A 144,179-nucleotide genomic window follows, 5' to 3' on the forward strand; every position below is an offset into this window, starting at 1 on the left:
TTTCGCTTAGTGGAACATTTGAAATTTCATCCACTCTTGCAAGCAAAAAAAAACCCGCTCGGTTACAATAGCGCCTGATGCTTCCAAAAACGCTGCGCATTGTTCCAAAAAAAGCCGCACTTTTGGAGAAGAGATCTGCATGAGAGTCTAATCCAAACAAATAAATCATTATCCCCGGGGAGGACTAAATCAATCACACGCAGGAATGTATATTTAGCAAAGCTGACTTCTGGTTTTCATCTCTCTGCCGTCAGCACACGGCTCTGAATTATTTTATTTGGTTAGGCTGAGATCGGTGGCATTTGGTGGCAAAAACCTAAAAACGAAATCCCTCCCCAGATCTCCATTAATCTTCCACCTAAAGGAGGCTGCAGCTCAATAGTGAATGAATTAGGACAATAACGAATGAGGTATTTAAAAATGGAGGCGCTCTTAGCCAGCAAATACATTGATTTCCGATAAATATTTATTGATCGTTCTATTCTGTAATCGGAAAATTAACAAAACTCATTAATTGTCGGGAAAGCGATAAATCCAACATTAACGGTCTGCTAGGTAAATGTTATCCTCGGCGCTGAATGATTTTATGAATTCTAATTAAAATTCCAAATCCATTTTTCCTCTTTTTCTTCCAGAAATATAAATGATGAATGTTAAATATTAGAACCTTGCATGCAAAATTCATGCCCAATATATGAGGATCTAACGTTTTAATCTTTTAAAACGCTATTATTTATAACGCAGAGGAACAGGAATGTTAGTGATTTCTAACCAAACGGGACATGATGAAACTATATATATATATATATATACTGTATATACGCTAGAGTTTGGGGTCACTTAGAAATGTTCTTGTTTTTAAAAGATAAGCACATTCTGTCCATTAAAAAAACATGAAATGGATGATAAACGCAGCGCTGACGGGGTTAATGTTGTAAATGGCTATTGTAGCTGGAAAGGCTGATTTTTTATGGAATCTCTTCATAGGCACACAGGCCCTTTATCACTCCCATCACTCCTGTGTTCCAATGGCCCTTTATCACTCCCATCACTCCTGTGTTCCAGTGGCCCTTTATCACTCCCATCACTCCTGTGCTCCAATGTACCTTAAAAGGCTAGTTGATGGTTACAAAACCCTTTTTGTAATTATGTTACAGATAGTGACCCCAGACTTATATATACGGTATATATATATATATAGTAGCAGATATATCTTATCCTTGACAGCATTCGTGGATATATGTGGATTTACAAGTAAAAAAAAACAGGCTGGGGGCCATAGCAGTCAAATAAGATGAACCCAGGGGCCCCTGGGCCATAATTCAGTGCTCTCTGTAGTATAGGAAGAAGCAAAGAAGCTGAGACTGGATATCCCTTGCTTAATTGAGTATATAAGTTACAATCTGACACACAGAAACCGTTAAAGAACCAAACACTCTTAGTTATTTAGTTATGTGTTTTATCACCAAAAATACAATTGCCCCAGAAATCTAAAATCTACCTCCAGATCGGCCCCATCCGGCCCGTTTCTCCTGCTGTAAAGAGTCCAACCTTTGTATTGGCCTCTACCACTTCTACTGGGCGGCCGTTCCACTTATGCACCACCCTCTCAGTACAGTAAAAACAAATTAGTAACATAAAACACAAAGTAGGACATATTCTGTAAGGTTATGGTTTGAATTATTTCTCTTCGTAACACAAGGAGCTTTCTGGGGCTGGTCTGATGTTTTTGCCCAGGAGAGAGATAGACGCCTCGCGGAACATTTAACACCGATTAGCTGGAAATTAGCCGTTCAGACCCCCGTTACCGTGACGCTGCAAGGGCTGACAATAGGATGTGAAGGTACCTACAGGGAAAGGCAGCCTCTGGGGAGAGGTAAAAAATCTTCTAAAACATATAAAAAAAATAAATTCAGCGTCCTTACGATATCCATGAAATACATCCGGCTGTAAAGTGCCGTTTCTTTCTGTTTTCATAGAAACATAGAATCTGGCGGCAGATCGGCCCCATTCGACCCCCGTCTAGTCTGTTCCTTTTCCCCCTCATACATGCTGAAATTCCCTTGACGGAATCAGCATGTACCACTTCTGCTTGGAGCCTGTTCCATGAATCTACCACCTTCTTAGTATTAAAGTATAAGAGTAAAGGGTGTGTATGGAGGTGGGTGCAAGAATATGCCATTCCTCCCCTGATACCCCTCTCTCTCCTCCCCTGAGCCTTTCTTTCCTCCCATGATGCCCCTCTCTCCTCCCCTGAGCCTTTCTTTCCTCCCCTGAGCCTTTCTTTCCTCCCCTGATGCCCCTCACCCTGAGTCTCTCATTCCTCCCTTGATGCACCTCTATCCTCCCTGGGCCTCTCTTTCCTCCCCTGATGCCTCTCCTCCCCTGAGTCTCTCATTCTCTCACCTCCCTTGATTCACCTCTCTCCTCCCCTGAGTCTCTCATTCTCTCACCTCCCTTGATGCATCTCTCTCCTCCCCTGAGTCTCTCATTCTCTCACCTACCTTGATACACCTCTCTCCTCTCCTGGGTCTCTCATTCTCTCACCTCCCCTGAGCTCCTTTTCCACCCTTGTTGCCACTCTCTCCTCCACTGATGCCCCTCTCTCCACCCCTAGGCCCCTTTTCCCTCCCCTGATACCCCTCTCTCCTATGCGCTCAGGATATTTGCTGAATATGAGTGTATCACAGGCCCAAGTACAGTCTGAATAATTTGTAAACAAAGAAAAATGTGTTTGTAAATAAAGCTGCGCAAATCAAAACCACCATTCTTCTAAATTAATCACCCAGATACACAAACAGCCAGGGATTGGGCACAAAGTAACATAAAAAGTCTGGGTAAAGCCCCACCCCTTGTACCACCTCTAACCACACCCCCAAAGCAAAAAATGTCCAATTTCAAATTTGGTCCGGGAAGCACCGGCTGCGCAGAATGAAAAAAATTAACTCGAATATTCCTTTACGGGCTATAATAATTTGTTTTTAATTATTACTAATTGAAACAAAAAGGCACACTTTGAGAGCTTGTGTTTATACATAGCATTTCCCCTTTAACATCACAGTCAGAAAATGTATATTTGGGAAAAAAACGATATAAAATCATGCCAAAAATATAAACACTTTTCATTTAAAAAATGTTTTTATAGTTATTTTGTATTTTATATTATTTTATTTGTATTTTGTTTTAAGAAATAGACTAAACTATGCAAAGTTACTGCAAATTAATACTACTTAAAAAAACGCCCCCTCCAACCCTTTATTACTGGAACATGCCTCGCTAGGTAATTAAGACTACAACTCCCAGCATCCTCATGAAATCTGATCCACCAATGCGCCTCCAGCCGATATAGTTTCATGTGCACTCGCAGTGAGGTAGTTTGTGTCATTAAACAGGCCGGGGTTATTCCCAGCTGCCCCTCACAGCGTGTTATTTGCCCTCTTGTTGGGGGGGGGGCGAGCGCACTGTCACCCTGACCCCCCCTGTGCAGAGCTTGGTGGGAGGATCCAGGAGGTGCGCGCAGGGCGGTGCATTACGGTAATGAGCGGGGAGATGCGCGGTATGGGAGTCATTACGGTGGTGGTGTGCGCTATGTGACAGCGCACGGAGCCGGGGCCGGTGAGTGTGAGCGTGGCCGGTGAGTGGGCGCCGTGGGGTCCCGCTGCCTTCACTCCTGTGAGTAGCGTGGGTGGCCAGGGGGCCAGAGGGTTTGTTTTTTGTTTAACCTTTTTGAGTCTTAGTGTTTAACGCCATGCTTTCCATGCCTCTGGCGCTCCGGGGGTTAACCTGGGTATTGTGAGGTGCTACCTTTGCTCTGTGGGGGTTTGGGGGTTCTGGGGGGCTGCTGTCTCCATTCGTGACATGCATGCAGGTTTTGGGGGGTTGTTTCCTGCACCCTTTGATTTGGGGGGGGGGGCTGCTGTTGCACTCAATGCATGCAGGTTTTGGGGGTAGCTTCCTAGACCCTCTTGCTCCAGGTTTTGGGGGTCCTGAGTCTTATACCATTTGCTTGCAGGTCTGGGTGCTGCTGTTGCCCCCCAGACATAAAGATTTTAGGGTCTATAGCTTTGGAGTGCTGTTGCTGCCTTTTTTGCCTGTGTGTTTCTTGGGGGGTATTCACCCCAAAGTGGTGAAGCTTAGTGGGCAGCTTGCACCCCCCATTGCCCTGCTGCCCCTCGGTGTGTTTTGAGGGCTCTCCTGTAGTTTCATGCAGCTGTATAATGAGGGGTACAGACTGACCCCCAAATACTGAATCATTTCCTGTGTAGATTTGGGGTACATACCCCCATTGTTTAGCTTGTAGAACTCCTCATATGGTAAATCTGGGGGTTCTCTGCCTCCAGTCCATACGTTTGATTTGTTAATTCTGTATATGGGTTAGTGATACCCCCATCTTTAAAGTTTTGGGGGGCTCTGACTCTATTCTCTGAAGATATGGGGTGGTGGTGCTCGATATCCTCATACATCGGAGGCTCCCTGAGCTCCTCCTGTCTCTTTACCTGAATAAAGAGACCTCCATGGGCTGATCCGTAACATTTTCTTATTCTGCTTGACTGTTGGTGCAAATAACGGCTTCCCCCCTTCTAGCCGCTTGCCACGGGGTGCGCCCCACGGATCGTACCCACGGCTGGACGGTCTGCCCCCCCCCTGCAGAGTTACATGAAGCCGAGTCTTTCTCTTATCTCCTTAGCTGCTGTCTGTTGGTACCAGATAGCTGCCTCCTTATCCCGAGTCTCACCCCCAAGAGACGCCTCTTTAAAATGTCTCATATTCTGTACTTTTCTCGTTGGCTCCAAGTTCTAAAATGATCTCTTTTTCTCTAAAAGTATAGATTTTTGGTGCTTTGTTAGTGTTGGCCCTGGGGGGGTTACTATGTTGGTTGGGTTATCCTGTTTGAGGCGGAAAAAAGACATCACAGCGAGACTTGTTTGTAAATCTCGTTACAATGTTACGCGGCCTGTAAATAGTGCGGGGTCTGGGGCTGAAATGGTTAAACCTATAATTCTAGGAGCAAATAAAAGAGCTTTTTTTTTTTTTTTTTTGCATGGGTGGCAGTGAAGATGTTGACCCCATTGGTTACAACTACACAAGCAAAATTTTGGGGTCACTTAAAACGTGAAGCGGATCAGAACTCCAGAGCAGACGGTGTTAATGTTGTAAATGACTATTGTAAGTGGAAACAGCTGATTTCTAATGGAATCTCTGCATAGGTGTACAGAGGCCCTTTATCACTCCCATCACTCCTGTGTTCCAATGGCCCTTTATCACTCCCATCACTCCTGTGTTCCAATGGCCCTTTATCACTGCCATCACTCCTGTGTTCCAATGGCCCTTTATCACTCCCATCACTCCTGTGTTCCAATGGCCCTTTATCACTCCCATCACTCCTGTGTTCAAATGGCCCTTTATCACTCCCATCACTCCTGGGTTCCAATGGCCCTTTATCACTCCCATCACTCCTGTGTTCCAATGGCCCTTTATCACTCCCATCACTCCTGTGTCCGAAAGGCCCTTTATCACTCCCATCACTCCTGTGTTCCAATGGCCCTTTATCACTCCCATCACTCCTGTGTTCCAATGGCCCTTTATCACTCCCATCACTCCTGTGTTCCAATGGCCCTTTATCACTCCCATCACTCCTGTGTTCCAATGGCCCTTTATCACTCCCATCACTCCTGTGTTCCAATGGCCCTTTATCACTCCCATCACTCCTGGGTTCCAATGGCCCTTTATCACTCCCATCACTCCTGGGTTCCAATGGCCCTTTATCACTCCCATCACTCCTGTGTTCCAATGGCCCTTTATCACTCCCATCACTCCTGTGTTCCAATGGCACGTTCTGTTCGCTGATCAAAGCTTAAAAGGCGAATTGACGGTTAAAAAACCCTTTTTGCAATTATGTTACAGCCAGAAATGTCCTTGTTTTCCATGAAAACAGCTCAGTGACCCCAAACCTTTGAATGGTACGGTATATGCCCAAAAGGCTCATTTGGACTCCATTGCTCGCCTTGGGCGGACCCCCTATAGCATTCGCATTGGATCGACCCCTGTAATTATATGAAACATTTAGAAGAATGCGATCAGCCTTGGTGGTGCCCATTGTCTTGTTGTTGTTATTATTTATTGTTTTATATAGCACCATCATATTCCGCAGCGCTGTACAATGGATTGCTTCTTATTTTTAAATATGTTTTTTTGTGTTTTTGATTTCTGATCCTATTACTGTTCTGCCTGCGGTGTCGCCAGCGTCTTGCCCGGGCAGGCACGAAATATCTGTGCGTGCGATCGCACCCCTTCTTCATAAACAAATAAAATTTGTCCCCTTATATAATGTCCTTGTGTGTTTTGGAAACGGCCATCTGCTCCACGCCAGCATTTGCCTGCCTGAAAACTTTTAACCCCTTCAGTGCCTGATGATGTAAGTTATCCCCCCTATTACTTTACACTGGCTCCGTGGCTCTGACGAGTGATAAAGAATGTTTCCTGCGTGCGGTTTCTTCTCCGAACGACTGCGATTCGTTGTAAACCTACCCCCGGTGCGTGATGTGAAAGGGTTAACGGAAATCCACACGCGGAAATAATAATCGTTTAAAAAGAAATCCACCAGCGGTGGTTTATTATGTTTGTTCTACGTGGGCCGCTGTTGCACGTTATGTAACAAAGTGTCACAATTTTAGAATTTATACTTTTTCAAATTCTGCACAACCCCCTCCCCCACCCTAGCACCTGTGAGATACACACCCCCTGCAGGCAGCCAATCCCCTTTTGCAATGTGAACACTCCCCCTCTGGGGTAATAAATTAAAAAAAAAAATAAAGGGTGCAGGGCAGCTCATTGGATTTTAGGTAAGTTCAATATATACAGAATTCTGCTCTAAGAAAGGGTTAATATTAGGGAGGGGTGTCTGGCCTTCCCTTTTCTAAAATGTTTTTGTTTATTTTTTTTACTTTTTTTTTCTTCTTCAACGCCGTATAGCTGCAAAAACCTTTTTTTTATTTTTTTTATATTAATTTCTTGGTGCATTTAATTAAAAAAAAAAAAAAAAAAACACTTTAAATAAATCCCCTGCTGTATAGCTGCAAAAAACCTTTTTTTATAATTTTGTTTTTTTAGATTTGATTATTTTTTGATGCATTTGCTTAATTCATTGTTTTTTTTCTTCTTGCGTCTGTCGGTGGGAATTCTGAGACGTGGAGCATAGATTTATTTTAAGCGGGTTTTGCGATTCTTCTGCATTAAAACACAGCTGAGAGTTGCCAGGCAGTCATTATTATGGATCAGCTTCTGCGTACAGTTATGACACACACACAAAAAAAAATAATAAAAAACCCGCTCCGAGCGAGTAAAAAGCAGGATTCTGCAGACTGACGTTGGCGAAGTATGTAAGCGGCAAGCGTCGGCTGTGATTTGTGCGTAACCGGTATGTACATCGCTCATCGAATGCGCCCGCCGAGGTCTGTATGCGGAACGAATGATCTGATAGTGTAACTAATAACTTAGATAATCGGCTCCTTTTATAGGATGATTTTCTTCCTCTTTTTCTTGGGTTGTCTCGAGCCGGGGGTCTCTTTTTTAGCTCGAATTTTAATATTTTCAGCTTTTGTGGCAATAAAGCTTTAATGTTTCGAAGGACGTGGATATGACTTGATAATTTATAAGGGGTTTGTGTATAAAGAGCGATTTGTGTTGGAATGTACATGTTTTTTTGCTATTTTGCACCAGAATTGGCCCTCTCCTGCCAGATGTAACCAGCAGACTGGTATATATTTTTTTTATTACTGGAGGTAAATTTATCTCCGGTAGTAGTCTTGATACCGATACTAGGGATACTGTCCATCCCTGCCAATGCCGGGAGGTTTCTTTCGCTTTGCATGATGGGTCATACCTGAGAACTTTCTGAATGAACTGACCCAGACTCTTTAAATATTAACCCTTTAACAGCCGTTGTGAAGATTCCGTGTAGGGACTCGCCAAATGGCTCTAATGCCAAGGAAACCTTGACTTGTCATTATTTAAAGATACACTTAAGTGACTCACCTGCATTCAAGCAGGGATATCAATCCTAACATATTAGGGGCAAAAGCACTATTTGGGAGTCTTGTGTATATAATCACGGGGGGTGGGTAGGAAGGGGGCAACTCCAGACTGTGTGACCCTGATATTCTGCCCCTTTACCCCGAGATTGGGGCAAAAACCCTGAGACTCAGGACAAACCATGACAGTTCCCAGGTATGGCCGTCCTGTTCCTTCAGTGTCTTTCTATATGATGAGAAATGGCAGATGTTGCAGCATTTCCATAGTGACGACTTTGGACTTTGATGTTTTCGGAAGAAAACCAGAATGACGACTTTTTACCTTCCGCAGATTAACGTCTTTAAAGGGACAGCGACGCTTAAATCAAAGGCTGCATCGTCTTTTAAAAGGGACCTCTCTGTTTATAATGCAACTTTCTACTCTCGCTCTCTGATGATGTCATAGTTGTGATGCGCAAACGCAATCAGCGCTCCAGGGGCCGGCGTTTGCCCTCCGTGCACTTGTGGGAGTGATAGGGGTTGTAATGTGGCTGCAGAATCTTCAGAAATATTTGGAATCATCCAGTTCCCAGAGTAAATAATTTGCATGCAAGTACCCTGTACAACCAGAGGGTGGGCAGACGCTGGCGTTCCATCTATTGGCTAAGCATGCTGGGTGTTGTAGTCTGTGGCCGCTGGAGTGCCAGAGGATCCCTGTGATTGCTCAGGTCTTTGTGAGGAGGCAATGAGTTATTTCTTCATACAAAAATATAATATACCCGCTGCCACGGTCTCGTGTCTACATCGGCAAAACCAAATGAATCGGGTGTCAAATGGCTGAGCGCCTTCTGTTCTTCTGACTCCTTTTGTGCTTGCAGCCGGAGAGCCGCACATCTGCATTTAGATGAACGCTCCTCAAAACCGATCTTCAGAGGATCCGGAAGATGCCGGACTGTCCGCTCTCGGCGACAGATGAGTCACTTATAATTCCCGAGCCCGAGATTGCTCTGTGTCTTAAACAGAGGTACCTCGGCTTTATCCGTTGACCTTTTGGGATTCGGCAATAATCTTGTTTTTATGCCTTCGATATCCTTCCCGGATTCCCCCCCCCATATGACGTTTTATCTGATGTTACCTGGAAACCTACAGAATAAACCTGTCTTGAAAAACATTAACTCTTTCAGGTCAGTAGCTGACCAAAGCTTGTAGGAATTAGAATCTTAGAATTTTCTAAAGAATCGCAGCAGGTGATAAAATATTCAAATAAGTAGAACCTCACGGTTACTTGATGAGACCTAAGAGTCCTTCAACTTCAACCTTTCCAAGATACCCCTAGTTGCGCTGATCCTGATGAAGGCAAAAGCCCCCATTTTAACACACGGCGGGGTTAAAAATCCCTCATGAGCAATAATGCTTTGGGTCAACAACCTTTAAATTACTCCTTATACCATTTATCGCCTAAAGCAATTGTTTATTATTGTTATTTAATTTATTATTATTTTTACTTATGTAGCTCCAACAACTTCCACAGCGATTCTCAGAGGGTCTGACAAAACCAAGACTAAGACGAACTGATACATTAGCCGGGCTTGCAAGTTTACAATCCACGCTACTCTTAAATACATCCTTTGTAAGAAGCCGTCACTTTATAGGGGGTAACGTTTTACCGATACGTTATGCTAGGCGATTGGCCAGGCAGCCATAGTGGGAATCCCTAGGAACCAGCACTGGGCACGATCAGCTAAGTCTAACTTTTTATATATAAGTTTTCGATGTATATCTCCAATGGACCTTGCCATCCACTTATGGTCTTCTAGACCAATCACACACCTTGCTTCAACCCTCTGGAATCTCGCGGACCTCCTACAGACCAAGATATATTGGCTGACCCATCACAGGATCCCGAGTGTGCTGTTAATTTGTGGCACGTTGCCAACAGTCGTCGTAAATGAATGCGCCTCCTTTGTAGAATTGAATGGAGCGGTGAAAGGGGTACTTTTGTCTATTAGATACTTGTGATGACAGCCGTCCATGACACAAAAGGGTAAAATGAAGCCCACCGACTCCAAGCGGCTCGTAGTGTTAAAAGCAGACGTGATGATTTAAAGGATGTTGTTAATTGTCGCGGTGAGGAACGCGGTGAGGATTGTTCACACTCTCTTCCTGGAAGTGTGGTTTGTTTTTGTCGCATCGCTCGGTGTGTCTGTGTGCGGATATGCTATAGGAAGGATGGGCAGGGTGGCTTGCAGCTGGGTGATGACCGCAGGTAACCTCCGGGGAGATAAGAAGAGAAGAACCTGGGGAGAAAAAAAACATAGAAAATGTTAACTTTTTGACAAAAGATATAAAGGCCTCAATTCTAAGTGTTAACCGCATGTTTTCATTGCTTTTGTAAAAAGAACTCTGTGAAAAGAACATCGTGTAATCGTTCCTTAGTAAGAATCTAAACATATCCTTCTGTGACATGGGGCGCAGAGATACAATGTATCTGGAGATGGCTGAGAACGTTTGAGCCCCAGCTGAAGCATGGAGAATAGGTTTTTGGAGCTGAAGGGTGGGATATAAAGAGCGAGGAGGACATCTTCACTTTCACAAGGAGATGTTAACAAATATGAAAGAAAGATAAAGAAAGAAGGTCACCTGTGGCAGGCTCGGTGGTGGGGCGTATGACTCCCGTGATATGTCAAAGTCCGGTATTTGGTGAGCCAGACATGGGCTTCTTGCTACAGAAGAACCACCCTGGGGGCATCTTCTGTGAAATGGAATAATCTGCTGTTTTTGTGTGAGGCTCATGAAAGGGAGAGTCCCATGGAAAAGAATCCTTTTTCTCCTTGAATAAAACCCCCAGCGCTGTATACAGTGATGTAACCTCGCCCTGGCCCTGTCTACAGTGCTATACCCTCGCCCTGGCCCTGTCTACAGTGCTATACCCTCGCCCCGGCGCTGTCTACAGTGCTATACCCTCGCCCCGGCGCTGTCTACAGTGCTATACCCTCGCCCCGGCGCTGTCTACAGTGCAATACCCTCGCCCCGGCGCTGTCTACAGTGCTATACCCTCGCCCCGGCGCTGTATACGAACATATACCCTCGCCCCAGTGCTGTATACAGTAATGTTGGTCAGAATTGACAAAAACCTGGTTTTATCCTATTTTGTTCCAATAAACTCCCTTTATCTTCAGACCTGGAGGCGCCGTGGCTGTCAGTCATGTGATATTAGAAGGGCTAAAATTGATTAAGTTAGGTTTTTTTTTTTTTTTCAACCTAAATTGCTGTTGCTATGGAGATCCCCTCTTAAAGATACTGTTCCGTCTGCTACTTTTATCACTTTTGTACCTAAATGTAGAATGCGAAAAGTTAATTCCTAGTAATGCTGAATGCCCAAACCCTTCGGAATTTCTCCGGGGCGCATCTAATTGTCACGTGCTTGATTTTCAGTCGCTGATAGGCTGCTGCCATAAAAACTGTAAAGTCTTGTAAAGTTTACGATAATAAATATACGAGGATAGAGTGAAACGACGGATCTGACAGCGTACTCGAGTCTGTGATTACGTTTCCGTCTAAGCGCCCTGCGGTTACGGTGTTGCGTTCTCCGGGGTGGGGTGGTAGAAGGGAATGTTTTCGGGGAGGGTGTGCGTCCTTTCTGTGGTTCTGCATCAGCAGAGGGAGGAGCGGGAGGTCTGTTCTGTGTCCCAAAACAAGACGCTCTCTCTTAGCAGAGGAAATCCTGCCACATCGGGCCGGCCCGGGCGGACAGACGCTTCCCTTCTGAGGGTCCCGGGGCTTGTTTATTCGGTGTCTGATGTCTGGCCCCCCGGAGACAGTTTAATATGCCTTGCGTGAGTATTTTACGCGTTTGTATACGTTTATTTTTTATGTCGGGCTCGAGAAATCTTACAGATCGCGCAGAAAGGAGTCGGAGTTTTGGAATTTGTCTCCTCGCCCCGTGCCTGGAAATGCTGAATTGGGAATTTTGTTTGTTTCGGGATTCTGCTTCCTTCCTTCGGCCTCGCCCCATACCCTCGCCCCACAGAAGATCTGACTTTACGCACAAAACCTGCAAACCCCCAAAATATAAAGCCTGGGGATAGGGGGGCTATGTTGCGGTGACAGACGGGGGGATATTGCTGCCCACTACCATGAACTGCTTGATTGAGGAACGGCTTGGCTCCTTCATCGAGGTTCTAGGTATGGAATATTCAGTCTGGGCGTTCATCTCAAACGGGTCACTGGTGGTCTGCTGCCAACACGCGTGAGCCGGACCCTCAACTCGACTGACGACGCCACTTTTTAGTGAATAGACCTGAAAGATCCTGTTTCAGTGACTCGCTGGCGGTGGAAACCCTAATATTTTTACTAGCAATCCATACTCGACATTCTGAATGAAGTCACCTGTATTCAAGCAGGGATTTCAGCTGTGATATAGCACAGAGAAAAGCACCAGTTGTCATACTGTGTGATATTGAGTATCTTCCAATCCCACCATGAGATTGGGGTAAAAAACCTTAAGATTTGGGGCTTCCTTGTTATATACACAAATCGCATATAAAGCCCCCGTGGAACCCTTTGCTGTGGCTTTTCATCCCTGTTTGGTGACGTAACGTGTTATCAGACAAGAAACGACTGTAATTTATTTAACGCAGACACCAAAATTATTGGAGATTTAAGTCAATTAGGGAAGACAGGAACGTGACGTTTCCGCTTGATAGCGCGGCGTGGGATTAGTCAGATCTGCATCGTTTCTGAATATTATCTCTGTATCCGAGAACCCTGCGATCTAAAAAAAACAACAGACTTAGAATCACCGCTTTCTCTAAAAAATGATGGTTTTGTTTGATCGTTGGTCCCATGCATGTTTAATACCCCACTGTATTACCCTCTACCACTTCTGCTGGGCGACTGTTCCACTAATCTACCACCCTCTCGGTAAAGTAAAACTTCCGTACATTATATCTATATTCGTGGTGCGTGCGCGTCGTTTTGTATTCGGCACCGCTTGTTCTTATAATGGAATTCCGCTTTAATAACACGCAGGCTCTGGCGGAGCTGTGAAAATCACTATTATCTTTATGTCAATCATCGTAGAAACGCCAATCAATGCGTTAATTAATTTTTCTTCGAGGTGTCAGAGCCGGCAGGCATGCTGTCCCCTAATGCTGTTCATTAAACCAGGCTTGTCACGTTTTATTTTAAGATGAGTATTTTAATTAACGATTTCCTGCTAAAAGTAGAGGATCAGAAGTTTAGATGTAGGGAAGTTCGACTTCACTGAGAGGGTGGTACATAAGAGGAACAGTCTCCCAGGAGAAGTGGTAGAGGGTAATACAGTGAGGGTATTTAACAATGCATGGGATAGACATACGGCTCCTGAATCTAAGACGAGACCAACGACTGATTACGGTTCTTTACAGCAGAAGAAATGGGCAGACTAGATGGGGGCCGAATGGGGCCGGCAGGTTCTGATGTCCGGTTGGGTTGGGAATGTGAAAGACGATGTGACAGAATTTATTAGGGTTCTACAATGTAAAGGATTTGGTACCGGAAACCAGACAGACGCTGTTCGTTCTTGTATCGTTAATACTCTCCACCAGCTGCACAAATTAAATGGAACAATGGCGCTACCGATCGGCGGAGCCGGGATTATGCGAATGAATGATTTTTGCGTGATGGAGAATGGTGCGGATGCTGATTACACGGTGTGAACGAGGAAGCCGGCTACGGACATGCGTCCACAAAGGTGCCGCTTATTGCAGTCCGCCTCGCTTTCCTCAATTTATCTCTATCCGTCTTCTTTTAATATTTACTCTCCGCTCGTCCGCCTATAAGATCCAATCCGTCCTCTTTAACCCTTTATTTCCCTTGTGTCTGTTAGTCATATTTTCCCAGACACTTTTGTGCCCAGCAGGCCTGGGTATAGCGGGGAGGCTCCTCCTATAGAGAATCTATTTAATGTGGGTCCTGAAAGAGTTAAAATTCCTTAGTGGGCCGAAGATAGCCCCCATCTGATACCTTAACTTTCCCCACCCGTTAACCATTGAATGTCTGAGGGGGGGGTTGGCTTTGTAGCCCTCCCTCTATTTAGTCTATTTCCAGCTTTTTTATTTATTTTTATACGTTTTTTATCCTTTTTCTCTTCCGCCTGCCGGCTTCCTCGTTCCTTTTCCTTGACGCTGGACCCCCCACCTGTTCGCTGTCATCCAGATGGTGACTTGGCAGAGACCTCGGCGTCTCGGGCTCTGTGAATGTTTGTGTGAAAGTTTGTGCCCTTCGTGGAGCTGCTTGTCGAGGTCATTCGGCTGCGTCGCGGTTACGCTGTTTCTTGTTAACGTTCTATTGTGCTCCGGGATTCTGATCATTTTCTTATAATTTGCCCGTTTCTCTTTTTTACATTTATTTTTTATTTTTTTTATTTTTTTTTAGCCAGATGGTTTTATCTTTCGGATAAAAGAACATCGCGTGCCCAATTTCTGTAAAATATCATCTTTTTTTGGAAATTTGAAAGTGACAGTTTGTGAAAATCCAGAACGTTTTTGTACGGAACTTTTTAAAGATCTCGCGTTCCCGCCACGCAGGATCCGTGATCTTTTCGCCTTTATTGGCACATCTAGATAGGTGTTGATATTTTCACCTCTTTCCCTTGGATGCAGAGGGTTAAAACTAATTAAACCCTGCTTATATTTGATGCAAAAATGCCTAAAGTGGGTTCAGTTTGGAAACCACTGGTAAGAGGGACCTTCATGGAATTTATACGACTCCTTGTCCTGCAGGGGTCATTTACTCTGGGGGGGCCTCCCCCCCCATGGAGTCTTTAACTTTCACCCCACTTGTGGACCTTTAACATCCATCTCTTTTCTAGATCTCAAAAACAGACCGCTGAGGCTCTTTGGAGATTTTTATATATTTATTTTATTTATTTATTTGTTAAAGCTCTCCAGGAGTGGGGGAGGGGTTGGCAAAAATAAAAAAGCAATTAACGTCTTAATTAAGTGGTGGCTATTTTTAGCTCCTGTAAAATTGGTCTCGTGGAGGCTTTTGGCATGTGACAAATTTTTGTTAGGCTGACCGACTTAACCGCTTGTGGAATCGACGACAAATCCAAAAATCAGGGGTAGGGGGTTGTTTATTTTCCTTTGGTGCCCCAAGACCAGCCCTGTCTGGGGAGATATGGGTTCTAGTGACGCTGAGCTCCGGAACCCGAGGGGCTCGTTCTAGACTGCATATGGCTCGTCTATGGCATTGGACGCTCAAAGGTTACTTTTTCTCAGGTGTTCACGGCTCCCGCGTGTTTGCTGAACTCTTATGGTGCCCAAATCCATCCATGTTCCCGCACTTTGTCCTTTGGTTGCTGTTCTACGCAGATAAAGCCGCGCAATACATTGTATCGAGTCTCCAAGACAAGTCTGACTCTCATCTTCTGAGCCAAAAGCCGTCTCCGTACCGTGCGGCGGAACGAAGATATCGATCGGTCGCCGCCGGGAACAGACCCGAGGTATCCGTGTAGATCAGAGCCGTCCGTTCCATTCCGTATTCTTCAGGAATAAAAGAACCCGACTCCTCCTTGAGTAAGAATTTTCTAACCGTCCTGAGGTCACCGCCGGTTCCTGCAACTCCTAAAAACAGCAGGTTATATGATTAAAACACGGGAATGTTCGCTATGTGTGTGTTATTTGCCCAAAATAATAAGATTACGCAAGCTGTGCGGCCCTCTGGGAATATCTGATAATATCCAACGAAAAAGACTTTTTTATAATTAAATTACCCCACTCCCCTGTTCATAGGGCAATGTTACTGAATTTCTTTGCATCCCCATAGTGCGTACAAGAGCCCTTTCTGATAGATGGTTGGAACAGCCTCCCAGCAGAAGTGGTAGAGGGTAATACAGTGAGGGGATTAAACCTGCATGGGATAGGCATACGGCTCCTGAATCTAAGGCGAGACCAACGACTGATTAAGGTTTGAGTCTTTACATCAGGAGAAACGGGCGACTAGACGGGGGCCGGATGGGGCCGATCTGCCGGCAGGTTCTATGGTTCTTTTAAACTGATGATTGGGGACGGGATCTGTTTAATCTCTGGGTGTTGGATGCACCCTTGAAAGGAAAGCGCTCTCCGTGGCCGCATGCGATGGAATCGCCAGATGATAGGAAGACGTTATTTATCACAGTTTTTGACGGGTTTATTAAACAGGCAGCTCCGAAAATCGCTTTGTGCTTCCGAGAGGCTCGGGCTGCCAGCGCGGCTGGGCACAGACACCGTGCCATCTGCTGGCATCTTAAAAGGGGGGGGGCTGCCTAATTATTGTATTTACTGTGAATTTAATCTTTCCGAGCCTGCAATGGGCGAAAGCCGCGGGAGCCTCGTTAGTCACCCATTGTCCGTCCCGGGCACAAGCAGCACACGTGTTCTGGGGCATTGTTTCTTTTAATACACGAGCGCTTATTAAAGCTCGCGAATCGATACATTTCTGTATATGAGTTCCCTTGATATAGAGAACATATACACCAGTATATGAGCATGCGCGATAGAGAATGTTTTTGTGCTGTTACTATGTATCCATATATAATATATTTTTTATATATATATATATATCTTCTCTGCTCTATGATGTGTAATGCCTGCATAAGAACACATTGCGCTGCCCGTAGCGAGGGGTAAGATAATGCCATAGACCCTGTTAAGAGTCCTTTAATTCTTCGGTGAGTAAGGGCTGCTCCCGAGTTCATTCCAGAAAGAAAGCCTTTGCGATGCGACTCCCTTCGGACCGCGTGCCGGAGGCTTTCCCTTTTCGCCATGTATATTTTATCGCGGTGCCGTTTCAGATTAGGACTTGCGAGAGACCCTCCGTAAAAACCTTCCGCGGCGTCTCGCAAAACAGACACTGAAAGCCTGATCCACCGTCCTCCATTTCTTGTTGAAGAATGTGTGATCTGTGATCCATCAACGACTTCTGTACAGAGGAATGGAAATATATAATCCTATCGGAGTGTGTGAGAGTGCGTGTGTGTGTCAGCGTGAGCATGTGTGTGTGTCAGCGTGAGCGTTTGTGTGTTACATTCAATTTATTTATAAAGCACTGGCAGAATCCGCAGCGCTGAATGAGGCTGTTCATTCATCCGCATTTAAAGGGACCTTATGGGAAGAGTAATGCAGACCGATGATTTGGACCCGATATTATATTAAACAGGCTTATAACAATTGAATTCACTAGAATATGCCTTAAATGGGACATGGGACAGGTGGCTATATGCATGCGTACCCCAAAGAAAATAGAAAACCACCGGCATTTAAAAATAATCCAGAAACTGTATCCTGATTTACATAAAAAAAAAATAAATAAAAAAAAATTAACAATAATATTAAAATTAAGAGCAAAGCGGTCTCTCTAAATGGGAAAAACACCAAGATATCCGTTTTTTTTAATCTTTTTATGAGTCTTCGTCGGGACGGACCGTACAGAAAACGCGATTAATAAAAGTGGATCATCTATTAAGCTTTTGTCTTAAAGATAAACACAGAAAATGTAGGGAAAAAATGCATTCGGTGTTTTGAATATTTCGCTTGTTTTGTAACAAAAATGTAATATTATTGAACTGTAAATATTTTGTCTCCCCGGTGAGTTGTTTATAAACATATAAGTGTAATCGCCGTTCTTCGTGGAAGGGAAAGTTACTTCCCATAAAGGGAATACGAGGAGGAATCTCACATTAATAATAAAAAAAAAATCCATTGATGGACTTTCTCGGGGGGGGGGGGGGCGGACTCGAGTCAGGCATAAGGGAGGCTTTTGTGGGATATACGGTTAATTCATGTGAAAGCCTCCTAACATCTGTGCTGGCAGCTAAACTGTTTACAATAGACAAAGCGGCAGCCTAGATATGTAAAAATATTGGGGGGGTGGGGCGGAAAAACAGGACGGAATAAGGGATTTTATTCTGTAGCGTCTGCGGGGCCACTGAGAGGCGAACGGGTCGCTTCCCGTATATTCTGGAAGCGAAATTCAGATATTTGGGTACCAGGCAGCGACTTCTCCTAAATATACTTTTATTGCTGAGGCTTTTGGGGATGAATCTCCCCCTTTGTTCTTCCAGGGAGGGTCCGCGTTTATAAAGAGACAGCCTCGCCAGAAATAATGCATAGAAAAGTACTTTATGAAAAGTAATAATTTTATTATTACTTTTAGGGAGAAGCTGCAGCCTTCTTCTTAAGTGGTCCAACGATTCTCAACACTGATTGGCTGCCAGTCAGTGTTGGTAAAGCGCCTCCAATGAAATCGATGGGATCTTCGCTTTGTGCGCATGCGCGTTGGGAGTCTCGTGCTCCGAGCCAGCGCTGAAGAAGACTCGTAGGAAGTGAATCTCCTGCGTGGCAAATAGCTGGGAAGAGGGTAAAATGCATATAGGGCAGGGGCGTCCAACGTGCGGCCCTCCAGCTGCTGCAGGACTACATCTCCCATACTCCTCAGCCAGCCCTTAGCTGAAAGAGCATTATGGGAGATGTAGTCCTGCAGCAGCTGGAGGGCCGCACGTTGGATGAATGTCTGCAGAACCCCCCCCCCCCCCCTCCATGCATTTACAAGGGGATATTATATGCATTAAGGTGTAGTATAGGATGGCTGGAGCGTCCCTTTGACATAATCGGCAGTATCTCTGTATCCTTAACTGAATTCTATGTAAAAGCTCTACCGAAATCCATAAAGTGGGACCGAAGTGTTTTATATCAGGGCCGTCGCCTGCGGACGCCGTTATATCGCTTCTCATCCCGGCGCCCCTCTAATGTTTCCTGGGTTTCTCGTTGCAGGTTGAAGGGACACTCGGAGCCACCGTCATGGCCACCAAATCGCCTCCCCCGCTGATGAAAAAGCACAGCCAGACGGACCTGGTGAGCCGCCTGAAGACGCGCAAGATCCTGGGTGTCGGTGGGGAGGATGATGATGGAGAAGTTCACAGATCGAAGGTGAATACGTCGGCTTTCATATATTTTTTCCTGGGCTGACCTAACTAGGAGGCGCCGGTGATCAGATCCGTACCAATCCGGGCTGCCGGGTAACATTCCATGTTCTGGGGCCGTTTAAATATTAGCCTGCTGTCTGCGCTCGTGGGGCATCCGCGTTTATGTTCTTTATTCACGTCAGCAGTAACGGCGTTCGCGCCATACGCAGCGGCGGTGTACAAACTGCCAGCTTTCTAGCTAAACCTCTCCGTCCCTGTGGATGTATGAAAGGAGCTGCTGTGTGATTTCAGATCTTACACAAGGACATCTCTTATCCCTAGAATAGAATCGGCCCCCATTCGGCCCCTGTCTAGTCTGCCCATTTCCCCTGCTGTAAAGACTCAAACCTTAACCAGTCGTTGGTCTCGTCTTAGATTCAGGAGCCATATGTCTATCCCATGCATGTTTAATCCCCTCACTGTATTACCCTCTACCACTTCTGCTGGGCGACTGTTCCTGTTATCCAACATGTAGCGAGTTATGGAGTCATTTTAAAATCTATTCTTGCTACTCGGCCGGCAGCCTCTCCTCTCCCTCTTCCATTTTTTTAAGTACGATAATTAGCGGTTGCTCAGTATATCCCCGGCTCATTCTCCGTCTTTATCATTCGCTTTTTATTTCGTTTCCTTTCATTCTCTCGCATTTTGCCCCGCCGCTCCCCTCCCGGTCTGTTCCTTCAGCGCTCTCCACGGGAGGATTTTCTGCTCTAATGCGGATCTCCAGTTAAGTTTCTCTATAATCTTCTTCTCTGCCGCCTTCTTCTTCTTCTTGTCTCGGAGGCCGTCTGCTGTAATCAAATCACTGGCATTTTATTTAACCCCTTAATGAGTGAAGATTGCGACTCCAAGCCCGCGTTACATGAGAATAGCAATGAGGTTCATTAAAAGCTACAGACTGGAATTACTGTCCATAGACATCAGATATACGTTTCTTTCATTCAACCCCCACCCCCCAGGGGCCGTAGCATTTTAACCCTTTCTTTTTTACTGAGACATTCCTTGTCAGTAACACTGTATCCATTTCTCATTTCGGAATTCCACTGAATGTAATTATTTTTCCAATAATACGTTGCATAAGAAAAACAGCACATTGTGTAACAGACGCGCGAGGAAACATGCTTTTTATCAGTGTTCTCTGGCCATTAAGACATACATAAAGGGAATTAACAACGTACAGGAGGGAAGAAGAAGGAGAAATGTTGTAACAAGAGGCTATAATCTAACACTAGAGAGTCAGAGGCTGAGATAGAATGGAAGGAAGTTTTACTTTACTGGAAGTGGGGTAGAGAAGTGGAACCGCCTCCCAGCAGAACTGGTAGAGGATAATACAGTGAGGGTATTAAACATGCATGGGGTAGACATACGGCTCCTGAATCTAAGACGAGACCAACGACTGATTAAGGTTTGAGTCGTTACAGCAGGAGAAACGGGCGACTAGACGGGGGCCGAATGGGGCCGATCCGCTGGCAGATACTATGTTTCAACTTGAGCCAAGCTCCCAATCGGATCAGTCTGAGGTCTGTCCTTTAATTTTGTTTTCTGGTATTTTTGTGAAGAATTCTAATCCTCTTCCGCAATTTATGGATGCTTTTCAGATCAGTCAAGTTCTAGGAAACGAAATAAAGTTTGCGGTGCGGGAGCCTCTCGGTCTCAGGTACGTCCTGACGCGGAACCCCCCCCCCTCCCCTGATGCCCCTCTTTCTTTTCTAGGCGCTCAGAATGTTTGCTGGGTATGAGGGGATCGCAGGGTTCGACAGCCCTAAAAGCCCCGATAATGAGTATAGAAACAGCAGGAAAAGGGCTTTATAAACTAAACAGTGTTGCACCTCTAACCACTCCATAAACGAGTTGCCCCTTCTGTGCCGTTTGGAATGTCGGAGGATTATCTTCCAAGCCCCGATGGGTTATTTAGAGAGCGAGAAGTAATTCTGTGAACAGCCCCATACATAATGCATGGTGCAGCCTCGGCGTGTCCGCGCCCCGGGGCGATGTGACGGAGCACGGCAGCCAGTGAAGTGCTGCTTAATCCGTTACTTTAATGATGTCGGCAGAGTTGCCGTGAAGTCCGACGGCCGCTGCTCGCTCCGCTCCAGTTGTAATAATTTATTTCGGCTACGTTATCAGATCGTTGGGTGATCGCGCTTTTTTTTACAAATCCGACCCGTTATCTCACAGCGATCACCCCCCCTCCGAGTATCTGACCCGCGTTACGATGACCACGATCAGGGGCGCTTAGCTACAAGCTCAATACTGCCACCACCTGGCCGTGGATCAGAATACATGACTAGACAGTTCAGGCTTTATTGGGGTATCTTTGGGGTATTAACATCCCCGCTGGTAACATTTTCATACATAAAGAAATTCCATGCAAAGGGATGAAATGTCCGGAACATTCCATTGGTCTCCGTGGGGGATTCCTTTACGTTGGAACACAATGATTCTGTGTTGTTCAAAGCCGTAGAGTGCAGCACGGTTTAAGTTGACTTTACTGTAGCGTTAAACCTACTGAGGATGATGGGAATTGGTGTCCTGGTTTATAGAGAGATATATATCTATGTTCCTAGTCAGTTCTCTTTGAGTGATCACCTCTCCTGTTCTGCAGGGTATGGCAGTTCCTCTCGGCCCTCATGTTCACGGGAATCGCAGTCATGGTAAGTAGGCGCCATCGTCCAAACAAACGCACCTTTTAATATTTATACAAAGTAGCCGAGAGCCTGCGGATTTATTCAGAATTTCTTTCAGCTGCTGTCCCACTGGTTTGCTTTGTATTCTTGTTTCCTTATTATTCCTTCCCATAGGTACGTCTCTTCCCCTCCGGTGTCTGCAACCCTTTTTGTACATTTCAGAGAGGGTTTTGGGGACCGGGGCCATCTGTGGCTCATTCATTCACCGTAAAAGCCATGATTTAAACCTTGCAGCGATATTTGCAATGTGCGCTGAATGTAATATAGTTTTTTTTTTTTGTTTTTTTTTCTTTTTATCCCTTCCGCTCTCTAAGTGGAAAATCGGATGAGTGTCTCTGCAGACAATGCGACGTACTTGCGCGATTTCTCTCCTAGAGGGTTGTATTGTGTGTCGCCCCGTAGATCGCATTACTAGGGAAATGGCTTTTCTTTTGCGTACTGATTCTTCACGGGGATCTCGGATCAGAAAGCATTAAGCGGGCGCTGCAAGCCTTTGTACGGATCCATTCATGGGTTAACCCCAGGGGCTGTAAATCTTCGGGGGCCCCTAAGCAAAATGATTAGGAGGGGGGCATCTTAGATATGCGAGTGAAGGGGCTGGGGGATAATTAAGAAACCTAAAAGATACATTATTACCATATAACGTCTTACACCCCACCTGCAAATGGCCAAAGCTTATGATTTATTTTCATTTATTCTTTAGCCCAGTGTTACCTCAAAGGTGAAAAAACTTTATAAAATATTTTATTTTCATGCAGTATATTCTTGCATGTTTAAAAACATACTTTTAAAAAAAATAAAAATATAAAATAAATTTAAAAATATAATATTTATATAATTTTAATAAAGATTTCGCATAGTGAGGTTTAAAACCTTTGTGAGTGAAAAACGTCTACTTTCGTAAAGATTTATACATTTTATATGGGTTTGAAACACTGAGCAAAACCAATATTCGAAATATATTTTGGAAACGGTTTCCTCGGGGCTAAGAACAATGTTTTACCCCAAAAATAGATAATATAGTAACATATAAAAGAAGTGACGTTGGCGATATTGACTTGATTCCTCCTATTTACAAAAATAAATTAATAAACTGTAACGAATATCTGTAACTTGTAGCGAGCGTTGTCTGGCTACGCTCCAAGATTCACAAATATTGGATATCAAAAATCCTATAAATTTAAAAAGATTGTTACTTTTTGAAAGGCAACTTATGCTGTTTTTTTTTTAAATTATTTTTTATTATTAAATAAAAATATGCGTTTTTCTGATTATTTTACAAGAATGGGTAACCTACTGGCACGTTAGTAACTTGGATGTTGTGTTTTATTCTTTACCTCTGATGAAACACGTTTTGGGGTCTTTTTTTTTGATCCCAAACCTGGCGGGGAAGTTTAATGCTTATCCCTCTTGCGTTGACAATAAAATGATGTTCCCTTAATGTAGTATTTCCTCAGCCCTGCCAGCAGGGGGCGCTGCTGTAACAAATCTGAGCGCTGTTCTTCTATGAAGTCCTGGTAATGAGGTTGTGTGAGCGGGAACGTTCTATTCCGCGCTGCATTGATTTTTGTGTGCTGTCGCGCTGTGAGATCGCTCGCGTGGCGGACTCCAAATTGGCACAGCCTGGCTTTTATAGCCAGAGATAATCCGAAGCCGTCGGGCTATGCGGAAGAAGCCACCTTAGCGAAGCCTTCCGGTATCGCCGCGCCGTCGCCGGCTATTGTTCTGCTTCGTTTCTTAGAACGTTCTGAAATGTTCCCGTTTATTTGTTTCTGTGTCCCGCAGGCTCTGGCGTTCCCCGAGCAGCTTTACGAAGCGGTTTTTGACGGCAGAGCAGTCAGCAGTAAAACGTCTACGCGGCTGTACGGCGGAGCCCTGTTCAGTAAGTCTCCCTGACTCAAAGCCGACCTGCAAATGGGCCAAAAACTATTCCAAACAATTGTTCAGTTCGTTTTTGACTCATTTGTTTTTGGACAACAAATTCTGTTTCCTGACCATTCGTTTCAGGCATTTTTAATTTGGGAAAATAAATTTGTTGCCCAGTGTCCTCATTCACTCACTCTTTTTCATTCACTCTCTCAATATGCTCTCTGAATGTCTCCCTACCTTCTCTGCCAATCACTTCTATTTCCGTGTCTTGTCCTCCTCTCTTCTATCTTCTCTTTTTCTCCCTTCTTTCTTTGTCTGCATCTCCAGGGACATTACCTCCCGACGAACTTCCGCCCAAACAGCGGAGCTTTCGGTGACGTCCTCTCCCTCCAATCAGGACGAATCTGAACACATAAATCTAATCCGGGAAGGGGGGCGCTTAATCCCAGATTTCAGAATTAACCCTGAATTTTAAACCATCATCAAAACAATAAATACACGTATGACACGATCCTTAACAAACAAACGTTTAGAACTTTGAAAGAATGAAGGAAGCTTTACTTTTATTAGCCCGCTATCTTGCGCTGATCCTGTGACCTCTGCATGTTCGCTCTGCATCTTAAGTACTACTTTGTGGTTTCTCGTTTGCCGATGTTTTTCAGATATGTAACTCCTTGTTACCCTGACGACTGACCTTGATTTGCTCCATTTTATTTTTATTTTATGCCCAGACCATACATTGAATGAGTTAACTCTCCATCTTCCTGAACCTTTTATGCCCTGTGTGTGAAACTAAAGTTACATTTCCTATTTTTCTTTTACTTGCTCCTGCTGTGTTAATTATATTATACTTCGTATTGGTGTTGTTAGAATTAACCCATTTTATTAAGGGAAAGCGACCCCTTGTGGTGATTCTGGGTATTAAAACCCCCAGCGTGTTTTTTTTTTTTTTGCAGGCATCTCTTTAATCCTTTGGAATTCCATGTACACGGTGGAGAAGGTCATCATCCGGTGGACTCTGCTCACCGAGGCCTGCTACTTCAGCATCCAGCTGATCGGTGAGTGAATAACCACTAATTGTGATTATTCCTCCTCTTTTGTTAAATTGCTTATTGGTTCAAGCATGGGGGGGTGAACTTCAGGACTGAAAACTGATCGGATAATGCTAGTTGTGCCACGGTCTGCCTCAGACCTTCATTTCCCAGAGGTTTTATAGTTCCTAATTTTTAATGAAATATTTAATGAAATATTTATTACATCTTTATTACATTTATCGCTGAATAAAAATCCCAAGCTATAGGTAGGTTTAATAAATGAATGAACCGATGGCGTCCGTTCCCCGTTTGATTCGGCATTAACTCGGTCTATGCATTTTTAAAGCTTTATGAGCACAGCCCTTATTCGGATTTTTGGGTGCCGTTTTATTATTTTTTATTATTATTACTTATTGCTTTATATAGCACCATCCTATTCCGTAGCGCTGTACAATGTGTACGCTGTTACAAGCCAGCCCAGATACCCAACGTCTCTGGGATTACCTAGATATACGTGAGTTGCGAGTATCTGGAGCTCACTTTAAAATAAATAACTGTCGGCTCCTGCAGATAACTTTCTAAACTGATCGCAGAAAGACTAGCGAATTATTCTACGACTGTCCAAGCTTTTGGTTCTGTAAATCCAAGTTGTTATACGATGCACTGATCGTAATGTCTTGTTTATCCGTGCTCCGTGAGCAATGGGATGTCTGGCTTTTTTATAAAAAAAATTTTTAGCCTAATAATCCAAACAAAAACTACACAACCTATTAATTATTACTTACAATAAGTGTTGGTTTTTGGGTCACCAGGGGAAGCTATTTCCTGTTGCACGCCCTCTTGAGCACTTTAATGTGCAACAAAAATTGTATCCCCCCCCTACGTTACTTGGGACAAAGGTTCGTGGAAATCTTCCATGTTGGCTCATGTTCCATTATGAAATAGTTTGATATGTATATGCCGTGTTCTTGCCATGTACCCTCTCGTGCCACCACCCCGTGACCCTGTTCTAATTGCTGTTTTTGTTCTCGTGCAGTGACCACGGTGACCGTGATAGAGAGCGACGTGTCTTCCATCACAGCCGCCGTGCTGGTCTGCGGTTGCCTCGTCTTCGTTGCCATCAGCGGGTATTTTTATTACCAAGTTGGCCGCCGGCCCAAGAAGCTCTGAACTGCGGCCCCTGGTGCGGTTTCATTTCTTCCAGACCACGGGCATCGCTCCACGCCGGGGCCGTGACGTTTTAAACACCCGCGCATGACGCCAAGAACTGCCTCCCCTTTGGTCCTCGGACCCATCCCTTTCGTACCCCTGGAGCCGCCGGAGCGGAGCTATGACCCCCCAATCCCCCCCCCGAAGCCGGACGGACTCTTCCCCGCGTGGGTTTCCGAAGCACACGGCATGCACAGCTCACAGTGTTTTAGATTTGCACCTGCATTTAACCTCTTAGTAGCCAAAATGGTTCGGCACACACCTGCCCAAGGTGTCTGAGTGCAACAAAGCATAATTATTTTTTCTAGTTCCTTATAACCCGTTTTTACCCCAATTTACAGCAACATTCAAGGTGATTACCCGACGCGTTTTGTGTTCCTTCCATCCTCGCTGTAAATGAAGGCCGCTCCTGCTTACCCTCGCTTCGTGATCCCCGCTGTAATCTCATATTACTATTTATTGTAGTATTCTCTATTTGAAAACAAACAAAAAGAGAAGCCCTGTTAACCCTTTGACTGCCAAAGCTGTGCCTTGTTGTACCGACCCCACTCCCCCCCCCCACCAGGCACGGTGTTGCGCCTCGAGTAGGTTTCATCTCGGTAACGGATGTGCGCAGCCTCGTTAAAATCACTGCCTTATAATTTGCTAAATACTTTAAATGTAGTCGTTTCAACGGGGGGGGGGCTAAAAAACACAAACAAAAAACTGCCATTTACTATTAATATTAAAAGCCTCGTTTTGCACGGTACCAGCTCTGCCCGCGGCACGGTGTATACTTTGTATATTTTCGGTAGATTTTGTATTGCTTGGGATTTTATATTTTATCCCTTGTACCTTTTAACCATTTCTGTGCCAGAAGAAAAATTTCATGTGGTTTATTACTAATGGGGGGGTGCTTGTCGATTTGACGTACAGCACAAAACCTGCAAACATTTGTTGGTAAAACCGGGTATGCGGGGGCGCAGTGGGTTAAACACAGGGGTTGTTAAGTGGCTTTAACGATATCACAATAAATGATCAGATTCCCTGAAGTTCCATTGTGTCAAAAAATGTCCTGCCGGGGCTCACAAAGTGTCAGAAGCCACCAAACTTTTACCACTTTTTGTTGCCCCAAACTAAATCCATTTAGATCAAGGTTACCGTAATATATATATATATCACACACAGAAGGGAACGCGGACAGGTGACTTCTCCCTCCTTAATATTCATTGTGAAGTTGTTGTATTTTTTCTGTGTTGAGAAAACTTAATACCTCAGTAACTTCCATAATAAAATCTGCATTTAGTAGACATTAGCAGCTTCCAAACATCTGCCGCTCGTTAGAATGTTGGTTTTCATGTTATATAGAAATTATGCATTGTTTATATATAATATATATATATAATAATGTATATTTAATGGAATGTGAAACGGGGCACTAGGTGGGTGATGCAGCAAATTGTCTTTTAGCACAGAGAAAAATACCAGTCAGTTTCGCAGGGGTTAATGCAACTTTCACAATTTAATATAAACATTTACAGTTACAAAATAAACATTTTTCAGCATATTTTACACATTTCCCGCCTCGTTCACCCTTTCCCTGCTGGAGCTCGGCTCCGCAGTCCTATAATGATTGGGGACGGCCGGAGGTTAACCCTTTCTGCCTCTCTGCCTGCGACATATACGTTTATTAGCAAGCGTTCCAGGCCATTAAGCGAGTCGGTAGGATCCCTACTGCTAAATTACAACGTGAAAAAAAAAATCAACGGCACAGTCCTATTCACATTTATTCACAGGTAGAAAGGTCAAAAGAAGGGGTTTAAATTTACTGGCAGACCACCGGAAATCTAGTGCCTCAAACCAGCGTTTATAACGATACAGAAAGGAGAATGGATCCGGATCGGTGTCTATCTACTGCCCCATAGCGGAGGGGGATGGGGCAAATTAATAGAACTGAATTATAATATTTTTAATGCTCCGCAGCCTTGTGCACTGGTGACCCCGACGTGATTGTACGACCGCCTGGTCACAATGTATATCGGTTTCTCTGTCCGTTCTGTGGTCCCTCTATCTTTGCTTTATGCTGAAATCGCTACGCAAAGGATGTCAACCGGGACGTTTAGCAACAATGCTGCGAGATTCATTGTTTGTTTTTATTGTTTTATTTATTCCTGAAATTCATAGCACTTTTTTTTTTAACGCAAGATTTACCAAAGAGACCTGGTTTTAGGTCTTCTTTCCTAACGCCGCCCGGGTTGAGTAAGGCTAGCGTGACCCTCGCGAGGCATACTTAGTAGAGACGGGCCGGCGGCCCCATGCACGCAGGCAGGGGAAGGTTAATAAAACGCATTGCTGCACTCAGCCGTATTGGGGGTACCCCCAGCGTCGGGGAACATACTCCAGGGTCATTATTATTTTGGGGGTTGGCGTCACATTGTTGGAGGAAAAGCCCACGTTGAAAGGCGTTGGGGAACATCTCCCGATCATAACGTTTGGTAGCCCACGAGACGTGTTTGATATAAAGTATCGGTGTAAGAACGGCAGCGTTCCATGGGTTCTCGCACTTTCGGATCCCGTTATCGACTTAATAGCACCCAGTCTCCTCGAGTCCCGTGCTTCCGGATGCTACGCGGTCGACTAAACAAAGCGTTAAGGCAAAGCATTCTCTTCCCTTTAACTTTGTGCTGTCAGGAGGGTCCACGTGAGACTCTAGGGGTGCTGGTACCCCAAAACCCCCACGCTCCCTGTAATCAGTCATTAATAGCAGAGGTAAGCTGCCAAGCCACAAAGCCAGAGATAGTTTCCGATTAAGGATTGGCACTAAACGGCACGATAGCGCAAGGTTGTAGTCTTTGCAGTGCAGCGTCTCTAGGTGGGAGGTAACCCGGAATAACCTTTTGTGGCACACGGTATTCGTGGCTCGGCCGTAAGTCGCATGGGTCGTAGCATTCGTGGCTCGCTCGTGTTTTGGATGATATGAACGCACGTCCTTTCCGCCGCTGGGGGAAATGGTTTACGAGCCACGTATTTGATGGTCCTGCTTGCGGCGAGGTTGTGGAAACCTCGGCGGAAGGCGGCTTTCAAAGTTTTACGTGTGGTTGCTGTTTTGTAGTCGCTCGGTCGTCGGAGGCGGTGGGTCGCGAATACCCTGCGGGGTTGGCACGGTCGTCGTCGTCTTCTCTGGAAATCATTACTGGATTCCTCTGAACAGACACATGGCGAACACCATCGCGCAGAGCTGGCAATCAGAAAGATGGACGTTAGCAATACCTCGGTGCGGCCGCAAGGGGGCAGCAGAGATTCAAACAATTCAAACCCTCCAGTCAAATACCATTAGATCTGCGGGCTCTACGTTATTGCGTCACCGTACAAAATCCACACTATTGGTTATAACGCCAGTCTGTTTCTCATGCATTAAGCCCTTTCGGTATCATTATCATTAAATGTGAAACGGGAGGGCAAAAGGCGCTGTCATCATGTTATTGATTTAATATCCAATACTGGCTAAGGGTGATAGGAGCTGGAATGTATAAATTAGAGCTAATATATAAATCAATACATTTTTAGGGTTTGTCTTACCTCAACAGCCAAAACACCAATGGTTAATGCCCCAGCGATATATACATAGGGCTCCAGCGAGGTCAGTATCACAGAGTAACAGCCCTGGAGGAGCAGAAGGGAGGGGGTTAATGAGGGTGAGATAGGCCGCGAGTAAGCAGACCGTATAGAGCCAGACCGTAATAATAAGTTGTATCTACCAACTAACCTTAAGAATAAATTCTCCTGATTGTAACCCCTTGTTTCATGACCTGAAGTTGGAAAACAGTTACCAAGTATTCTATTGGGTTTGTATCTCTTAACTGAAAAAAGGTATTCCGTGAACCTGCCAGGAGCTCAGATTTTGCAGCCGGGTGCATTTGTTTGGACATAGAAGCAAATGAAGGGCATTGTGGGGGAATGAACCCCAAACTTTCTCATTCATTAAAGGTTAAACACGGGACTAAACCAGATGCGGTACTTCTCCCCGTGTGGTTAATAATGCTGCGTGTGAATAGTTGTGATACAGGATGGGGATTAGCGATGCATAAAGGCTAAGCTCTCCCGTACCTGTCTGTTCTGGAACATCTCCTTCCCCTCCAGACACTCGGCCTTGTTAAGGATTTCTCCATCTCTAGCGAGGCGTTCTCGTCTGCAGCAGGCCTCCGGGACGCGCCGGTGGGGCTTCGTCTTAAATCGCACACCGTCTTTGAAATCTTCCGGCCCGTTTACCCCACAGCATTCAAACTGTGAGAGAATAAACAGTGAAAAGTATGAATATTACCTCCAGGCAAGTATAGAGTTAGGAAATATATGTGTAAATCCCCATTCACTTGTGAACTATGCATCCACCTGTGTTCAAGCAGGTCAATTTAGAATTCCTGTATGCTTAGAGCCCTCGTGATAAATATTTTCCACTTACCTGACCTTTTTCTTTGTTACGTTACATAGAACGCCATCTATTTAAAGATTATTTATGTGTTTCTGCTTCATTCTGCTACCAAAAGCCGTGGCCAACGCAATTAATCCAAAAATCACTACTTTTCACATTTATGGGACTGTGTATTAAGTGGCGTCAGGAACAAAGCCGGCGTTTAACGTACCGTTGTCATCACGGAGTTCCACGTGGCCGAGAAGACCTCTGTGCTGTTACTGCCGTGGTAATGTCTCTTCACTTCCTTGGTGAAGAAGTCTCTGGTCAGCTGCGGAAAAAGAGAACGCGTCGGGTAAGAGAGAGAGAGTGGCCTCGTTTCACGTAACCCGTGATCCGGCATCGAGTTGGGTCCCAGAATTTGTTTTACTTACGTTCTCGCGGAACAGGAAGGCCAGGATGGCAGCCGACAGTTCAGCCAGGAATATGATCAGAATAAACATGAAGAACTGGAAGAAGCAGGAGAAAGGAGCTTCGTTAGGAGACGAGCCGCTGGCCACAACAATAAATGCTATTTAATTATACAAAGTCAACAGATCGGCCCCGTCTAGTCACCCGTTTCTCCTGCTGTAAAGACTCAAACCTTAATCGGTCTTGTCTTAGATTCAGGAGCCGTATGTCTATCCCATGCATGTTTAATCCCCTCACTTTATTACCCTCTACCACCTCTGCTGGGAGGCTGTTCGACTTATCTACCACCCGCTCAGTAAAGTAAAACTTCCTTACATTCCATCTCTGACCCTCTAGTGTTAGATTCTTGTCTCTTTCTCCTCATTTGAAATAAACTTTCCTCCTGTACTATAAATCATTTGGTTATTGACCAACATTCACCCCCAATAAACCGATACATTACAGGTCATCGCCTCGATACGTACAAACAGCAGCAGACACTTATTTTCACGGATGGCACCGCAGCAGCCCAGGAATCCAAGCAGGAAGAGCATGGCGCCCATTGCCAGAACCAGATAGGCACCCATAAAAAGCAAGGGGTTCGTGGCAATTATCTCTCGGAATCCGGTAGGGTCGACAATGACCCAAACCCCAAGTCCAAGCAAAAAGCCTCCGCCGAGCTGAGGAAGAACAAAAAGGTTATCGTAACGAATGAGAGAGAGACGAACATCTATTATACAGAAACATGATTTTTGTGAGCTTTAGGTCTTCTGACCATGTTGCTGGTCATCAGTAATAGAGAATACTGGGTATGACATCATATCTTAACAACCCTAAATCAGCAGAGCCATGAGAGATCTCAAAAACTTCTTTCATTAAATACTAAACCCAACTTTGAGAAGAAAGGATGGACAAGAGAGCCTCCACCAACTGCTTCAACTAAGAAAAAGATGTCAAGTTACATCAGCTGATGAGACCTCTGAGCTCTCATCTTTGGAAGGAAGAAACCTCTTAGGCCCGGGGCGCTCAGGTACACCGCCCCCCCCCCCTAAGATGACCCAATAAAAGAGCATCAAACTTGACTAATCATTCATTCCATTTTCTGTTGGGCTAATACGGCTGTAACATTTTATCAAAGGCAAAAAGTACTTACGAATATGAAGAAGTTGAAGATGAACATCAGGTATTTCACGCAGCTCAGGTTGTCGCCCTCCATTTCAGCAAATTCTCCTAAAGAGACACAAAAGATGTATAATTTAATTGTAAAACTCAACACGGATTAAAACGAACTTTAATTATTATACATTGAGAGTGATAGAGGCCCAAACGGCACAGTTTGTGGACATCGGATGAGGACCTTACTGTATATAGTCCCAGAATTCCAACCAAGAACCTTCTTCAACACTTCAATCAAACAAAGACTGGTTCTATAGGTCGTAAGACTAACGCAGAGGATATCACTAACTAAACATAAAAAACCCAGCCAGTCATTGAAGATTGGAGAGTTGGCACGGGGTCAGATCAATCTATTGCCACGAATCTCATATCAATTCTACTAACAAACAAATTCATTGTTACTTTGAAAGACAAAACAGATAAAAGAACGGGCTGACTGTATCGCTCATCCGAGGGTCTGGTTGATGTGTTACATTGTAGCTGATATCTGAGTAGGGTTGATGGCCAGGTTCCTTTTGGGACTGCTGTTCAGGAACAACATCTGAAGGACATCACCATCTTTCCACGATTCACTTTTTCGTGTAACACAAAACTAGGACATTGTCTGTTAGGATGAAGAGGACCCAATAACTTTTTGATTTTGTCTTCCCTTTTCATAGAACAGACGATGGGAATATTGGTTCTGTTCAGTGTATTTGAATTGGTTGATATAATTCTGGTCCTTATGGACACTTAGAAGACCATTTTGGCTCAAACTATATTAATATCTGAAAAAGTAGAAGCAGAGTTACCTACGACATCAACAAAACCAAAGCTTGTTCCTCTTTTTTTGATACAATGTTGGGCGATATCTACAAGAAATATCACGGTTTTCATATCAAATCATCGAGTAATTCGTTGTAGACGGGTCAGGGGTTGGAGTAGGTATCTGGATGGCTTCTCTTCGGGGGGGACATAGCGGATATTCACTTATTTGTTTTATATTCCAAATAAAACAGATGAACCCAACCATATTTCTTTATTTATTGTCATTTCAATAACACAGAATATTTCTTTGGCTTCGCTCCCCCGCACCGCTGAGTCCGCACCATGCGGAGAAAAGCCCCCGCGATGCCCCATCTGCTTCCCGCTCGCAGACCCACAACACCAAGTGTCGCTACTGGCTGGCCGTGGCGTACACGACTACGAAAAATATCCAATTACTGCAAAAGTCAATAAAATACACTTCCATTAAACAAACAATGTACTAAAAAACCAGCAGCCAGCCGGGTGTACTTAAACTAATTACGGAGCGCCCCGCCGCTGTCTTACATTATCATTAATGAAAAGCTTTTTAGCCCCGAAGGATTGGGGGGGGGGCGTATTGTGTTTCACACGGGCTACAAAAAAATACAATCTATTGTCTATGTGCGGGGCGGAAAAACACAGCAACAGGAGCATCGGAAACTCAAGACAAGAGGAGCTGATTTGTAGAAGTTTTAGTTCCTTTTTTGTGGAAAACCAAACTTTTAGGATTAGTTATGTTTCAGCCAATAAGAGCGCAGGTAAAAAAGTTTAACCTAAAAGAGGGGGGGTAGGGTAGATGGGGTATTCTCTCCATTTCTTTAAAAGTGAATTTTACCAGTTCACATCGACCCAAAGCCAACGATAAGAACCGTTCACAATCTTTGATGGGAAAAAGGAATATCGTAGGATGAACGATATAACTTAATAGACTGATAAAATAATTAACGTTTCAAACTTTTCAACAGACCGAGCAATATTCTCGATATTTAGCACTCGTTATGGTTAAAATGGAAAAAAAAAAAAAAGTTTATTTGAGTAAATCACTCAGGAAGTCGTCATATTTTCGGATAATCTATTGGTTTGGAAAAGGGGAAGAAGAAGGGAAAAGGAGAAGGAAGAGAAGGAAAAGGAGAAGGAGGAGAAGGAAAAGGAGAAGGAGGAGAAGGAAAAGGAGAAGGAGGAGAAGGAAAAGGGGAAGGGGAAGAATGGAAAGGTGAAGGAGGAAACGTAGAAGGAGGGAAAGGAGAAGGAGGAGAAGAAGAAAGAGGAGAATAACAAAAGATAATAATGTATCAATCTAAGCCAAACCATAAAAGAAGGGGCACATTTGAAGAACAATGAAACCTTAAATAAATGGTACGTTCTCATCCGCATTGACTTCGTGTCAGAATATCATGCGTTGAATTATTAGATGTTATATTAATATTAAAGTTTAAATCGATGCGCGATAAAAAGGAGCCGACGCTGTCTAGGGCACCAAGGTCTTCAATCATCGCACCTTAGACAGGTTCCCTCCACATTATGGCGGGAGGGAGAATTATACATCACGTCGATACTGCGGCATTTGGGATTTTCTGACCAAGAACCAGCCGCGATGACACAGTGGCCACAAATTAAATACTTAACAGAAAATCAATTTCCATCTCATCGCGCATGAAGTTGGTTTTTATGGTATGTGGTTTCTTGGCTGCGTCTTCACTTACTCACCCCCGGTGACTCATTTTGGGATACGCCGACGTCTTTTAAAAAAAAAAAACCACAGGGAAACCATCCTTCCTAAACGCTGACTCCCGACTACACACATCCAACAGAAAGTTTTACAAACACCCCAAACAAGGAGATCCCGAACAGCCACCAGACCGAGGGCCGATAAGACATGTTCCTAAAGTCCCTGTTGGACTACAATTCTCATCCGGTCCCACCATAGTTCCCATCATGCCATTTTTTAAAATACACTTAGCTTGTCGATATGGTAGTCCTGCGCGCCAAACGTTTTTAGGCTCATAACTGATGTTGCTATAGCAACAACAATGAAACAAAAGCTTGGCTCCAAGGAGAGGTTGGACGGTCTTTATGGACCCGTATAATACAGTTACCCCAGGGGCTGACCCTATGCACACACACATCACCCCTCTGGAATTTAAGGGTTAATTTTATATTGCCTAGCAAACATTTCCACATCTCTCCAGCCTGTTATTTCCCCGTAAGAAACGCGGCTCTCAGGAATAAAGCGACTACTGAAGAGCTCCAACCACTTGTGCTCCAAGAGCGGAATTAACCGTAGGTACACTTTGCCGTTTGATATAAATATACAGTAGACTCTGTTGCCATGGTAATTTATGCACCGCACAAAACAAATCTATTTGAGTGGGTTGGATGGTCTCTCAGTCTTAATTGATATTGTGCAATCACAGAACTGGATTTTATCAATATAACCCCGTGCACAGATTTAAAGGGGAACGTCGGGTAAAAAAGGGGTATTCGCGATGCCACCTCAGACGGAAAAACCTTCCAAAAAGTGGCCAAAAAACTTCAAGTCAACTTTTGTGACGAACTAAGACGTATGCATTATCTCCAACGGCACAGAATGCTTTTATTTTTTAAATCAAATATTTTTCATCTACATACTTAATATTATGGTACAAGGATCTTATTTTAGCTCAGTCTGATACAATTAGCAAACTCGTATCTTGATGTATCAAGTAAAACAATAGAATGCCTTTGTCTTAATCAAGCTAGTGGACAGTGAATGAATAAAGACTTCAAGGTTAAATATTTTGTATCAAAGTTACCATATTCTGCACTATATAAGATTAAGTACTGAATGGAGATCTATTTCACGGAACCTTATAGTTTAACATTCTACTATAGTCCAAGTGTTAATATATACTTTACCTTCCAAAGGTTTGGGGCCACTGAGCCGTTTTCATGGAAAACAAGGAAATTTCCAACTGTATCAATTGCAAAAGGGTTTTCTAACAATCAATTAGCCTTTTAAACTTAAACTTGGATCAGAGAACACAACGTGCCATTGGAACACAGGAGTGATGGGAGTGATAAAGGGCCATTGGAACACAGGAGTGATGGGAGTGATAAAGGGCCATTGGAACACAGGAGTGATGGGAGTGATAAAGGGCCATTGGAACACAGGAGTGATGGGAGTGATAAAGGGCCATTGGAACACAGGAGTGATGGGAGTGATAAAGGGCCATTGGAACACAGGAGTGATGGGAGTGATAAAGGGCCATTGGAACACAGGAGTGATGGGAGTGATAAAGGGCCATTGGAACACAGGAGTGATGGGAGTGATAAAGGGCCTCTGTGCGCCTATGAAGAGATTCCATTAAAAATCATCCATTTCCAGCTACAATAGTCATTTCCAACATTAACCCCGTCTGCGCTGGATTTCTGATCCATGTTATTTTAATGGATAAAATGTGCTTATCTTTCAAAAGAAAGTGACCCCAGACTTTTGAACTGTAGTGTATATTTTAGAATGTTTTTAAAATGAAAAACCCTTTAATTCTTTGCTTTGTTGGTGAGGACATGCGAGAGATTTTTATGGTTTATATATCACCAGGTGCTACAATGACCATTAAATACATTTCAGTTCCTGGCCAATACATTATTCTAAAAATACAGTAAAATATCTGATTTAAGCAGCTATCATTCAATAGGAGGCAAAGTCACATGTGCCCCAGCCACACCTCTAACACCCCTAAAACCCCCCAATTAAAATGTTGGGGGGGGGGTAAGTGGCAAATACACAAACCAATTCACTTATTCTGGTCTTGGGGACAATCTAAATATTTTTCAAATTTAGGTTTAAAATATTTAAATCCATATGAATTCAATTTAGTATTTTTGTATTTATCAGAAAGAGAAAGCAGAATGAAAATGTCTTTATTTAGAATGTTTTATACTTTGGTTAAAATCATTAGTTTTGTTAATATTTTTCTTACTACGTTGAGCTAAACGTCTTATGTAATTTGTAGATTCTGACACCTATTTGTTTTTGGTGCAGTCACAACATCTTAGACGTGACCTTAGACCCCCGAAAAATGTTAAAATACAGAGGGTCTGACAGCTGCCGGGGTCGAGGGCTCCCTCCAGGGAACAACATGCCCCACACAGATGTCACTGACCAACTGCATCAAATTACCCCCCCCCCGGTGTGGCAGGAACCAGCAGGTTAACTGCCCTGCACCATCCCAGCCATCTCCGCAGAGCGACAGATGCCCTCGGAAAACAAGGGGGTCTCCTCGATAAGCCCTAAATAACAACTCAAAGAGACATGAACCATCACAGGTGATCCGACCCCCCCCATGCAGAGCAACCGTGGGGCAAAAGGGTCCATAACAGGTGTAGTCTCTGCACCCTCCTATGGTTATATAACTCAATATAAAGGCCACCAACATGGCACGGCGGCAGAAATGTTTCCAGAGCGGGTGAGGAAGACTAGGGTGAGTCTCTGAGCCGCTCGGGGAATTTGGGGGGGGGGGTGTCCCCTGTTGCCCCAACTGCAGACGCCTATTGCCACAAGATTTATTTAAAAATAAAATGAATTTTCTCGGACGTGGGAGACGATGTGTACACGAGATGCTCGATGCGCTTATGAGATAATGTGTATAATGGACTCAGAAGAGACCCGCGCGCGCCCCCATTGGGGGAGAGACCCGCGCCCCTTTCTTTAGTGAATAAACCCCAGGACACCAATTTAGAATGTAAAAGTTCTGCTTTTCTCATCTATTAAGCTGCTGGGGTAACAAAATGTAACCGCAGATTCTCACCAATTAATGGGGGTTTTCAATTAACAAAAAATATAATTGTTTACCGTTTCAAAACTATATTTTTTTACTTTTAAATGTATAGAGGGGTTTATGTTCCGATTGATTTGTTCACCAAGATCAGGCAAAAACAGGATACACTATTAATTATAAAACTAAATAATGAAATATAACTAAATATTAATAAAATCAATATTATACAAATAAATAAATATAAAAATATTAATATAATCAATATAAAAATATTAATATATATTATAAAAAATAAATAATATAACATAGTATAAAAAAATTAAATATATAATTGCAAATAATTTAGAATATCATAATACTAAATATTAATATAATCTATAACACTATAAAAATACATATTTAACATGAAATATTACTATATATAATATTAGAAATATTAATTTATATTATAAAATTAAATGTATGTTAATTGATTGATTCCGCCCCTTCAGAAACAATCATTTCCGTGGATTATTGAACCTTTTTGGCCAAAAATCAGCTTCTGTCTTCCAAAGGGTGAAGTCCAAATAAGAAAAGTTGAAAAGGCTGAATGAAAGTGAAAAGGAACAAAAGGTCGGACAGGGGGGGGGGCTTACAATGTATTTATTTCACAAATAACAGGGCAAAGCTCACGTTTCCAGCTTCCCTTCAAGGGCTTTTTTTTACGCGTTGCTATAGTAATGGTGATAAGAACTTGTTTTGTTTTTTTTGCCCGATTCTTGTTGATTTGATGAATTCTGCTGCTCTGTTCTTCTGAAACATTCAAAATCAAAAAGAAATGTTCCTGACTGGGGGGGGGGCATGTTGTGGATTCTACTTAATAGAACCAGAAAATAAAAAAATATTAATAATAACAGAAATGCGCAGTTATTAGATATTCGATGAAATAAACGAGCATTCAGTGCGGACGTGGAGATGAAGAGCTTCGGAGAACCCAAAAGATTCTTATACAGAACCCACGCGAAAATAAAGACTTTCTCACTGAAACGTGTCCGGCTTATTATTATTAATTATTTTTTGTTTTTTTTGTATAGCGCCACAATATTCCCCAGAGCTGGATGTTTGCAATGTGTGTTATTATTATCGATTTATATATCGCCATCATATTCTGCAGCGCCGTACAATGGGTAACCATAACAGCCTTGCTCAAAGGAGCTTACAATCTAGAGGGAGTCGGGGTGCAGAGCATTTTTTAATGGACGTTCGTGTTGATGATTACGGCAGATCGGGAAACGTTTTGGTTTCACGCTGCAAACGCCATAAGTATTTCTCTCTCTCTATATTATATATATATATAACGACGTCACCTCTCCACGGATGCGATGACGTAGAAGGGGCGTTGGGGGGGGTCTGACCCAACGCAGGGCCGCCAACCCAACGTGCATCGGGTACAGTAACTCGGTAATAATCCGTGTTAAACCCTGTAATAGCAACACAGCAACGACACAAAACGAGGAACGCGTTACATACAAAGAAACATAGAACCTGCCAAAAGATCGGCCCCCATCCGGCCGTTTCTCCTGCTGTAAAGACTCAAACCTTAATCAGTCGTTGGTCTCGTCTTAGATTCAGGAGCCGTCTGTCTATCCCATGCATGTTTAATGCCCTCGCTGTATTACCCTCTACCACCACTGCTGGGAGGCTGTTCCACTCATCAACTGCCCTCTCAGTAAAGAAACAAACTTTTGATTTTCTTTCTCATTAAGCTTAATGACATCTCAATCTCTGAAGGTTCCTCCGTGTCCGGGGGGCCCTGTCCTGAGACGTCCCCGGCATCACAATTACAAGCCGTCGCTTGGCTAACGATGACAAATCGCCCATTGTTCCCCGGGTATAAATTGTTACTACAGACAGAAGCATACGCCGCCGGCTTCTCCAGCCCGTCCGGGTGAAATACGTCCTTGGCAGGCGCAGAATATTAAGTTGTCTTTGGCCAAAGATTCCTTGCATCGGCAGCTTATCTTCTGACCTCTATAGGCCGGCCAGCTGGCTGCGAGCCCCCAAACTTTTCGTATCCGACCCCCAGAGTGCAGAATAAAGTTACCCCGGTGGTTCCTGTAAGTCTTTCTTCAACATGGACCCACGGAATTAGGGTGCTTTCTTTTGCGATATCGTGCAGCCCCATATGCAAATGAGAGACTATGTGAAGGCCAATTCATTTGCATATAGAGTACACCTATAGGAAGGCAGTCATTTATTATTATTCTCTAGGCCTTTATACGTTTCTGGATATCTCCCAGGGTCGGCTACCGGCAGCCAAACGTCTTCTGGACATGGATGCTCGTGAAGGGGCAGAACTAGCTGTGCGGGGGCAGGGCAAGTCCCAGTTAGTTGGCGGCACTGGGGTATTTACCATCTACACCATGAAATATCTGTCCGCCAGACCGGTCCGTCTGTCCCATGAATATCCTTCATTCCGTATGGAGGGGGGGGGGCGGTCGGTTAAATGACTGATTTAGTGTCTGCCGAGCCTAAAATTGTCCTTTTTTTAATGAATCCGATTCGGGCTGCCGCAGCACTCGATGCTTTCAGCGAACGGAACGGAATTAATCTTATTATTTGTAACGTTCCCAAATATTTTTGTTCCGCGCGCTGCGTGGAGTTGGGCTTCTTGACGTTTATTCAATAAATGTATGCGGTTTCGTTAATTGCGTGCATGACTCACGCCGAGGATAAGCCGGTATCCAAGCACCGCGATGACGGAGGGGAAAGTTTCCATTCATCAGCGTCAGCATTTTCTGCGCATGCATCAGTTTTTCCCCTATACTTTGACATCGGCTGCAGCGGAGCTCGTTTTTGTTCTCTCTGCATTTTTGATTTGTGGATAAGTGGAACAGCCTCCCAGCAGAAGTGGTAGAGGCTAATACAGTGAGGGGATTTAACCATTTATGGGGTAGGCATAGATCATCGTCTTAGATTCAGGAGCCGTATGTCTTTCCCATGCATGTTTAATACCCTCACTGTATTACCCGCTACCACTTCTGCTGGGAGGCTGTTCCACTTATCTACCACCCTCTCAGTAAAGTAAAATTTCCTTCCATTAATGGTTCTAGATTCTAAAAACAGAGGATTTCTACTAAACAGCTTTTTTTTTAGCGTCTCCCCCCTCTGGCGGAGAATGAAGTCGCTGTCGCGGTCGTCCTCGTCCGCCCTCCCCTGTGTGTTTGTTGAGAGACAGACGTGAGCCGGCATTACATGTTGTGTTAAGCTCACAGCCGAGCTCCTGCGCCCCCTTCGTACATCTGACGAGCGTTTATGCTCCAGACCCCTCCTGTAGGTAAACTCCCATCAATCAGAGCTGCCGGCTACCGTCTGCAGACCTCCCAGAAGAGACGCGAAACGCGAGGAGCCATCCCTGCCGCGCTCCTCAAACAATCAGAAACCCAACATGCGTAGGTCTTATATATATATATATATATATATATATATATATATATATATAAAGCTGCCATCTGATTGGCTAATGCTCTCCGCGTACATTCTGGTCACTAAGTCATCATTAAGACATAAAAAGGTAGCTGTTGGTGAAACTTTCCGGCCTTTATAACCTCAAGTCTCCTCCTGCATTAAAAGCAAATCATTCTCTCCTTTTTCTGTTTCTATGGCAACAGCCTATCAGTGCCTGGGTTTTTGCGTCCCATGAGAAAAATGCATTCCCGGGAAAAATTAAAAACAAAAAATGCAGCAAAAATTTGACAAATAAATGATTATTTCTGGGCAATTCTACGGTCCATGAAAGTAGAATCTTCAAAAATCCGGTCGTTTTAAACACGGTCCACATTTAAGTCACGTAATTTAATTTTTATAGGTTTTTTTAATGATAGTTAAAGCACTTTTATGGAGAAGAAACACTCAGCTCTTATGTAATAGCGATCTCGGGGGATACGTTTCTAGCGATACGCTGTTGTCTGTGTTAGAGATCTAAAGTAGCAAAGCCGCGATACGATACAAAGTTGTAGTTTTTTGTAATCGGTAAACAGACAAAATACGCATAAACTACCGATAAAACAAAACAAAATATCTACTAAACGGGTTTTCTACACTAAACTACTCTACAGAAGAGAATATTTAAACACAAAATTATTTTCCCCCTAGTTGTCTATTTCAATAATTAAATTAATTTAGTAAATAAATAAAAATAATAATAATAATAATAATTCCCATAATGTTTCCCTATACCTCTGAAAGGGTTAAATCAAACCCTGCCAAATGAATAATAATGCCAAATGCCAAAACCCTGCCAAATTTTAATAAAAGCTGTTTTTGGTAATTTTGAACTATACACAAGTTTATTCGCGGTTAGCAAACAAACCGGAGGATTGCGAAAAACTGGCGGAGTAAACGGCATAAATCGGTTAGAACGATTACGTTTCATTTTTTTGGGGTGAAAAACACAGTAATTGGTTAATGAAAGAAGCTCGTTTGAGTCCGGTAACTCATAACGTTAAAAAGTAACGGCGTTAGTATTGCGAGACTAAAACATTCTAAGTGATTATCTTCTATTCTTTCAATCTATTGTTTATAAATAATCGAATTTAGAAAATCCCAAAATATTTCAAAACAGCAAACATATTTAGAAACCGTTTTAAAAAACACCCAAAATTTAGATATTTTGTTTAAAGATCGTATAGGGTGACGACCGGAGGCTCGCACCGAGTTTGAGTCTGAAAGGGGTTCATCTAATGAGCTGGGGTGGGGGGGGGGCTGGTAGGTAAATTGGGGTGAAATAAAACATTTGGCATCACCTATACGGAGAAGCCGAGCTGGACCCGAGTAACAGAAAACCCCGCGTGAGGTCGGCCGTCTCATAAACTCAGTGAGATCGGAGTTTTTGTCTCCCACTAATTTATGAGAATTAACCCATTAGGGGTAGGTTAGAAAAATAAAAAATATCCATCAACTTTTTGATTGATTTATTTATTGGGGGGTTGTATGGACAATGGCTTTGGGACTTCTCCCTCCCTTTGCTGATAGATGATGGGTAGACATATAAATCAGGGTACACTATAGATATATATATGTATCTAGAAGCCCCCACTCCGCTCAGGACTCCTTTGAGACCATAACTGATAAGAGGTAACGTAACCCCCCCCCCCCCCGGTGCCTGATCACATCCCGGCTGTACGTGGCACATACAGAAAATCTTTCCTGCCAAGGGAAGTCCTGTCAACGCGTCCCAAACTATTTCCTTTCCAGCGATCGTCTCCGCGGAGTAACCGTTTCCAGAATCTGCGGTTTTTGTTTTATTTTTATTGTTAACTTCAAAACAAAAATCGGGAAAAAAATTGCACCTCTGATTAAAAACATCGGAGAGGATTCCGGATACAGAGCGATTCCGGCCCAGGCGTTTAGAAAGTGGTTTGGAGAGCGGTCTCATCGCCATAGCAACCGGTGAAATCGTCCAATCAGCGCACACATTCCATGGGTTCTATGCCGATAAGATAAGACCGCTTAGAACACAGTTGTTTTGTCTTTGATTGCGTAACAAAGTATCCGCGGCATCGAGTTTATTTGTAAACATCTAGAAAAGTTTGTAAACAAAGTGTTTCTGCCACGATATTCTTCACCTCCGTCTAATAATTCCATAAATACAGCATTTACTGTACCCCCGGGGAGGAAAAAAATCATTATTTAACTAGAAATTACATTTAATTTGTTAACAAAATTGAATTTGCTGGTGGATTCCACATCTTAACTGCACATGCTGTAAAAAAAATTATTATATATTCTTGTTTTAAACGTGGAATTCTCTTTCTTCTAACGTTAACCTCGGTGTTCTTTACAAAGCTCCGCCGGTGATGAGGTCAACAAGAAGCTATTCAGTTTCTAAAGAAAATACGAAATGTGGAAATTATGTTTTTTGATGACTCATCGCTTTATACTTAAAAAAAAATAAAAAAATATTTATTAAGAGGTTATGAGGTCATTATTTGCGCTCAGGAATTAAACGCTTGGCTTTAAAGACCTTTTGGTAAACATCATACCTCTCCGGAGAATGACAGCCAACCGACGGCCCTATTTAACCCCTTCACCACAAAGGCCTTACATGTACAGGCTCACAATGCATCGTCCTTAATGGGTTAAAATGGCACCGTTTGTCTGATTGCACGTGTAATAACTTCGCCGGCCCCAGACAGCACGTTACTAAGTGTGACGCCGGCGGAGGGGAACGTGCAGCTCGAGCAGACAATTAGATTATTTCATTTGCAAAAAAAAAAGTTCACCTTGTGTCCCGGACGCGTCTGCCGCTCCTGTCAGAGGAATTATTAGAAAATAGGAATTTAGTGTATTGGGAATAACGAGCGCGTCCGACCAGATAATAGATTTGGGGTTCAAGAGGGGTGAGAAAGACGAAGGGCTTTGGGGGGATATGGGGAGAAAATAGGATTATGGGCACAGCTTGGATAATGTGGAACGATGACATCACTTCCAATGGCCAAATAAGGTCATTTTCATTTAGAGGGTGTGGTTAGAGGTGTGGCTGGGGGTGGAGCTTTACATGGACTTTTTATTGACTTTATGTGACTTATATAACTATATATAAAGGTATTTTATTTACCCCGTTTCATTTATAAAGCCGTTCCCTGCTGTTTCTATACACATTATCGGGGCTTTTAGGGCTGTAGAACCCTGGGATCCCCTCATACCCAGCAAACATTCTGACCTCCTAGAAAAGAGGGGCATCAGGGGAGGAAAGAAGGACACAGGGGTTTGAGAGAAGGACTGGCCAACCTAAACAGGGACACTCGGGGTGTATGCACGCACACAGCACAGCGTTACTATAGATTCAGGAGCGTAAGAGGAGAGCAGCCGCGCGTCGCGTCCTTAAATGAACAATGGAATGGAATTCTCTCTCGAACTCGGATTCTGAAAAGAATTCTATAAAAGGTAAAAAGTCGTTTTTTGGGGCGGATTCTCTCGGCACAAATCGCTCCGGTTTCGGTTTTTAACGAGTAAATAAAGAAATATTCGCTGTTGGGGGGGCCGAGCCGTCCGGGTGAATTATCTCAATGTGCTGTTGATAAGGAGTCACTCGGCGCGAGCCTGCGCCAACACCTCTAGCCCAAAATAACTCCGCGGGAAGGCGTGGGAACCCTGCGATCAGACTAAACACCAAACACAAAGATAAAATTATTATTTATGGTGATATATAGCGCCATCATATTCCGCAGCGCTGTACAAAGGGTCTATGTATCAAACAAGATCCCAATCATTCCAAATTCCTTTAGAGTTGGATGTCTATATAAACATACCTACAATTCATCCACACGCGTTTTATAACTGATATTAAAAAGGGACTTTTTTTTTTGCTTTAGTGAGAGGGTAGTAGATTAGTGGAACAGCCTCCCAGCAGAAGTGGTAGAGGGTAAAACAGCGAGGGGATTAAACATGCATGGGATAGACATACGGCTCCTGAATCTAAGACGAGACCAACGACCGATTAAGGTTTGAGTCTTTACAGCAGGAGAAACGGACGACTAGACGGGGGCCAAAAGGGGCCGATTCTACGTTTCTATAATGTTTTAAATCCAGTTTTAAATAGAGTTCTACAATCTGAAAGTGACTTTATGGGACCCAATTAACAATCTAAAGAGGTAAATCCACTTCCACCCTCTATACTTGGAAACGTATATTCAAATCCTTCACGCACAGAGTTATGACGTCTCCGGAGAGTGTAAGCTCACGGGGCCACTAATAGGAATGACCCTGCTGCTGTGATCTGAAGAGTCTCTGCATCTGAATTTTATTTCTATCTCTGCTCCGGAATGAAGATTTATTACCCCGTTGGCAGGACGACGACCGTTTTCAGAGTTACTCGACTTTCCGATGGGATAATTCCACGGGAATCTCCCCCGGTGGGGAGCGCAGAGAGATCGGATCTCATGTTACTCGAGGGATACTTTTTGTTTTATAAAGTTACTGGCTGGATGTGTCTCAGGACGGGGCGTAGCGCAGAACGCTGGATCCAACACGCATCGCTTACTGCCAAAAAATAATAAAGAAATCGCCAGAAATGTCTTCTCCAAACAGGAAAAAAGTCTGCATTTCTCGGGAAGATGAAAAGAGACCCAACAGCGACAAGACGGAGAATAATAAGATAACAACGGAGCGGGGAACGCGGTGCCAACGCCAAACCTTCACAGTTTACAAGAGAACGTCGGAATCCACATAGAAAGAGAAAAAAAAAGAAAGAACAAAGAGATGGGAAACGGGGAGAAAAGCGAAGAACAAGACCTTAAACGATGGAGGCAAAAAGAAGGAATAAGAGGGGTTTAAATAAAGGGGTCTGAGACGGTGGAAATCACAGTTGCCTCCTTTCTTCCTCTGCTGGGTAACGGCTGATGCCCCCAGGGTATAAAATCAGTAATGTATCAAAGCCACAAAGAATGCAGCTTTAAGTGGGCATGGAGTGGGAGGGGGAGTGGGTAGGCAGTGGGCATGGAGTGCGCATGGAGTGAGTGTGGGTAGGCAGTGGGCATGGAGTGGGAGGGGGAGTGGATAGGCAGTGGGCATGGAGTGAGTGTGGATAGGCAGTGGGCAAAACCCTCTCACCCAGAGACCCAGGAAAGCAGCTCTTCGCCCCGAGAGCTCCCGCGGTATGACCGTAACACTACGCTCCTGACGTTAAAGAACGGAGTACGGTACGGAGATTATATCAGCCTCGCTTCCTCTACACTCCGATCGATCTCTGTGATTATTACTGCGAGAAAAACGCCCTCATCAGCAGCAGTAAAACGCCGTTACCCGGCACGATACGCGGACGCTCGTTATCGGCTGTCAGACGAAAACCAAAAGGAGTTTATAAAGAACAGAAGCGGTTGATTTAAATGCCAGGTACTGAAAATGTGTTTGTGTCGCTGCGCTGGAGTCGCGACCTTCCTCTGATGTCATGTCAGCCTTTACGGGTATAAAGTACGTGTGATGTCATTTAAAAAATGCTTTAGCGATTTCAAAGACGGCGCCGTAACGCCGAAGGATGGGGTTCTGTTTAATGAGTTAGACAAGAGGTGAGATCCAGAAATCTGGAGTCAGGGCGTTATTCAGCACATAACACCCATAACATCATCACAACTCATTCTTTTCTAATCTCACTTTTTCATCCAGACCATAGGCCAACAATCTAGAACCTGAAAAAAAAAACCTGTTTTTTATCTCATTTTGTTCCAATAAACTCCGTTTATCTGCAGACCTGGAGCCGCCGTTGCTGTCAGTCATGTGATATTTTGGGTGACTTTCCCGGCTCAAACACCACACTGAGCTGATGCTTTATGGTAATGCTAATGAAGTCCATCCCTCCATAGACTTTCATTAGTCAGAGAGTCCACCTGGGCGATTAAGACTGAGGCATTCTATTGTTTCCCACAGGCAGTATGATAAGGAGTCGCCGTGTTTGTCTAGTAGATCGAGCTCAGAATTTTTTTTTTCACCCCCTTTAAGTACAGTATCAGTGATTTCAGCGGAGACGCGTTATCTGGGGTAATTTTCCATCTGATTGGTCACTTCTACTCCAGGTCTCGCTGTCTGCCCAGGGGAAGTTGTATCAGGAGGCTGTACATGACAAGTTTTACGAAAAAGGGTAGAACAATAAAAAAAAAAACAAAAAAAAAACAATAATTGCCCGTATGTATGGAGAATGCGTATAAACCCGCAGAAAGCATCGCCTCGCTAATTCTTTCCCCAGATGTTTTATCAAAAGAATCCATAATGGTCTGAAATTTGTAGCAGCTGCTCTCGAAGAAGAAGATAACGTCGTTCTTCAGTTCTGAATGCTTTAAAGAAACATTGGACATAATACGTTCACAGAAAAACAATTCTTTTGGCTTAAACTGTTTTCTTTTGTTTAAAAAAAAAGATCTAAATCTCCCCAATTGTTCTCAGCCTCTGAAAAAAACAGGACTAGTTGGAGCTTCGTAAGAATTGCCAGTCATTGAACTCAAACGAATGATAATCACCCCCTTTCCATCTTCTCTTCATTCAGTGACCTCATTCTCTTACAGTAACAATGTATCAAAACGTAGATTTTTATGCTTTTTTCCATCAAACGTCAGATAGTAGCTGCTTCCTCTCTACTGTCGCCCGTGTAAACGCTATCGAGAGGTTGTAGCCGTCTATAAACCCATCCACGAAAGTGAAACGCGTTGGTAAGCAAACGCTTGACCTCAGTGACAATGTTCTGTCTTGGTGCTGGAGAGCGACAAAGTATCGAAGCCTGCGGCTCACTTCATCTCACAATTTAGCATCAATTCTCTGGTCTTTTGTCCCAGGTCCACCCAGTTCAGTTCAGCTCCACACAAATATTAGTAATAAACCCCTTGATTCTATTGTTTAGCAAGATAAAGTTGTGTTAGGTTTATTTAACAGAAGGAGTCTGGCTAACAAAGGCAAGTCCGAGCTTTGAAAACACCAACAGGGTTTTAAACTGAGAGATAAAGATAACTCTCCATGTGCAGCAGTAGAGATGCCACGTCGGACCCCAGCCCTCTATGAGACCGGGGGGTTTCAGACCCCCAAAAAACAAATTGGACTTTTTAAGAGCATATGCTGCGCATCACGGGGTTAAAAATGCGCAGTATGGATATATTTACGGGATCTGTCCCAGAAGAGCATTCTAGGAATTCATGTTGATGGTTTAATCACTAAGTACCTACAAAAAGTCAGGAGGAGAGGAGGTGGGGGAGACATGAAGCGGTAAAACGATATCGCGCGGGTCGCATTCCACGTGAGGTGAGAGACAAGAGGCAGCTGCTGGGAAGCCTTCGAGATATTCTATGGCCCTCGGTGATGGGAATGAAAATCACCCTCTCGCTTCCACCAACGACAAGGTTACCGTGAGAAACGCGGACAAAACCACGGCATGGAACTACACCGATAACCCAGCAAGGCTTCGATCAGAACACCGAGACCAAGATTTACAAAGCAAATGCATTATTATTGGCGGGAAGGGAGTAGAGGAGCGAGACTGCGGAAGGGAGTAGAGGACGGAGACGGCGGGAAGGGAGTAGAGGAGCGAGACGGCGGGAAGGGAGTAGAGGACGGAGACGGCGGGAAGGGGTAGAGGAGCAAGACGACGGGAAGGGAGTGGAGGAGCGAGACTGCGGAAGGGAGTAGAGGACGGAGACGGCGGGAAGGGAGTAGAGGACGGAGACGGCGGGAAGGGAGTAGAGGACGGAGACGGCGGGAAGGGAGTAGAGGACGGAGACGGCGGGAAGGGAGTAGAGGACGGAGACGGCGGGAAGGGGTAGAGGACGGAGACGGCGGGAAGGGGTAGAGGACGGAGACGGCGGGAAGGGGTAGAGGACGGAGACGGCGGGAAGGGGTAGAGGACGGAGATGGCGGAAGGGGTAGAGGACGGAGATGGCGGGAAGGGAGTAGAGGACGGAGACCGCGGGAAGGGGTAGAGGACGGAGATGGCGGAAGGGGTAGAGGACGGAGATGGCGGGAAGGGAGTAGAGGACGGAGACGGCGGGAAGGGGTAGAGGACGGAGATGGCGGAAGGGGTAGAGGACGGAGATGGCAGAATCCCTGTTTGGTTTTCTTTGTGTCTGCAATTTCCATGAATATTTTTCAGTCTCATGAGGTAACGATTACCCAACGCGACAGCGTAAACAATCTCACTTCATCCACCTTCCTGCGGAGTTACCGAGACTCTCGCTCCAGAAAACAACGCAGGGCGCTCTGTAAACAGCACGGAGCTCGGCTATTTCTATCACGAAAGCAACACAAACCTCTGACTATTGTCTTATCTAAAAAACATTCAGAAAGAAAAAACAAAAACATTCCTGAACAAATAAAACTCCGGAGATAAAATAGAAAAGCACCGTCCTTTTATCCTAGCAATTTTACAACGTCAGCACTTCTGGGAAATAGAGACTTCAGAGGTTTTCTGCCCATTTCTAACTCACTTGGAGATTGGAGTAGAATTTAACCCCTTAATGACAAAACCCGTACATGTACGGGCTCAAAATGCATTGTTTTCAATGGGTTTAGGGACTGCCCATTGTCTTTAAGGGGTTAAAGTGGTTCAGAATGTTTTCCCTTTTTTCTAGTTATTATTCTTTTTGGAGCAAACCCCCCAAAAATCTCTTGAAGATTAGTTTCCTTCTATACTCTAAAGATAGATTCTATATTCTATATCGTTCTTCTATATGTTCTTAATGCTAACAAATTTGCAGGATATACAGAATTATACTGAACGAGATCTCTGAGAAACCTTTTGATTGGTTGAATAAAATACTCTGATAATATAGACGTAAAGAACGGAACCTCATTACCGGAATATTGTTTAATTAGCGTGGTTGAGTTTGATGAAAGTACCAGCGCCTCTTGTTGTCGATCGGCCAAATGCGGCTGTTATGGCTGATTGCAAAATTGGAAGAGAAGCAAAAAGTCTCACTTATAAAAGAAAAATGTAACAATTAAAAAAAAAAAGAAAAAAAAATGTCTGGTGTCGCGCAAGGGAATAACAGAAGCTTTAATGTAAGAGAGGCATTTCCCAGGGGGTAGAAGCGAGTTCTACGCCATAACAGCCCCCGGCGCTGGAATTAAGGAGCCAGGCGTATGGGGAGACAACTCACAGCGAACGGAAGTTTCATACAAAAGGACAGAGTTCTGGAACATAATTAGAGGTTAATTTAGCAATCTCCCCCCTCGTTCTATACCCCCCCTCGTCGTAACACAGAGCCCCGTTATTATCACATGGATCAGAACCGGGGGGAGCAGCGCTATTCAGACGTAGCCGGCGGAGAATTCCCGAGCTGTTGGAGACTCACAACTCCCATGGCAAAGGTTCACCTAAATGATCTCTCCTTTCGTTTCAGGATGTTAATTGGGCATCATGGGAGTTGTGGTTCTGTGGTATTTCGAGAGTTAATCACTAGCTACCCCTAAACAGCAATGAAATCGCAAACCAAATGCGTAACATTACAATTATTAACTAGCGTATTCCACGCCCAGGCCAGCAGCTTTTCCCTTAATTTCTGAAAACAATTCCAGCCTCCTTGTTACAATTCCCTTTAGAACTGACCTCTGGAATTCCATTACCAAAGGACCATTAACCATTTACTGCCAGCGACAGACTTCCACCAATCAGACCAGACAAAGCTCCATGTCTGTAGGGTTCCTGTGAGGATAGATCCAAATACCTCTGCCCATGTTCACCGTCCCCAGCTACTCCCAACATTTTCTGCTTATATCTTTCTGATTTAGGTCCATGACCTTTTTACAGCAGCAGTAAAGTGTGATTGAGTTTGGGTGAATCAGAAGACGTTGACCCAGCTTGAGCGGAACAGTGCAAGAAAAGGTCCCGGCCTGTCATACCCACCAGTAATATATTAGTTTTGGATGGCAAGCCATCTGGTGGCAAGGACTACCTTTAAAATCGCTGATATGGCAACCCTACTCCATAGAGATCAAAATAGTCATAACTTAGAAATGACACCCAAATAATATTAAACAGAAGACCCCAGCCCTTTCATTTCATATGTGGACCTTTTCATGAAAGAGAAGGATACTGTGCGCTTTCTGGCGTTAGCGTGTGCGTGTGCATGCGCGTGCGCTCAAAACCTACTACCCAGAACAACCCACACAACACAGGTGCATTGTAACCTCGTACCCTTTTTCACAACGCATCACGACGGCCCCAGGGGCTTTAAATACCCAGGGACCCAATCAGATGCCGTGCACCAAATCTATCAGACAGATGGAAGGGAGGCTGGGTACGGAGGAAGGCGATGGAAGGTCCCCGGTGATTCATTACTTTTTTTTCCTTTATACTTTGTTGTTTTGCTTCCATTTCATGTCCAACACTTTGACAGAGGCTGGCGTGTGATGTTTTGCCAGGAGGCACACACACGGTTTTGGAGTTTTTGTTTTTAATTAGTACTTTATCTTTTTTTTTTTTACATTATTTTGGAACACACGCATACAATTCCATTAGCGATTTGCACTTTGCTGGCAACGTTGAAGTTCTACTAGAAAATGATTAAATTCATAGAAGATTACGCATTAGGAACCCAAGCGCTGGTCACGCGTCGGTATCTATGAGCCTTCACGTTGCCTTCACTTTAGGGTGAATTTTGGGACGGGATTACTGGTTTTAGCATCATTGTTGCAGACGCAGAATGCGCCGTTCTGGCCAAAGACCACAGAGACTCGGTGACTTTGAGTCCCACGTAGTTCCAAGCCATGGTGGTCTTGCAGAAGGACACAGAAGGGACACGTTAGTCTCTCGTACAGAATGAAGGCATCTGGACATCATACTGCAGTAATTGTCTGAAGCCATCTGGGACGCAGGCAATGGTTACCCAAGCCAAGTGGTTACCAAAGCAACTTTACGCGGGCAAAGAACAATAAAGAGACCCCCACAGCTGACCCTTGGAACCGAGTAGAAACATCTTGGCATGCGCGTGTAACAATCTGCGGTCTTTCCAACCGCCCCTCACATAAACAAGAATGTTTTAGAAGCCGTCTGATGGCCAACGATGGCCTCGGGACAACCCAAGAAGACGATCTCTTGTGATTCTATGTGATTTGGGTTGAGGAGTCCATTCATAAAAGGTCTGACGGGAATCGAGCTGGCAGTGAAGTCACGCTCGACCGTAAAGAGCACAAAATAGGTTTTTGTTTTTTTGTTTTTTTTTGGGGGGGGGGGGTCTGGAACCAAGATATCCAGAGCAGATTGGTCAAAGTAGGTTATTAAACCCCAAAACTGAAGGTCCATTTTTGTCATCCTTTTGCTTGAAATTGACTGGAAAAGTGGGTCTCTGAGGTTAACCCTTTGCGTGCACTAAGCACATTGTTTAACCCCAGACTTGGCGTATTAAACATGGCCGCCCTCTCTCCAAGCTTTGTAGATGTCCTGTTTCTCCTACGTTGTTTCAGGCCATCAGTCGACCGATGAAAACTTGTTGGCGCTTCCTCGCTGTTTAACCCTTTAACTGGGCCGTTTCTCATGGATACGCAGGAAACGGCAGGAAAAAGAGCTGAGTGTGTAGTCTCTGTCCCTGCTGACAGACCGAGAAATAACAAAACAAGAGAAGGATCTGCTTCCTCTTTGGCAACGGCAGGAAAATATTGTGATAGAAAGCAGTTTCTGTTGAATAAGCGGCTAATGTTTATAGGCAACTCCCTAAACATCACCGGGTTGCCTGCTCAGGGAAGTTCCCTCTCGGCGTAAATAACGGGGGAAGGATAGATTGAGAAAGTGATACATTATAACCAAGCCGGACTCCATAAACAACGCATTCCGAGCCCGTCCTGGTGGGTCTGGCCTGGCTGGGACCCTGCGAGTGGGCCTGGCAGCGGTGCTTTGAGTATAACCGTCTCCGGTACCCTGTAGATACGCGACATGGGTCATTTCAGGTCCAGCTGGCCCTCTTATTATGGATTTGCCTGGTATTGAGAACACGGCTGGCCCAATAATACTAAAATAACCAACCGCGGGGATCCGGTCCTCCGCCCAAACTTAACCCGTCTGCTAGGAGAACGGTTCTGGAAGTGAAGAGGTTAACCACGAAACCGTCCAGAATCAGTAATTATCACATGAAGTGATAAGAGATCTGGTTACCCCCCAAAGCCAGCTTCATAATGACCGCTTTGGTGTTCTCTTTAATCGCTCCGGGGTGCATCTGGAGCGTCTTTGAGGGACAGAACAGGTCTGTTATTAATTAAACAGATCAGGCAATTAGCTGCGATTTGCGAAAGTAACCCAGCCGGGGAACGTCTCCTACGTGCAGCCACAACGCATTCTACAAGAACCCAAAGGACCGGGCGAGAGATCCAGAGATTGCGATTCTATCTGCAGAGTGAAGAGTCCTCAAATAACGAGTGCCGGGGGTCCTAAAGTCACAGCTTTTAATGCTAGAAGAACGAGCAGCGCTCACTGCGCTTCTGCCATTTGGGAGCTTGGGGTGAAAACATTTAATTTCTGATATTAAAAACTTGTTAAAACTCGCTTGTCTATGACAGCGAAAGGCTTGGGGTGACGGAGCCGTCGCCAGCGGACGTCGTTACCCAAAAGCAAAAAGCTGGCAGGTGTCTACACCATTAACAAGAGGCTGACGGAGATCTAGCAGAGGAAAGGGATTCGAAACGACCGTAGAAAAAGGTTACAAAAGTCTCGCTTTCTGCCCCAAAAGAGGGCTGTGGAAAGATGGGGAGGACTAATAAACTCAGATAGAGAGAGGGTTTAGGAGCATCACTTCCATCATTACGAAATTAGGGACCATCTTCACCTCCTAAACCAATTCTTCTTAGGTTCTTACGCTTGTGACTAAAGAACATTTCTAAACATTCAGAAGTTTTTCATTTATTCCTCCCCAGGTAGGAACTTAGCAGATAATTCCCCATCTTCCGACCGCAATTATACCTTATCGGCACAATTCACAGGTCAAACAATTCAATTCTCCAAATCCTACGTCAAAAAAAACCATGGTCTGATACGACGACGGCGAGAGGACCACCAACAACGTAAGAATAAAAATCCTTTAGCGATGAAGTGGTTAAATTAAGCAGGCGGATAATTTCATGCATTGTCCCTTTTTTATCAGGACGTGGAAAAGCTCAACTTCAAATTATGCACGAAATTTTGGAATCATTAATCATTATGAGAGAAGGCTCGCAGCTGTGCTGGTCCCACAGAGAGTGCGCTTACCTCTTAAGAGAGAGAGAGAGAGGATTTTATTTATATATATTTTGGGTAATTTGCATAAATGTAGACATTTTTGGAATCAAGACGTACACTGGGCTGTCATTCTTCCGTCCCAAGCACCGTCCAATAAATCATTTTGTCACGAGGTTTATTTGCTGATGGGTCGCTATTTAGTATTGTGGTTTGGATTCCCCCAACTCGACTAGATCTGTATTCACTAACCTGGTCCCCCTATTGGATGAGCCGCCAGAGGTTTCCCCATCTCATTGTCACGTGGCTGGAAATTTGCTTCAGATGGTGGAGGAACTCAAAGTTGGCTCTCAGAGAGTTCAACCCAAGTGAAGCCGACGGGTCGACAAACTTTGGTTTAAAGCCTTTGATAGGGAAGAGTTTGGGGTGCGGTGGCTCCAGTGAAAACGATGTAACAATCAAGTTACGAGCGGTTACGGTTATTATCTTCGTGGTAGGGCATCTTGAATTGCATGACTATTCTAATTTGTCAGAAGCGTTTGTGCCGCGGAAGAGAAAGTTTCATCAGGAGATTAGATCATGAACCAAGACGTTCCAATAAATGACGAGTGGTTCCATAGAACGTCTTTGGTGGGGCATTAAAGAAGCGACACTATGAAGACCATCAAGACCGTTCAACGAGAATCCTCAAGATTCCGAGCTGCTGTTTCTCTTTAATGTACCCGGACCCCAAATCTTCTCTTTTAACGTTTCTATTGTAATTGCCCCTCCCCCATAGATACAAATAAAAAAAGCTTATAAATGATCAGGAGAGTCTAGAACACGAATACAAGATGAATTGTATTTCACGATGGAGACGCCCCACCGGCCCCCGAGGGGCTGTTCAGAAACGGTGTTACCTTTCACAGTATGGGACATCGTCCAGACATCAATCTTTACGTTACACAACGATAATGCTGCGCTGTGCGTCTTCAACATTTTCTTTCTCCCCCGGGCAGACGGAGGAATAGGTTCTTTATCAGATGATGGATATTGAGGCAAAGAAGGGGGGATTTGGGGGCCACTGTGTTCTGAGAAACATAAAACCATTTGTGTCCCTTTGTTAGTGAGCTGAATCCTTTACTCCGGTGATCTTCCAAAACTAGGACACACATATTTCATTCGATACATTGTATCAAGAGGAACCTCAACAGTCCAGTCCTGGTTATACCTGGGATTTGATGAATCCAGGTTCCCCTTTTTTTTTTTATTATTGGTATGGCCCAACAGCACAATCAAGGCAGATCACTAGATAAGATCCATAAAGCTCCCAGAAACAAGTCTAATAACTAACTTTCAGTAATTACTTTTCTTATGAGATTTGAAGCCCAGCCAGTCTTATGTGAAAGGAGTTATGATGTCATAGGACACTGTATTGAGCCCATTGAGGGCTGATCGCCCGGGAAACTCCGTTTCTATACTTCACATTTTTTTTCCCAAAAAAAACCCCCACATCCTATTGTCCCTTTCAGCTCCCGTTCAGGGAACGGATTGCACAACCCTTTGTTTAAAATATCTCGACCTTCTGAACGAGTCGGCTGAAGGTATCAGCATTTTTTAAACAAATGACGAGATAACGATTATGTTTCTTGTCGGCTCGACAAACAGCCAAGAATCTAATCTTTTCGATGCAGACGAGGAATGATCCTGCAGGACAGGATAACCCAGAAACTCGTCCCGGTGAAGGGGAGAGGTGGGGGTAAATCCCATACATACGGCTGAGAGTGTTTCCTCTGATGTACGTGAATTCTAAATCCTCCGGTTAGGACGGATCCCGTGCCCATGCGGGATAATCCCAGGGACGAGGGTGATAAAGAAGGAGGATTGGGAAGGAGCTGGCAAGGAAATCCCGTTACACGAGTCCATCAGCGGACCATCTTTTAGGTTCTCAGCTAATTGCCCCACCTGCCATCTGTCTGTCTGTCCCAAGTAGCCTGGGGCTAGTAGCTCATCATAACACCATGTTGCGCGCGTGATACTTTGTCTCTGCCTCCTGTTGGATAACAATTCTCTGGCATAATGCGATGTTTGGCAGGAGGAAGAACACGAAGGGTCTGCAAATGGACTGTTAACCCTTTGGGCGATGGGGCGGTGACTACATTTCGCGCTTAAAAGCATAGATCCGTAAAAGAAATAATCCCTAGTCCTCGTTAGGAATGGCAACATCTGCCATCTGACGGCACCCGACGACATTTCGGAACACGAGTAATTTTCTTACATTAAATTTAAAGCCAAATCTGGAACGGCAGAATTCGCAACATACAATAGGCGCTGATTAAAATTAGGGGCTCGCGCGGGTTATCGCTGAAAATCTCTCATCACTTTTCAAGTATCCAAGGAGTTTTTTTTATATATTTTTAAACTTTTTCGGCGACCTTGAAACTAGTTTTGAAATCAAGTGGCAGGAAAAGAAAAATCGAGCAGCCGCGCCATGATTTCCCCCCAAAGGTTTGCCCAATTTGGTGAAAGTGTCCCTGTAACCCCGCGTGTGCCCGGTAAGGGAGCACTGTACAGGCTTTGGCGCCTAGATGGTTAACCTCCGTCTAGTTCTGGGTTTTGAAAATAATGAACAGATGGTTTTTAAGGGGAATTTTCAGAGATCTCCAACTATCTGACCTCCTGACATCCGAGCCCAGGACCTTTCTACAGTTTTTCTGTTTCTCTTTTAAAACTTCAGAGATTCTGTTCTTCCCAAACAGCGGTATAACTGTTTTACTAGATGCATAGCTCCCAAGCGTCCCCATGTAAGAGAGGTAGTCCCTTTATGTCCCTCTTTCCTGGCTGTTCTGAATTTTTGTTGGGTATAAATATGTTACAGAGAATGGATCTTATATGTGACTTTGTGCCATATTGAGAGGCATTTATTAGAAGAATAATGGGGTTTATTTACCCCGTTTAATTAATAAAGCCCTTTCCTTTCTATACACATTATTGGGGCTTTTAGGGCTGTAGAACCCTGCGATCCCCTCATACCCAGCAAACGTTCTGACCTCCTAGGAAAGAGGGGCATCAGGGGGGAGAGAGGGGCATCAGGGGTTTGCAGCACAAGTAGGGACCCTCGCTTATATGAGGTGGTGATCACACCTGGGAACTCTCATGGTTATTTGCCCCACACTCACTGTGAAGGGGCAGATTCTAACGGCCACATAATCTGGATGCTTCCTATTCTCCCCCTGCAGTGATCATATATAAGACTCCCAGTATGTTATGGTTGATATCCCTGCTTGAATTCAGGTGACTCTATGAAGTGTATCTTTCAATAATGACAAGTCAAGGTTTCCATGACGACCGGTATTAGAGTCATTCTGGGGAATCACTACATAGAATCTTCACCATGGGCAAATAAAGGGTTAATATTTAACTGATAAGGCAGTTCCCAGGAAAGGGGATGATAAACTGCAGGGATCTGGCTGAATTCTAATTAGCTTTTTTTTATATGAAGGGCCAACCCTATTTAGCAAAAAGAAAACAAAGTTACCGGTTTTCTTTAAAAATCAATCAGCTGCTCAGAACCGGGGAAAGTTCAATTATATTAAAAAAAATTAAAAACATAATAACCGACGATCCTTTATTCTAAGGAATAATCCAGCAATCCGTCCGCGTTTTTACCGGCGATGATAATTTTCTCTCTTTTTTTTTTTGGGAGCTAAAATAACAAACCCAGTAAAAGTGAATGGGGTTGGGATAATTGGCTGGCATTATTGTGGCTCCGGCGGCGACGGTTGCTAAGCACGGCATGGCGAGGTTTTTGCGGACGCGGGCTTGGTTACATTTCCACTCATTATTTCTGCTCAACCAAGATTGATTCAAAAAAAAAAAAAAAAAGAGACTTTATAAATATTCACAAGTCCTAGTTTATTTCTAATTAACAGCAGCCTCGATTCGCTGGTAAATTGTAAAACGTAATAATTCCATTTCCCGTGTGGGTTCAAAGCTCCCATTTCAACCCATGTTTAGTTTAAAAGATGTTCTAGGAGATCATCGACAGGGTCAGGGGCTTAGACGGAATGTGAGGAAGTTTCAGATGGTAGATAAGTGGAACAGCCGCCCAGCAGAAGCGGTAGAGGCCAATACAGTAAGGGAAATACTAACGCTCATAGGATAAAAGAACCAGGTAAGATTTACCCCCCCTGTATGGGCAACAAAACATTCAGAAACACTCTCTTCGGCATTTAAATCAGAGAGTTTAGTAGCAGCGTGAGTTTCATGCATATGCAACGTTCTGATTTGCACCGAAGCCTCATTAAACTGCTTTAATTGGAACAATCTTATCCCGAGGATGCGGCAGGAAGGGCCAGGGGCAGCGCTTCTGCATTTTATATCATTTTATATCATCGCCGCTAGATAAATAAACTAACAGAACCGACATTAAAATTCAATGAATCAGTTAATTGCAGGGAGATTTTTTTTTTTTTTTTTTAGCATTAACCATTCGTGTCCCGTTCATCAGCGGCATCAGCCACAAAACCCTCGTTTTACTAAACGTTTAGCCGTAAAATCTTCGAATTGGCCTCAAACTGCTTAAAACCACGAATCGCTTATTATTAGCTTTAACTGAAATGGTTAAAAATTCCCAGTAACGCGGTGGTGATACTGGTAATGGCCTAGGGTAACCTCCGAGGTCACACCTCTAACCACACCCCCTAACACAAAAGTGCCCCTCTAACCATTTGGAATTCTGGGAGATACATATTTGCCCGCCCGCTGTTACAATGTAACTTAATATGTCATGTGATCAAGTGTGGTCATTTTTACCCTTTGTTAACCGTCTTAGTTGTGGTTAATGAAGAATCCGGTAGAAAGTCATGAGCGTTCTCTGGGGATGCGCGGAACTCGTCAGTTTATATCTTTCTATGTAGTAACTTTATCAGTCTTTACAAAACAACAATAAACAAAGAAAAGTTATTTTGGGAAATTGGGCACAAAAGGTCCGTTTTTAGTCCAGAGCCGTCACAAAAGTCACATTTCTGCCCAAATACAGTAGTGAGAGAGACAATGTTTCTCCTGAACTCTAAAGCTTCTCCATGCGTCATGTAGACCAATTGGTGTCGAACGCCTGGCCCTGAGGGCCACAAACGGATCAGGATTTAAGTAAAAGTGATTTCATCGGGTCAAACCATTCCTCATACTGGGATATCCGGAGAGCCTGTCCTGGCTCTGGCCCTCAAGGCATGGGGTTCTACACCTTTTATATAGAGAAGACTATCACATGGGGACACCTGCGCCGGGTGGGGGACGGAGATTTTTCTCCAGAGGGTCCGGGACCCAGTCTTCCTGCCCTGCCAAGCAATTCGCACCACCACCTGTGCCACAACCCGAGCTGCCAAACATTAACCGTTTCCAATCAATGGCCCTGGCAGCAATGATAATTACTTAATTAAGAGCTGCGCATGGAACGCTTTGGATCCTGATGAGCAGGTTTCCGTAATAAGTTTTATCAGCAGAATTCTAATCATTATTTATTAAATTCCCCCGGCAACTCGATTCCAGAACAAAAAAAAAAAAAAAAATATTAAAAAATCAGCAAATGTAATTAAGGAATTTTAAATCTGTCTGTTTTAACCGTTAATGGCGACCAGCACAGCAGATTCTAGAGTCCAATAAAAGGGGGAGTTTTATGGCTGTTACTCGCAGAGGATATCTTTCTGGATAATGTCTGGCCAACGCAATCAACTGGAGATGAGTTTTCTTGGCCGAGAACAAGCAAATTGCTTAGCAATTTAATGAATGAAATCCTGAGAAAGTGACGACCTCTAATTACTCAATGGGACCGGAGCGTCTTCGCGGTTATCATAAAGGATAAATACAGCCGAGACGAAGCGGGACGCCTCCGCATTACCAATGAAGGAATCGTCTACCTCGTAGAAGACAACCCACGGTGGTTTATATACTGGAGGAGCCAAGAGGGCGTTTTGGATCATTTATTCTTTCAGATACAAATGTAGCAATGTTGGGAAGAAAGAATGTTGGTATGAATCCAATGCACTGACTTTTGATCTATACATTTGTAAGCGATGAGGCCAGCGAAATATATAGATCGAATGCTTATCTTTCCAAGGTGGCGGAGGACATTTTTTCCCCCATGGCGGATGCACTTTGCTCTAGAAGTGCTTTGTATTTTGACAGGACGGCACAATCAGGATAGGGGGTGACATTTATATCCGCGGGGGAGCGATGTGGCAGACGACAGATATTTCCGAAGTTAAGTACAAGGACCGTGCGGGGGGAACAATGGGATATTTCCTGCCCAGGTTTCCTCCGCTTCTGAAACAATACAGACTTCTCAAACTCAAAACGCTTTTTGAAGTGCCTGAAATCGTGCAAGAGGAAGACGGCTGTCGGGGCGGCGCGGGAACCTGCTTTGTGTTTTGAAGTTTCAATTATGACAACCCCAGAGACACCAGGTTAATAAACCCTGAGACCTGTGGACAGTGGTGGGTTTCAGATACTCTAGAACCTACGTGGATTGAAGATACTCTAGAACCTAGGACCTTTTTTGGGCGTCTCTCTTTCATCTCTATCTATATTTTATGTTTGGGATATCGGAGAGCACAGCGAGTGCCTATAAATCTGCCCCGACCAGGGGATCCAGTAAAATATCCAGAGCATCCAGACTTTTCCATGTTTCCGCACAGGTTCCACTCAACCCTAAGCATTCTAGAAGAAAGAACACGGCGTACACCTTTACTTCTCATCTGCAAACCTCTCTAAATAATAGACAAGACACATGCTAACTTGTCACTTACACGATCGAATTCACATCGCCGCCAATTCTGCGGGGTCATGCATCAAAGTCTATCAGGTGAGGAGCGCAGAAGAGGAACATGCGCTTTCTGGAGCATTTCAGTCTGTAACGACTATTAACTATTTATGAAATGCCAGCAACATTTGCCAATGGATCTTTCTGGATACCACAGAGGCCGTTAAAGAAATTTAGTACTTTAAGACCAAAATATGCTTTATCCGCAAGACCCAATGGGATGTAGAATGAAATCCACCAGTTGCCGGTTATTATAGAACATGTGGTTTCCCGTCAGCAGCCTTTATGATGTGAACTGCCAGAATTCTGGGGTTTTCTCCCAAAAGTTCAAGTCAGTTGTCTGACATCAACACCTTGTCTATAAGGAACTCAACCGTCAACTTGGCTCCAGTCAACTCGACTGCCAACTCTGTGAATAAATGAGCCGCTATGTTTATTGTAACGTTATTCACAGGTCAACAAAACCATCTTAACTCCATAGAAGGGGATGAGTTGACTCAGAACCTCATAAAACTCAACGATCAACTCCAACTCACAGACATGACCGACATGACTCAATTAACGACTCAGCAGCAGCCAAGTGAAAACTCAACTCAACTCTACATAGACCAAGAATGAGCAAGTCATCGGGAACTCAACTCTTTAATTCAACCAGCAACTTGGACCATAGTACACTCACTGAGTGAAGCCTTGTGAGTGAGCTTTTCCAGATTAAGAACTATTATTAAACTTTTATTTTTTTTTTTAAATATCTATTTTCAGATCATTTTTGTAAAGTATTAAACATATCCCCCTATTAACCAGACTGATCTCAGCTTTATACCAATACTTAGTATGAGTATTAGCACAAGACTCCTTACGTAGTCTGTTTGAAAGGCGAGACATTTGTTGATATAAACTTGTTTTTGGGATATCGTAACATTGTAACCATGCACACCAAAAAAAAAAAGAAATGCGTCAGGAAAGGCAATTACATTTTTTTAATGTAATTAGGCCACTCTAGCTTATTTTGGCTATAATTTAACTTCATTATCAGTCGGACCTGCTCTCACCATTCGAACCGGATTACGGGGAGCAGATAATTTCTCCCCGTGGTGCACTCAGAGTTCTGGTTCTATTAGGCTGCCCTGCTTGTGCAGAAAATAGTACGATAAATCCCAGAATAATTATTGAGTTAAAACCCAGGCAAATTTAACGTCTCATGACCCAGCAGGCTCGTATAACAGCGTTTGGCGCATCTCTCAAGCTAAAGAATCCGGCAGCCTCCTGGGTCCCAAAGCTGATATAAGGTTTCGGGATTTGGGTTGTGGGGGGCTGGGGGTTGTTGCGTAAAGCTAATATGCGGTTTCGTAGGGCGGAAAGGGGCAGTTAACTTTACTGGTTTCTAAACTATTCCCCGAGCTCGGTTAATTGGTAAAAACAAATCCTATTCTGATGACTTTCGTAAACTGTAGGGTTCTCATTCGGCGGTGATGGTTCGAGGTTTTTAGACGATCCCCAAGAAACAGGAAACTTATGACCCAATTTAAGGTTTGGACGGTAAAATAATTCTAAAACACCAGCTTGGACTAACGGGAAAAAGTTTATCTGAGCACCACAGATAATTCAGCTCGGCAAACACAAAAATAACATTGTATCCCCTCGTCAGAACGTTGTCAAACTCGTTAAAATGTTGAGAAAATGAATACTTAAATATTGGGCAATGCAGGCAAATGTTTGTATCGTTATTACAGAAACAGAGTCTGTTCTGTTTGGTTGACTTTAAGAGCCAATCACACGTTCCATTATATGTCACATGACCAGGGATGGACTGGGTATAATAAGAAGGCGCTGGCGGGTGTATGATAATATAAGCGTGACCGGCGGCTGGATATGACAGAACATGTGGCCAGGCATATGTGCCGGTACCCGCATACCACAGCACCCTATCTGCCGGTGGAGCTGGAGGTCGGGTGTGTATGGAGCGATGCCGAGCAGCAGCCCGTCGGGCGTTTGTTGGCCAGTCTGAACCAGCACATTCCCATCATTCCCATCATTCAAGGGACAGAATGCCTCTAAAGAAACCGAGTCACTAGTTGTTCTGGTTTTGTATTGTACTCATTCAAGCTGTTGGTTAAACGATATCTTGACTAAAATGTAGGCAACATGGTCTCCTATCTGATATATTCCAAAGAAAATATCCGTTATTGAAAGTCCTATCCTGGGGGGTTTTCCCCTTTGCTTAGAAAATTGGAACCAATATCCAACTATTACAACATTGTATAAATCTGTGTGGGGCCGATATAAAGAGCTCTCCGCTGACTCGATCATTAACAGAAATGTACGAAGAACAAGAGGTCGAAGATTTCATACACAACAAAGAAAGGGATTCTTTACAGTGAGGGCAGTAAAGGTACAGAATCCACCATCGAGAGGGGAGGTAAAAATAGAACATACAGGGGTACAAATAGTTTAATATTTTTTTTGTCTTCTTTTGGATCAGAAGCAGGAAGGATCGGTAGGGGGTTCAACTTGATGGACTTCAGTCTTTTTCAACCTAAATTATCATGTTACTATGTGATCTGTGCCCTGAGGGCGTTTCAAAGCATCACGTTGTATAGACTTGGGGGATCCTAATGAAAGCAGCCGGGCGATACGGGGTTATTATCAGACAGCAACACCCGGCCGGGGAAATCTTTAAATAATCCTAATGTATGGCGCATTAATCCAGGGTATTAGAGGCGGCGGCGTCGCACGGCAGCGATTTTACGGGGGCCTTTGACAGAGATTAGAAGCGACACTCCCCAAACCTCTCGGGATGCTCGGATGATACGTTCCTTATCGTAGAGAAACTCTCTGCTCCTGCCAGAGGCAAGCGACGTAATCTCAGCATCTGGCCTTCACCCCGCGTTTGTTTCGTAGCTTTAGGTTCTGACATTTACTTGCTTATTAAACGACCCAGCAGAGCAGACCCCATACGTTCGTACAGATAATGTATATTATTGTATATAATAGGTTATTGTATTTATGCCATTCTAAGAGTTATTCCCACTTTGTGCAAGTTTATTTTCCTGAATTCTATGCCCTATTAAATCCTAAACCCATTTCACACTGGAAAAAGCTCTATGAGACAAAGTATAAGGCATTTAGTTCATTTAGGGATTTATTAAATCTGAAACTCGCACATGGGGTGAAAATACGCAGAAAGGAGCCAGAACTGAGCTCATCAGAATCCACGTATGATGTCATGCTGAGTATACCCAACGTCTACCAAGTTGGGTTGAAAACTAACTCAACTGGGGACTCTGCTCAGCATAACTCACAGGGGCAATAACCAAGTCACTCAACTGGTAATTAGGTGGGTTAAGACCATGTCTTGCAGTAAGCTCTAAGTGTGGAACATTCCGCCGGTTTCCATGATGACTGCTCCATGTTTTATCCTTTAGGAACACGGCATTAGTCAGTCGGCAGAGTTCTATCTAAGTTCAGCTACATTGTAGCACAGTTGCTCAAGCTTCTACTTCCTCAGCCGACAGCTCCACTTGGATAGACTCGTCAATAGACCATCGTTGTGCAGCCCTCTCCACTTCGCCAAGTTCTGAGAAGGAATTGAAATGCCAGGTGCGATCTCGTCAGAGATTTGTCATTCACCTGATATAACATTATCATTTCAATTTCAAGGCAAAAGCAGAGGAGCAGAAAAACACAGAGCCGTCAACGTGGGTGGCCCAGAACATCACACGGTTACCGAGAAGAAGCAACGTGCATAGAACATCGCAAATAAAAGGTTACTGTCTCAGGCAGTTAAGAGATGACTTTAAATCCAAAGAGTTAATTCAGACACCGAGTGATGCTGTGCCCAGAGAATTCAGCAGACGAAGAAGAAGAAGAAAAAAAACACAAAGGAAGAAGATACTCCAGGAAAACAGGTCCCAGCTCACATGCCATCGCCTGAAACATTGTAACAACTAATTAATGGAGTCCTTTGGCATGCGCACCTGCAGCCAGGTGTTTTTATCAGCCGGCATCTCCCACAGGTGCCCCACCAGTCAGGCCGCCTCTCACTTAAACATAAGCGATCAAAACAAGCCCTCCAAAAATAACTCTTGCCTCATCAGATCATTAATGACACAATCTCCAGGGCCTTCCGCGCAGGTCGCTCAATTCTAGATTTATTGTCTTCTGCTGGCAGGGTAATAATATTTGGTTTCAGCGCTGGTCTTTTCTTTTTTTGTTAGGGGGAAGAATAAATAATGGTGAACATTTGCATTAATCGATACACCGAACATAAAAGAAAATATATTCTTATTCAATAGGAAATTGCCTGCTACCATCAGACAAACAGATTGGAAGGGAGCATTGAGTCATTTGGTGATGCTTAGGGATGGTAGATTTGTCATCTGAACATAAAAAAGGAATTGACTGTCAGGTTCTAAAAGTTTATTTAACACACAAAAAAAAAAAAAAAAAAAAAAAGTAAAAAAGATCTCTTTCTCCTTAGTTTGCTTTTGTTTTGTCCACATTTAAGGACTTTTGTACAAAATTAAGGAATTTATTAAAATTTGTTAAAATAAAAAATTGTGCAAATCAAAATTCACAAGTCTATTACTTGGTGTAAGTCATTTGTGTGATAAACATGCTTATAGAGCTTAGTTCCACGCAGAGAGGGCCGGGAACGTTCACATTCCATAGAGAACACGCTCAGTGTCCAACGCAGCGGCGTTCCCGTCTGGGCTGGGGTCTAGTAACAAAGGGTTGGGTTGGGTTAAAAGTTGAGTTGTTTAGCTCTCACTAAAGTGAACTCTGCTGCTATTTCCACTACAGTTAAAGTCAACCGGCTTCCAGCTCACAGCAAGCGGCTCATCCATAGACACGCGCCGAGTTGAAGAATCATCTAGACTATTCTCGAGGGGTCAAGCTGACCAGAACGACATAGATGGCAACAGGGCTTCCCGACTCATTGACCAATTCAACTGCCGAGGCAACCAAAGACATTCACATTGACAGCAACTGGCCAGGAGACAACATCAAACTCAACATCATGAGACTTCTTGTAAAATGCAAATACTGTTAACACATACATTATTGGGGGCTTTGAGGGCTGTAGAACCCTGTGATACCCTCACACCCAGCAAACACTCTGACCTCCTAGAAAAGAGGGGCATCAGGGGGAGTGAAAGACATCAAGGGGCAAAAATGGACACAAGACATTAGGGCCAAAGAGGGACAGGGCCAACTAAGCAAGGACATTAGGAAGGTATGCCAATATCGCCCATAAGGATTTACATGTAAGTAAATACGTAGCTCTGTATACACAGCTGTATCTACACCCTGCGTACAAAGCCACCGACAGGTTTATTGGGGACATGAAGGTCCTAACAACATCTGCAAAGCAGGGATGGTCAGCCTGACTCCAACAAAACCCTTTTACTGACTAATCTTTCCTATTCTTTCCAGAGATGTTATATATATATATATATATATATATTTTTTTTTTTTTTTTTTTTTTTATTTTTTTTTTTACATATTATGGATACCTGGAAAAATACATTAATGGAAAATAAACCCGACGGTATCCAAACGCAGGATCGCGTTTCATATAATAAAACCAATTTAAACACGAGTGTCCTTTCAAACATTGTGAAGAAAAACCTAGACTTTATTACTATATATGGTTTCCACCATTAATAATATAATTCTTTTCAAACCGTTATAACTCTATAAAATAAACCCATTCCTAAGTTTACATTCACATAAGAAGCTGATTGGAACGCGAGGAGGCTGCGCAGGTTTTTGGCCCATGCTATATATTTATATGAGACGTATATTAATCTTTGGTTTAGAGAAAACCATTTCACTCGTGTGCAGATCGGTCATTTTATTCTTTAGTCTACAGGTCTAAAATAAACACAAAAGCCTTTAAAAAGCATTTTCCGGTTTCTATGACAACAACCTATCCATGGTCGCTTCTGTGTCACGTGACAATTAAGCAACCCTGGCAAAAATTCGGCACGATTAAGGAATTATTTTGGGAAGGGTTTGGGCTTTACAACAGTTTTTGCACTGAATGGAGCTATAATGATAAAGTTAATTATATAACAATCCATTTTTAGATCTAATGATTAAAATAAATAAATTTAAAAAAGCCTGGAAAGCTTACAAATCAGCTTATCTGGCATTTTGGGAGCATGAAAAGTAAAACCCCCATTTATTTTACGGTCACCAAAAATAATATTGTCGGATCATGTGTTTTGCCTGGGGATTCAGAAATAATACATATGGGAAACCTAAAAAAAGAAAAAAAAAGGCCACAATAGGGAAACCCAAACCAGTCATTTTTTTTTTGTTATTTAGTTGCAGGAAATCATGTGCCTTGTGTTGAGTCAAATCATCATCATCAGACCTTTGAGTGAAAATAAGATTGTAAGATTGAAACAATGTTTCTGTTATTTTGGGAATGATCCTTAAAGGGAACGGCAACCCTTAAAAATTAAAATAATAATAAATAAATATATATACATACATACATAATGCATAAAACATTAAAAAAAATGTACTTAAGAAAATAAAATCCCAAAAATTAGAAAGTAATACAGTAATAAGATATTGAGCGGTTTATTGTTTTAGAATAAAAATGTTAGCTCCAAATATTTTTTTTACAATAACAAGGGATATGCACTGCCATTTACTGCAGGAAAGCAGTGGATAATGGGAATTGAAGTTTAATAACAACAGCCTTGAATGGGGGAAAAAGTGTTGTTTTTTTTAATCCACATTAAAATTACCAAAGCTGGAGATCACAAGATTCTGGATCACTGGAGTGTAAGGATCTGAAACATTCTGGAAGCTCTTGCCTTGGTGTTGGTAGCACCCATACAGTAAGATAAAGCCGTGGTAGATTTATCCAGCTACAGGTAGATAAAAAAGGTAATTCTTGTGCAAAGAGTGCAATCAGCCGGAGCATTCCACTGGTCACTATTGTATCACTTTTGCATCTTACATTGTAATTGCTTGTTTCTAGATTGTAAGCTCCTTTGCGCAGCCCCCCACACCCCACACCTTTTGTTTCCGTAAAATCAAATTGTTATGTTTGCCCATTGTACTGCGCTGCGGAATATGACGGTGCTATTTATCAAATCAATAAAAATAACCTTCACTATCTTTCTTGAAACGACCACTATTGTGAAACTATAAACAATGTAACAATGTGTATTTATAAACATTCGAAATAAAGCTAAATATTTGTATTTGTGTGTCTGCGGAGGCACAACAATCTAGAACAATCTAGAATGTAAATCTGGAACTTTTGATAGTTTAGACTAAAGGAGAAAATAATATATTTTTATAAAATGTGCAGCAGCTAAATTTAGGGTTTTTTAAAACAATGCAGTGGCACAGATGGGGTTAACAGACAGATAATTGGAGTTACCCAGGTTGAACTCATCAGCTGTTATTTGACAGCAACTCCCATAAACCCTATCCAGCATCACAGCAAATCAGAGTGTTTTTAAGTTAATTATACTGCCCCCCCCCCATTGGCCCTCTGGAACCCCTACATAATATTTTTTTTTTATCTCTACATTGTTAGTAAACTAAAGTTCCTTTAATCCTCCCCCAACACACATGTTCTTGGGGGGGGGGCTGTCAGACTTGTGATTCATCAACTGTCAGTTTCTGGCTGGCTTAGTGTGATGAGAATTATAGTTATCACGAGGATCAGCTGCCTGCAGGTTACACAGACCTCTTGCCCTCCCCCCACATGGCTTGTAATGTATAAGTTTACCATACAAGGGGCTACACTTCACACAACCTCTTACAGGGGAGTTTCCAGGAAGGGGGTCTCCTACACAGACAGTTCATGGCACAGGGGGACACCCTGACCACCCCCCCCTCTACAAAACTGCAACCATCAACATACATTCCATAGCAGTAGGGTTAACCCTGTATTTGCCAGGTCATCCATGCCTTATTTTAGAGTTAAAAATACAAATTTACAAGCTACATGAGGGAGTCAACTGCGCTGTATTTCTAGAGTGTAAGCTCTTCAGTACAAAAGCACTGCAGACTCCATGTATCCAGCATGATATAATAATTATAATCGCATGTGATATAGGGTATACAGTATAACACATGGCTAATAGGGCTATATGGGGCTGCAGTATATGGGGCTTGGTCATGTGGTGGTCACATAAGGCTCTCTCCAAGGAGGGACATCTGAAGGAAAACCTTGAAATCCTACACTTGAGTTTATCTCAGTTTGGGATGACAGAAGAGGCATGTGTGTGACTGTGTGTGACTGTGTGTGACTGTGAGTGACTGTGAGTGACTGTGGGTGGCAGGGGGGCTCCTTGGGAGGCCACTTGTTCATGATTAGGACCATGGAAGCCTCTGGCAATAGATTAATCAAGAAGCCATTGGGCAGAAGACCCTCACTCAGCCACTCCATGTATTGTAAGCTTAGACTCAAGAGGTTCTGGGGCAGCTGAGGTAAGGAGCCAAGGCCCACTATATGAACATATTAATCAATGCAGGAGAGTTATTGAAAGGACCTGTTTTAAAGGGATAGACACCCAGCTCACGGACGGACAGACACCCAGCTCACGGACGGACAGACACCCAGCTCACGGACAGACAGACACCCAGCTCACGGACGGACAGACACCCAGCTCACGGACGGACAGACACCCAGCTCACGGACGGACAGACACCCAGCTCACGGACGGACAGACACTCACCTTGTGGCAGAGGCTTGAGGGGTGTGAGTTCGGAATTCTGTAGCCCGTCACAGTGAGGTAGTCCAGGCTTGGTGCTCGGTAGTCCGCTCTTGGAGATTACTAGCCCAGGCTGAGTGGCAGGTAGCCCACTCTCGCAGTCTGCCGGCCCAGGCTTGGTCCTAGTCACAGGCTGAGTGGCAGGTAGTCCACGCCTGGAGTGTCAGCAGTCGGGGCAGAGCTCCGGTCCTCGGCTCCTGTTCTGGGGCAGTTAGTGTTTCTGAGCCCCTGTCACACGCTGCTCTGCATGTCTCTCTGTGGATGCCCCTCACAGCTGTCTCTCACACGTGACAGTCCCGGAGAGAGAGCTACAGACTGCAACCCGACCGTCTCCTGAGGGGGCTGTCTACATACTACACACAGCGGGGGCAACCACACGGGGCAGTCTCTCGCACTCAGCGCCGTCTGTCTCCCGCGCACTCTCTCGCACTCAGCGCCGTCTGTCTCCAGCTGTATCTATCGCAGCAGATAGAAGGGGAGGGGAAATCGGACACCTGACCCGCCCCTGTACCGACTACTCCATCCAGCCTGGTACTGACACCCACCTTACCACCCAGCCCCTGCCAGCCACCCGCCCTGCCACTTACCCACCCAGCCCCTGCAACTTACCCACCCATCCACTGGCACCTACTCACCCACCTATCCACTGCCACTTACCCACTCAGCCCCTGCCAGCCACTCACCCAGCCACTGCCACCTACCCACCCACCCAGCCCTGCCACTCATCCACCCACCCACTCAGCCCTGCCACTTACCCACCCAGCCTCTGCCACCCACCCAGCCACTGCCACTCACCCACCCAGCCCTGTCACTTACACACCCAGCCACTGCCACCCACTCACCCACCCATCCACTGGCACCTACTCACCCACCCAGCCCTGCCACTCACCCACCCGGCCTCTGCCACCTACCCACATACCCCACCACTAATACCAGCCCTGCCACTGCCACCCACACACCCTACTATTGCTAATGCCATCCACCCAGACACTGCAACTCACCCTAGTACTACCACCCTGCTATTGCCACTGCCACCCACCCTGTTGCTCTCTCTGCCCTTCATTGCTATCTGTCCCTCTTTGAGCCCCAATTGCTGATGCCCCACTTTCCTCCTCTCTCCTCCCTGATGCCCCTCTCTCCTCCCCTGATGCCCCTCTTTTCTAGGAGGTCAGAGTGTTTGCTGGGTATGAGGGGATCGCAGGGTTCTACTGCCCTAAAAGCCCCGATAATGTGTATAGAAACAGCAGGAAACGGCTTTATAAATGAAAATATTCTGTATTAGGAATCTGGCCAGGATTCTGCCATTCCAAGGTCTTCCCACAAACCTCAAACAAATTACATTTCTTATTTTAATTCTTTTATTTATTTATTTTTGTTTATTAAACAAAAACACGAATGACACACAACACAAATCTCCCCCGTCTGCTGCCATTAACCAGAAAGGGCAAGTGTTTATCGTGGCCAAACTCTCTCCGCCTTTCACTTTTTATTTTCCTTCTCCGGTTGCCATGGTTACTTTAACTTTCATCTCAAACGTGTACCCAAAGCCATTTCTAAACAGTCTCAAGGGTTTCACAAACAAGGGATCCGAGGTGGTCAAAGCCGAGTAAACCGCAGGAAACCAGCTTAACGTATTCCGAGTCGCAGAAATGGCTTTTTCCTTCCATTTTTTTCCGAGAAACATGGATTAATAACTTATTTTGCTGCCGGCGGTTAATTCCTCTCAGTCCATTTTAATTATTATTCTGCATTTAAGTTTGTTAATTGAACAGATTTTGATCTTTTGGGGGGTCTACTCAGCCTTTTATAAAATGTGGCAATTTCTTAAACCATTTCGACCAATAGAAAGGCAGGAAAGGAAGAGGATCGCGAACATTCTATTTAATGTTATATTGTATCATTACAATAAGGAATTCAGATGCTTATTATTTTAGCCATTTGATTTGATAAAATTATCCAGATTTTCCTGAAATCGAGCAAAAAAATCTCATACCCTTCTTTATTTAAGGGTTTGCTCGTTTCTGGGCTTTGGACAGCAGCAGAAACACCTGAGTGAAGTCCTTGAGGGACACAGAAAGATGCTGATGATCCCTTCTGCTCGGTGGTTGAAAACTGTCAATTGATTATAAGTTAATAAGTAAATCCTAAAACGCATAGAATGATGACCATTGAGAGTTGAATCCATTATATATATTATATATGCTACAGCGTTGTCCACTTTTGGTCATTTGGAGGACCACCATCCATTCCAAAACATAGGTTGGAGTCTAAGGGTCAACAATTTGGTTATGGAATGCATATGGAACCAGAACCTATGGGTTTTTCGAGTTGTTGTCCATGGACAACAATGCTTAAATTCTTCTGGAACCATTAACATCAACCTAGCTGGATACTAACTATTAAACATTTTAGGTGGAGCTGGTATCCACCCATCATAATTCCTTTTGGTACTTGACACACGTCTGTTTTTGTAGTTGGCATAGATGCCCCTCTGCATAGAGCAGGGGTAAGAGCTACATAGTCACCCTTTGTCCCGATTGCTGCATTTCTGTAGTGAGCAGCACCTGTTTCCGCCGGGTCAAATGTTGGACGTCTGGTAGGAGAAAGGTCACAGCCCTCGTTGCCAGAATCCATCACTTGTAGGATTGGAGATATTTTGGTCACTAATGCTCTAGTGTACCGGGTGCCTTGTAAATGTCCCCGTTTGTCTTCCTATGATGGATCTCCTCCAACTGTACCCGGCCCATTTGTCACCGGCGGTCAGACCAAAAGCACAATGTAACCAAGACTTCGGCCCCCGTCTAGTTTGCCCATTTCTCCTGCTGTAGAGACTCAAACCTTAATCAGTCGTTGGTCTCCTCTTAGATTCAGGAGCCATATTCCTATGCCATGCATGTTTAATCCCCTCACTGTATTACCCTCTACCACTTATGCTGGAAGGCTGTTCTACTTGTATATAGCTACTACCCTCCAGACGTATCCTAGACACTTTAAATAGAAAAGTATGAAGACTGGGGTGTACAGAAAAAAATAATGTATGTAAATGTAAAGGGACAGGGGTAATATTAGAACAACAGCAATGCAAATAAATGGGAAACAGAAGCCCCAGGGGCCCCGGCATGGACTTTCCATTTAAAGACACAGTAAAGGGTAAATTAAATTGGTCTTTTACGAGGACCCGTAAAATAATTTTACAGGTTGCATCCAGAGCACTTTTTCCATTATCTTTCGCACACACAGGGGGGATATAACTTCCTGCTTCCTCCCAGCGGGGAGGCGGGCCTCAGGGGACTTCCTGTCCAGCTCGGCATTGCTTTATGGCGCTGGTCAGATCACGTCGCAAAACAGGAAGTTTGAGATCGGATGTTCTGAAACTTACTGAAGATGTTGATCTCATCCCAGAACTAACGAGGGGTATAATGAGGGGGGAAATGAACAGGTGGAAGCCCCAGAGCTCAAAATCTATTTAGGATTAATAAACCACCATCAACCAGGTCATTTCCATATCATCGGAGGACCACCTTACCAAATCGCTGGACCCGTCATCAGGGGAGGACTTACCATAGAGAAGATGAACCAGAGAGTGGCCAACGGTGGCTACCATGACTAAATTCAGGGCCGGACTGGCCCACCGGGATACCGGGAAATTTCCCGGTGGGCCGGAAGGTCCGTGGGCTGGGCGGCCATGAAGACAGCCGCTGAGCCGCCCCCCAGGCTGCCCGAAATCTAATCAAAGCGGCCTCTGGGTGCTGATGCGGCCGGCCGAGTGCCCCATGATATGCCTTTTAACCCCCTTCATGCCTCTCTGCCTCCAGAAATGCCTTATACCCCCTATATGCCACTCTGTCCCATGATATGCCTTTTAACCCCCTATATGGCAGAGTGGCATATAGGGGGTTAGAAGGCATATCATGGGACAGAGTGGCATATATTATTTTTTATTTAATATGGCAAGCTGGATCGGCTTGCCATATAAAGTAAACAAAAATGTCCCATGATATGCCTTTTAACCCCCTATATGGCAGAGTGGCATATAGGGGGTTAGAAGGCATATCATGGGACAGAGTGGCATATAGGAGCGTTGAGGCATATCAGGGAGGCAGAGTGGCATATAGGGGGTATAAGGCTTTTCTGGAGGCAGAGTGCCCCATGATATGCCTTTTCACCCCCTTTATGCCACTCTGCCTCCAGAAATGCCTTATACCCCCCTATATGCCACTCTGTCCCATGATATGCCTTTTAACCCCCTATATGCCAGAGTGGCATATAGGGGTATAAGGCATTTCTGGATGCAGAGTGACATATAGGGGGTCAATGGCATATCTGGAGGCAGAGTGGCATAAAGGGTGTTAAAAGGGATGTCATGGGGCAGAGGGGCATATAGGAGGGTATAAAGCATATTGGGGAGGCAGAGTGGCATATAGGGGGCATAAGGCTTTTCTGTAGGCAGAGTGCCCCATGATATGCCTTTTAACCCCCTTTATGCCACTCTGCCTCCAGAAATGCCTTATACCCCCCTATATGCCACTCTGTCCCATGATATGCCTTTTAACCCCCTATATGGCAGAGTGGCATATAGGGGGTTAGAAGGCATATCATGGGACAGAGTGGCATATAGGGGTATAAGGCATTTCTGGATGCAGAGTGACATATAGGGGGTCAAAAGGCATATCTGGAGGTGGAGTGGCAAAAAGGGGGTTAAAAGGCATATCACGGGGCAGAGGGGCATATAGGAGGGTTGAGGTATATCAGGGAGGCAGAGTGGCATATGGGGGGTATAAGGCATTTCTGGAGGCAGAGTGACATAGGGAGTAAAAGGCGTTTCTGGAGGCAGAGTGGCATATAGGGGATTAAAAGGCATATTATGGGGCAGAGTGGCATATAGGAGGGTATAAAGCATATCAGGGAGGCAGAGTGGCATATAGGGGGGCATAAGGCTTGTCTGGAGGCAGAGTGCCCCATGATATGCCTTTTAACCCCCTTCATGCCACTTTGCCTCCAGGAATGCCTTATACCCACTATATGGCATATCGGGGTTAGAAGGCATATCATGGGACAGAGTGGCATATAGGGGGTATAAGGCATTTCTGGAGGCAGAGTGGCATATAGGGGGTTAGAAGGCATATCAGGGGGCAGAGTGGCAAGCCTGGGGGCAGAGGTGCATAACTCGGGGGTAGGTTGTCAAATGAAAGGAAATAAAAACCAAACATGTCTCAATCATAGCTTTTATTAAATATGGAAAAAAGTAGTCTACATGAATTAATAAAGAAATAAAAGTTTCTTACCAGAATATCGTGAAGAATAATGTGATCACTGTTTTGTTCCACTGAATAAAATGGAACCCTTTCATCTAAAAATGTTTGCAGTAGTTAATGTTTTGATCCCATTATGTGTAATGTATTTCATTTATTAGGGCCTTTTAACACTTTTGCTTTCTGGCATGTTAATACAAATAATGAGATAAAAAGAATGGCACATAGTGTGACTCGGGTATGTATAAGGGGTGCGTGTGGGTATAAGAGCTTCACCGTGAGATAAACTATATGGGGCTGGTCTCCAAAATTTTCCAGGGCTGCTTTTCAGTCCCAGTCCGGCCCTGACTAAATTGATGGTTTCTTATTTATGTCCCTATTTAATATGTATATAAATAATAATAGAATTAGATAAGAAAGAGGATAACTATTAAAACTTCATATTTCTTCGCCTTTTTTTTTTTAAATGTTATATTAATTTCTAGAGTAGAAAACAATAGAGCCTGCTGGCAGATCGGCCCCATTCGGCCCCCGTCTAGTCTGCCCGTTTCTCCTGCTGTAAAGACTCAAACCTCAATCAGTCGTTGGTCTCGTCTTAGATTCAGGAGCTGTATGTCTATCCCATGCATGTTTAATACCCTCACTGTATTACCCTCTACCACTTCTGCTGGGGGGCTGTTTTCCATTTATCTGCCACCCTCTCAGTAAAGTAAAACTTCCTTCCATTCCATCAATAAATGTGTTATTACTTATTACAGCAAATAGCTTTAAAAATGACGTTTATTACTACAGGCATATTATAAGAATTTGACGTTAGCCCCCCAAAATATTCCAGCAGAAGTGTATTGTTTATGTTAGTCTTTTGTACATTGTTTGTTTGTTTGTTTGTTTGTTTTGGAAGTTTGGGGATTTTTTATCCCAAATGTTTGACACGCGGAGCAGATCCGAAAAGTGCTGGAAATCGTTGCCGGGGGGGGGGGGGATGCCAGCCATTCGGAGGTTTGTTAATAAAATGGGGTAGAATAGGGGGGTGCGGACGGCCCCCGTTCTGTTCTGCCTCCCGGTACCACAGCTGAGACCTCTGAATAAAGTCAATTAGGGGCTTCCTACGGAGACAAGACCTCATCGGCCTTCGTTGGGTAAAGTAGGCCAGGCATGCTCGGGATATCCAGAGACGTCCCCCCGAGCCCGGAGACCCTTTACATGGAGGTTACTGGGGCAGATAAAGCCCTGAGGGTAGGAGCAGAGGGGGTAGACAAAGTTTCTCTGTTACCCTTGACTGAAGCTCCGGGGCAGGACTTTGCACGAGACAAACGAGCTTTTCAGCAGCGATTTCATTGTCTTTTTTCAAAAAGCATAATTTTTCCTTATTTACCGTCTTTTTTTTCAGAATGCGATGCGGGGAGAGTTTTTTGGAACAAGAAAGGGTTCTGTGTTCTGGAATCCATCCTTCCTTTTTTGTTTCAAGTGAAAATAAGGACGTAGGAAACGGGCTATTACATACTCATAAAAAATAATTATAATCTATATTTATATTTAATTTATATTTTTTATTATTAAATTTATATTTAAAAATATTAAAAATGAATATTCAGCGTGCCTCAAAATCTAAACAATATGCTGTTTATATTTGGGTGATTTATGTTATAAACAGGATTTATTGTAAGTTTTTTATGCTTATTAAAAGGTATGAAAAATGTAAAAAAAATTTGGAAAAGAAAACTTTATGTACTTACGTTCTGAACCCAATCCATATCCCCCCATGGGAGCATCTAAATACATAGGGGGGATTTAACAAAGGACAGGAGGGGAGTTTATTTGAAAGGAGGGGAAATGGTCAGAGGCTTAGATGGAATGGAAGAAAGTTTTCCTTGACAGGGTGGTAGATAATAAGTGGAACAGCCTCCCAGCAGAAGTGGTAGAGGGTGATACAGTGAGAGTATTAAACATGCATGGGATAGAGACATACGGCTCCTGAATCTAAGACGAGACCAACGACTGATTAAGGTTTGAGTCTTTACAGCAGGAGAAAAGGGCAGACTAGACGGGGGCCGAATGGGGGCCGATCCGAGCAGTGATTATTTTATTGCACCCGTACAGTATAGAGTTTCTATAAGCATCCCCGGGAACGGGGTGACATCAGGTCAGCCAACATTTGATAAGAGGAACGCAATCGCATTATCTGAGCAGATGCCGCACGTGATGCAAAGCCTGGGAAATGTTTCGTGACAGTTTTCCTTTACAGCGAAGTCAGAGTCGGGATCGTGGAAGTCCATGTTTTTAATCACAGATGATACATGGTGGGCACCAGGAAGCCACAGACAGCCCGATAAATACTCCCCCCGCTCCGCTCTCCATTCCCCCGTCACCCTCGCTGAACTCTGCCTGACCCAAGTAACTCAATTGGGCGTTTAAACACAACCCACCTACCCCGGCAAATAGAACGTTGTCACGACGTTCCACCACCAGGTCCGGCCCTGGACCAGATGGCACCCAAAGCCCCTTTGTGCCCCCCGGCACATGCCATGTCTTCTTTATACCAACACACATTATGGGGGCTTCTGTTACACCCCTACAGGTGCCAGACCTACTTCTACTCTTCTACACTCCCTGCTGGTCCAGGACCCCCAGACACCTGCCTGACCCACCTGACTCTGGTTTCCAAAAAGGTAAAGTCCATATAAAATGATAAGGATAATAACGCCCCGAACTATATAGAAATGAAATTATATTATAGTCTCGTCTTAGATTCAGGAGCCATATGCCTATCCCATGCATGTTTAAATCCTCTCACTTCCTCACCTTTTACTACTTCTACTGGGTGGCGGTTCCACTTATCTACCACCCTCTGAGCAAAGTAAAACTTACTAGCCGTGAACTTTTGGAAAGTAAGAACTTATAAACATACCCGTGATATAAAAGGAGCAATATCTGGAGTATACCAGGTGTGAGCTCACATCCCCACAAATCAACGTCTCAATCCCCCGAGCAGAACGTCCGGCGTGATAAAAGCATTGGGTCCCGGGACTGATTGACAAAACACTTCTCATATCGATCCTCTGATTACCGCATTCTCTGTGCCGCGCTATTCATTAGCACTGATTTTTTGATACTGAGTTTTTGATTAGCAGGCAGTCTTTGGATTACTACATTAGCTTTTGATGAACACCATTTTAAAAAAATATATATATATTTTTTTATATTTTTTTTTTACATTTTTTTCTAAAAGTTTTGTGCTCACTCAGACAGCAGGTCATTTTAACTTAATTTCCGGATATTACAGTTCTAATACGGCTGCAGAATTCTCATATATATATAACAATTATCACTAAACTCCCAATAAAGCAGGGGAACCTATATATACTATATATATATATTTATATACTGTTTAAATGTATCTATCTATCTATCTATCTATCTATCTATCTATCTATCTATCTATCTATATATATACTGTTTATTTAAATGTATCTATATATCTATCTTTATATATATATATATACATGTAGTAGAATCCACTTTATGCGGGATCAGTCGTTTTTTTAACTTTTTCTTGGGATCTTCATGATTATTCCTCCTCGTTAAGTTATCTCTAATGATTGCTAAGTTGCTGATTGCTGTGAATTGGATCAGGCAGCCTTTTGTAGGGTTTGGGGGAAGGAGGAAGGTGAGAAGCTTGATTAGATAATTCTGGAAGAGCCACAATCTGCCCTAGATCTCAGGACCATGAGTGGAAACGTGAAACTACGTATCCAGTCTGTAAAAAAAAAAGAAACTAAAAAAGAAGCTAAAAAAGAAACGTTTAATTGAACGCTAACAATGACTATAAATACACTCAGGGCTGTGGAGACCTCAAGAATGATGTTAAGTCTCCAAATAACATGTTCCACGCGCCGTGCTTTCATGTAAATAGCAGATCTACGATGGTTTATGGTGAGAAACGGTACATTGTAACCAGAATATAAAATTACCCCTTATATATATATTACTGGGATTTATCTCGATTTAAAGAAGTTTTAGTTCAAAATGGGCTACTTACTGAACCAAAGGCTCAAGTTGCTGCAGTTATTGCGGGACCGTTTGCCATTTTTTCTTGTACCCCCTGTGGATGAAAACATGGCGGCAACAACAGATCATCAAAGATCCACAGACTTCTTTCTGAAGCCATACAACTCAACGCTGACCCATGCTTGGACTGGCCACCTGACACATCGGGAAAATGCCTGGTGGGCCACTGGCTGACATCACCACATACTCCCCCCCCCACCCGATCTGCCCCAGGGGCAGTTCAGGCGCTGCAGCGTGCAGCCACCGGCGAGATATGCCCGGCCGCGCTCTCTTTTACCCTGTGTACTCATCAGAACAGGGCAGTTTGCCTCTCCAGTACCCATATGGCTCAACAACTTATTAAAAATATGAATTTTAATTGTAATTTAATTGTACAAAATGTAACTGAACTCTTATTTCCGACCCCAAGATTTTTGAAGAATGTTCTTGGACAACTGGAGAGTATTTTATTTTTTTCTTTTAACAATTATTTTGTAATTACTTTTTTAACTTTTTCTTTATTGTTTCATGTTTTATTCCTGGTTACCCTGATGCCTTTTTCATTTTTTTTTAAATATTTTTTGTATATTACACATCGAATTAGACATTTTTCTTTCTGTTTTGTTTGTTGTTCCTCATCATCAATACTGTATTTTAAGGTTCCTAATTTTGGTTTTCCGCATTGGTTGGAGTGACCCTGCCATTCTATTCTAAAAAGATTATTTAGCGCTAGTTATTTTTCCATTGTTTTAATGTTGCCAGAAAGCATTTTTTTTCACCCATATTTTGCCCATCAGACCTGCTGCCCATCAGACCTACATGTGGACCAAAAATGATACGGATATTTTGGTTTCATTTTCGGTCCATTTGGTTCAGAGGGCAAAATAAGAGTGAGAAAAAAAAAAAACAACAATGAATTAGAACCGAAAATTCTAAACGTTCTCAGTTGTTTTCGTTTGTTTCGTTGGGGCACCATCATCGTTTTTGGACATTTGTATGAATTGTCAAAATTTAACAAAATTTGTTAAAATTAAAGTTCGTACAAATCCCAACGCGCCAGTCTACTGCCCAATGTTCTTGACCCTATATGATTTACCCTAACCTAATTACCTAAGTACTCAGAGGTTGGGCAGACTGGATGGGCCTTCTGGTTCTTATCTGCTGTCACTTTCTATGTTTCTATACCAAAAATAGCCTGATATAACCCGCCATTTGACCTAAATACATACATTCTGATGGCCAGAACAATTAATGACTTCCGCTAATTGATGAGCTGATATAGGAAGCTCAGTTGGGGGACATCATCAACCCGACAATGACTGATTCCGCCATGATTCTTCGACTCTGGGTAAGCATCTTGGAAATTGAAGTCCATGCCAGTAGAAACGCTTGGAGGTTCCCTACTCCTGATGACCAAGTTGGACCAAGGAGGATCCCTACTCCTATCTATTATACTCCTTAAAGGGAAGGTTGGCTGGTGGGGACCTCCCGACGTGCCCTTTTTATTTCGGGAAGTTGGTTTTTCACCCAATGAAATGTCAGATGGAGACGGGTCTCTGCGTGACATCGCGGGTTCTCCGTAGCTCCACCAGCCATCATTTATTCAGCAGGAAAATCAGACGCGATTATGATTCCATTACTGAGAGGAGGCAGCGTCTCCGAGGGCCTGGAATCAAATTATTGTGTATAATTTATTACAATCTGTCTAAGCATGGAGCCGACGTTAAAGAGACGCCAAGGGGGGCTACATGCCTTACGACAGAACGGCATCAAATAAAAGAGATTATATTTAATATATAAAATTAAAAAAACAAACTATTTACAACTTAAAACATTCTAGAATATACTTGGCTGCTTTTCTTGATATAACCCAATTATTACAAACAATAAAAGTATTAAAAATAAGTTTATTAAAAATATTAACGTGGGGTAATATCTCATTTTTGTCCTATATTGTTTTTTTGCTGGGAACGCTTAATTGTCATATTCCTCCCGATCTTTGCAGTAACAGGTGCCGTGTAAACCGTTACCCTGCCACATCTCGCTAACGGGTCCAGGCAGGTGGATCTATTCTGGTGAGCGGAGCCGACACTTTCCCAATTGCTACGTTTAACAATCCGCTACACTAAATAACGCCACGTAACGTTGTTTACGAAACATAATCATCATCATATATGTATTAAAAACACACAGACCATCCCAACTTCCTGTTCTCAGGCTCAGCATAATTATTCCTCCCCGTTAAATGATCTCTCGCCTAATAATAATTTGCAGGTTCCATAACCAGGATGAGTTATATAGACCAAAAAGATTTGAAATCAATATCTGTCGAGAGAAAAATAATCTATTAACGTGAAACGATCTATATTTCTCCAGCGTACGTTTAAGAAGCATCCTCTTTTTAAAGGAATTCTAAATATTTGAAATGGGCCTGGGGGAAGGATTTTTCCTTTGCACTTGCTGTTTTGAGCACTTCCTGAGTAGGCGACTGCTGTAAGACGAGACAGGAAGTGAAGACTGTGAAAGGAAGTAGCTTTAAAGGCGCACGGTTGACTTCCTGTTTTTTTGTTCTTCATGACATTCCGACATATATATATACATGTGTTAGGAAATCGTGTTTTTTTATAGTTTCTATACATATATATAAATATATATATATAAATACTCTCCAGGTGTCACCGGGGGACTCGCCGGTGCAGCGCGGCTATTTGGGGTCACCGGGTAAGGACCATTTAGCAATAAAAATAAACCTCTTTCCATCTCTCTGGGTTCCGGAACCAGTTCAAAAATAAATAACGATGATTAAAAAAAATATGAAGCTGGTACTCAATCAGGAAGTCGATGTCCGGTGCACTCTGGGTAATATTTCTAAGAGATTTAAAGGTTCCCAAAAACTACATTTTTTTCCCTCTCTTTTGAAGCAGAAACGACCGTGAATGTCAGGAAGGAAATGTGATCAGCGAGCCTCACTTCCTGGAGCCCCGGAATCTGAATTTGAGGCTGTGACCTCACCGGCGACTCCTCTGGAATCTGCTCCCCCCCCCCAAAAAAAGAAAAATCAAATAATACAGATATTAGCTGGATAATTACTCGAGGGAGAGCTCGGGAAGCAGCTATCATAACAGAGCGTCATCCAAACGCAGATAACTCTATTAACAAGAACTTGCGATTCGGGAAAGCCGATCGCGCTCTGTCCAGAGGGTCTCTGCTGGGGTGGAAAAAACAATAAAAAGAACGTTTTTCAAAAAAAACAGATATTTATACTACTGGGAAACAACCAAAATAATAAAAAATAAAGAACATTTTTTAAGTGATACATCCAGGAATAAGAAATTCCAAAGACGGCGGAGGTCAGTGGAGGTTCCCTGAAGCAGAGATGCGGACCTCCAATTATATCCTCTAGATTGTAAGCTCCTGTGCACAGGACCCTCCTCACCTGTTGTTTCTGTAAGTCACATTGTTATGTTACATACTACTTGTTATGTGCTGTCTACCCATTGTACAGCGCTACAGAGTTTGATGCCGCTAGATAAAACAATAAATAATAATAATTTAATATAATAATAATAATTATAATAATAATAATAATTATAATAATAATAATGTAATATAATAATAATCTGATTATTAAAGTAAAAAGGAGTCTTTTTTATGTTTTGAAGCATTCGGTGATTTGCACGATAATCGTTAAACACAAATCAATCTCCATGAATGACAAGTGTTAATTACCTCTGTCCTGTTGCAAAGGCAGCCTCTAGAGAGACAGGGAAAGAGAGAGTGAGAGGGAGAGCTGGAGGGAGAGCGAGAGGGAGAGAGGATATGATGGAAACATTTAAATACATAAAGGCATTTAACAAAGTCCTTTTTTCAAAAGAGACGAAATGTTACAACATGAGTGTGTGCTAGATAAGCAGAACAGCCTCCCAGCAGAAGCGGTAGAGGGTAATACAGTGAGGGTATTAAACATGCATGGGATAGACATACGGCTCCTGAATCTAAGACGAGACCAACGACTGATTAAGGTTTGAGTCTTTACAGCAGGAGAAACAGGTTGATTAAACGGGGGCCGAATGGGGCCGATCTGCTTGCATGCATGTTTTATTAATATTGAGTGTGTATGATGGGAGAGATGTGCGTCCTGGTCTAGCCAAAGATTTTTTCAAGCAGGACAGAAAAGATTTCCTGTTATATATCTCTGAGTGATCCAAAGAGCTTACAATCTTTTGAGTGGCGTCTTTTGAGAAACCCCACCAGACTTTTGCCCGGGAACCGTTAGCATCGTGCTGTTCGATTGCCGCCGGTGCAGCGCCGCGTCAGGTGCCGTTACTTCCACCCGGCTGGCGGCTCTGCGCCTGTAGCCTCCGGCTGCACTTTGTGAGCTCTTTGGATACCCGGCGTACGCGGCTGCCCTAAATCTACGGCCTCTCCCATCCTAACCGATCTGCTCAGCGGCCGAAAACAGGACATGAGCAAGCAGTCGGCGTCCGTGGACGCGTCAGAAGAAATTTCAACACCAAAAAAAAAATCCAAATTACGATTTTTTTATATATTTTTTCTCTTTTATCTCCTTTTTTAATATGTTTCCCCTCTTTTTCCAACGCTTATTGCTTACATTAAAACGTTAAAAAATTTATTTAATTTTTGGCGATCCGACAATTAAACTCCTGCAATAAAAATCTCTTCTGTCTCTTTACAGATGAACTGTCACACGAGATATATTTTTAAATATTTTTTTATTATTTTATTTCATTATTCAGGTTAATATTCCCCCCAAATGCAAATTGCTCCTTTATTTCCCATGAACCCCCATTAAAACCAACCGCACCATTTTCTAGAATCCCAATTATATCCCAAATGTATGTAGATTGTAAGCTCCTTTGAGCAGGATCCTCCTTAAATTTTGTTTCTGTAAATCCAAATGGTTATGTGCTGTTCACCCATTGTACTGCGCTACGGAATATGACGGCGCCATATGAATCAATAAGTCATAATAGTAGGTCAAAACTCCTCTCGGAAACAGAATCCAGAACCAAGATGACATCATTCACAATGAAAAATAAGGCCAATTTTGCCTTTTTTTATACAGGTGTTAGAATGAGGATCTGGAGCATTGTGGATTCCGGACGGTTTCATTTCAAATTGAGGAAAAACAGCTGTTTTATGCTTAAATATTTTTTATTTTCTGAATAGCATGTATTTTGTGGTCCTCCTCTTCCAAATGCATGGGGGGGGGGGGGATTCTGCACTTTGCCCTTTTCACTGCCCCCCCCAGCTCTTTTTAGTGGGAGATGCATTCTTTTTTATCAGGAGTGCCAGTGACATTAACCCCTTAATGACAAAGCCCGTACATGTACGGGCTCAAAATGCATTGTTTTCAATGGGTTTAGGGACCGCCCATTGTCCTTAAGGGGTTAAACTGCCCCTTTTTGGCGAGTTATTGTTCATAACGGCACTCAATACTGCATTTATTTTGAGGGTTTAATGTCTCTTTAATATAGAATAACACTTGGGGGGCTAAACAGTCCAGCGGATGAACCCTGTGGTTTATTTTGAACATGACCCCCACGATGGAATCTGCCCCCGGGGGGGTATATTATCACATTGGAGCACATTAAAGGAATATTAATAAAAGCATTTAATTCATTCATTTCATGCACTCGCATTTTTCTCCTCCACTCCGCCGGCTCATTCTTACGCCTAATTGTTATTTGTCGCGTTGCCGCTGTGATTTGCGCGCCCCCCGCTGTGACATATATTACGTTATCACCAGGTGCACTTCATTTTGATTAATTGACAGTTTATTTAAAGAATGCGCCTGGCCAGGACAATCTCTCTTTGTGTGTTGAGTCCATGTTGTGTTGACACCAAAGTGCGTTAGTTAGTATAAGCGACAATTGCATCATAAAAAGTGTGTTTTTATGGGGGGTTTTTGTCCCCAACTAGCAGGCTTTCAGCTACAAATGTGACAATTTTCACTTGGAATTGGGTTTTTCTGTTAGTTTGTTATTTGAAGTTTCTCAAGTTCCACTGTAGAGCTTTTACCTAAAGTACCTACTGCACTCGATTCATTGTATCATCGAGGAGAGCTTGTTTTATTGGTCTTTGTATGGCGTAAAGTGACTCGGCTGAAACAAACCACAACCCACACACACACACGCACACACCGCAACCCACACACACACCGCAACTCACACACACACACACTCTCCCTTTTTCTATTTTCTTTGGCTCTTTATTAGTCAACATCTGACGGGAGCAGCTTGGGTCCTTTACAGACGAATGAGACAATGAGAAGTCTCCTTGATACTTCGCTTCGCTTATGGTTTGGCTCAAATCGCTGGCTCCGTTCTCAGTCCTTTATACAGATCTGCCAAACTCCAGAAGGCTAAGGAAACATCCTTCAGGCAAAATACCCCAGTTGCCACCAGAAAAAAAAAAACTGGGCTTTCTGGCCCCCAAAACAAACTTAATAGGCAGAGAACAACAAAAAAATGATGCTGAGAAATAATTCATGTTTTTTTTCCATCTTTGGGCTGCATGACAGCCACGCATGAACATAAAGAGCCAGATAATATGGTAATTCTCTGTATTTTGAAATGCTTATTTTTTTATATTTTTCCTCCCAAATTTTGGAAAAGGGGAAAAGGGTCTCAAAATCAGAGATAGGGGGGCAATTGAAAAATGTGGCCTTTCGACTATCTCTAATAGAAACTCCCAGGCTAATTATGTGTGGGTATTATCAGCAGCCGATATACTGTATCTATATACTGTATTACTGTGTGTATATATATGTATGTATGTATATGTATATATCTATGTATGTATTTATTTATATATATATATATATATATATATATGTATGCCCGAGGTGACGTCAGACAGGTTCATGCTGTTCCCTGTTGCGATAAAAAGACCTGTTTAAAAAAATTGTCAAAAACACTGGCTCCACCTAGTGGTGAGAGAAGCATTGTACAGGTAATCTACCCCTGGAGCTCACACCAAATTATAACCTGTTTTCAAGAAAACTGTTGTTTTCTTTTTTAAACCAGTATTTGACCCATAATATAACGTTCTCACTCTTTTACCTGAGCCCAATCAGCACCCTGACTCCTTATCGTATTGCTTGTGGTAAATAATAAAATGGCTCGGTCTTAATCACCAAGGTGAACACTCTGAATAATGAAAGTCTATGGAGGAACGGACTTCATTAGCATTGCCATAAAGCATCAGCTCAGTGTGGAGCTTGAGCCGGGAAAGTCACCCAAAACATCACATGACTGACAGCAACGGCACCTCCAGATCTGTAGATTGTATACAGCGCTGGGGGTTATATTACTGTATACAGCGCTGGGGGTTATATTACTGTATACAGCACTGGGGGGTTATATTACTGTATACAGTGCTGGGGGGTTATATTACTGTATACAGCGCTGGGGGTTATATTACTGTATACAGCGCTGGGGGTTATATTACTGTATACAGCGCTGGGGGTTATATTACTGTATACAGCACTGGGGGTTATTACTGTATACAGTGTTGGGGGTTATATTACTGTATACAGTGCTTGGGGTTATATTACTGTATACAGTGCTGGGGGTTATATTACTGTATACAGCGCTGGGGGTTATATTACTGTATACAGCGCTGGGGGTTATATTACTGTATACAGCGCTGGGGGTTATATTACTGTATACAGCGCTGGGGGGTTATATTACTGTATACAGCGCTGGGGGTTATATTACTGTATACAGCGCTGGGGGTTATATTACTGTATACAGCGCTGGGGGGTTATATTACTGTATACAGCGCTGGGGGGTTATATTACTGTATACAGCGCTGGGGGGTTATATTACTGTATACAGCGCTGGGGGGTTATATTACTGTATACAGCGCTGGGGGGGTTATATTACTGTATACAACACTGGGGGTTATATTACTGTATACAGCGCTGGGGGTTATATTACTGTATACAGCGCTGGGGGTTATATTACTGTATACAGCACTGGGGGGTTATATTACTGTATACAGCGCTGGGGGTTATATTACTGTATACAGCGCTGGGGGGTTATATTACTGTATACAGTGCTGGGGGTTATTACTGTATACAGCGTTGGGGGGTTATATTACTGTATACAGCGCTGGGGGTTATATTACTGTATACAGCGCTGGGGTTATATTACTGTATACAGCGCTGGGGGTTATATTACTGTATACAGTGCTGGGGGGTTATATTACTGTATACAGCGCTGGGGGGTTATATTACTGTATACAGCGCTGGGGGGTTATATTACTGTATACAGCGCTGGGGGTTATATTACTGTATACAGCGCTGGGGGTTATATTACTATATACAGTGCTGGGGGTTATTACTGTATACAGCGCTGGGGGGTTATATTATTGTATACAGCGCTGGGGGTTATATTTCTGTATACAGTGCTGGGGGGTTATATTACTGTATACAGTGCTGGGGGGGTATATTACTATATACAGCGCTGGGGGGTTATATTATTGTATACAGTGCTGGGGGGTTATATTACTATATACAGCGCTGGGGGTTATATTACTGTATACAGCGCTGGGGGATTATATTACTGTATACAGTGCTGGGGGTTATATTACTGTATACAGTGCTGGGGGGTTATATTACTGTATACAGCGCTGGGGGTTATATTACTGTATACAGCGCTGGGGGGTTATATTACTGTATACAGTGCTGGGGGGTTATATTACTGTATACAGCGCTGGGGGGTTATATTACTGTATACAGCGCTGGGGGTTATATTACTGTATACAGCGCTGGGGGTTATTACTGTATACAGCGCTGGGGGTTATTACTGTATACAGCGCTGGGGGTTATATTACTGTATACAGCGCTGGGGGTTATATTACTGTATACAGCGCTGGGGGGGTTATATTACTGTATACAGCGCTGGGGGTTATATTACTGTATACAGCGCTGGGGGGTTATATTACTGTATACAGTGCTGGGGGTTATATTACTGTATACAGCGCTGGGGGTTATATTACTGTATACAGCGCTGGGGGGGTTATATTACTGTATACAGCGCTGGGGGTTATATTACTGTATACAGCGCTGGGGGGTTATATTACTGTATACAGTGCTGGGGGTTATATTACTGTATACAGCGCTGGGGGGGTTATATTACTGTATACAGCGCTGGGGGGTCTTTCCCCTTTTAACACAGACAATAAACAATTAATGGGAAGAGGCCAGTGAAATGCTGGATGAAGTAAAACCTCTGAAGTGTTCGCCGCCTGTAAACCTTCCGTCCTTTCAATAAGCGTGAATATTGCGAATACCCCATAAAAAGGATGGAATGACCTTCACCGACCTTTCCTTCACGGCCTCATCAGAAGAGGACTTGTCCTTCAATCCTAAACACCCGGCACATGTCAATAGCCCCTTCCACGTGCACAGAGGGGGTCTTTGTCCCGGCCCCCGAGGCCGCGTGTGTTTAATGTCTATGAACTCGAGACCCCAGACCAGAAAAGTGCGTCACGGACCGGACACCTGCCACAAAACTCAAACGGCCTCTTGTCCTGACCGGGGTAAAGGAACCGTCTGCCACACCAGTCACACAAAACTACACTTCCCATCATCCTCAACCAGCCAAAAAAAATCCACAGAAGCTGAACAATCCTATGATAATACATTGAATAATTTAATAAATCATCCTCTTTCCAACGTCCTTAGAGATCATTTTATGCACATTTTGATATATATGATGTATGTAATGTAAGGAAGTTTTACTTTACTGAGAGGGTGGTAGATAAAAGAAACAGCCTCCCAGCAGAAGTGGTAGAGGCTAATACATTGTGGGTATTAAGCATGCATGGCTAACTAACAATGTATCTGACAAATACTAAAAACGGAATCTAATAGGTTAAAAAAAAGTTGAATCCTGCTTCAAAGTGATACAAAATAATAATTTACACATTAAGGTTCCCCTTACCCTGTGATATAAAAAATGTAATTCAGAGGCAATAATTGAATAAAACTCCTTTTTTTTGCCCTTAATAGCAGAGGCAGCAGCAGTGAAATCTCCGTGGAGTCTTTGGCTCGGATCTCGACGTCTTTGGCTGTCTCGCTCACATCCTTATGTCCCCCTCCACAGACCCCACACAATAAATATGTCCCCTTTATCGCGCCATGCGCCCCGGCTGTCATTATTTTTACGCAGACGCGTTTCCCACCATCTGTTAGCAGTCGGCCCCCCTAAGAGAAGCCCCGTCCCTTTCTGGAAACCAAGCGCTACGGCTGATTAGGTGAAAAGAGAAATAGCACATTATTATTATTATTATTATTATTAATTTATTATTTATTGGTTTGTATAGCGCCATCATATTCAGTAGCGCTGTACAATGGGTAAACAGGACATAACAAGTAGTATATAACACAACAATTAACAGAAACAACAGGTGAGGAGGGCGCCGCTCCAACAAGCTTACAATCTAGAGAAACAAGAAAGTCGTTTCAACATATTTCAGGAATTTTATATTTCTATGACTTGATATCACGATCGTTATCATGAAAATGGCTGATAACTTGCTGAGCATTTAAAGAGTTAAAAATGGAGAATCAGAGAATACCTATCACTACCTCTCTCTCTCGCTCTCTCTCTCTATATATAATAGATATTATAAATATATATATATTATATATAATATACTCAGCGCTGTACTGGCATGGGGGTCATGAATACGCATGGAATGTGACATTTCAGATTTCAGCGCATGTTATTCAGTCCATAGAAATGCCTGATTAGGTGGCAGCAAATACCAGCCCCCCCCCAGTGCATCGTTTAACCCGATGGAGTTTTCTTCATTTAACTCTCAGCTCCAGGGAATTAAGAAAAGGTCAAGGAAGCCCTACTGCTAAAAAACTACTGGGAAAGGACAGGGTGGGAACGAAGAGGACTACAAGTCTCATCATCCATATTAAACACAAGTTTAATATATAATATATAATATAAGTTATCTCCCACATATTGATAAGTTGCTGACTGTTGCTGATTGGTTCAGGAAGCGTTTGGAAGGAAGGGAGGGGAAACCAGGGCAGGAAATTGATTGGCTAACGCTAGATTTGACACTCTTTGACCACAAATCACAGCTTCTCTCGTGTGAACTTTGAATGAAAACCGCTCAGCGGTAAGGATGGAAGAGCTTTTTTTGGGAAGAGGGGGCTGTCGGTGAGAAGGAGAGACCCAGGACTGAGTCCAGAGCAAATTTTTCTTTTGTCTTTGGCCAAATGTGATGGTTTTACGGACGAACGTCGCCGCGGTGGCCTCACTTGAGATACACGGCTCCAGAGCTTGTGTTCTCTGAGCACTAATTGCTCTTTCTTGGGATTTTTCAACGAGCGCCAATGAATCCACCTTCTGATATATTTTTTTTACATCCGCGCAGTTATGTGGAGTGTTTTGTTTACTTGTCAGACATCTTGCTGGAATGTCCTCCTCGCTGCAAGTCTGAGATCAGATCCTTGATAATTCCAGATCCAGCATCACAATAACATACAGAGAAGCGGCTAATACCGCTAATAAATGCTGTCACCGGCAGATGAACATCAAAACAGAATGACATCATTCTAAGTCAATACTGACATCACTGCTATAAGTTTTTAGAACTGATTTCTCACTGTATCAGAAGCTATATCTGACCCTGTGCTTATATTAAGTTGAAACACGAGAGTATGTTATGAACGTTATGTTCTAAGTCTTTTTGTAAACGCATTTCGCTGCACCGACACTGAAAGTAAAAGGCAAAGACTAAGCTGAGATAAAAGCCAGAAGTGCAGCCTTTTATCTTTCAGTTATTGATGCTGTTTTATTAAGTGACTTCTTTGATTTTTCAAAGCAAGAACAATTTCGAGGGCCGTGGCTCTTTTACATGCTTTATGTACTATATCCTTCTAGAAAAGCTTCACTTCAAAGGCTACAAACAACTAGCTCTCCAGCTGCTGCTCAACTTAAATTCCCAAGATCCAGAGAAAATGCATGAGTTCCAATATATCGCATTTAATCCTTAATTTATTCGGCTTAGAAATGTTTTTTTTTTCTATATGTAAACCAGTTATATGCTCAGTGTGGCTGCAGCGCCCTCTAGAGGCCCCAGTGTGCAATGTCCTCCATACAGTTATTTATACTCCGCAGGAGATGTTGTCCAGCTGTGCCTGGGATAAAGGAGAATAACTCATCGCGGGATTCTCTGGGGTGGATTCCCTGGAGAAGGTGAACACCAGAGATGGGGCTGAGAAACTTTTTCCTGACATCAGCTATGTGGGAAAGCGTAGGGGTGAATATCAAAGACCCGAAAGGAATGTGCGGAAAGAATGCAGGGGTGAGATTTAAAAGGGGAAAAAAAAAGTAATATTAACCGTTTAGTTATACAGATTTACAAGCAGAGGGCCAGAAGATTCCGCTGTGACTTTATAGGCTGTGAAACGATTCCATACAGAAGGAAAGGCAGCCGATGGACTGGAAAAAAAAACTGTTCTTTTTAGGGACAACCTGGCAGGGAGTGTATTTGTAGGAGGTTAAAGATTGCAGAAGATTCTATAGATGCTCCTGAGCAAGGAAACCCGCGAGCACAGGACACGAACGACCACGCAAGGAACCGAACCAAAGTAATGGCCCAAAATCTCCTGATTGTGTTAGAACATCTGGCCGTGGAACAGGGAAAAACATGATAACAACAGAAAATAAATTAAATAATAGCCAGGAGTGAAAATTGAGTGTTACTAGATTGTAAGCTTGCGAGCCAAGCCCTCTTTACCTGCTGCTCCATCTTAGTCTGTTTGTTTTAGTTTTGTCAGACTGTTTGTATAGACTGTAAGAAGCGCTGTGGAAATTATTGGAGCTATATAAAATATTATATTATTATTATTATTATTATTATTAATAATACAGAGGCTGGGTTAAGTCACAAAGTTTGAGTTCCCTGTCGAGTTACTCAACTGATTTAGCCAGAAAAATCTCGACAGCCTCCAATCACCCGTAGAGTTGGTTCAAGTCGCTGTTGAGCGCCACTCAGCTGCATCCGAGTCAAATTGATTGCGCGAGTCCAGTCGGTCACTTGAATCAGGCCGTCGGCTCAGCGGCCAAGTTCAACAGCCCTCGAGTTTAATGGAGTTTGGGCTCCACTCACCTGCGCCCATCATGAATGAGCCGTTTGAGATGATTACGAACCTCGACAACTTTTTTTTCTAGCATCCTTAGCAGCCGATCGATAAGGACTGTTTGTTTGCAGATTTTTTTTAAGGCACGTTCTAGAATATAAACTCGACCAGCCCCCCCCCGGAGCGTTAGCGCAAACAGATTCACGCCAAGGGCCACATCATGCGCATTCACCCCAAATATTTAACACGAACATTGGGAAGGCTTAAACGGTAAGCATGGTGATAGAAACCCGTAACCGCCTTAAGATTTAGAGGATCGTCACTAAGAAGGCGATATCAAGGGGAGAAGTGATTGTACCGTCGCTTTTTTATTGCATTATCGTGATGTTGCCTGGATTGCACCTGGGGATTCCCTCTACTAAAAGGTGCTGAGACGGTTTGCCTATACGCTAAAAAAATAAAAATAAATCACTTGTATCATGATGAATATGACCGCACTACATTTAAAGTGCATTATAATAATAATAATAATAATAATAATAATAATAATTACATTATTTCTGCAGGGGTTCCCACTAAAATGGGAAAAATCTGAGATATTTGCAGAAACTCCCGAATGAACAAAATCGCACATTTGGCCCAGTTTTACCCTCTAGTTTCTGATGAACTCCTACTTATGTGTATATATTTATATATATATACACACACACACACACACACACACACACACACACACACACACACACACACACACACACACACACACTAATCAGAAATAATGGATGTTGCAGCAGCGCCACCTGCAGGCCGACGCGAGGAACATCAACCATCCCGGGAAAACAAGAAGAAACCGTTTCACTTCAACCATAACATTGCTTGATGCAAAGGAGTAAACAGTCAATAAAAATGTTTCTTTGTTTCTGTAACACCGCATTTCCTCAGGTTGCGTTCTACAGAATTTTTTGTTGTTGTAGAGGGTCAGGGTTGTAAGTAAGAATATTGATCTCTAGATTGTAAGCTCTTGCGAGCCGGGCTCTCTCCACCTAATGTATCAGTTTGTCTGTCAATTCTCATCTCGTCACACCCCTTGAATGTATGTATTGTATTAAGCGCTGCATAAATTGTTGGCGCTATATAAATAAAAGATAATAATAATAATAATAATAATAAGCCTTTGATCTCAAGAAGTCACAACAACGAGGGCCTAATTAGCTTTGTAGAGGTTCTATTCAATAGTTAAAGGACACATAACCTTGATTTAACCTTGATGTCACAAACTCAGATTTTAAAAAGCAGTAAAATAAATCATATACAATTCAGTCCAATTTGTTCATTCACAAATTTTAATATTTCAGTGATCAGATCTGATTGGAACACAAAATGACGATACGACAGTTACAGGTAGGGTTCTTATTGTAGAGCGCAGTTAGTTTTGTAGCTACGACGGGGTGAAGAAGGACCCTGCCATGAAGCTGCTATTTATCACACAGATGCGTGCCCTTTTCATGCCATCGCCGCTGATCAAACAACACCTACTTGCTTTGGTGCGGCCGTATTTGAGTGAGAAATCCCTTTACATCTGTCTATAATATAACAAAAGTGGAAAAAAATTATAATATACAACGTATCGTGGAAGTAATTAAAGGCGTGAGGGGTATTATTATGATTGCCCTACCAGGGGTAACTTACTACTGTTAACTTTGCTACTTTTAAGGAGCTTCCATAGCAAAGACGGCCATTCATTCAATGTTCTCATTCTTCTTCGAGCAAGAAAAAAAAAAAACATGGCCACTTTTGCATCATAAAATTGCCCTAATTTTCTATAAACGGTGGTAGAGTTATCAATGAAGCATTAACGGCGGCCCGCACCAATTCTGATTGGACTGGAGATGATTATCATAGCAAGACCTCTAAGTCCCAAACCACCTGCGCCACTTCTAATGAACAAGTTCCTCAATGACCTAAATGAACTATATAACAAACAAAAAGTATTTTTTTGTAGATCATTTAAAATGTGACTTTGTGATAAAAAAAATAATTTTTTTTTCTTCTATCCAGTGGCTTGAAATAAGAAGCCCAGACAGGATAGGGAGAGCAGTGAAAAGCGGTGGATACAAGAACATATTTAGGAATTCCAAAGAAAAAACAAGTGGCCCTCTTAAGGTAGAAAAATACATTTTGCTTGATATAAAAAAAACCCACTAGCTATAACCTTGTATTGAGGAATTTTTTTTAATTGAAATAACAAAACTCATTATGCTTGTGGCGCTGATTATTAATCGACCTCAAATGTTCTCTTTCGCCCTTCAAAGTCCTTTTCCAATTATAATGGCCGTTATTTAAAAATACGCAAACGCTCAGCCAATCAGGAAGAGGAAGCCTTGTTAATATGGGAGGAGTAAAAAAAAAAAGTAACAAGCATGACACAGGTTAATGAAATTATACGGCTGTTCATATTTGAGGAAAACTCTTCTGAGCTTCGGTAACGAAAAGCAAAAAAAGAACAAAAAATAGCAAAAAACAAAAAGAAAATAATTAAAAACTATTTAAAAAAAAATTAAAAAAAATCTGCTTTGGGTCCACTTTAACCCTTACCAACTATATGATTGTTCCCATTTGAAGAAAAAAAAACTTCTGAACTTTAACAAAAAAACACCCCCCCCAAAAAAAACAGAAAAAAAGGGGAAATAAAAAAAAAAAAAATTAAAAAAATTACAAAAATAATTTTGCTTTGGATGCACTTTAACCCTTACCAACTACATGACTGTGGCTCTATTATAAACCATTATCTCTTCCTACACACGGTGAAGGTTCTAGTAAAGGACATTAATCGGCGGTACCGAGTACCATAGCTTTATTTACAATTCTAACTTATTTTTGTTAATTTCTTTACAGAAATAAAAAAAAAAGTATCTATTTAGAAAGAGCCACTTCCCTTTTCTCTATGAAAAATATTTATACATAATGTTTAGCTATTCCAATTTTCTTTTTAATCCCTCTCTCTCTCTCTCTTTCTTCTTTGGAGATTACTTTAGCTGGAATTTCAGGAATAATAATGGAATACTTAATTATTTTCTTTTTCTAAACAATCTACATATAACTGAACATTTTCCGTGCGGTGTAACTTTGTGTGCGATGAAGCTTTATACCGGGGGGGCTAGAACCCCCCCCAACTAAAAGTGACCAAAATTGCTAAAGTAGTCAAATCTTGCGTCGGTGTCGGACGTAGTCTGGTCCTCTATTTACACGATTTGGCAATAGAGACATATACATATATACACAGGGGAGCTGGGTGATGGAAGAGGAGTTTGGAGAAGGTTCTGAGATGCTGGAAGGGGCAATTCCCCTCCCTCGTGGGTGTCCAGGCGTAGCTTCCAGTTGAGGTGCTCCTCAGTATTTGGGTACCTTGGTATAATCTTCGCTGTGAATGTTTCGGCACAAGCACATGGACAAGATGAGACCCAGAAGCTGCGAAGATACAATGTTACGAGAGCTGAGAACGTGGAAGAGACAACCAAGAGCAGCAGATCCAAGAAACCCCAGCGTTGCAGCAGAAGCGTCCAGCCAGTGGTGTAATTACAGGGGGTCCAAAAATTGTTCACAAAACGGCCAGTCCCACCTGGATCAGGCCAGTGTGTGAGCAGGAATAAGTCTAAGTATGTGTGTGCATGACTGTGTGCGTGTGCATGAATGTGCGCGTGCGCACGACTGTGCATGTGTGCGCGTGTGCATGACTGTGCGTGTGTGCGCGTGTGCATGACTGTGCGTGTGTGCGCGCATGAATGTGCGCGCGCATGACAGGGGGCCGATGGGGGGTGTCAAGTACAAGATGCGCTCCTGGGGCCAAATATTCCAGGTACGCCACTGTGTCTAATGTAAATATCAGGGTTTAGTTCAGAAAGGAGTACGTGCTAAAGGGCTTTCCTAGGAGAAGATTGTGGATCGTTGCAGATATTTTGGGTTCTACTCACTTCGATAACGGCAACTCCCACGCAGACCCCCAAAATGATTCCCAGATTGTTCGACAGCCAGCTTTCCACACTTTCCATGCAGCCCTAGGAGGCAACAAATGGTAAGAAATTATCACTTTACTGTGCTTTTACACACTCCCCTCCCCCGCAGCACCAGGATTACAGGGAAGGGAGACATTAGGAGCGTTGGTTAATAATTTTTCATGGAGTAACCTGGTTTTTCGTTGACATTAAAACTCAAAGTGACGACCGTGCCATCCATAACCAGGAAGGGGAATGTTTAACGCTCCTTTCCCCCCATCTCAATGCCCGACCCCACCTGACCCCACTCACCTTGTTATAGATCAGGTCAGGTTTGCTCTCGCAGAAGCCGTTCACCTTAGTTTCGTTTTTGAGGCAGGAGCAGGGGAAAGAATCTGTGCTGTTGGCAACTATAGGGTTTGCGGTCCAGTTTTGGCTGCTGGACCAACCACAGCATTCCAGCTGTAACCAAAGACAAAAGGATAAGATTGGAAAACCTGTACATTGTTTGGACAACTACAATGCTTTCACATGAGAGGGCAGTAGGTACGTGGAACAGCCTCCCAGCAGAAGTGGTAGAGGGTAATACAGTGAGGGTATTAAACATGCATGGGATAGACATACGGCTCCTGAATCTAAGACGAGACCAACGGCTGATTAAGGTTTGAGTCTTTGCGGGCAGAATTGGGGTCGATCTGCTGGCAAACTCTGTTTCTACGTCATACGATGCTATTCAAGAAGTCAAACAATGATATAAAGTGCATTCTAGGATACAGAATTCCAAGGAAGCTGCAGCTGCATCTGATGGACTTCCATGCGCATGAGACGTCGACACACAACAGAACCCAATGCTAATAATCTCGCTACTGGTATTTTGATTATTATTATTCTTTTTTTTTTTTTAAATGTTATTTTTTACTCCCAAAAGCCTCATCGTTTCAAACTTACGTTTCGCTGAATGTAATCCCAGGTATTCTCTGCGCTCGTGTTTTTGCCGTCCTCGTAGTTATAGCTTATAATGAGATCGTGGATTATCGAGGACATTTCGTTCTTCAGCTGATCGTGGAAAGAAGACGACAAAGTCGGGTGAGAAAAAAAGAAAGGGAAGAGAAGAAAACGATAGAGAGAGAGAGATAATACGATTATTAATAAATAAAAATAAAAGAGGTATAGAGAAAAGAATCGGAAATCTTCCTTACCTGATCACGCTGAAAGTAAATAAGAACTCCGGCTACAACTTGGGCGATGAGGATAATCAGCAAAAAGGTGAAATACTGAAACCAGAGGATAAAGATTCACGATCATCATACGGATTCATTAAGCAACGCGTGTAAAGGCAGATTAGATTATGGGGGTCCCAATACCACCCAAACCCATAAAAGCTTTCATTCTCAGCAGTAATATGTTCAATTCTAGAACAAACGGTCCAAAAACGGTCCAAAACTTTGGCCCCACCCCGCGGCCTGACGCATCAGGGAAATTTGTCCTACTTTTGTATAATTTTGTTGTTTTTTTTTTTTTTTTTGTATAATTTTGTTGGGTACCAAAACCCCCCTGGGATTGAAGGGGTTAATTAAAACACTCACCAAACCCAGCAGACAGCGGACTTCGTTCACGGCCCCCACGCAGCCAAGGAACCCCATGGCCATGGTGAATCCCCCCACCGCGATCAGGATGTAAGAGCCAATTCTGAAGGACGAGGACGAACTCTCTGCGAGCAACGCAATTAGAAACAAAGAATAAGTTCCCGGTGCAGTCTTATACCGCCCCCTGCTGGCCACACTAATGGAAAACCCAAACTTAAATATTTTGGACGAGGGACTGCTTCTGGTCAACTACGCAAAACGTAATTCCCTGGCAGGAACGGCGAACGAAACCGTTTTATAGACCCACTGGGCTTAGCCTTATCTATGTACTTATGGGGGATCATCTGAGTTTTATTAAAGTTGGTATTTAATTTGAGGTTGGAGAAGGCCAGAACTTCTATTCTCCATGTCGTTGAGCCAACCCAAGAAGAGCATCGTTGGGTCTTCATGTAGCATGGTCTATCCTTTCGTACTCACGGAGAACTGCTATAAAACTGGTTTTGTCCACCAGAATCCATATTCCAAAGCCAAGTATCACAGCTCCAAGGATCTGGGGAGAGGAAGAAGAGTCACTTTTAGGGCCTCGATCAATAAAAACTATGGTGGACACCGTAAGGAAAAAAAAAAACCTCTGGAGAATAATCAAAGGATTGGAGAGAGAACCGGGTAAAACTAACGAGACGAGCGAGGAAGAGAAACTTCATAAAACAAGCGGGACGGTGATAGAGTGAATGAGGGATAAGAGAAAGCATGAGAGGAACCAAAACGGGACGAGCAGGTGGTGTTGAAGCGGTAGGGTTGGGCTGATCAAAAATGTTATAATGGAGCATTGGAGAAATGAAGGATATAGTATCGAGGGGAAGTGGTTTGGAAGAGCGGTGGCTCGTGGTGGGAGGCGATTAGAAAGAGCAGTGTGTATGACGAGAGTAGCGGCTGAATGATGGCGGCGTGGAGTCCTGAGCTAATCCGATCTGCGAAGGAGAGAAGGTAGGATGATCCAAACGCTCACAGGATTCCGGATCGGGTTCCGTGTGTAATCTGCGAGTGTCTGAAGCTCATTTTTTGCCGCAAACCTTTCTATTGATAAACCCCCTGAAATTCTAATTCACGATTTAATGTGTTAAGCGATCTTCGACTGACTGTTTCTACGGAATTCTCCATTTTTATCACATTGTCCTCGTCTCCCGGTGCCTTCGACAGATTCCGCAGCACCACAAACCCCTGTGTGTCGGTTCCCTGTCCGTTGTATGAAGCTCACACCTTTCGGTACCCCCAGGGAACACGTCTGGGGCGCGCGCCATGAGATGATGCTGGCCCTGCCTCACCCCGTGGTCAGCGTGGGGGACGCGTCTCCGATCCGTGGGATCCTCTCACCCACCGCGTGGATTCTGTCTAAACGGGGAGAGATCCACATACTTGGCCCAGCTTGGAAGCATCTGGATTTACTTCTATAAAAAACAGCATGCTGTCCTGGCTCTACCCGCAACGCTCATCCCAGATGCCAACTATCCAGCGACAAAACTCCTCAGTCCCTTCATGGACCATCACATAGTTTCGAAGGACATCTTTCCCCCCCGGTCTGTAGTAAATAACCGCAAAGCGTCGTCTACGTCGGAACCCGCTGTATAAAGCATATCAAATATGGATACGATTTCACGTAGCACCAACATATACCGGAGCTTTTTGCAGGTCGACCAAGAGGAAGTGTTTATCTTAAGCGGGTGTTTGTTTCCTTTCATTTGAAAAGGAAGTATTTACTATTTATACATCAGGCAGGGTTAGGACAGATGTAATGCGCGTCTGCTTTGGATCAGGGCGAGTCTGTCCTCCGACGGGCGAGATGTGTATACAAAAACAGGGAGCGTGCATTCCCAGAATGCTTATAGAGGGAGCCCCTCCATTCACCCCCCCCAACTGTACAGTAACCCCTCGGGTGCCAAAAGCCAACTCTTAACCCTGATCTTACCCAAGCCACATACATTAACCCCTGGGGTCCCAACAGGACTCTGTATGAACCCCTTCTATGAGGACAGAGCAGTGCAGAGTTTTGTGGGGAACTTTGAAACCTCTGTTTTGGGGGAAAAACCCCACCCCCGGAGCAGATAACGGGATGGAGGGGGGCAAATTCCTTGCATTTTCAAGCTGGATCCAGCTGTCTGGGCCTCAAACGCAAGCGGAGGCAACAGCTGCATATTACCCGGCCCCGGCTGCCTCTCTGACACATTCTACCCCAGAGCCGGCCGCGTCTGCAGAGCATCCCGACTCAGCCGCGCCAGTCCCTGGCTACGCTTAACCCTTCGAGTGCCACGCGGGGAGTGCACTTTCTGTTCTCTTTCTATCTTTCATTTATAAATCACCAGCAGATTCAGAACCAAAGCGGTTAACGGCCTCGCCGGGGACGCCATCGCAAGAATAAACTTGGCGCCTGCAGAAGAATGTTTTGGAGACGAGTAAAGAATACTTAAAAAGAGCCCGAGAAGGGAGTTTTAGCCGTAGAAAAAGAAGTTTAGTAACCGGAAAGCAGAGATCGGCATTCTTATCTCTTCCTTATTCTGAAATTATTTCTCCCCTGTTGCACTAAGGGGGGGGGGAGCAGAGATTCTTTGGTCCAAGTTCCCGCAGCAGCGGAATATTAAATCCCACGTTATCCCCAAGTTATTTTAACTAATTACTGATGTAATAAAATGCTTCTTTAAAAGCGAGTCGGTACATGCGATGTGTATATGCGCTACCACTTCTGCTGGAAAGCTATTCCATTTATCCACCACTCTTTCAGCGACTCTATAAAACTGGTCAGCTCAACAGTTATTGTGTATCCGTACATCGTTCCACACGGTTAACACGCTAGGGATACAGGACATTCCATGGTAACGTTGTGCGGTGGGAATGGGGCTGTGTGTATCGTCACGCTGTTGTGTGTATGAAGCAGGGGGGTTGCGCGGTGCAGGATGCGGGGGGGGGGGGTGACTGCACTTGGATAAAGCCCAATAACACAGAGATTAAAGAAAAAAAAACAATAGGTGAATGGACACATGCGCGACCCTGATAAGCGACTCATAGGAAAAGCAGGAGTGGGAGGTTGACCAGGCGAGTGACCTTAAAATATTCCACAGGCCACTCCGGGATGCATGCGCATGACGGGGCTATGTACAAAAAGCAGTGCAAAGCTGAAATAGGGTCTTATCACCATAGCGACCAATGGAACCATTACACTTATTGGACCACTTTTCAGAATGAATGAACATAAATCACCAAAATCTCTGCTGGCCAATCAGATTCCTGAATGGGTTTGATTGACGTCAATATTTTGGTAAAAAGTATCAAAATAGTTAGAAAACGTTACAGATTTACAGAGGCGGCCGTTGCCCGTAACAGAGGGGGGGGGGAGTGAAAGTTTCCAATTGTTTGCTCTATATAGTATATCTATATATAGTCCATTAACCGCCGACGTGCCGGATACTCACAAAGAACAGGAGGTTGAAGAGGAACAGGAAGTATTTGGTGACTTTCATGCAGCCGTCGCTCGCCATGTTTTCGCTGCGTCAGATCCTGGTGAATAAAGAGAAAAGCGTGAAAACCAGCAAAGACACGAAAGTAAAAGAGATACAACAGGACAATAAAATGCAGAAGAGGACCCTGAGCTTGTGAGCTGACAATCTATTAGTAGGTTGCAAGGTAACGAGATGGAACGTTTTATGTAAAGCTACAGAAAAACAAACTCACGAAAAGAAACAGGTAAACAGATCAGATAACGTGGACCCCTCACGCCTATTCAGTGGCCTGGCCACGCTGTTAGATGACCTTGTTCTAGATCAGGGGTTCTCAAACTGCGGCCCTCCAGCTGCTGCAGGACTACATCTCCCATACTCCTCAGCCAGCCCCTTAGCTGAAGGAGCATTATGGGAGATGTAGTCCTGCAGCAGCTGGAGGGCCGCAGTTTGAGAACCCCTGTTCTAGATTATCAGGAATATGAGAACAACATGCAAGGTGCTCACAGCTCAATCACCAGTTAATGCCAGAACCTGGAATTGAGTTACCTAGAACAATTAAGAAAGAACATTTATTTTCTTTCTGGATCTCCATCATGGATAGAGAGGTCCATAGCTTGGATCTAAACAAAAGAACTGGAATATACTAATAATTTAAAGCCTGCCCCCCCCCCTACACATCACAGGGTTCCGGAAACCTACAGCAGAGGTCCTCCGCTACCTGATCTAGAACCCTGTGATGGTGGAAGAGACTGTGTGTTCATGGAAGTGATCTACCTTCCTCTGCAGAGGTTGGACGAGTGAAAAGAGATCATCTCAATAGAATGTACGGTTATTTTATTAATTTGTTATAAAAAACAGCCAAATCTTCCGGGCGACCTTAGCGACCTTTACAAATAAAAGGCATAAACAAGACGATGTTACCGGCGTTCTTCCCCTGAATATTCCATTTTACCGGCATAATTAAAAGGAAAATAATGGCTGGGAGGAGCGAATGCGTCGGTTTTCAGAGAGTTTATCCCAATTATCACTGCGCCCCACCGTGAGCCCCCGGCCAATGAAATGCAGGCAGAAGATTACGTAATTTATAAATATTTATTCCAAACACACTATACTGTCCCCAAATTGCTGCCCGGAGATAGATTAGAGGAAAAGGGGTTAATCCAACCCCTAACATGTCTAGATCCCGTGATCTGAAACGTCCGTTTTGTGCAGACTGCTCCCACAGAATCCCCGCCGTCAGCATGCGCGCCGTGGCAAGCTCAGACACATCACAGCCGCAGGAGAAGGAGGATCTAACGCCGTCCCTTTACCGCCTGCGTTGGATAACACAGTCTGATACCCAGGGGTCCCCTGACATCCTCTAGGTGGCCACAATGCCAACACCATTTAGTTGCCCCGGGCTGGGGCAATAGTTCCATGAACATTGTCTACATAAAGGGGTCTATCAGAGAGTAGATGTATTAGTAGCAGGGCCATCATCCAGAGCTATGAGAGTTCCATGCATGACGTATGCAGCCTCTCACATACATACCTAGAAACTCTCTGGATTTGCCCCCCGACTCTCAGGGTTTTACCCCAGTCTCAGGGTAGATTCTCAGGGTCACAGAGTCAGGAGCCGACACCATCATATTCTACTCTGATTTAATGATATCTCAGCACCCCAACTGGTGCTTTTCTCCTTGCTTTATCATCACAGCCGCAATCCCTGCTTGAACACAGGTGATACCATTCAGAATATCGTTACCTCCTGACAAGTCATGGTTCATTTAGAAAGTTTTCAGGTGTAGGTGTACACTGCGCTCTACGGGCTTCTCAAAGATAAACAGGCAGATATGAGCAAGTAAAAGAAATCTCTATATAAAATGTATATAAATCCCCAAGAGATGTGTTTGGCGAATTGAGGCACTTTGGTTCAGGATCGCTTATATTTTTCAACCAATAGAATCTCAAAAAGAACAGGATTTGAGAAACATAATTATTCACAAAAAAATAAAAAAAAGCCCAGAATTCTAATATTAGTTTGCAAACCAGTTCCCCGTCTAAAAGGAGAACAGAAAGAAGCTTCCTTATCCGTAACACTTCCTAGAATCTTATGAATTAACCTTATGACCCACGATCCCATGGCCTTAAAGTGTAGTAGATAAGTGGAACAGCCTCCCAGCAGAAGTGGTAGAGGGTAATACAGCGAAGGGATTTAAACATGCATGGGGTAGGCATACGGCTCCTGAATCTAAGACGTTAAGGTTTGAGTGTTTATAGCAGGCTAGATGGGGCCGAATGGGGCCGGTTTGCCGCAGCACGTTAGCTCTACAGGTCTGTAAGCGGTGGTTACTGGGTGGTTGGGGAGAGGAGGGACGCGCCCCGCTTCGGTTCCCTCTTTTGTGTGCGTTGTTTTTAAAGAGCCGGCTTAGCGACGCTTTGTCGTGGCTAAAAGCTGGGTGTGTTTGGAAAAGACACAATGGAGCCTCTGTCTGTCTCTGCACGCAGAGCACCTTATCGGCCGTGATTAGGACTTTGAGCCCAGCCGGGAATGAACTAGCCACAGGGCTACCAACAAAAGCGGCAGGGGGAGCCTGGCTCGGCAGCTGTAATGACAGAAGAAGCCCACGTCCGACCTTTTGTGTCGGAGTCTCTATTGGTATGGAAATGAAGCCCCCTCTGAGCGGCGGTTCCCAGGCATGGCCCGCTAGAGAGAGACGGCGGCCCCTCCATCAGCTACGGAACACAAAAAGATCTCAAAGGGGGCATTTAACCCACAATGTGTCCGATTTTCAATGATCCAAAATTAATTGTGTACCAGATCGATATCTTATAGATTTCCACCCTCTCCTTGGGAAACGGAAAGCAAGAAATGATATTTAAAGAGGATACAAAAAAAAATATTAAGAAATTCCTCCATATTCAGAAAAAAACTATTCAGATTTTTTTTTTTATTCAGGAAAAAAAATAAATTACCCAGATATATAATGTAAAAAAATATATGTCAATATTTGTAAAAAAAAAATAAATCATAAAAAAAAAAAAAAAAATTAAATACCCCTAATATTCGGAAAAATATTTACCCCAGACATCCAGAAAGCTGAAGCCAATGCCGTCGCATTTTGTTTAGGAGACTTATGTGTGAGCTTGTTTGAAAGATCACTGTATTGTGTATCGCTTTTGACACAATTTCTACAATGTAACATTTTTCCAGGATATTTGTAACTAAAAGCACTTTATTTTATTTATTTAATACACACAGCGAGTGGTTTTCCTCGTTAAAAACAAACAAAAAAAACAGATATACAGAGCTTTGGGGCCGACGACTAAAATCTTAATTAAATGTATAGAACACTATATAGCATTATATATATATATAGTATATTTAATATATTAGTGTAAAGTAGGGTTCTAGGCCCCAATCACAATGAAATGGGGCGGACTTTTTCCAGGTCAGGGTGTTATATTGCAAGATCATCTTCTGCTTAACAAAACAGGAACTGAGACTTTCGAGCGCAGATAACTCGTCCTATCTCATGCTCAGCATCCGCCGTACAGCGCCGGGAACCGAACGCCATTAAACTCTGACTCTGAATAACACTCAGTATCAGGAAGTGAACCAAACTCCCTATAAAAGCCATAAAAAAGTCCTAAAAAGGCTGCAAATGGACAAGAACCCCCACCTACCATCAACGGGGCCCTCCAAGTCAATGGCTAGAATAGACAGATATGATTAGGGGAGACACGCAGTGAAATAACATTATCAGGGGTCAGAAAATAAAGAGTTAATGTTGCCTGCGGATACTAATCTCAGGCCTCAAGTGGTTAATTTTAAAGTTAGCATACTTCCTAAGTGTCCCTGGTTAGGATTAACAGTCCCCTTTTTGATCCCTAAACCCCAGTGCCCCATTTCCTCCCATGATGCCCCCCTTTTCTAGAATGTTTGCTGGGTATGATGGGATCGCAGGGTTCTACAGCCCTAAAAGCCCCGATAATGTGTAAAGACTCGCAAATAGCCAGCAATAAGGTGCAACGTCACATAAAAAGTCTGGATAAAGCCCCGCCCCGGCCACACCCATAACCACACCCACTAAAAAGTGCCCCACTTTACCTATTAGAAATAATGGGAGGGATGGGAATGTTTCGCAGTTGAAATGTTATCCGTATCAAACTTAACGATCGCGTTACTTTAAACGCACGCACCTACGGGTCCAGTGCCGGCCAGACCGGTCTCGCTGGTTGGGACGCGTCTCAGTGTGTCACCAAACCTCAGCTTCTGAAGCTGGTCTGTGCAGATATGAGGTAACTAGCGTAACACGCGTGACACATGTCATCAGGGGAGGAAAAAAGGCTTTTGATATGTATAGCCGGGTGAAAGAATGAGGGATACAATAGAAACATTTCAATACATTTAAAGAGGATGCAAAAAAGCCAGGATAAAGGGTTAAAGTCTGGACTTAGAAGGTCGGAGGCTGCCACGGGAGAGGGATGTAGGTAAAGTGAACAGCCTTCCAGCAGAGGTGGTAGAGGTTAATACAGTGAGGGACCTTCCGCATATTGGATGGAGCAAATGGCTCTTATCTACCATCAGATTGTGTATCTCCATGTTTTATAGTAAATTATTAACACAATCTGCAGCCTGGCATGAACAACGGTGCTTAGCTGGGGCGACACCAGAGCCTCAATGATTTGAACCGGCACACAACCATTTTTTGCTCACAAGCCCCTCTCGCTCACTCATGCGCCATATACGCCAAGATCTGATGGACGGAGGGCATGTATGGTGAACTCTGGCTTTGCGACAGGGAAAGACACTGATTTCCTACAAACGCAACCCTTGCCAGGTTGTACTTTAAATGAACAGAGCTGATCAACAGCTACTGAAGTCACAAAGGTTACAAACTCCGGCAGTGCCCAATTTTAAAAGCCTGTGGGGGGGCAGGCAAGCTGTACGGCACGTTAGTGGAAGCTACGCCAGCAAAAAAGGATAAGATAAAACCCAACCGCATTTCCATCTAATGCCTAAAAGCAGATTAGGCGCGACGTGCTGAGCGCTCAGAGAGGCGAGTGCTGATTTTACAACAAAAAAACAAAAATTTAAAAAAAAACTCTTCCGGTGTCTCTAAGGGGGGGGTGGACAAATTATGAAACTTTTACTGAATTTAATTCCTGACCCTTCCAGTATCAGCACATCCTCAATAAATTACACCCCTTCCTCCAAAGATTAAGAAGCGCAGCAGATAAGGTAAAGACTATTTATAAAAACAAGAGGCTGGAGAGAACCGGAGGCCGAGTACAACCAGAGATATCTCCAGCAGGTCCTATTACTTGCACATAATCATTGAAATCACTGCCTGAATTCAGGTGTCTCATTACTAATATTGTTTTATATAGCACCATCATATTCCGTAGCGCTGCACAACGGGATATCAATAAAGTTGACCTGCAACCTAAGGGCAACCTAATGTTCTAAAGTGGAGAATACCCAAAGAAAACTAAAAGCCAAGCACAGCCCCAGTTTATCAATGACCTCCTCATCTTCAAGGCATTACAGCCAGCTGCACCAGTGTAAGTTTTGGTGTTTTTATCTCCAATTTCCATGTAACAGCCATCTGGGAACCATAAATAAAATGGCACTAAGGAGAGAAACAAACCCCCAAGGAGTACGCCTCTGGGGACCTCAAATAGTTACATTGAAGGGTCTTGGGGTGAGATAACTTAACATTCCTAGCTAGAAACTTAATTGATATCAGAACTGGTTACAGTATAACAATTAATACATTTGGGAATGGAAGAGTTCTTATCGCAGAACGTTGATCCCTCCTTTGAAATGTTGTCATCACCGGTGGGTTGATGAGTGCGTAGGTGTGAATAATTAACATATGTTGGTGGGTGCTCTGTAAATGGGGCAGGTAATGGCCGGCAAAATGGAAGTGAATCGTGGGGGCAAACTGAGAATGAATGTTGTTTAGTAGGTTTATCGAAAGTTTCTTTGGGGGTAATACCGCCGGGGCACCATGTGACACACCGACACATTCATCTGAATTTCAGTCTTCAGACAGCAGCTGGGAATACACGTAGCCAAAAGCATACAAGGATTTGGGGTTTTCTGCGCCAAGTCTGTGTTTGTGTTTGTTTAAAGGGAAATTTCCATCACAAACAAACTTTGTCCTGTTTGATTAAACCATGCATGAAGACCTGAATGATAAAATAATTGATTTTAACATCAACCAATACACAGACAACCAAATTAAATTAAAATAGTGGTCTTAATAATGACCCTTAATACCGTAGCATCTGGGTCTTCCGCCTTGTTCAAGGTATTTTTTAAAACAAAAATTAAAGTTCAAATAATGCAATTATATATCAAAGACTGAAACGGTGACCTGCAAAAGAGTAATCTGTATTTGTTGGAAAAAGACCTAGAGTGCTGGTAACTATATATACACTGTATATATGTATATATATATATATATATATGTATATATGTATATATGTGTATATATATATATATATATATATATATAGTTACATATGTATATATAGTTACCAGCACTCTGGTAAAAAAAAATATATATATATATATATATATATATATTTTATTATTATTTATTTTATTATTATTATTTTTTTACGTGACTGGCTTAACAAGAAATTTCTTTAACCCTTGTATTTGTTTTTTAGGCTTGATGACCTCAGTTGGGTCTTCATGAACCTCTGGCCGTACCGAGTTTGGGGGACAATTATAACATCAAGAGAACACCAAAAAATGTATAAAATGCAAAAGAAAAATGAAAAGAAATATGCACCAACAAGCTAAATTGTGTATATTTGTTGCACAAACCCCATTTTTTTTGGATGTTTGTGAGTCGCTGCCAATGTAAAGTGTTGTGTATGCTTTGGTCGAGTTGCTCCAGCCCTGAGGTTTAGCATGCAGAGCGTTCAGCAGAGCTGGGTCCCAGGCCAGGCTCGGAGGACACACGCAGACAGTGTGGGTAATGAGGCCAACAGCTGCTCGACATGTGAACAGACGTAGCTTTGTGGCGTAGCTTTTTGGGCTTTGCCCAAACTCACCGCCACCTCCAGGAACACAGGATACCAGCAAGACACTTAAGGACAACAGACGCGCACAACATGTGCCTTAATCCTCCCAAACAAGCGGCCATTATCTCCGGGGTAATTTACACTTGTACTATTTTTATCTAATAGGCACTGGATACCTGGAGCAGCCTTCCAGTAGAAGCGGTAGGTCTGGATACAGTCCATAAACCTTTGAGACATCTGACATCTTAAACAAATATTTAATACGGAAAATGGGCAGATTGGATACCCCAACTGGTTCTTATCTGTCATTGGGGTGTAAGTTTAATCAGAATATTGCAGAGAATCATAAAATCAGACAGCTCCTAATACATTTTATTATTCTGTTTCAGCAAAACCTGGACTAAAAGCCAACGATTTTTAGATCAACATAAATGGCAAATTTGATACTTTTACAAAAAGATTATTTTGTTAAAATGTATTACAAAATTTAGTTACTTCTTTCACAACATTACGGGCAGCACTGAACTCTGTCGATAAAAACAAAGTTTCCAAGTGAGACAGGGTTTCCAAAAACATATACTTTTTTGCAACAAAAACCATTTATTGACTCCTCACCCTCTTGAGGATGGTGCCAGAGACCCCAATCCCATAATGAGATCGCAGGTCGGGGGGAGATGTTACTTGGGATTTTTAAGTGTAAAGGGTCTATTTTAAATAAAATTGGAGCTTTAGTACTTTCTAAAAGGAAGCTGTGTCAGGCATAAGAGGCCCGCTAGAAGGAGGAAAAGAGAACACAAAAGCGGACCCACCGCTACCTGCTCGAAAACAGCTGAGCCTATCAGATTTGACTATAGAAAACAAATATAACAAAAAAAGAACTAATTCATATTAGGACAAAAATAACCTACCCCGCTAAAACATCTCAAACCCCTTCGATAGCTGTGCACTTGAGCTTGACCCAATGGACAAGCAAGTGCTTTGGGCATTCCAAGGACTATCCACGGTCCGAGTGAAGCCCAGCATCTCGCTCAAGGATAGGCAAAGTGTCCATAGAAGGACACCAGTGTCCATGACAAGGTTTGTGAAGGTCAATAGAATGTCATTAAATTGTCCACCACAGGCTCCAGTAAATGTCCACCATGAGCAATGTTGGTTCCAACCCCTGGTCTGGCTTGGCCGATACATCGCTGTCCTACAAATGTCCAACAAAAGCAATACTCTTGACCTTGAGCAACTTCATGTCTGGGGCTATGGAAAAGATGGACTCTCCACTGAAACGCAAGAAAACTTTCCTATTTATCCATGAAACCAAAAAGATGGAGGTGGTTGAATTTTTTTAAGCAAATGGTTAAATGGAAAACCAGTCAACAATCACCAAACGCTCCAATAGTTAAACCGGGCAGATTGCCTTCCTATCATACCCTCGAGCCTCAAAAACTTACACTGAGAAAAGTTTAATCCTGGCACAGGGACTGAAATATTTTCATCTTGAATCACTTATAATCAACTGGAAAATGTAATAGCAGAATATTTACACTACGGATCAAAAGCGCGATACTTTGGTGCTCTCTCCCTGACCTCCCTTTTCAGGGCACTTTCAGGAATCTATTACCCCCCCAAGGATTTGGATTCACCTATCGGTATTGGGTAGTTGACAAAGGATTATCTCAGGGGAAATGTTACTGGATTTTTTACACTAAATCTTATGAATTTTAAAACATTCTGTAGAAACACTGGGCAACTTTTTGGATTTTCAGCTGTCGACTGTTAAAAAATATTATATATATATATATATATATATATATATATATATATATATATATATATATATATATATATGAAAAAATAATATATATCTAATTTATTGCTGAATAACTTCCTACACATTTAGGCATGTGCAAAAAAAATAATTTAAATATTTATAAATAAAACATTTCTTCCTCAATTCCCTAGAAAATTTGATGAACTTTTAAAAAAATTAAAAAAAAAAAATCAACAAAACCATGTAGCGACCAACGGAAATATTTGATTTCTTAAGCTCTGTCCCTACCTTAACTTAAATGATATGAATTAACACTTCATGCCCCTATGATTTTTAATTGAAAATTAGCTTTTTTTGTAGGATTTTATTTCTTTTTAAGTAAATGATATATTCTTGGAGAATACCCTAAATATACGTTTCATCATTTTAAGCGGTCTAGCTAAGAATCAATTTATTCTTGAAACCCTGAGGATTTAGAACAAATCCGTCATTTTATTAGAATGCCTGATATCAATTAATTAAAAGAAAACAGGATCCGATAATATTAATATTAATAATTATTATTATGATCCTCAGACGAATAAAAAAAAAAAGATGTTTCCATGTCCACGCCCCATTATTTCGTCATACTAATTGAGGTCACCCCGAGGTCTCGCCCAGGTACCACGTTAATCCAGGAGGTAAACGCGTCCCGCGTGATGCTCGTGGCGGAACGGGCGCACCCATCGGCTGGGAGGTTATTATATTTGCAATCGCTGTACACCCCGCCGCACTTCACTAGAACCGCGGGCCGCGCGGATAAAAAATCCCCGGTGCTGTGCGGATCAGCGCCACATAAATTCCAAATAAAAGAGAGAAGAAAAGGTTTGGAAGACAAACCACAAAAGGCCAGTGGCCGGAAAATGGAAAAATTAATAAAAAATATGAAAACTACTTGAATGTTCTAAATGTAGCACTTGGCAACACAATATTATTACTACAAATTATTATTAATTTTACAAAATAAAAATAAGGGTTAAACATGTGACCTTCTATACTAAGACTGAATGTCATCCCTCTTTTCTTTTTGGATCATGGATGTGAAACTTTAGTGCGATGTTACTTTACGTATAAAAAGGGATTCTGGGGGAAAGTGGTTTTATCACCATAGCAACCAATGGTTTCCACTAACTGGACCGATCTAGGCCCCAGGCTTGTTGAACCATGGAGGAGATAAATGGCGTCAGAACTTCACTCCCCCCCCCCGTTCCGTGTTCTGGAGTTCTTAGAATTTCCAGTAAAAAGATAAGACGCCGGAGATGGCTTCTCATCCAAATTTCCAGAACGCGTGACCCTGCGGACACGGGCCGCTTGCCGCTTGCCGCTTCTGGATGTACCGGTTCTACGGGAGGCCGGAAATCTTATCAGATCGAGTTCCCCGGAATTTATCATCAGACTTACCGGAGAGGTCGCGGGCGCTGGAATTCAGATTTTATTTACATACCACAACATATCTATACATACAAACACACAGGGGTATTTCAACCCGGGCCGCCCTCTAGGTGCTGCAGTTTAACCCTTTGAATACAAGAGCTTAGCGAAGTCTCTTATTGTGGAATACGTTCACTAGATTGAGGTTTTTGTCACTTTATATAGAAATATTTTTTGGTGAGCCAAAAAGAAAAAAAAAAAACAAACAAAAAAAAAAACTATTTTTACTGGATATGATGAACAACCTACATGTATTTATGAAAATCTCTAGAACCCAAAACCTGATTGCTGAATGCCCTCCGCGTTCTGCCACATGCCCCGTCCCCCGCTACTGAGACCGATACCTGGGAACCCTGGTGCCAGAACCCCCCCCGGAGCCCCACCTTGTGGGAGGAGGTCTCACTAACGTTAGCGGGAAAGTGGGCGGGAAGAGGGCGTGTCTCAATGCCACTCCTTGATAGAAGCGCCACTTCATCCGGAGTCTCCCGGCAAAGCTATGCCAATGCTACAAGATGTTACCAAACCCACATACCCCCCCCCCTCTTTCTTCCCCTGATGCCCCTCTTTTCTAGGGGGTTCTACAGCATTAAATTCCCTTATAATGCCCCAGTGGAATATCGACCGCTACAGCATGGGGAATGTTGTTGCGTATATCCAGTGGCAGGGCCACCCAAGCCCCGCCAGTCTGGTCCTGCTCACTCCCTAACCCCGCCTATAACCACACCCTTAAGACTACGGTGCCCAACTATGACCATTTGGCACAAGCAACATGCTTAACACACAGATAACCAATCATATCAACCGGGATCGAACCCTAGAGTTGTTCAAAAGGTATTTTTTATAGCACCGTCATATTCTGTAGTGCTCCTAAAAAGAAACGCGGCGTCGCGTGCCCGGCGGTGGCGGAAAATAGAAGTCGCCGAAAATCACCGCAAATGGCTCGTACAAATGAAAAAAAAACCCATAACATTCAGAAAAAAAGGGACAGGAGCGAAGACATCGTTTTTCTAATAAAGCAAATTATAGGATAATTATTTCGGGGGCGTAATTTCTCTTCGGAAGCCGCGGTTTTGGCCAACGCCTTTAATATCCCTGACGGGGCAAAGTCGAGTAAAACTTAAATATTCTCAAGTCTCCTGGAGATTTGGCCGTTTTATGAAGGAAAATATATCTGACTTATTATCACCGCCATCTACACCCTGATCCATCCCTGGGGGGCCTGAGACTTCTCTTTAGACTGTCATGGTTTTTACCCCGGGGAAAGGGGCAGATTCTTACGGCTACATAGAAATTAAAGACATAGGTCCGCCGGGTAGAGAAAAAAAAAAATCCCAGGTGTATTTAAAATCATTCTTATTGTTCATTGATCCACTGATATTAAGGCTTTGTTTCTTGTGCTGTTTTCCACTTGAACACAGGTGTATTTTACAGAACGTACATAATTTTCCACTTTGCTGACCGGCAAATTGTTTCTCGTGCTCGTGTAATGCATGCGTGTCCTTGAGAAAGGAATCCTAGTGAATGCATACGGCATACAGTACCGGTTCTTTAAGGGTTAATATCTTTAGGAGTCACCGGGTCCGGCTCATTTGCACAGCGCTAGGTATGAACATCAGGGGGCTGGAGAGATCCAGTCTGCACTGGCCAAAGCCAGCAGGGATCCCTACTGGCCCCACCGGGTCCCTAAGCACGTTACCCCCCCCACAGCCATTGTATGGGTTAAGCCCCTTTAAATTCCCCCAGCCCTTCCCCCACACACTGTCCTTATTCCCATACTTTGCCAGAAAAGGGGGGGTTGGGAGAGGACAGCGGGGCAAACATTTTCCCACACTGTCACTCCAGCGTGTGAATACAGAGACAAGGCTTCCAGATGCTCTGGACTACAACTCCCACAATGCCCAGCCTAGGATTAACGTCCACAGCAGCAGGAACAATATAAAAAAAAAAGGATTTATATTGCGATACGATGTAACTACTGATACCGAGTTAAAGGATACATTGTAACATCAGGAACGCTCTATTGTGTAAAATGTTGCAACTCTTAATTGTTTACAAAACAACAGCCGCTGCCTGGCATTGTGTGAGTCACACTGCAACAACATGACACAACACAGTGTGCAATCAAAGGGGCACAGTCATCCGGTGGCTCGGTGAAATTCCCTCGCTGTATTAGCCTCTGCCACCTCTGCCGGGAGGCTGTTCCACTTATCTACCACCCTATCGGAAAAGTAAAAAAAACGTCCTCACATTCCACCCGAGTCTCCGGCCCTCTAGCTTTAGATCATGACCTCTTGTTCGAACATTTCTCCTCCTTTGTTAGTAATGGCGCTTAAATTGGGAGTCAGCCATATGATTTCCACATTCCGTGGAATAATAACTCGTGAGATTCTGGGAAAATTCAGCTAGATTTTGTAGCAGGAATTATTCTTCTAAAGACTGGGGGGGTGAGAAGTGACCTCACCGAAAAACAGGAACTCAACCTAAAGTAGATGAATTTGCGTAACCTTTGGGTCTATTATTTTATAACAGAAATGAACTTCTTGAACTTTTATCTCATCAGCCCAGATATATAAAAAAACCCTCTTTGTGGCTTTTTTTTTTTTTTTTTTTTTGCATAAATTTGGAAATTCTGGCAATTTTATTTTTAGTAAACATTGATTCAGTAGAACGGTAGTGAATGTGATCGTCACCAACCCACGTTATACAAATAAGTCGATTTGCATCAAGCAGCTTCTGCACGGGGGGGAAATGGGCGTTTATATACGGAATTCTAATTTCTTTTAAAACAAAGATATAAAAAACAATAAATCCCATGAATATGCAAAAAAAACATAAAAAATGCCGACGTTTCGACCGAATGGTCTTCACCAGGACCTGCTTGTTATTTTTGGCCTTGACGAAGACCATAGGGTCGAAGCGTCGGCAGGTACCTTGAATATGTTTGTATATTCAGGGGTCCGCAGGGTCTTATGATATTGTAACCATTGTGGGATTGCATGAGCCGGACCCCCGCACGCATGTTCCTGCTCTATAACGAGTCGCGTGGATTTCAAGATTACCCCGTTTTAGATAATTACAGAAACGGAATCATTTTCTATGGAAAAAAAAGGGAGCTTTAATCCAAGTGTCTGAGAGGCCATTGTGTTCGGGGGCCAGGAGACAGCGGGGTTCCTAACCCATCTGCCACTTCTTGACTTTTAATTTGGGGGGGTTGTTGGTGGTAGGGGGTCTTACTACTTGAAATCACACCAGAGATAACCCTCTTACCCAGGACTTAATACCAAAAGTACAGACGAGGCCAGATTAAGGTATATGGGGTAATTACACAAGAACAGCCCCTCTTCTCCCTCCCCATGGCACTTATTGCATCCATTAACCCGTTGTAGCCAGTGGCTCCTTCATGCTCTCCACCTGTCAATAATGTCATGCCCAGGAGCAAATAACTCAAAAGGAGACCATGCCCGTGAGACAGATAAGAGGCTTGGGGACCCTCACCACATCGAGGGCCCTGGGGGCAAAGCCATGTTTAATAATTTTGTTATACAAATCAACTTTAGCTGCTTAAAATACCTACTGAGCTGCTAGAGTGTAAGCTTATGAGCCGAGCCCTCCTTACCTAAGGTCTCGTCTTTAGTCTGGGGACTGTAAGAAGCGCCACGGAAAATGTTGGCGCCATTTAAATAAAAGATGATAACAACAACAACAATTCTGAAACCACTACTTCCTCTGCGCCCCCCCGGAACGCTTCCTTATCTTGAAATGGAAAACATCTCATGTTGTACAGAGCGGGAAAAAACCTGAATTATTCATAATATTTAAACTAAAAAAAACCAGAAAGCACTTAAAATATAAGACGCCTCGGAAGAATCGCTTTAAGAAGAACAATCATCACAATCCGGCCCCAAATTCCAAGTTTCTCGGGATCCATGATTATGGTTTATGGGCGGACGGCTGTTATTTTTTTATGATCAGGAGGCCCTGAAACTGAATGTGAAATGAAGTTATTGCGATTGGCTGCTCGTGGCTTCTTGTAATTTCATCCAGAGCAGTCCTACCCAATTATTCCACCCCACCTCGATAAACGAACGCCTGTGACAGTGGTTATACTGGTCGGGGGAAATACTCATCCATTAAAGATTGCCCGTACTAAATCCAAATGCCAAGTGTCTGGTCGGGCACCAAGCGAGGGTAATTATGGTGCCAGGCAGTGGTAGGAAGTGTTTCGGTGAGGGTATGGTTATGGGGGTATTTTTAGATGCTCGGCACACCCTACCCAACAGCATTCAGGGATGGCAGACTTACTTCTAGCTCAATGGGTGAGTTCCTAGAAGCTGTAGCTCTCTGGGGAGAATGGATACATTGTAGATACATTGGTGGCCAGGGCATCATCCAAGGGTAAAAGTTGGTACCCAAGCCGCAGAACCTACCCAGGTGCCTTGTATTTTTGTCTTGGGTTCAAATAATGCCCCAGGTACTCTGATTATGGTTAATATACCCCTTTGCCCTTCAAATGACCTTAAGTATCGTTGGGGTATATGAGGTCCTCTTCTTCTTCCTGGTTTCACCCATGGATGAGGGTGTCACACATAGTAACACTCTAAGGGAATAGGTTCCTTCAACGAGAACCCACTCCTGGCACAGGTACCCACTCTCACTATATGACCCTGCTGTGTTAGCGTCCCTATATCTGCCAGAGGAATACTGGAAATCATCCTGGAAAGAGTTTCTCTGCAGGCTTTTGTTTCCTGGCTCTGGGTCGGACACAAAACAAGTTTGGAGATTCTCAAAGCTGTGATGGGAAAACCGGCCAAAACTGTCAGAGAGGGTAAAAAAAGGGGGAATCACAACGGAAAACGTGAGCTGTTGTGTACTGTATGTGTTTGGCATTTACACAACAATTCAGTGGCCCTTTATCACTCCCATCACTCCTGTGTCCCAATGGCCCTTTATCACTCCCATCACTCCTGTGTTCCAATGGCCCTTTATCACTCCCATCACTCCTGTGTTCCAGTGGCCCTTTATCACTCCCATCACGCCTGTGTTCCAATGGTGCTTTATCACTCCCATCACTCCTGTGTGCCAATGGCCCTTTATCACTCCCATCACTCCTGTGTCCCAATGGCCCTTTATCACTCCCATCACTCCTGTGTTCCAATGGTACGTTGTGTTCGCTGATCCAAGTTTAAGTTTAAAAGGCTCAGTTTGAAAGTGCAGAGCAGGCAATAAAGAAGCCTCCTCCCATGAAATCTTTTCTCCCCATAAAAACATTGGTTACAACTGCCTTGCCCTGTTTTGGGGTTAAAAGCACCATGTTGCTTAATAAACCCCAACAGAGATAAAGGGTTAATTAGAAAACTACTGAAACACTTGCTGAGTTACGCGGCCCCTCGAGGCCAGGTCTAGACACCCTGCCTTGCTTAATCGTCCCCCAGATCAGCATTATTCAGCATCCTATTTCCACATTTAACTGACATATCACGTATGAGGACGCAGCGGGTCACATTTAGGAAGTCGTGTTGCAAAATATTGAATGAGTGTCCGCGTTACACATAGAAGGGGCAATCGAGCCACGTGTCCTTTTTTTTGGGGGGGGGTTGTTGAGAGTCTTTACTATTATATATATTTTTTTTTCAGGAATACAAAAACAAGACATTTTCGCCCTGGGCGTTACCCCTGCATTAATGTGATCTGCACCCATCACACCTGTGTACTCAGCACGCTGCCAAATTTCTGCTCTAATGCCCAAAATACTCCCCTGCCAAATTATTTCTACAAAACATGATTCTTAAAGCAACTTTCGCCATTAAAAGTTAAAACCTCTCATTATGGTTAATGCTTTGAGAACCTGGAAAAAGGAATTTTAAATGATTGTAAGATGTTAAAAGTTTAGTAACACTCAATAAATAATCATTTATCAATTCTATATCCTCTTTGGTTCATTGAAGAGAATTTTGTAAAAAAAAAAAAAAAAAAAATGTATGGTAGTGTATTTTTTTAATAAAAAAAGAATTTGGTTTTATCTAGATTATAACAACTATTGAGCTTAATAATAATAATAATAATAATAATAATAATAATACAAAAATAATTTATGTATTGCATATTCAAAAGTTTGTCTGATGAGATTAAAAATATTGAAACTTATTCTCTTTCCCTTTAACCCCTTAATGACAAAGCCCGTACATGTACAGGCTCAAAATGCATTGTTTTCAATGGGTTTTGAGACCGCCCATTGTCCTTAAGGGGTTAAAAAGATTGTAACTAATTTATAGAACGAAAAATGGTCAATATTTCACTAGTTATGGGGGGGTTGAAGGTTAACCCTAGCGGTTTATTCAGATACAATGTATCTATATGGCATATATATATAATGGTTCCTTGGGCTAGAGCTGCCCACGTGGTCTTCAAAGAGGTTCCACCAGGTTAGAAACCATTCTGACCATTCTAGAATTCCGTCTCCAAGTATTCAAAGACATCAAATGCTAGCATTATGGGAACGCTAGCCCAAGAAAAGGGACAATGTTGTCCAAGCTATGTTAGGGCATAGGTAGGCCAAGGGCAGAGTTAGTGAAGTAACATCAGCTGGATGTGAGAAGAGCTGGTAGACCTTAGACGGACAGAACCTGCAGAAGGTCCTCAGTAAGACCTCTTGTTCAGGCGAGGCCACCATGAAGAAGATTGAAGGAACGTTCTTGTCTCTCCCATGGGGCAGAGTCTGGATCTCTGTAATAAGACTCCTCCTAATCAGTGCACAGGTAAAGCGAGAAGGGGGAGAGGCCAAGCCCAGGTGCTTTCTCGCTGCACAGGTAAACAAGAAAAGACACCTGATCAATGTCACAGGGTCAGAGGCAGCTATCGTAAAGACACCAACAATCTCTTTTTCCCTATTAGAATATTTTCTACAAATCATGGTTTTCTTGTTGGTTTGGCATAAAAATTATCTACAGGTCGGCATATAATAAAAGCTGGATATCATTATTCAGCATTTATAGAACTCAGATGCCAATGACTACAATTCCCAACAGCCTTAGAACAGTTCAGTTATTGCATAAGTCCAGGCTTTATAAACTTTAACACATTATGGAGTGTTTGCGATTCCCAAAAGTTCAGTTTCTGGTTTTTAACTTTAAATGTAGAAGGAACCTCACAAAAAAATAAAAAAAAAAACATACAGGGGGGGGTCTTTTATTTCTTTCAATTTCCCAGCTCCCCAAAATATTTAACAGGGGCTAATATTAGGCTGATATTAACCATATGTCATCTGATAGAACCGACCATTGGTCCAGCTTGATGGGAAAGGCCCACCAAAACCCAAAAGCATTTTCTTATTCCAACAAACTGACTCAGGAACCGCAAGAGTCAACTACCAGCAAACAATAGCCGGAAAGCCAAACATTATTTACCCCGGGGGTAAATCTTTAAAAACCCGATACGCTGTCATTCTAAAGCCCCTTCCTGAGGGTAAACTGTGTTAGACTAAGGGAATTCTTACTCACTCAGTAACCCCGTCTATCAGCATCTAACACACTCATGAGTCCACACTAATGACTGCCCCGGGGCTAATTCCAGGGGGGGACACATGGGGTAGTCTGCATATATTTCAGCGGGTTTATTGACACCAGTTTGTTTAGAATAATATGTTTGTGAATGATTTGCCCGGCCAGTAAGAAGGCCAGAAATAGCTTAGCTAATGAATAACAAAAGGAACCCTTGGCAGGGCTCAGGACACCAAGATTTTGACCTTTTTCTATTTATTTATTATTTATTATTTATTTATTATTTGTTATTAAATTTACCTTCAGAAACAGCCTATATGTTTATTTAAGGGCTGTTTTATATCTTTAGGGCCCCGCAGCGTGCATTGTTGTTACTTTAGAGCTCTGTCTGTGTCATGGATTTGTCAAGATGAAGGGAAGGACACGGAGTTCACATTTTCCAGGTGGCACAGGGGGGGCAGAGAGCGCTTTGATTGCACAGTGACCTGGAGTCAAGCTGTCAGTATGCCTTGTGTTATCTTCAAATCTCTTTGTTCTCTATCAGGGGATACAATAAAACCCTTTGCCCCCCCCCCCCCCCCCCCGGCAACTATGACAACCCCCATAAACCAGTCCAGTATACACACCAGGGAGTGCAGCATGGGAAATGTACAGTGCAACAGTTTAAACTGCATGTAAAAGAAACTTTACAGGGTACACAATCCTAGAACATATACAGCTTACAGGGGTGGGCACAGAGCTCACAAACACATTGCATGCACAGCTTGCAGGGAACCCAGCAGTTACAAAACAGACATGATGCACAACCTAAAACTAAACTCAGACAACTCACTGAGAGCCCAGCAAGCACACCAGGGACACAAACCCAGCAGGCTAACAACAAGGAACATAAAGCCTGCATGCATGCAGACACACACAGAACTAAAACCCAGCAGACATACAGCTCATAGGGAACACATCATGCAGACATCATGGGGAGCGAAGAACTAACAGCTCACAGGGAACCAAGAACATACAGGGCTGGGGGGCAACCCAAACCCAACACACACACAGAGCCCAAATCCAACACACAGAACCCAAACCCAACACACACATTCACAACCCAAACCCAACACACACACACACACACATTCACAACCCAAACCCAACACACACACACATTCACAACCCAAACCCAACACACACACACATTCACAACCCAAACCCAACACACACATTCACAACCCAAACCCAACACACACACACATTCACAACCCAAACCCAACACACACACACACACACATTCACAACCCAAACCCAACACACACACACACATTCACAACCCAAACCCAACACACACACACATTCACAACCCAACACACACACACACACACATTCACAACCCAAACCCAACACACACACAGAGCCCAAACCCAACACACACACACACACACATTCACAACCCAAACCCAACACACACACACACACACACACACACATTCACAACCCAAACCCAACACACACACACACATTCACAACCCAAACCCAACACACACAGAGCCACATGGGAACCTAGCACAAAGAACAAACATACATATAACACACACAGAGCTCTCTGGAAAGTCACAAAGCCAACACACATTTGTATCTTTTCTTCCTTGTCTAGCACTTCCTGCACCTGGGTGAGTAAAGTTCCCAGGTAACCAGACACCGAATCCACCCAGCCCCACACACTCTCCCCCCTGGAATCCTGATTGTCACCCACGGGTGCCAGCCAAGCAGGGGCAAGTCAAAGTTACTCCCCAACAGCACCACGTATACTACAATAACTACACCCAGCAGTGAACTGGTTAATTCAGGACTTTTCAATGCAACGAAACAAGAAAGTGAATGTCAGGCTGGGGCTCTTGTCGAAGTTGCCCTCACCACTCACCCGATAGTCGCAGAGGGTGTAAATGTGTCTTATGGGTCCCCGCAATCCGTAGCTACAAGTCCCAGGGTCCCAGCAGCTGCTCCTCCGAGTGAATTTACTGCACTGACTGCCTACAAAAGGCAAGGCTCCCTGCAGGGGGAGGTGCTGACTGCTGCCCCCGTGTGGCCATGTCGGGGAACGCAGCCCTGCGCAACAATCAACAGTGCAACTATGTATCAACTCCAGCTGTCAGAGTTTAACCATTTGAGTGCTCCTTCCTGGACTACTAAAAGGGCTACTGATAACAGGAAGGATGCACTAAGGTGTTTCTACCTCTTAAAATATTTGTGAGTGACAGCATCTAAACCATTTACTGCCAGGAAATTAGCTGGTGGTGGTAACATCTGCCACTTACCCTTGATGATTCAGCCTGAGAGTTACCTAGTAGTGACATCATCAAAACTTTACCATCACCTTCCTACTGTGTGGATATCGGGAATGTATGAATATTGGCTATACCCACGTATGATGGAAATGCCACAATCTGAGGTAGGCACCATCCTATTTAAACTTGTGGATGCCCTACCTACATCTAGGACGACCATATCGGCCATGTTTTCCAGGACTTTATATAACTAGCACAAATTACTGACTAATTGTTCCATTCTATGAGTTTATACATCCCACACTTATGGGCGGCTGTCTGATGGATACACGTGGTTGCACGGTACACTCTTACCCTTTTGAAGACATGATCTACTGCATGAGTGGAAAAGGTATGTCGGAGGCGCCATCGAGGACCAGTCGACTAGACGTATCACCAGCACTTTTACACAGTACTCTACGTGTGCTGGAAAACATGGCCAGTATGGTTACCCATTCTACGCCTGCTGTCTCACCCAACTCCAGCCCAGGGGTTTCTATCACATGTTCATCGTAGTTGCTTCTCTGCCTTTTGGTAAGATCGAGGACATGTGAGGGGGACCTTAAGGCCGGGGGTGTCTTTGAACACAAGGTGCTTATAGAGTCCCTGGTTTGGTCCGCCGGGGTGCTAGCACAGCGGTGTTGTGGTGTCTATGCCAGCAAGAGCACAACATAGCACTGGATAATGCACCATTTCTTTGTTTGCGCTCCTCACTTGCGTTGCCCTAGAATACGGCTGGTGGGTGGGGGAGAATTATTATGACACCAGCCATGGACTGGGACCAGAAATAACACCCCACACATTCTCACTAAACGCTTTTGTTGATTTTGTGAACGTGTGGTTTTGAGCTGATTTCAACACTGATGTTTGGTCACTGCAACATGTAACCAGGTCCGCGAAGATCCCCGATGAAGACTTCAGGGTGACTCGAGAAGATCCCATCCTCCTAAGACTTCAATCTAGGAGAGATGGATGGGGCTGCACATCTCCTCGTACAGACCACAGAAAGTGACGTCTGAGGACCTGGTGCCCACCGTGGCCCTACACTTTGAAGCTCTATGGTCACAATTTTCATCAACGAAATGGAAACACAAGACAGCTCGGGGTTATGGAAATAAAAATAGTTTGTCTTGGTCTTTCAGTTCTAGTTCTGTTGGACCCTTTGAATGTATGAACTGCGTGAATAAAGATGATAATAAAAATCGTAATAATAACAATAATAATAATAACTGCCCCAGTGTTGCCCCTTTGGTCAAGCGTTCATCCCGCACGAAGCCTCCTACATTCTCTAACGTTTTGTAAGTGGTTTAGGGAGTGATTCTGCTTTGAGCTGACAAGAGAACAAATCCTTAGGGAAAAATCGTCACATGAATTGCTGACTCCTAATGTTAACACAATTAGCTTATCCAAACGTGTAATTAACCCTGCCCTCTCCGCACACACACCACACATGACTCCTACTTACTGTTTTCACAATCTGCATGCCATGTTTGAAATTCCTCCTTGAATACAGGTGACTCCTAATTTTAGTCCTGAAACATTAGGATTCCAATGGACCTGTTGGTTGAAGCAGTTTGAATTTACACCACGAAGCGTTAAATTCTTTAAATCTATATCAGAAAAAGCAACTGGCCCTAGGAGGGATCATCGGAGAATCGCTGGTTTCTCTTTCTCTTTCTTTGGTGTTTATTGGGGAAAAACTCCCCAAAATCCTCACCCATCGGTAGCATAGAAAACTGCAGTTATAGAGTTACTGTTATTTATTAACACCCCCCCCACCAGAAAGGGGAATTCCTATAATAAATCTATTTTTTATAACCACAATAAATCTATTTTTTTATAACCACAGCTTAATCTTCTTTCGTTTTAATATCAATGGAAGAAAAACAATATAAAACGGATAGTGATCGGTGGATAAATTAAAGTGATAGCGATCCCAATACAGGAGAAGTTCTAGAACAAGAAGCCACAATCTAAAACCAGAAGGTCAGAGGCTTTTGTGGAATGGAGGAATGTTTTGCTGAGAGTGTGGTAGATAAGTGGAACAGTCACCCAGCAGAAGTGGTAGAGGTAAGACTTGTGCATTTGGATTCGTACAAATGTTAATTTTAACTAAATTTGCCAATTCCGTTAATAAGTTTAAATGTCTGAAAGCCAGGAAGGCCAGCCAAAGAAACAAATGAAAAGGAAGCAGAGAGCTCTGAATGTTTGTTTGCATTTCATAGTTTTTTTTTTCCACTCACACTCACACTCAGTCTCGTTCATTCTCTCTCATGCTCTTTTTCAATGCCTCCCAACCTTCTCTGCTGACCGCTACAGTGTCCCTGCCTTCTTTTGCCACAGCCCCGCTTCTTCTTGCCTCTTCTTGTTCTTCTGTCTTCTTACTCCTGTCTTCTTACAGCTCTGCTACCGAAAAGGGGAGCCGCAGAAACGCTTCTCTTTCTCCACAAATCTTTCTGCATTATGCTGGCCTCTCGGGGCACTTCTGCGAAATCTGGGGAGCCATGGGGACAGCCTTTCTGCGTTCTTTTTGCGGAAGTGCTCTTGAAGGCCAGGTTCATTGAGCTGAGTCCGGGGAGATGCGGAGCGAAGAAAGAAGACAGAAGAACAAGAAGAGACAAGAGAAGCGGCAAAAAAGGAGACAGGGACACGGAAGTGGTCAGTGTAGAATGTAGGGAGGCATTGAGAGAGAGCGTGAATGAGAGTGTCAGAAAATGTGAGTGACAACGAATTTCTTTTCCGAATGTAAAAACCTCTGAATTTCATCCAAACTCAAAGGGCAGAAGACAAAATGTGTCTAGTAGAGGGTGATACAGTGAGGGGTATTAAACATGCATGGGATAGACATACGGCTCCTGAATCTAAGACGAGACCAACGACTGATTAACGTTTGAGTCTTTACAGCAGGAGAAACGGGTGACTAGACGGGGGCCGAATGGGGGCGGACCTGCCGGCAGGTTCTATGCGCCAAAAAAACAAAAACAAAAAAACAGTAAATGCTTCACCTCTTGAATAAATCCAGACTATACCCCCGTCATATCTGAGGATGGGCATCATTTATTTGTTTTACCTGCTAAAACCCGAGTTCTGCTGTAGCAGACTTCACTACCTATTATTATTATTATATTTTATTAATATAGCACCAACATACTCAATAGGGAGGCACAATGGATTATACAGACAACAAATATAAGCCGAGACAGATAATGTGGGGGTTCTTGGTCATAAGACTTTAGTTTATGAAGTGTTTGTGTTTCTTCTGAAAAGACCACAGCTGCCCTGCACAATGTATAATTAAATCCAACATAATAAAAGTGACAGTTCCATTACATGTAAGGACCCAACGGCAAATTTCTGTTCCACATGCAACGGGGTAGGTTACAAAAGATGTATAAGTGGGGCTATTTGAAGTCAACACTTGAATGTGACGCCATATAATGACAAAATAATAGCTGCTAATTACTCCGGTTTAATGATACGGCCGTCTAATTGTTAACACATTCCTTGAATGAATTGGGTTATTTTTCTGTTTGGGTTGGGCACTAATTTTAGTTTTAACACAGACTCCCTACCCTCAGACTGCCTCGTTCACATACCGTCAATATGACCCAGAAAATTGCATTTTTTTAGTATATAAAAGATAATATTGTTCACACCACCTCCTCTGCCATGGTTCTACCCAAACACTCTTGTGACTCATTGTGTCATTGAGTGTCATGGCGCTCTTGTGTCTTTGTGACATATTATTATCTTATGTTAATTATTATTATTGAGATTATTTTTATATTGTTTATTGAGTCCTACATTCAGATTTCTGCCACTAGAGGGCAGCAAAAGACAAAACATGGAAATTCCCCATTTCTCAGAGGGTTTGCTGCTGCCCCCTAGTGTGTGAAAATGTTACTGTTTAGTGGTGGATGTGCAATTTATACTCATAATGTTAAATTATTTAATAGGTGTAAATTGAAAGTTGTATAATTCTCACTATTAGCTAAATAGATATTTAAATATTTAATTGTTATTATTAAACACAAGCTAACGCCACTACCTACATTTAAAGTCATAGAAAGTATTATCTGCTGGTAACCAGTCGAGATGCTATATTGATCATGGACATGGTTGATGGGGACTACTCTGAGATTTGGCAAAGCAGAGGGTTATTGTCAATGTGGGATTAGCCAGATTTTAAAATATTTTTTGAAGATCTGCTGGGTATGGAGCCAAAATGTCAGATTGTACAGACACTGTTCCAGCTGGACCCCATAAAGCCGCTCCCTGCTGATGAGACTTTATGGGGGAAATGTTCTAAGACAAGGGTGGACAACATGTGGATCAACTGAAACAGAACTCCTGTCTGCTCATCCAGTAGGAAGCTGCGTTCCAGATGTTGTTGACTCTTTACGTTCATAAGTGTGGAGATTGGAGGTTTCCTTCAATGGAAGAAATGGTCTCAAAGCATAACTTTGGGTTCTCTACATTCTGTTTTTCGTAAAAGTGGTGGGGCAGTTACTGGGTGAGTGGGGTGAGGATTAAGGAAAATAATTTGAAAGAGGAGAAAGGAGAATGTATCCCCAACCAGAGGCTAGAACTAATCCAGGGGGTTCCTAGGTATGATGTTCTTTATGCCCTAGTAGGGTACCCTTGAATATAACCACTCTATATTTAAAGAGGTCTACGTGGAACTACAAGTAGCCCCTTATCTTTCGTGGAACAACCACATCCATAACGCCAAAAGTGTTTTAATCATCATCCATGTTTTAATTGAGCATCTATACACCCACTGTGACGGAACCCTCCATCACCTACTCTATAAACCCATAGGCTTTCAATAGTCCTACTGTCTACAATAAACTGCAGCCTTGTATCCAAGGGGGTATTTAAAATGTTTGACCCCTGATGAATGATTGTTCACCTAGACACTACATATGCCAAACAAATTCTCCGTGTATGTCAAATTTATCCCCCCCCCCGTTTAGCGGATCGCTCCATAATTTATCGCAGGACCCTTTGTCCCAGAAGGCGTTGAGTGAAAATTTCTCATTCTTCCCCTCGCTGTGCTGCGATGGCGTTGCGGCATATTTCAGCCTAATCAATAAAATATGTTACATTTTCAGCTGCGGATACACTACGACGGGAAACCGTTGAGGTTCTCCATAATGGATTCGGTTTTGTGTCTGTGTGCAGATGTCGCAATTTTTTTTTACAATTTTTTTTTATCATGTTTTTATTATTTTATTTACTTATTATTGTCATCATTATTACTTAAAAAAATATTAAAAATGACAGCATTTGGAGGATATGATTGGCATTATTTATTGTTGATTATTCTGTACAGAATATTCGTACCCAGTTCTTTAAATTTTATGGGCATTAAATTTTCAAGTTTTATTTTTAATTGATTATTTTTTGTCAACCGCCATTTTGACCTGGGATGGGAATGGTCTATGCCATCTATTTTGCCAAATCTTTTGTTCATTATAATGGACATTTAAAAAAAAATTAAAAAAAATCTACAGAATTTACAAAAAACTTACAAAAAGTAACAGAATCACCTATTCTTTTAATTTTAAGATTTTTTTTATTCCTTTTTTTTTTGCTTTGTCCTTGGCATCTAATGTTCATGATAGCCAAGTCCCTGTCCCATGCAAGTTTATTATTCTAATACAGAAAGTTTAAGGGATTGGGTGTCGGGCAAGCATATTAGACTTTATGATTTTGAATGCGTTGTCGCAGTCCGTTCACCAAATGGGTTAATTAATATCCTCATTGTGTCAACTAATTGTGAACATGAAACATCTGTGTCTGTGGGTTTCATATAATGGAGTCTCTCTCTCCAGGCGAAGACCCCCCAAAATGCTGTGGCTGGGGGATCCCAGAACATCCTGCCTCGCAGCCTCCACACCCCTCGCTCGACATTACATTTTGGAAGGCGTAAGGATAAGGCCGAGACACCACATCTAGGGAGAAGCGACATCCCCGGGGGTCTCACTGAGAGCCGGAAACGCCTAAAACATTAGACCGTCCAGAGGGTTCCAGAGCTGGGGGGGGGGTTGAATCCTCTTGAGTGACATTATGTGGAACCTCAAAACATCCACAGTAGATACTTTGTATCATTCAGTCCTCCTTTTCTCTACTTTTTTCTGAGAATGCAGCCTATGGTGACCCTAGGTTTTATGGACCCGTTTTAATAGTTCTTCTTCTATTTCCCTTCCAATTTATAAAATCCATTCGCCAACTGAATCCCATCTGGCAGGAAAAAAAAGAGATTTTTATGGCCTTCGGTAAGATTGTTGGAAGGAAGACAGGTGACCTCTAAGTCACCATCTGAGGCTGTCACCATCATGTCAGGAGACCTCTACTCATAGCCCACCACTCAGCTTGCACGCAGATGGGCTCTCCAACCAATCTGCCGATGGCTATACTAAAATCTTAAATCATCGCAGTCATTGGGGGGAAAAACACAGAGGCTTACGTGGTAATTTTCGCAGATTATTAGAGGATTCTATTCTATGTTTATTGGAACATTTAGACGATGACCCTCCTTAGCTCCTTTAGATGAACCCTAAACTCCACACGGGCTCCCCTATTGGCTGGTTGATTGTGAAGGACCATTAAAATGTTTCTTTTGTCTCTGGGAGAAGATGTAGATCTTAGGTCACCTTTGATACGCATGAAGGACTCAGACCAGCCAAAGCCTTCAGCCCATTTTGTGAAAGCTCAAAATTTGCAGAAATGTCCTCGTTGTTTGTTTTACAAAATAGGCGATGCGCTGGAAATGCAGATTTCTCAATAAGTTCGGACAAGAACAACAACATTTTTTTTTTTTAGATTTTTTATTGACTTATTAAATAATCCTTTTGTGGGAAAATGTATTTATTCATTTTTGTTACTCAACAGGGATTTAGAAGTGGCCAGCTTCCCGGGGCTTCTGAATGGTCATTGACTGTCTATATTGGACAATCCTATGGCCTCTGCTGACTCTACAACCTGTAGATTTGCCCCTCTCATTTGCCCCGTTCCCCACCACCCAGCTATCCGCCGTGTAAGAGTTGTGTTTGGCTGAACATCTCCCTGTATGTGATATACTTACCAATAGTTGGCTTGGTGAACGCCATGGGTTAATTCAGACCCCTGCGCACCTATGTGGAAAGAGCTCCTATTGATTTCAATGGGCGTGCTTTCCTGCCACTGATTGGCTGCTTTAAGCAAGAATCGTTGGACCATGTAAGAGGAGGGCAGCTGCAGCTTCAGGGCTGCAGCTTTGACCTCAGGAAAGGGCTTTTAGTACATACATCACAGAGGGTTACTCACAGAATATTTGATTTCTTATTGCGTTCTTCTATAGTGGGGCTGTCAGGGATATAAACGTTTCATTTAATGAATTTCACATAATATGTAATTATTGCCCATGCTTTTATACAGAAAATACAAATGACGACAGTTGCCGTGTAGTTACAGTAAAAATACATTCAAATTGACAAAACCCCCCCAAAAAAATAGTTGAGGACAAAGCGTTCATGGTGTATTTTGGAACGAAACACATTGTTCTTTTCTGCTGATACTCCAGGGGTTAAGGCTGAGCGCGAGCTGTAATTCTCATCATGTTGGAGACTTTGTAACTTGTGGCCGGCCTGCATCCTTCCAGCTATTGTTCCGTGGAGCCTCTCGGTTACTTAATGAGAAGCAAAAGCCGGTGGCTCCAGAGAAAGGAAGAGACGCAGAGCAAGAAGAAGAATTGCTAAACTCGCTCCTCTGGAGGAGGTAGAGCATTGTCTTGGCTCTCAACCCTTCTGGCTTCCAGGAGACAAAGCTCAGGCCCCAGACCCGCTCTTGGGGACCCAAGAGAGAAAACATCACTTGGATATGTGTGCAAACCCTTCACAAGTCCATACTTTGCCATTTAGTCTTGAGCCTCTCACACTTTCAATGTCTTATTAATCTTGGGCAATGGGATGCTGTGAAATGTAAGCCTTCAAGGTCCATGTTCCATGAGTTCCCTTTTGAACTGCTGGTTTGGGAAACAATAAAGTGATGGTAGGGTTAATAGATTTGGTCTGTTTTTGGATTTGTTGGAGAAGAATACAGGAAAGTGGACACATTTATTAAAGGTTGGTTTCCTAACCCTGGAAGAGTCACCATGAGTAGCTGTTCCGACAGACAAACCAACGACTTGCGTCCATTTGGGATGTTAGTATGGATACATGTTTTGTCATTGTTATAATTGTATTCGCTCAGCTGTAGACGATCAGTATGTCGGTGGAATCCGGTGGCTTCTCATCATACCTTGGGTTCTATAGACTGAAAAATAATGATGGGACCTTCAGCATGTAGACCTCCCAACGGTGCTGCCCAAAAAACGAAACAGAGACTTGGATTTACTAATGTAGAATACTTACCAAATATTAACTGTAGGAAAGTTCTATGGGTATTTATATTTTTTGGCATTATTATTTTTATGAACAATTCTTTTTTTTTTCTAGATTGCGTAGTGGAAAAAGTGTTACAGGAACGTGGAATTCTCAGTAGACAAAGATACCTAGAACTGAAACTCACAAAGTAAGGACTTTATCCAAAAAAAGCCACCTTTTTTGGACTTTATGAAAATGTCTTTTATCAGATGGACCATTCCTCAAAAGAAGATGTCATTTCAATGATGTCACGCATGGCATCACGTCGCAAACTCCATTGAGGATGGATGTGATGGCCATGAGCATTGGCCTTGGTACGAAAGATGGCACAGGATCTGGTAGAGAAAAGTGTCCCTCAACACAGTCTTTGGGGGAACCATTGGGGCCAAAGAAAGCTCCCGTTGAGACTTGTAGTTGGCACGGTTAATTATTTATTCTAGGGTCTATGTAGAAATCAGACAATGGAAGTCTTTCGAGCCTGCGCGACTTCTGTTTTGGCCAGCGGTTCCTTGTTCTCCTGGAGCACTCACAGCATCGGCCGTCGTTCTTTATTGTTAAATAAAACAATGTGTTTGGCCGGCCACGTGACGTCTACTTTTCCGCGGCACGTCGAGCTGTTGGTGTATCGCTCCGAACACTCAGCAGGTAGAGAGTTGATTATGAAGCATGTCACTCAGTCACCATGTTCTACACACGTTTCGGCTGCTGCGCGTCATACGTGACGGTAACCAAATCCATATGCCTGACGGCTAGGAATGAAGTCTGAGTACAGGGATGATCCATCTTGGTTCCTTTCTTCCCGTCCTGGCGGACGCGCTGAGCGCGGCGTCACCTGGTCTTTGAAAACACCGCTAATTCGTTCAAGGCTGGAGATGCCTCCACAACATGGACTTCCACGGCGGAAACGTGTGGCTGACATATCGCAGAAACGTTTTCCCACTCATCGTTCCGCAAGCAACGTGAAGGAATATTTCCCCAAACGCCACCCCTGACATTCATAAAAAAAACTCTCATTACAGTTGGGAGTTTATTAAAAAAACAAGACGTAGCCCCGAAGCAATCTTTATTTCTCGTCATATTGAAATACAGAATAATGAAACCAATGCCCCGGACTGGCCATCTGCCTTAAAGTGCCAGAATCCCCCACGGTCATCCCGGGTCCAGTCCTGGGCTCAAGTCTTTGCATTTCTGGACGGCTGTGTACAAGAAGGTACCGGCGCTGATAAAACGGACCCTAGCACTTTAAGGCCAGTGGCCGCCTGATGACGTAGGTGCAGCCAACAGCCGGATAGTCATGGTTGCACGTTGCCGATTTCTGTTCGTGTGGCTTGCAGCTAGGCATATCCAGCCATCGGCTACTTACTGCTGTAGTGAATACAGGGCACCTTCGACCAGCGACCCAGATTTATCTAAGCCCAGCTCTTCTGGAGAGGCCAAGGCAGCCATGAGTAACGTCTTGCTGATTCAGCTTTGAGAATAAACTTACATTCCATATCCCGATGAGTCTCGTTAATTGCCCGGCTTCTGAGAAGTGCCCCCTTCATTGACATAGCATCTGAAGAAGGGACTTCTGAGGTCTTACAGGCTCCTGTAGCTTTACATCTAGCCCTATGGATATTAGTCCACTAAAAAGTGTCCCAAATTTCTTTAAAATAATCCCTTCCGCATCTAATAATCCAGCCATTTTTGTGTTAAAAAAGGGTATTTTGATGTTTGGACAGAAGGGGGAGCTCCTCTAACAGAAAGGAAAGCGAGATTCAGTGTAGATTTTTAGCTAAAAACATGGCATTTACGGACATTGGTTAAATAAATAACTAGATCTTGTTATATGCCATACTGATCCGAATAAAATATTTTGACACTTATCGCAAACAGCTGTAACTAAGAATTACATATATATATATATATAGAGGGAAGTAGAAATATTATTAAGATCTCATGGGGCTGCCACAACCACAAGGGATTCTGGGTATATCTATCTATCTATCTATCTATCTATCTATCTATCTATCTATCTATCTATCTATCTATCTATATATATACATATACCTATCTATATATCTATATATATATATAGATATATATATATACATATATATCTATATATATATATATATATATATATATATATACTAGTATTATTGTTATATTTGGGTGAGTTTATCCAGATGTTAATTTCATTTCTTGTAACATCATTTATTTATCCAAATAACTAAAAATATACAGACCTAAAATTAAAAAAAGGGATACAAAATTGCAAATTTGTATTTCTAAAAAGTATACATATGTATGTATGTATAGATATATATATTTTTTATTTGAAACCAGCAGTAAAATCAGCAAGTTCGATGTAAAGCGTTTAAGGTTCTTGAGTGCCCTTTTTTTTATTTTTTTTTTTATTTTTTTTACCCGTTTATATTAAGCTTTGGAGTTCCAGTTGCAGTGAAAAGTTAACGTTTTTTATCTGTTGTGTTTTTATTTGGAAACATGAAAATATTTTCTTATTAAAATCAAAACGCTTCTGATTTGAAATAGATCCAGGAGCCGTAGGTCTCTTCCACGCATGTTTAAATTGCCTCGCTGCCTACCACTTCTGCTGGGAGGCTGTTCCACTTATCTACCACCCTCTCATATCTGTACCCTTCTTTTTATTCTGCATTTTAAGGCTCAATGATATTAAACGCGTCAATTTACTGTCATTTCTCTTGTTCTTGAGCTCCTTGTATCTTCATTGCTTCCATCAAATCCCTCCTGCAGCCCGAGAGGCCCTTTCCTAAGATACGGATTCACGGGATTACCGAGGCTTTTGATTAATGTCCAGCCATATGTCAAGATCCCGATGGCTGTCTTCACTATCCGCTATCTTTCATATTATATTTCTATGCGTTTGGCGTCCCGGGTGTTCTTATTTAATGTTGAGAAGGGCCGGTCTGGAAGGTCTTCTCCTGTAAATTCTAATTGCTGTCAGTGGGAGTGAACTGCCCGAAAACTCCAAAATCCCAATTTCTAGCCTTTTATTTCATTTTTTATGGTGTTTCTGAACATTTCAATAAATATTTTTATACTGCAGCAAAACACATCGATTTTAATATTAAAAAAAGTGGGCTAAAAATATACTTTATTATTATTTCGGAAAGATGTATGACAATCATGGGAAAAACATTAAAGAGAGATATTTCTCTGTCATCGATGAGCGCACTTGCTGGGTGGTTATCATTTTCCATGGATGATTTGCTCAAGTAGTTCTGTTTAAACTTTAGTTTTTTGGGGTTTGTGCCCGAAAAATGTAAAATCTCAACATCTGGCTAATCATCCAAATAGGTGAATTAATAATAATTGTATTGATACAACGTTACAAGCGAGGTCATTGTTTAAAGTCTCCACCGACTGGGATAATGGAAACTGTCCCTGAAAACTGGACAGAATTTAGTATTTCAAATAAAATCGACGTTGGATTATTTTTTTTAGAGACTTCCGTCCAATTCTATATCTTCCTCCAAAAAAAAAGGCTCCAAGAGGACATTAACCAGTAGACAAGTCTTGTAAGTCTTGGTGACCCCGAAAAAGGTAACAAATATTTGAATATATTTCTTTTTTTTTTTGGAGAATTAGAGGTTGACATATAAATGCCCAAATTTTCTTGAAAACATCACAAAAAGAGTTTTTTGTTTTTTTTTCTCGGTGGGATTGTTCAACCAGCAGAATCCAATCAAAACGGCCATTGAGTCCGGTTCTAATGGTCCCCAACCTGGATTCATCCAACATGCTTGAGAAATGGTCATGTCATCATCATGTTTATGTAAAAAATGTGTATTTTGTTTTGTAATGTATAAAATAAGTTGTTTCAAGTAAACTCCCAGCAAGGGGTTAATCAAGTGAATTCAATTTTAAAACATTTTCTTTAAGGTATGTTGTAAATTAAAGATATAATCCAGGGTCCCAGTCATTAATCTCACCAAGTAATGGATATTATAGTACTTAAAGTTAACAAAATTAAATTGCTTACCTTATGGGGAAGCTGCGCTCTAGAGCTGCAGCTTCCCCTCATCCTCCATTGGCCGTTGCAACAGCCAAGCGTGTGCATGTGATTGCTAGAGTGTCCTTTTAATTTATGATATACATTCCTAATCAATATATTATCGAATTTTTAAAAAAAAACACTTTGAGGTGGATTTTTCACTGGAAAAAGGTACATCGGTATAAAAAAAAATAGGGGAAAAAAGAGAAAATCAAAGGGAATCCACTGAACTTTTTTTCTATGTTTTCATTTCTTTTAAAAAATAACATTTTCCCCATAATATGTAGGATAAGCTCATTTTACAGAAGGAGCTCTGTGAATGTAAGTTAAATTCGGCCATTTGGCCTCGTTCAGCCGTGCTTCGCCGGTTTGGTTGCTCAGGGGTTAAATGCCTTGTGAAGTTTTATTTCAAAGTGTTTTGGAATTGGGATTGCCGGATAAATACAATGTTCTATTATTGTTATTTTTCACATCTGGAGCTTGAAGCCAAATCCTCCGCTTGATGACGATGCTTTATTGAGATCAAAATCCAGACTCCAATAACTTTTCGGGGCTTGTATTTTATGAGCTGCTATGCACTTTGGTAACTCAGAGACCCCCCCCCCACCCCGGACCCCCTCCGCCTCTCTCTCTCTCTCTCTCTCGCCAGGCCCCCCTCCAATTCCCTTTGTTGCTCCCGTTTCAAACATGGAGTTTTAAGGTCAAGTTCGGGAATCCAGACTGATAGAGAAAGAAAGATCTGGAGATTCTGGGAGAGAGAGGTGAAGATGTCCCGTCTAAAAATATAAGAGAATAAAAAAAACACATGCAGAATAAATTTATCCGAAGAAGACAACATCTGAACGCACTTTGAACAGTACTCAAAAGTTACACTTTGCTCAAAGATGATCTTAAAATAACAGGTTTACCGGAGACAAGAACAAAGGACATCACCACTCATGTTTCTTCTTTACCTGGCAAGGCCAAGGCTACTCCTCGGGGGCCAGAATCCACCCATAACCCTCGCATTAACTTATAAGAAACAATAATGATTGAATATGTCAAAGCAACATGGCGGATATTATCCTGATCTAGCTTGTTATTGTTATTATTTTGAGGGCACTGTTTTAATTGAAATGATGCCCTGAAGTAAATTAGACTTTTAGAAGACTGAGTATCGAATTATTCTCCAAACATTCTATTAAACCTTTTTGGGTTTTTTTAATCCATGTTACTGTTAATGACATTTTCAGGCTCGGAAGGTCATGTAACACAATAAACACTGGATGGAAACAGAGTGTTCTAAATGTGAGGTGTTTTAAAACATTAGTTTGGGCATTCTATGGCAACAATGTCTTCATGGTGGAAATATGGCCCACTAGAACCTAGTAGGATCTTCTTCTCCAAGACCTCGAGAGCTCACTGTAGGTTTGGTTCCTTTTCTTTTTGAAGGGACATTTCTCCAAGATATATGATCTTCTCAGCTTCTGGAACACCTCATGATCTTCATACATCAACTCATGGATCCCTAGCTTCTGGAAGACGTTACGATCTTCATACATCAACTCATGGATCCCTAGTGAGAAGGTTCAGCTCTTGACACATAGAAATACGAATCTGACAGCAGGTAAAGGTCAAAGGTTTCCACCCTTGGAATATTCTTCTCTCGTGTACTCGTGTTTTAAAACATTCATGCATTTCATTTCATTTTTTTTAAATCAAATCTTCCTGTGATGTTGGAAGGTCATTTCCAAGGAACATCTTTTAGTCTCTCTTCACAATTGTCTTCAGGTGCTTTTTTTTAAGTAGCCCCTTTAGGAAAACCCATCTTTTCATTCTAGTGGTGAAGTCTCCTGTACTATTATTATTAAAATTGTTATATAGAGTGCCATCATATTCCGTAGCCCTGTACAATGGGATTGCTTACAATACTAATAGAAATACAGGCGAGGTCAGACCAATCATCTGTAAAGAAAGATGACCACCTCGCCCCTTCAGCCGCTATCGACTCCCGAAATACCCCCTAGAATCCTCCTTACATTTCCCGCTGCTTGATACATTGTGTCACATCATCAGAAAGAATGACTCTTAGCACCTTAACCCTTTTCTGTAGGAACTTCAACTATCTTAATGAACTCATAGAATCGTTATGATGCACCCTGATCTTGAGATTCGCCTTAAAATTGGATTTTTTAAATGTTAATCTGTAGCAAAAAAAACATACAAAAGAGACAGTTAGACAGCTATGAATCAGAAGGTGTCATACCATGAGATAAACCTAGTATAAAAGGTCCAAGAGGCTTTTTATCAACAAAGACAACCTATTTTGCTAGTGGAGAAACCAATAAATATTACAGACCACTCTACATATAGTTGTCCAACTTTGTCAGTAATTTTCAGTAATATCTGAAAGCTGTTATGATGAAACGAGACGTTTCAGCCAATGAAATGAAGCCTGGGGCATTTAATTAACTCCATCAGCGTTCGTTGCCCACCCAGAAGGTGAATCGAGGAGACCGGGTCAGTCCCAAGAATGGCCGACATTGCTAAAGCCTCCATGCTGCACTTTATCCAGAGTATATATCATATCATTTGTGTTTTATTGTAATACACAAAAGCTCATCCCATCTCTGGTTATTTCACTGGAAATTCTAGAATATGAGAATATTTAAGCGTTTTTTTTTTTAAGTGGAGAGCAGGGGGTTGCAGCTCTTTGTCTCAGTTTAATAAGGTGGGTAAGATTTGGCTCGTAAGTCTCATTACAGTACAATGACATGGAACATTTTGGGGTTGGTTAACCATTACGCTCTTCATTAACACAGAAAATCCAGATTATGTGGCGTCACGCGGCAAGGGCGTCTCATCGATGGTCAGGGTGACGCCTGACATCAACTTTTTAACATGTCGGGGACATCAAACGCTGCGTGGTGTATGGAAATACTATATATATATGCATTTTCCATATTAATTTTGCGACCACGTTACAAAGTAACAGATATATAAGGAGCCATGAAAGCTGAAAGGGGGTCTGTTTCCGGTAACCACAATGTCTTCATCTCCGTTCTGAGACTATGAAAGTCCAGTTAATGGCATAAACGAGATCGGCCAATTTGTGAAAGTAACGTGAACTGGTTTTACAAGAAAGAAAAACATGTGGAGCATCGATGGACATCAACGTCTCTCCCCGTGTCCTCAGCTTGCATCATTGGGACACCAGTGGACAAGCAGGGAAGAAAGTCCTTCTGAGATCCTACCTGCATTTTCTGGCCAGTGGGCTCTCTACGTGCTAGAAATTATGTATATTTATGTTATTCAAGATATAACATATCTTATCTTGCTTTGGGATAAGAAAGTCCCCTCTGGCATTGAATGTGTTAAATGTTTTTTTACTTTCACATTTTCTGCCCCTTTTCTCCTCGGTCTATTTGTCTGTCACCTTCTCTTTCTTGTTTTTCCCTCCTTTCGCTCATTATCTCATTCATCCTCTTTTCTTCTTCTCGTCTCCTTGTTGCATGGTTGTCTTCGTCCACCCCCCCCCCATCACCACCACCACCCTACCCCTCGGTCGCCTTTTAAAGCACATACAGATGCTGCCGTTGTCTTGAACGATCAGACAGTCCAGGTACCTAATGGGCAGTGGCAGGGTTTGGCAACATCTCGTTTGCCTCTCTGCAATTTTCCCATAATTGCACTTCCTACGTCCCGCCATCTGTGAAAGATCAGGAGGAGACGGGGCTGCTCGTTAGCGTTGGGACTCTCGGCAGCTCCCAAAGCACAACGGCGTGATGATGTCCAGCAAAGACAAGGCCCGGCCGGCGTAGAACTCACCTGTCGTGGACGTACCGTATTTCCATTTTTTAACATATAAAAACTCAATTCACAATTAACCCCTTGGGTGCCGAGGAAGGAAGTCGGGAGATTCCCATGGAACGGAAGAAGAAGATGTAGGATACATGGCGGAATTTAAGAACTAGAGAGATGTTACTGTATTCCATTGGTATCGTTCTTTCTTCCAAGCAGGGGTGGATTGGCGACAGGGCAGAGGGGGTAATTTTACTAGATTCCCATGTTGAGGGTTACCTACAGCAACCGATTCTTGATTCATATATAACGGTGGCCAATTTGTTATTTCCGGTGTAAAAATAAATTAATATGATGTATAGGGACGTCTGTGACTGTTACCCCGGGGGTGCTATGTGTCCCTAACCCACCCCCAGCTTATAAGCCTTTCTGGAGCAACAGCCCCCTGCCCTTCGGAGGTTAATAATAAGTTGTAATAAAGTATCATTACACAAAGGGAATGGGTTATTTATATGGATATATTAGTTACTGCTTAATATAAGTAATGTGAAAACTTTATGTAACAACCAGTTTGCATCAATGTGTCTTCACTCGATGAGTAGAATATGTACTAAAAAAGGATTAGAATTAAATGCCTTGGAGAGACACCTGACAGGCTGTTTAGTAGATAAGTGCCCAGTGGCCACTAAGTGCTGGAGGAAGGATGCACGGAGTGCCCGGGCCAGGCTCGGTAAACAGGCAGGACCGGTAGCCAGAAAAGATGTAATAGACCAACACGTAATTCGTTCCGTTTTTATCTCGCCAACCCGTCCTGCGTCTGTGTCAGAGCTGTCAGCGAGATCTCACTCCACATGTGCTCCTCATACGGCTGCTTGTGTTTTATAAGCTAGGAGGTAATGACTTCAGATCGCTGCCTGCCTGGGAAGGCTTAAGGAGCCAGAAGGAAAGCGAAAGACAGTCAGGCTGAGAAAGCAGAGAAACGTGAAACAATAAAAACAATAATAGAAAAATATTAGTCTTCCTGATGTAAAGACTCAAACCTTAATCAGTCGCTGGTCTCGTCTTAGATTCAGGAGCCGTATGTCTATCCCATGCATGTTTAATACCCTCACTGTATTACCCTCTACCACTTCTGCCAGGAGGCTGTTCCATATATCTACCACCATATCAGTTGAATGTGGAACTGAAAAAAGAGGAAGAAAATAAGCTAGACAGACAACCTGTGGTTCTCAATATGCTAGATGTTTGAAGATCGTTGACCATGCTCGGGAACTTCAAGGGTTTGCCTCCTGAGACGTTCTTACACCGATCTCTGGGTGGATGGGCAGATTATAAGGGGTTTTTTATTTCAAGTTTGTTGGATCTCTTATTAAATATATTTGGGTTTGGATATCCTCCATCTTGGAACATTGTCTGACAAATAGGATGTGATACAAAGAACTGAGGTAGATGGACTTAATCTGAGCAGGTATGGAAGAAGACATCCATACTGGTTACTTTTGTTACCATCTTTAGTTATGCGAGAGATTTAGAGATTGTATCTTTTTTAACTTTATAAAGTCGTCTTCTACCAAAACCTCCCTTGACCATTGTTGGGGAAGGAGGGGACAAAGTTCCCGTCTTCTCTCTGGACCTTCAAAGGTTATCCAACCAAACTAGAAGTTCTAGGGAAACTAGAATTAGATGCTTTGGAAGAGGAAGTCTTGGTTATTATCGTTATGATAAAGGGTCCTTTTAATGGCACGAGGGTCTTTTCTCGGTTCCGCGTGCACAGTATCGGAATTGTGTCCCCGAGCAAGTGTTGTCTTGCCCTATTCACGAGCGGGGCTTATAACCACTTCAAATCGATAGACTTCTGTGTCCTCTGCCCCCCAGGCTTGAAGATGCCGAGACACACTGATCGACTGTTGTAATAATATCCGTGTCTGATGGAAAGAGGGTAATTCTTTTAATTGACCGAACGTTCATGGTGTTAAGCGCGGAACAACTTTAAAATGGGAAGGATTTCGCGGAATAATCTTTCACCCCAAGAAACTAAAAATAAACCTCAGAACATCTTTCATTTCCTTAATCAATATAATTGTAATTCTTAAAAAAAAACTGGGCTTGTGACCTCAAATAGCTTTTACTGGCAAAATGTAGAGTTTTTAATGGGTGCCGATCATTCGGTAAGTACCCGGGGGCTCCGAGAGTTTTTTATTCTAAGGTTTTCAGGGTGAACAGCCAGGTTCCCAAGATGATTTGGAGTTTCAGAACTTCTATGAGAGCCGTACGGTCCGCACAGCTAATAAGAAGTTTGGTCTTCAAACTTTTGATAACTTATAGAATTTTGGAGTCTAATCACTTGGAGCCTTAGGTTCTTAGTGTTAACCTGATCACTCACTGGGATTAACAAGAATAACCGGACTCAGATGAGCTCAGAAGGGTCCCTTTTGGTTCATTGATGGTCAACGAGTAGTTGAATTTGATCGTTGACCAAACTTTAATCTTAAAGATCTGACTCAACTTTTTGTTTACCCCAAATATAATTCAACTGCCCCATGTTACATTCAAAAAGTTTGAAGTTCATGTTTACCCAAAAGTTGAATATAACTCAGGGCTCTCCGATACAATTCTAGAAATAATAAAATGATGCTCAACAAATGATGCTCAACATCATGATGTATCAATGTGCCCAAGTACAGTTATCAGCCAATCACTGCTCAGCCGGGAGATCGAAATGTCTGCCGCCCAGCAATAGAATTCTGCTGATTCTCTATGTATCGGAAAATTGCAACTTCCCAAATCACAAAATTCTAGTGAAAGGAGACGTTTCATAGAACTAATTATGTGTAATTCGTTGTTTGGGTCTAATTTCCCTTTAACAGAAACTTTTTTTCAGATGTTTACCTGCCGTCCGTCTGTCCAATCATGGCTTTTTTTTGCGAAAGAGACAATAAGCAGGGTTCTGACGGAGGAACAGATGATTTTTTTGTGAGGCGGGTGACACTTCCGAGGACTGGGAAATGTCTGAGCTTTGCATGTAAACCCCGCTTTCATTCTCCACATCACATGAGCTTCAAGGACGCGCTTGCGCGACGTACCTCGGCCTCACTATAAACAAGTCATAAAAGCTGACACTTTGGGTGATTGGAGATGAGTAGCAGAGGACTACGGGAAACGTTTGCCAATCAGGCCGGTTTAATAGCAAAACGGCCTTCTGTCACGGCCAATCTGTAGAGACTTCGGCGAATCTTGCGCATGCCTTCATCTGCCAAACCTCCGTTGGCGCTGTGATGGTCCACAGCGGAGTCCGAGGCCTGGGGTAAACCAAACTCTGCTCTGGCAACAACATGTTTAGTAATTAAAGCCCGTACGTCGAGCGGATATGGGGGGCCTGGTGTTTGTCCCGGTAAAGAAAAAACAGAGCGCCTCGGTTCAATGGTTTGTACGCAGGGCTGCGGACATTACACAAACTGACATGGGATCCTATGGGAATTCCTGCTCGAAAATCCCAGAATTCTGAGGATTTGGGAAGTTCTGATATAATACAGAAATGAGAGGGGAAAAAAAAATAAAAAAAAATTTAACCTGCGCTTTGCCAGAGCTTTCCACTCACAGCAAAGAAATAACTGATTGATTGTTGTAATTCAACAAAGTAACAAAGTGTTTAAGATATATAAACGTTACACCAAAAAACAACAAGCACCGTTATAACATCCGACACAAACGCAAAGCGACAGACAGAGCCATCAACGTTTAACTGTACTGCTCTATCCATTGTACAGCGCTACGGAATATGATGGCGCCATATAAAATAATAAATGATAAATAATGCAGATAAATTAGTTGTAAAAAAAGTTTAAAATAAAATATGTCTAAAAAAACCCTTAAAAATAAAATTAATTAATAAATTAAAAAAAAAAAAATGGAAGCCAAGACGTTGAAGGAAGCGCTGGGGCATTGCCGTAGGACAGTTCAGTTACGACCCTCCCCTCGTGGAAGTTGCCCCGATGGAAGTTACGACCCGGTTCTAAAACCTCCGTTGACCTCTCAATATTATCTAACACCATTTTACGGTGATTGCGAGGACGCTGGTGGCGCACGCGGTAATGCCGACGCACACATTCCCAGACAGAAGGCTTCATGGAAACGTTTATACAAAGTGTCCCCCGGCATCAGTGCATCAAGTACAAGTTCAAAGGCCTACGTTCCAAAGGCCACCCTCCCCTAACGAGCCAATCTGGAATTAGCCAATTGTGATGCATGCGCGGATATTAAATCAACCTATTAAGAAGGCAAAGAGGTTGCCATTGATCGGAACGATCAAAAGGCTGGCGGTGGGCTGGCGGAGGCTCCTTCCCTCGGCCGCGCCGCATGTGATAGCGTTATCTCCTCTGGAAAGGAGGCGTAAAATCACGTTGTAATTTAGTTAGATTTAATTGGATACAGCGAGCTTCTGAAAATGAAATGTATCTTTGTCTGGAAGACCCTTACCTGCGGCGCCCCCCCCCCGTGTTAGGGGTGAGTGATCGATATACCCAAAGACACATCTAAATATTTGATATGGGAAAATAATTGTGTGATTTTCTGCTGTCCGGTTGGCGCATGGACTCAGTATTTGAAAATGGGCAAATAAAATAGTGCTACAATGTATTTTTGAATATTTAAATGCAAATAACTTTATAATAGGGTGGGATTTGGGTAACTGCGAGTGGACCTCTAGCTCTATAGGTTCCAGCGTCGCTGCAGACACTGCCGCCATTTTTTTGGTTCCTTCTACCATCTTCACTGGGACGGATCCATCTTCTGCTCCATCTAGTCGTCCTCAATGAATGAAGTCATCTGTTGTATGACATCATATCCCAGTGCAAATAGTCTCGCAGCATGCAAATCCATACGAGGGACCAGGAAATACTCAATCTTTCCAGTTGCGCCAGTTAACCCAGTAACTGGAGGGGATAAGAAATCTTAGATAGATAACATGTAACGGTGGCCTGGGTACAAAAACATAATAGCCTTGTTTGTAACCCCAGGGGTGAACAGGCAGATTATCGGGGTCATAGGAGCCGACTCCTTCATACTCACCTCTGATTTAATCATTTTTAATCTGAGCATCCCTTCTTGTATTTTTATCATAGGCTGTAACCCCTGCTTGAATACAGGTGATCCCATTCGGAATATCTTTCCTTCCTGACAAGACAATTTCTATTGGGAACCACCTCTCCGACACAAACTATAGAATCCTTGTGAGGGGCCATTAAAGGGTTAAAATCCCAGAATTCTTGACTCCTTTAGAGAGTTCCCAGGTATGACAGTAGCTTTTGCTGTCTCTTACCAAGCGCTCCTTCTTCCCAGAACATCCATGCGTGGCACATGCCATTCAGATGAGGCACGACGTCTGAGAGGCTTCCCAGCGTCCTCGTGGTCCATAGCTGATTTCCCACGGCGGAGGAAAGACCGGCAGCGCCATGCTCTGCGTTATGTCACGGGCTCCCCAGCACCATGAAGTATGACTATAAAGTGAATGCCACCGTCCCTCGAGGCTGGGATCCTGGATTTGCTCATTCACATACAATTTAGTGAATATAGAGCACAGCAGGGAGTGATAATGTTTTCTGGAACTGTCTACTCAAATAGCGGCGTAACGAGCAACTAAGAGCAGAGCTGACCATCTACTTCCAACCAGGAAACATTTCTTTTCTTCCATCATGGTCCCACCATGTTTTTTTGGGGGGCTATTCTGAAACATTGCGCAATGTGTGATACGCCTATATCATAATGTGCTGCTGTTGGGGCAATGGACACTTCGAAACCTGCGATCACAGGGTTCCAGGGTGGCCCCAGGGCCCCGTGGGTTACAACGTGGTAGTGAAACGCAAGATGTTCACAGGGTTTCACTTGGATCGTTGGTTGGGTGGATCTTGTCTGGTGGAACATCTTGCGTTTCACTACCACGTTGTAACCCACGGGGCCCGGGGGCCGCCCTGGAACCCTGTGATCGTAGGTTTCGAAGTGTCCATTGCCCCAACAGCAGCACATTATGATATAGGCGTATCACACATTGCGCAATGTTTCAGAATAGCCCCCAAAAAAACATGGTGGGTCCATGATGGCCAACGCTCAGTGACAATTCAACTACAGCTGGGAATTATAGTTCAATAGAAGAAGGAGAACAATGGCAACGGCTACCCCGCCAAATAGAAACGACACTTTATACCCCCCAAATGTCAAAGGGCAATTTTAAAGGATTGATATTTATATTTGTTTGTTAACTAATGCCCAAATAATGATTTTGGCCACATCTACTCGTCAACCAGCAGCTCTCCATATGTTGTGGGACTACATCTCCCATGGTGCCTCACGCTACATGATGTGGCACAGCTCCACCTGTCAATGACATGTAGTATAGAATGTATAGGCACGGCTTGTTTTATTATGTTTTATTTTTTTTTATCTTTGTTTGTTGACCAGGTGACGACGGGTTAATGTTGGCAGAAATGGGTCCGATGTTACAGGTGAAGATGTAAATGAATTCCATGCATCCAGCGAGCATCGCAAGAGCTATAATGTATCAGCTAATTGGTCCACGTCTCAGCCAATCAGTTAAATGTTCCGAAGACGAGTCGTTTAAGAAAACCACAGATTTTCGCTGGCAGATGTCTCGGCCAAGTCCTGCGATCCTGACTGCTCGTTCTAACCTCTGCTTGGCCCTCCTCGCACGCCTGGGAAGTAAATGTTTCCAGTTACGGGCTGATCGTTATTCACAGCGGCAAGTAAGGGGTTAAGGGACAAGTTTCATCAAGATCAAGGATATAAAAAGCCATTTTATCATTTCTTAAACTATAACGACAAATAAAAAATAGTA

The 144,179-nt window shown here is 43.1% G+C and overlaps 3 protein-coding genes across 6 annotated transcripts; 1 reads left to right on the top strand and 2 right to left on the bottom strand.

The window, feature by feature from the left end:
- The first annotated feature begins 3,491 nt into the window (after positions 1-3,491).
- On the top strand, positions 3,492-27,080 carry TP53I11 (tumor protein p53 inducible protein 11). Of its 4 annotated transcripts, XM_053448555.1 has the most exons (8): positions 11,653-11,845; positions 18,186-18,255; positions 18,803-18,958; positions 20,589-20,647; positions 21,596-21,644; positions 23,463-23,559; positions 24,503-24,604; positions 25,617-27,080. In XM_053448555.1, exons 3-8 carry the CDS (start codon positions 18,830-18,832, stop codon positions 25,748-25,750), a joined length of 570 nt encoding a protein of 189 aa, XP_053304530.1. In that variant the 5' UTR covers positions 11,653-11,845; positions 18,186-18,255; positions 18,803-18,829; the 3' UTR covers positions 25,751-27,080. The 4 variants fall into 4 exon arrangements, with proteins under 4 accessions (XP_053304532.1, XP_053304531.1, XP_053304530.1 ...); XM_053448557.1 differs by lacking the exons at positions 11,653-11,845; positions 18,186-18,255 and adding an exon at positions 3,492-3,615; XM_053448556.1 differs by lacking the exons at positions 11,653-11,845; positions 18,186-18,255 and adding an exon at positions 3,520-3,634.
- A 1,769-nt stretch (positions 27,081-28,849) lies between these two features.
- TSPAN18 (tetraspanin 18) lies at positions 28,850-69,889 on the bottom strand. The gene is made up of 8 exons (XM_053448553.1): positions 69,519-69,889; positions 31,780-31,856; positions 31,112-31,306; positions 30,611-30,685; positions 30,409-30,507; positions 29,876-30,052; positions 29,348-29,431; positions 28,850-29,006 (listed from the first exon to the last, which is right to left on the bottom strand). Exons 2-8 carry the CDS (start codon positions 31,840-31,842, stop codon positions 28,959-28,961), a joined length of 741 nt encoding a protein of 246 aa, XP_053304528.1. The 5' UTR covers positions 31,843-31,856; positions 69,519-69,889; the 3' UTR covers positions 28,850-28,958.
- Positions 69,890-95,059: 25,170 nt separating this feature from the next.
- Positions 95,060-120,842, bottom strand: CD82 (CD82 molecule). The gene is made up of 9 exons (XM_053448552.1): positions 120,724-120,842; positions 101,034-101,118; positions 98,047-98,119; positions 97,570-97,694; positions 97,183-97,257; positions 96,932-97,039; positions 96,296-96,445; positions 95,963-96,046; positions 95,060-95,459 (listed from the first exon to the last, which is right to left on the bottom strand). Exons 2-9 carry the CDS (start codon positions 101,097-101,099, stop codon positions 95,382-95,384), a joined length of 759 nt encoding a protein of 252 aa, XP_053304527.1. The 5' UTR covers positions 101,100-101,118; positions 120,724-120,842; the 3' UTR covers positions 95,060-95,381.
- Between the last annotated feature and the right edge of the window lie 23,337 nt (positions 120,843-144,179).

The sequence above is a fragment of the Spea bombifrons genome, chromosome 10, assembly GCF_027358695.1.
Source record: "Spea bombifrons isolate aSpeBom1 chromosome 10, aSpeBom1.2.pri, whole genome shotgun sequence".
Lineage (NCBI taxonomy): Eukaryota > Metazoa > Chordata > Amphibia > Anura > Pelobatidae > Spea > Spea bombifrons.

Excerpts from the sequence above, each read along its gene's own strand:
- TP53I11 (XM_053448554.1), top strand. Across the intron at positions 18,959-20,588 it reads GAGAAGTTCACAGATCGAAG|ATCAGTCAAGTTCTAGGAAA; the intron begins GTGAATACGTCG and ends GATGCTTTTCAG. Across the intron at positions 20,648-21,595 it reads CGGGAGCCTCTCGGTCTCAG|GGTATGGCAGTTCCTCTCGG; the intron begins GTACGTCCTGAC and ends CCTGTTCTGCAG.
- TSPAN18 (XM_053448553.1), bottom strand. The coding sequence starts at position 31,842 with ATGGAGGGCGACAACCTGAGCTGCGTGAAATACCTGATGTTCATCTTC. Across the intron at positions 30,508-30,610 it reads CCTTCCTGTTCCGCGAGAAC|CTGACCAGAGACTTCTTCAC; the intron begins GTAAGTAAAACA and ends CTTTTTCCGCAG. Across the intron at positions 29,432-29,875 it reads AGATGTTCCAGAACAGACAG|GGCTGTTACTCTGTGATACT; the intron begins GTACGGGAGAGC and ends CTGCTCCTCCAG.
- CD82 (XM_053448552.1), bottom strand. The coding sequence starts at position 101,099 with ATGGCGAGCGACGGCTGCATGAAAGTCACCAAATACTTCCTGTTCCTC. Across the intron at positions 98,120-101,033 it reads TCTTCAACCTCCTGTTCTTT|ATCCTTGGAGCTGTGATACT; the intron begins GTGAGTATCCGG and ends TCCTCTCCCCAG. Across the intron at positions 96,446-96,931 it reads GGGATTACATTCAGCGAAAC|CTGGAATGCTGTGGTTGGTC; the intron begins GTAAGTTTGAAA and ends CTTTGGTTACAG.